Consider the following 144,179-nt stretch of genomic DNA (forward strand, 5'->3'; position numbering starts at 1 on the left):
GTCCAACTTCATAGGATTGGCTATGTGATAAATGAGGTTCCATGGAGAGGTGGGGACAATTTTTTTTGGGTTGATTGTTTTCATCTCTACCAAAATGCAAAAGACGAAAAACCAACTTCTTGATTTTGGCATCATGTGTAGGGGCATTTATAGTGAGGACAAAATCTATGGGAGTATGTGCTTGGGCTATTGACCAAATAATCAGACATGGTGATGAAGTGTATGCTGGAACAAGAGACCTTACTATGTGTTGCTCTAGGTTAGGGAGGCATGTCATAGCTATAGAAGTGTAGCATGAAATAGTGAAATATGTTTTGAAGACATTGTCGAAGCATAAGATCATGTAATTCTCGGGCCATTTTAGGCATTATCCACCACCACAATATAAGATCATGCAAGACTTGGACCGTTTAAGACATTGTCCACCTTTTCTCCCTTCCATGTATACGAATCTTTAAACTAATCAAATGATTTTATTTTGCCCAACCTTAAACCAGTCGCCAAAGGGGGAGAGAGAGAGAGAGAGAGAGAGAGAGAGAGAGAGAGAGAGAGAGAGAGAACGAAAGATATGTTAAACGTCTACTAAAGACCCAATGGGCCTATGAGACCAAAGTGATACACTAATGTCCATGGCATATCTCATCATGGAATGGAATATAAAATAGAAACAAAACATAAACATAAACATAGCTATCTCACCGAGGTGATACAAAAGTGTCCATGGGAACTCATCATGAAATACTAGGAACATACCTCTTGGGTAGGGTGGGTCTTGATGAGCTGAGGCCACTGGGGCAAGTGCACACAATCCTAACCAATCTTCAAATAAATATGGTGGGCCTAATACAATATATCAAATCTCATTACAAGCTTAATCCCTAAATATTGTCAGTTATAACATTAGTATTAGAATAATTATTAGATTTAGTATTTGTAGATTAATGACAAATATGCACCCACAATATTTTTTTTTCTTCGCTTGAATTAAATAGTTGGGAATATTCTTTGAAATAAATCACAACCTTCATTGACTCACTTTAGTATGAGAACTAATGCAATCTTGCTTTTGCTTTTTTTAGTAGATTGCTTTTTTAGTATGAGAGATGCATGAGGGGGCAGGCGGATATGGGTTAGAGGGGGTGAGAGGAGCACTAATGTTCGAAACCTTATCGAAGCTAAGGTTTTCGTGTAAAAATTAAAGAGAAGCACCCACAATAAAAATTAATTAATACATTAGACTGAATTAAAATATGCACCCACAATAAAAATTAATTAATGCATTAGACCCACAAATATTATTGTTGATAGCAGAGTATGTGTGGACAGAAGAGGTCCTTCCTTCCATCACCTTAAGAGAGGTCCCTTCGCTTCCATCAGGCCAACAGTGTGGTCGATAGCAAACAGGCTCAAAATCTTTGGCCCGGCTTTAACACAAGTAAGATAAGAAGTGAGAGCTGCGAGGATGGCAGCAGCCTCCTCGCTGCTGGGCATGGACCTCCTCGCCTCCAATTCGAGTACCCTTCAAGCTCTCTCTTGTCGACACCAGCAGTCTGGCCATTACCACCAGCAGCCTCCTTGTCAGGCCATGCGTCTCTCTTCTCGCGGTGGGCAGCAGCGCCCACGAACCACAGATGGGCAGCATCCCCACTCTTTCACACCACGCGTGCTACGTGTGCTCTTGGGCGCCGCCCGTTGCCAAACTGGAGCCGTGGAAGCTCCTGAGCTCTCAGACCTCAAACCTTCACACCCGTCCAACATCCACGCCATTGACATGGGCAAAGATCGCCTCTCTAAGGTTAGCACTCTCTTACATTTAGACAACAAAAGAATGGGTTCTTCAGTACACCCTTCTCGCAAGTTGTTTGCTCTTGGCATTTGATTTTTAGGAGTATGCTCTTGGCATTCGATTTGAGCTGTACGCTCTTGACATTGATTTGGGTAAATATGCTTTTGGCATTTCATCATTTCATTGATTTGATCACTATATGATTTTGATCACATGCACTTGACATTTCATCATTTCATTGATTTGATCATTATATGATTTTAGTCACATGCAGTTGGCATTTCATGGATTTGAGCATGACCATTTCAGCGCCATGCTTCTGGTGTATGTCTCTTGGCAATCTACATGTTCTTGGTATTGATTCAAGTATCGATTGGTTGATCACACTTGAACTGTCTTAACTAGCAACAATGTTGGCCGCAAATTTTTGTTGCAATAGAATGAGTGCCCTGGCCATCAAAAGCATCGCAATCATGGCCGAAGGTAGCTGGGATCTAGTTGAGGAGATGGGCCATAAGAAATTGTGACATGGAGAATGGAATGTAACTTACTATGGCATGGTTTATCGTTGTGTAATGGCAGCTAATCAACATTTTGTATGTGTGTCCTATATGTGAAATGTGCAGATAGTGGTAGTTTGTTTTAGAGTATGGAAAGACTCTCGACCCTGCAAGAAGGAGATAGAGGCCTAAGTAAGTCTTTGAGGAGAGAAGTAACTTCTCTCCTCATTGACCAAGTCAGGCTTGTATTGATAATCTCCTTGAATGAGGTTTGTTGATAGATGGTTTAGTTGAATAGCTGCTCGAAGTTTTTTCTCTCATATATTACTGGATCCAAAGCCAGATCATTTGCAGGGCACATTTAGCAAACAAGTGGTATGATGAGGATTGTAAATGTAAACACAAAAATGTGTTGAAGCAGAGAAGTGGAGACAGGTATCAACTGGATTCTCATGAAGGCTGCACGATAAAATTATTCTTTGATGGAAGAAGAGGATTTCTAGAGGAAATTGAAGAGGATTTTCTAGAGGAAACCTTCATAATACATGAGCACTTTTAGGTTTTTCCCCCTTTAGTCATTATTCAAGCGAATTCTAGAGAATTGCCACATGCATAAGTCCAAAACTTATATGCACGTGCCATGCTAGGGCTACCAATTAGGGCTGTGAGTAGAGAAATCAGCCCATGTTATATGTATGCCATTGTGGACACTTTGACAGATTTGCATCATTGTGCAGTACACTTGCAGATTTGGGACATGCATATGTATTTCTTGTGGTGAAAGAGTTCCCTTTTAGTCCATTGATTATCCTGCTATTTATCTCCCGCATTCTTACGGTTTTGCTGGGCATTGCCTACTCGTGGTGACTTGTGACAGATTTGTTGGGTTGTTATGGCCAACAGTAATAATGACCTCTTTGGCATGCTATCTCAAGAGGACAAGCTCAATGGGGATAACTACTCTATGTGGGCTTATATGATGCGTCATGTATTGGTTGCCAAGAATGTATGGCTATATGCGCATGGCACTGAGGAGCGTTCTCTAGCACCTACTCCAGCGGAAGGTGAAGTTATTCCCGCACACCCTCCTGCAGGTCCACCTTCTCGTTCTCCTCCTACCCAGCAGCAGCGTACTTGGGATGCTAGGGATGCTTAGGTCCATGCGTTGATTGCTCTCTCGTGCCGTATCATTCCGCACATTCGTTCCTGCACCACTGCAAAGGGTGCTTGGGATATCTTGGCGACGTTGTATTCAGGTCGCAATGAGGCTCGTGTAGCTTACCTTCGGGGCAAGCTTGAGACTGACCGCATGCTTGAAGGTGACTCTATCGATCAGTACCTTACGCATGTGAAAGATCTACGAGAGCAGCTCATTAACATTGATGAGGTCTTTATAGATGGCTATCTTGTTCAGACAGTTTTGCGTAATTTGCCCGACTCTTATCAGACATTTGGCACTAGTCTACGGTTGTTGGCTGGCAATGCACCTAATGCGGTCACTTTTGACAACCTTGTGACTCTCTTACTCAGTGAAGAGCAATCCCGTTCCAACAAGAACAACATGATGTCTGCTGAGTTAGCAATGGCTGCTCCCTTTCGCAGGAATCGATTTAGGCCTAAACCTAGCCCATCGGATCCTCCCAAGACAGAGGACAAGCTTGAAAAGAAAAAGCGCTGTAATTATTGCAGGTAAACAGGGCACACCATAGAGGAATGCAGGAAGCGTATTGAGAGTGAAAAAAAGAAGAAGCTGGCATCTTCTTCCACAGGTGCAGATCAGGCCAATTTGGCTACACATGTATCAGCCTTGACCATTACATCTTCATCACCTGCAGAGATGTCTTCTGATGCCGTTGCTTTTGATGACTATGCTCTATAGTCAGTACTTCTTGGTATGCATTGTCTGGCAGATGCATTTCAGGGGGGGATTTTACTTGCCCACATGCAGTTGGTGATACCTCATGGTCACTTATGCTTGTTGACCCTTATGCTTGTCTATGCTAGACACTTTCTCTTATGTGATGTCTATTGGAGATGCCTTTTATGCTGTTTTCCCTTGCAGCGAGATTGTTTCTACAGTGTTGACATTATCACTTTCTCACATGTGGAGTGACTTTTACACACTTGGCTAGTGTTGGCTTGCCCTCATGGTTTTGACATGTCACATGTATATTATTCATTGTGGGATTATGCATCTTTACACTTGTCATACATGCCACTGATCATGGCATCGTTGAGAGTTTACCCATCCTCTCATAGCATTGGCTGATGCCCGCCCCGTGTCCCCACTTTTCCCCCGATTTTCAGTTTTTCCCATTGCTGAATTTTTACTTTTATTAGCCCTACCATTGCTGATTTTTCCTCATCGGATCCTCCATTGATGAGTTTCTATCTCGCAGCTTACATTGCATGTCTCATAGGCATGACTTCTGGATCCTGTTGCCTTTACACATGCGTATATCTGCTACCTCTTCTTATGCTTATCACTGTTCAGTTATAGAGCTATGCTTTGTTCTCTTGTTTTCATTGATGTGGATTACATGCAGTTCAGCTTGGCATTTGGATGCTTGCCTTTAGGGGGGTATTATGCAATGCCTCTTGATTTGATGCAGTTGATGTCCACATGATCTTTGACATGCATTTCAGGTGATGCATTTATGTACTACTGTGCTCTAGCATTAGCACTATGACATTGGGGATTCTCCTTTTCCCCTTCATCACATGCACTCTACACTGTAGTGCATGGTGACAAGATGGCTCATCATCAGTGCATCATTGTTCAGCAGTAGGACCCTTTAGGATATGATGTTGTCATATGCCATGGCCCCATTGTAAGCCCCAGCACGAGCTACATAGGTCATTCCTCAGACTTAGACAATCAATCAATCAGTCAAGTCCCTGAACCCCCACTTGAAGAGAATCATTCATGCATGTAGAAGTCAATAGAAGCCTTCGGATTTGCATTTGAAAGCATTCTGCATTTGCATAGAGCATTCATCTTATGTGCATGTGATGTTGGGTAGGAGGGCAGCTAGCCTGCACACACACACACACACACAACCTAAAGCACAGAGAAACGTAAGAGTACTGGAAAAGATGTACTCAATGAATGAATCAAATGAAAGTACAAGTGAGTACTAAAAAGCCTAGGGCTAAGTGCCCAACACACAAAAGTGTGTTCACACGGGGAAAAAACTTGTGTCCAGTCACAGGAAAACAATACCCGTGGGTAAGCTGGGTTCACACCTGAACTAGCCAGTGTTAGAAATAATGTCCTGACATTATTATGGGCAGTGGCCAATGTATTAGGACCGGCCGGGCACTTTTTACTCACTTTAAGTGAGGTTTTTTCCCCGCGCCCAATAAGGCGCCAACTTACCGTTATGTGAAACGGGCACCAGTTAGGGCTATTATATGCCCTAAGTTTTGTAACAATCTTATCTTCATTATTTGAGCTCCATCGTTTTGCTCCTTGCCTCCACACGTTTTGTTCTGTTTCTTCGTGTGCTCCACACCGTCTCTCACACTCACAATTGGTATCAGAGCAGGTTGTTGTTTCTGCTCCCGCCTTCCCTACTGCTGGTGAAGCACTTTCGTCGCGAAGAAACAGGTCTATTGTGCTGGTCGCCTGCTTCTGGTGCTGAAAAACAGGTCGCCCTCCTTCTATAGACCTGGGCGACTGCTTTCTGTGTGTCTCGGGCACTGTTCTGGTGCAAAAAGCAGTGCTGGTCGTTTTTCTACAGGCCGTACAGCATCTGTGCAGCACGTGTGGCTGCTGGTTGCTGTTTTTCTGTTCGTACAGGTCTGTACGACCAGTTTTGGTGCTGTTTTCTGATAGTACAGCAGCCGTACAGCAGTCGTACAGCCCTATGTGCTGTTTTCTGTCCGTACAGTTCTGTACAGCACCTGCTGGTTGCTGTTTGCTGTCCGTACAGCCTTCTGTACCGTCTTCTGCATCAGTTCTTACCTCAGCAATCTGCAGCAGCAACTCGGGTGAGTCTACCTGCTGAATTTTGGAGCTTAACTGTGAATTTTGTCAGCAAATCAAGTCAGAAATTTGGGGCTTTTGCTGTTTTTGTGTTGCTGCACAATCTGTGACAGCTCCCACAGGTTTTTTGTGGGAATCAGAGAAATTTGAGCCACCAGAAATTTGGGGCTTTTGTTGCTGTGCTGTCTATCTGTGTGAAACAGACAGTCTCGAGCAATATTTGTGGACTCTTGTGCAGTCAGTCTCTTTTGCAGGTTACAGTTTGCTCTCATGGCACAGAACACCGCTGATGTGTTTGGGTTTTTAGCCCAGGATGATAAGTTGGATGGAACCAACTATTCCCTGTGGAGCTTTATGATCAGGAATCTGCTAGTTGCAAAGAATTTGTGGAATTATGTAAGTGGAGCTGAGGCAAGGCCTATGCATGTGGCCCCAGCTACCCCTCCACAACATGGCAGGCAGCAGGTTGTACCACCAGCTCCTCAGGCACCTACACAGGAACAAACTAGGTGGGATTCCAGGGATGCTCAGGCACTCTCTTTGATTGCACTTTCAGTTAAGAGGTCCATTATTCCGCATATCCGTTCATGCAGGACATCTCAGGCTGCATGGGATACTTTGGAGCACATGTATCAGGCTCGCAATGAGGCTAGAGTTGCCTTTTTGAAGCGGGAACTATCACACTTGTGCATGGATGAGGGTGATTCTATGCAGGATCATCTTACGAAGATTCAGGATTTGAGAGAACAGCTCTTGAATATTGATGAAATCATTTCTGATGCTGAGATGGTCACCACTACACTTAACTCTTTACCGAGCTCTTATTTGGGTTTTCATACATCTCTTCACTTGTCCATGAGGGGTAATCCAGTCACTCTATCCTTTCAGGATTTGGTTGGACTTTTGCTGCAGGAAGAGCAGACTCGGAAAAATGTCATGCAAAGAAGTGGTGAGCAAGCACTCTTTGCCAAGAACAAGGGCAAAGGAAAATCTGGTGCATATAAGCCTAAGTCAGAATCAGGACAGCCATCTAGTAAAGAGAAGGATGATGCACAGAAACCTAAAAAGAAGGGTAAGTGCCATTACTGCAAGAAAACAAGTCACTATATTCATGAATGTCCTAAGAGGATAGCCAAGGAAAAGTTGAAGACTCTTCAGATGTGGATAACAAGAAAGATGATGCCACAGTCAATCTTGTGGAAGAGGATTGGTGCTTCTTTACTTGCAGCTATGATCCCTCAAATGAGGTTCATTCACTCAGTGTGAGTGAAAGTGGTGATGTATGGTTCTTTGACAGTGGTGCCTCAAGGCACATCACGTCCAGAAAGGATTTGTTTGGCAAGATGGTACCTTCTTCATGTGGCAGAAAGGTTACGTGTGCAAATAATGCTTCTTATCCAGTTCAGGGCACAGGGGATGTCATGCTTACAGCCATTAATGGCTCAGAATTTCTCCTTCAGGATGTATTGTATGTGCCTGGGATAAAGAAGAATCTTCTCTCAGTGTCTTCTTTTGCAAAGAGAGGGCTGGTTGTTTCCTTTGAGGATACTAAATGTATGGTCCGTGACTCCGTGACAGGGAAAGTGACTTTGCTTTGGTTGCTACAGGGACCTTATGTCGCGGTTTGTACCGTCTTGATCCTTATGAGAGGCATAGTGCATGTGTTGTTTCTACCTTTACATCTGCTATGCAGGATGCAGAGTTATGGCATGCCAGGTTTGGGCATGTAAATTATGGCAGTCTCATGGCACTTCAGAAGCTGAAAATGGTAGATGCTCTACCTAATTTAGAGACTCCTCCTAGACATGTGTGTGAGGGATGTATTTTGCGAAAGATGCATCGTCAGGCTTTCAAAAAGGATAGAGTTGTTAGAGCTGTCCGCAAATTGCAGCTCATTCACAGTGATGTATGTGGTCCAATGAGGACACAATCCTTGGGAGGTCATTGGTATTTTGTTACTTTTATTGATGACTTTTCCAGATATGCCTGGGTGTATGCTTTGAAGAACAAATCTGATGTCTTTATGCATTTCCGACATTATGTCAACATGGTTGAAAATGCAACAGGACAAAAAGTGCAGACTCTCAGAACTGACAGAGGGGGGGAATACTTATCTAAAGTATTTGATGCTTTTTGTTTAGAAAAGGGCATAGTACACCAGTGTACTACACCATATACACCTCAGCAGAATGGTGTGGCCGAACGAAAGAATAGGTCACTCATGGAGATGGCCAGGTGTATGCTGAAAGCAAAGGGATTGCCACATAAGTTTTGGGTGGAAGCTCTTATGTGTGCCACTCATGTGTTGAACAGGTGCCCTACAAAGGCACTCAGATCTGTTACACCCTATGAAGCTTGGTTTGATCGGAAACCTAGTGTTGATTATTTCGTGTGTTTGGTTGCTTGGCTTATGCACATGTACCACAGGAGCTTCGTGGGAAGCTTGATGATAAAGCCATAAAGTGCATATTTGTTGGCTACAGCAGTCAAAGTAAAGGGTACCGTCTCTATAATCCTGTCACACGCAGGATTTTTGTGAGCAGAGATGTTGTTTTTGCAGAGAATTCAGCACAACCCATTGCTGAATTTAAATTTCAGCAACCTCAGGAGTCTTTTGATGTATTTGAAGGGTTGATACCCATTGGCATAGGAACCACAGTTGATATACCGGCTGAATTTCAGAATTTGCAGCCACCACCTCGTGTGTTTGATGCTTTAAATCAGCCCCAGGCTGAGCCTAACATACAGCAAGCAGAAGAGGATATTGTTGTACAAGAGAGGACAGCTTTGCAAGAAGCTAGAACCATTCCTCGTTGGGCTATACAGACTCTTCAAGAGAGTAGACTTGCTGCTCCATTACCAGGTAGGACACGTAGGAGTACACGTGAGGCTGAAAGCTCTCATTTTTCAGAGTCAGCTTGGGTGAGTTCTATTATGGATGAAGAGGAACCTGAGAGTTTTGAAGATGCAAGTGAAAATCAGCATTGGATGCAGGCCATGCAAGCTGAATTGGATTCTATTGTTAAGAATCATACATGGGATTTGGTGGATTTGCCTCCTGGCAAGAAGGCAATTGGTACAAAGTGGGTTTATAAGGTTAAACGCAAACCAGATGGTACCATTGACAGGTACAAAGCAAGGCTGGTTGCTAAGGGCTATGCTCAGAAAAAGGGCATAGATTATGAAGAAACTTTTGCCCCCACTTCTCGGATGACCACCATCCGTGTTGTTGTTGCTATGGCTGCACATTATGGCTGGTTTGTACATCAGTTGGACATAAAAACAGCCTTTTTAAATGGTGATCTTGAGGAAGAGGTTTATGTGATACAACCTCTTGGTTTTGCTATGTCTGGTGAAGAGCACAAGGTGTGCAAGTTGAGAAAAGCTTTGTATGGCTTAAAACAAGCACCGCGCGCCTGGTATGCAAAGATTGATGCATTTTTGACTAGCCAGGGGTTCACCAACAGTCCAACTGAAAGCACCCTCTACATCAAGAGAGATGGGGGGGATATTTTGATAATCATTCTTTATGTAGATGATATGCTGCTCACAGGTACTGATGCGGATAAAATTTCAGATTTTAAGTCCGAACTCAAATCTGCTTTTGAGATGTCAGATATGGGTATGTTGCACTATTACTTGGGCATACAGTTCATACAAAGTGAGAAGGGTATCTTTATGTTACAGTCGAAGTATGTACAGAGACTGTTGGAAAGATTCAAATTTCAAGATTGTAAGCCTATTTCCACTCCTATGGAACCAGGGCTGAAACTTACAGTACATGATGGCAGTGAATCTTTTGATGCTATTCTCTATTGTCAGGCTGTTGGGTGCCTGATTTACTTGTGCAACACCAGACCGGATATTCAGTATGCAGTATCCAAGGTGAGCAGATATATGCACAGCCCACGGATGCTTCATTGGCAAGCTGTAAAGCGTGTGTTTCGTTACTTGCAAGGCACCAAGTCTTATGGCTTGATGTTTCCCAGGGGGGGTGACTTGCATTTACATGCATACAGTGATTCAGATTGGGCTGGTGACTTCGACACAAGGCAGTCTACCAGTGGTAATTGTTTCTTTTTGGGACACTCATGCATTTCATGGTTGAGCAAGAAACAATCTACAGTAGCTACCTCGTCTTGTGAGGCTGAGTACAGGGCAGCTTTCACAACGACAGTGGAATGTGTTTGGCTACGCAGACTCTTGGCAGATCTTCATCCTTTATTGGAGGAGCCTACTCCGATTCTCACTGACAGTCAGAGTGCTATTGCAGTAGCACGGAATCCTGTGTTTCATGCACGAACGAAACACATAGAGATACATTATCATTATGTCAGAGAAAGACTTCATGCAGGGGAGATCAGCATGATCTATTGTCCAACACATGACAATGTCGCAGACATTTTCACCAAAGCTTTACCTCGAGAAAAGTTTGAAGCTTTCCGCAAATCTTTAGGCTTACTTCCTTTTGGTGATTGACATCATGCCTTGTACCCACATTGGCACTGCAGGGGGGTGTTAGAAATAATGTCCTGACATTATTATGGGCAGTGGCCAATGTATTAGGACCGGCCGGGCACTTTTTACTCACTTTAAGTGAGGTTTTTTCCCCGCGCCCAATAAGGCGCCCAACTTACCGTTATGTGAAACGGGCACCAGTTAGGGCTATTATATGCCCTAAGTTTTGTAACAATCTTATCTTCATTATTTGAGCTCCATCGTTTTGCTCCTTGCCTCCACACGTTTTGTTCTGTTTCTTCGTGTGCTCCACACCGTCTCTCACACTCACAGCCAGGAGTGGACATGACCAACAAACCCCCCTCAAGTGAACGGTGTGAACGGGTAGCAGGGTGATAAAGCTATGAATGTTGCCCTGCACTATGCTCCACAGCAAGAGTGATCAAGAGAGATCACGATAGCAAAGATGAACTGCATGTGCCAATGGGAAAAGCAAGCACCCCAAGCTTTGCAAACCATCATTTCTTTGTCTTTATTTCTTGTATTCCCTTGCACATCTGGGGAATGGCAAGCACATTTGCCTTTTGCTGCTTCTCATTGTCCTTACTCTTACACTCAGGGCACTCATGAAACATGTGATCTTTGCTACCACATGAGAAGCATTTCCTTGGCATATTGCTTCCTTTGCTCCGGAGTGAGGCTAAACTTGTTCTTTCTTTTCTGAGAGGCATCCTTGGGCTCCATATTTTCAGCTTTCCCACCACTCTTTATATCTTTCACAAAAAGTTTTGCATGCTGTCCGCTCTTTTGCTGGTTATGACCAGCCCTCTCTTTGCCCTTGAAAGTATGGTCTCCTTTGGCAGAACATTGCAATTTATGCTCTAGTTGCTCGGTGGTGAGAGTGGCTGCTATATAGTCCTGCAAGGTAGCATTGTAGTGAGTCTCAAGACCGGATTTGTAGACCAGTTGAAGTCTAGACTTGAACTTCCTTTTCTTCTTGGGTTCTCCCACAAACAAGAATGGCGAGACCTCTAAGTAGATCTTCCAAAACTTGTTTATGTGTGTGCACAGACTCATTGTCCTTTTGCTCAATCTTATCCCACTTACTCATGATCTTCTCCACGGCATTGGGAGGCAAGAATTGTGCGGAAAATCTCTCTTTTAAGTCCTTCCATGTGTGAACGGGGCTGCTAGAGAGCTTTTCCGTGATCTACCACTGGGTAGATGAGCCCTTTAGAAACATGCTCACTTGGCAAATCTTTGATTTCTCAAAAAACTCCTCATCATTGAAGGCAATGTCTAATTGGGTTATAAAAGCCATTGCCTTGCTTGCATCATAATCACCATGATAGGCTTCAGATTTTATAGATTTGTCACCTGCTTTGAATTCTTTAATCTTCTTGGCATGGTGACTCTCATCTTCTAGCTTTCTCTTCCAGTTATCCAATGGGGCAGCAGTAGGTGCATGTTTAAGACCTTGGCGAGAAACATGCGGCATGGAGGCATGTGCTCTATGCAATGGTGACGATTGCAAAGGCGGCCTCCCAACACTTGCATTCACATGAGGATCCTTGCATGAGACTCGTTCACCATGGGTATACTCGGTGGCATGAGTGGCAGGTGATACATAATCAGGTTTGGTTGTCTCAACATTATGCACAACTTTCAGCCCATGATGGGGCTCATCTCTAGCCAATTCCATAGGCAAAGCACGGCTAACATGCCTATCACTTTTCCCATGGGAAGTGTGCATCACATGTACATTTATATCATGTTTGCCACTCTTTTTGGCAATGTACATCCCTTTCTTTCCTGATCCATGTGGGATGGAGGCTTGCTTGGAAGTTACGGAAGCCTCATCTCTGTGTCATAAGACTTTATCCTCCGATACATAGCATTACTTGTTTCCACATGTGGGGGTTCTTTCACACAAAAGTTCACCTGCGTTGCCCTAATCTCCACTGTGTATAAGGTAGTTGTGGGCTACCTCCGGGGATTCATACCCAATTCCTTCACCATAGAATCCATAGTGTGTGCCACCATAGACTCGGCCTTAGTGGCCTTCATAAGCTTGTGAACCTGCAGGTTATCATAGAGCATCTTGAGCTCTTCTTCCCTGGCATACAACTGCCTTTTGACATGCTCAATCTTTGCTTTCAATACATTTGTTTACCTCGAGAAGGCTGTCCCACCTGTATTTGCTCCTCTATGTAACTTGCATGCATATGGTTATTGCCCAAAGCTTGAGAAGTAGGAGTACCATTTGCTTGGCCATGTGAACTAGCCCATTGACCACTTTGTGCATGGCTGTCCATAGTGTTTGACAGCTGTCGACACGGAGCCCAATGCCCAAACGATCATTTTCCCACTGAAAAGAGGGAAACAACCATGCTCTAATACCACTGTAACTACACTAGCTAGGTGTGAACGTCCTTGGGCACCGTCTCGTGAACAATACGCACGTCGATACTTAAAATGTAAAATCCACATTGCACAAAACAACTGAATGATACATCACTGCACAAGATAACTTGCAAAAGAGAAAGGCACTGCAGAGTACACCACCACTAGGGCCCCGAATGGGCCGACCCCCCCTCAATACTGAAGTATATTATTGGAATGGCGCGAGAGACTTCGTGGCCAAGGAGGGCAAGAGGTCTCGGATCTATTCCAGTGCCGACGTGCTGCCAATGAACTTGCATATCAAGGTGGTGCCCTGGAGGCAGGTCATTGAAGAGGCGAGGAGCTGGAGGTTTGCTTTGGATAGGAGGGAGGGGGGGCTGGTGTGAAGAGATGGGATAAAGGAGTGGGAGTGCAGAGGGGGCGGAGAACAGGGCAGCGAGTGAGGAGAGATGGAGGTGGGGGTAACCAGGGCTATGGGCAGGGGAGGGAGAGGGGGGGGGTGTTGTGATCACGAATGTGAGCTCTAACTTGTAAGAAGTCTGAATGCCACCACAATTTGCATTATCAAGGCTTGCTTTGAATTCTTGTAATCTTAAAATTGTGTAAGTTCCAATTTTCTCGAGGTTCTATATTTTTTTACAATCCTTGGTATGTGACTTTCAAGATTTATTTGCATTGTATTGCAGGTTCCAGTGTCTCATATCAGAAACTTTTCTATAATTGCGCATATTGATCATGGAAAATCAACTCTAGCAGACAAGCTTCTACAAACAACTGGTACTGTCAGTGATAGGGACATGAAGGAGCAGTTTTTGGATAATATGGACCTTGAAAGGGAAAGAGGGATAACTATCAAATTGCAGGTACTTATGATCATTATGATCGTTGTTGCATGATGATGGTGTTAGCTCTTGCTTGCATCCTAGTTCAAGTCAAGATTAGCTATCTCATAAGACCTACCGCCGTTTCTCCTTATACATTTTTATTTTTCTGATGGTTTGCATCTAGCTGATGCATATATGTAAGCGACTCCAATCCCCCTCCCCCCCCAAACCACCTTCGTGGGCTACCCTTAACTTTTGCATCCCCTTTATATGATCTCATCATAAGATAAACTCCACCAAGAAGCACTGTTTTCCTTTCCCCCTTGCAACTGCCAAAAGACACTTTAATCTTACTTTTTGTCATAGTCACAATTAACATTTCAAAGCTTTTGACGTTTTGAGGTTTTTGTGGTTTTTTTGCGAAAGGTTTTGTCCCTCACTAAAAAATTGAAAGATTTCAAGAAATTAATATTTTCATAAAATTTTAAATATTTAAAAGTATTGTAGAAACCACTCTAAAACTGTGTAATCATGAAATTTTGGCAAAAAAGGAGTAAATTACCAAAATCAGGGAAATTTGGCAAAATTGGGGAAAAAGATATAAAATAGAGCACACATGGATTGTGGAAGAGTAAGAATAGCTTCAGAAGAAAATCTAAGAACTACCCTCTTCCTCAGCTTCGCACAAAATCCGAGCATCCCTACTAGTTGAAGCCTCATAACACAATGTCAAGATTATCCATCACAAGGAAGCTCGAGAACCATTAAAATCTCATTCTTAGCCTTGGTAGAAGCAAAGCTGAGACATTATTTGTATGGATCCAAATTTGTTGTCTTGATTGACCATGAGTCGAGCAATTACTGAGGAATCTTTACCCTTCTCGGTCTTCCGCTTGGGACACTGCCTCCAATAGTGGCCTTTCTCGCCACAATCATTACAGGTCCTCTCTGCCTTTAGTTTCTCGCGGTCAGCGTCGGACTTCTTCTCAGAAGACTTCTCCGATGAAGCCTTCCCTTTGCCCGAGTTACGGCCTTTCGACGTTGGCCAGTTAAGGCCTCCGAACCTCCACCCTGAGGAGGGTTCGTGAATCGTTCCTCCTGGTCCAGGACCATGGGCACAAGCTCCTCCCAAGTGATGGTGCTGAGCTTGCCACCCACTGGTAATCAAAGAGGAGTAAAATGCTGAGTACGAAGAGGGCAAATGTGACAGCAACATGATGGCCATGTCCTCTGACGATATCTCCTTCCCAGCCTGAAGAACTTCCTGCTGACGAGCCTGCAGCTTGTTAATATGCTCCCGCATCGTCGACGACTTTGCAGGGCTCATAACCCACATCTGTACTTCCAAGGAAATCCTCTTCATGGGCGATACCCTGTTGTAAAGTGAGGCCAAATGCTGCCGTATACCTCTGGTCAGCGTCATATGCTTTACATGATTGATTACATGTGGTGGGCAGTTGAGGAAAATAAACGAACGGACCTTGGCGTTGACACGATCCCACAGCTGTGTCTGGGCCTCCCGGTCCTTTCGGATCGACGGTAACTCCCCTTCCTCTACTTCCGGCCATGGAACACCAACAACGACGAAATCGGCGAGGTCGTAAGACTCCAGGACAAATTCCATCATCACCTTCCATATGCCGTAGTTGCTCCCGTCCAACTGACGGTCCACCGGGAACGTGGGGAGTGTCGGGATCTTCACATGTCTCTCGGCCATCTCAAACAGATCTGCCATAGCGGGGATGTACTCTGAAAAGGGGTGGGTGGGTGGGTGGGAACAAAGAAGAACTAAAACCTGCAAGTGGCTGTCCAGTAAATCAGCCCGCCTTCCTCTTGCACCTTCTCTTCCCGATCAGCCCAAAACAGTCCACCAATCAGCCACAAAACAGTCCCCCTCTTGCTCACACAAGTCCCAAGACCTATCTAGAGCCTAGGGCTCTGATACCATGTCAGAATACGTAGCGGAGATGATGACCAGATCTGGGAACACGAGCAAAAAACGCATGCAGAAAAACAGCACAAGAGAGAGAGAGAAGTAGGCGTGTAACTCTGCTCTGATATACACAAGAAGATCCCGAATATGATACAAGTGTAGTATGGGGGCTGGGGGCCTATTTATATGCCCCCACATGTGTAGTCGGCTGCCTACAGCAGGCCGACTGGCCCCCGGTCATCGGGCGTCCACACTTGGGCGTCCGCCCGTCCATACTTGGGTGCCCGCCTGTTAGTATATCCCTAACTTAGCTCGTCAATCAGCCTGCCTAGCTCCAAGCTTCCCCAAGCCTCAAAACTAGTCTTGCGTGCGTGTAGCACACGGTAGATACACACTGTGCACATGACATACTCCCCTTCCTCTAAGAGCTCACTCCTGAGCTCACTAAAAAGCTAGGGTAATCTCTCTGAAGAGTAGTCAATGTCTCCCATGTAGCGTCCTCCTCATCCACTTGATCTTGTATTCCGTGATAAGCGTATTACGTAATCTTCTTTCACGAAATCCAAGAATCTTTTCAGGTTCGTGCGGAACAAATGTCATGTCCTCGACATCTATGATTTCTTGAGGAGTAACTAACTGATCTGTTCCACCTAGTACTTCCTTAAGTCTACTGACATGAAATACAGGATGAACTTTCACATGAGAAGGCAAATCCAATTCATATGCAACTGAACCAATCCGTCGTGTAACACGAAATGGTCCACAGTATCTAGGGGATAATTTCGGAGATCGACCTGTCCGTAAAGTCTCGGAATCTTTCGGAACTCTCAAATACACCATCGTTCCTTGAGAGAACTCTCTGGGTGAACGATGTCTATTAGAATAAAATCTATCTCGATCTTGAGCACTTCTAATAGATTCCTTCGCAACTTGTAACATTTCCTGTATATCTTGCAAAAAATTACGTGCTGCATCATGCCGAAGTCCTGAGAATCCTACTATAACAGGTGATCTAGGTTGAAAACCATACATAAGCATGAAAGGACTAAAACCTGTACTCGTATGCTTAGTACTGTTATATGCAAATTCTAACATAGGAAGATAATCCTCCCATGAACTCTGTCTTTTGGATACATATGCTCGAAGCATATCCTCCAAAATCTGATTCACTCTTTCAGTCTAGCCATCCGATTGAGGATGATCAGAGGAACTCAAATTCAAAGTTGTTTCCAACTTCTCAAAAACAAGTTTCCAAAAATCACTCGTAAACTTTATCACTGACTATGTCCTGCGGTAACTCGTACAGTCTAAACAATTGCTCGATAAACTGCCTTGCTAATTGCATAGCTCTAATAGTCTTCCGGGTCGGTAAAAATCTAGCCATTTTTGTCAAGCGATCTACCACAACCCAAATAGAATCGTGGCCATGATGTGTTCTTGGCAATCTGGTAATAAAATCCATGGAAATACTTTCCCATTTATTACCTGGGATTTGCAAAGGATGCAACAACCCAGCCTGTCTAAAGTGTTCAGCTTTATTTGCCTGACAAATCTGACACTTGAGAACATAATCTTCTACATACCCTTTCATCTTTGGCCAATAAAAAGTGTGTTTCACTAACGATAGTGTCCTGTGTACCCCAGGGTGTCCAACAGAAGGGGCGTCGTGACACTCCTTAAGAATCTTGGACCTAATGTCTGGGATGTGTGATACACAAATTTTGTCATTACGGAATAGTAAACCATTCCGAATCATCCACTGGTCTCCTGCAGCCTGAATGGTAGACTGCTTAGTCATTGAGTCTTGGTCAATCAATGAGCTCCCGTCCTGGATCTTCTACCAAAATGGACCAAAATAACTATCAGTCCTGCAAAGCCCTCTCAATGACTGAAATAAGTCAGTAGAAATCTTGGTGAACGACAAAGAATTCACCTCTCTAATTTGACTAAGCGCATCTGCAACACTATTCATGGACCCTTTCCGATAACGGATCTCAAAATCAAAATCTTGCATTAACTCCGCCCAACGAGCTTTCCTTCCTCTCAAATCATCTGCATCACACACATACTTGATTGACTGATGATCAGTCAATACCACAAACTTGGAGCCATATAAATAATGTCTCCAAACCTTGAGAGCGTGAATCACAGCATAAAGCTCCTTCTCAAGGGTTGGCCAATGAGATTGAGTGTCGTCTAGCTTTTTACTTTCAAAAGCAACCGGTCTGCCATCTTGAAATAGAGCAGCCCCGATAGCATAGTCACTGGCATCAGTTTCAAGAACATAAGGCCGACTAGGATCGGGTAATGCTAAGATAGGTGCTTTCTTGACTTTATCTTTCAAAAATCTGAAGGCCATATCCAAATCGTTATTCCAAGTGATAGGTTGATTTGACTTACGTCCACGACCTTTCAATAAGTCGGTCATCGGTAGTGTGAGCTGAGAGTACTCCCGTACAGATTTCCGAAGAAAAACAACAAAACCGAGAAAAGAACGAAGTTGTTTCACTGTTCGCGGTATAGGCCAGTCCGGAACCTTCTGAACTCGGTCATAGTCAATGCTCAATCCATCGCGAGTGATCTTGTGTCCCAAGTAAATGATTTCTGTCATAAAGAACTCACATTTACTTATCTTAGCATATAGTCGATTCTGTCTTAAAATAGATAAGACAATCGTAAGGTGTCTGACATGATCCTCAAGAGTACGACTATATATCAAAATATCATCCAGGAACACCACCACAAATTTTCCCAAATGTTCACGAAAAAGATCTTTCATCATTTGCTGGAAAGTGGCTGGAGCATTGGTTAACCCAAAAGGTAATACGAGAAACTCGTAATGGCCATACCTAGTCCGAAAGGCGGTTCTTTCGACATGCCTTTCGGACTACGTATCTGGTGATAGCCAGTACGTAAATCTATCTTCGTGAAATATTTCGCTCCTGCTAATCGGTCAATCAGGTCATCTAATCTAGGGAGAGGATAACGGTTCTTAATGGTCAGCTTGTTCAATCTCTTGTAATCTATACACATTCTCCAGGTGTTGTCCTTCTTTCTCCTAAGCAACATAGGTGCACCCCAAGGTGATTTACTTGGACGGATCTGGCCCATCCTCAAATAATCTTCGAGTTGTTTAGCCAACTCATCTTCCTCAGCTTGGCTCATCCTGTAAGGTGGAATACTGACAGGATGAGCACCAGGGATCAAATCAATACAATGATCTACTGCCCGTTCAGGTGGTAAACCCGATGGCAGCTCCTTAGGAAATACGTCTTGAAACGAATCAAGTATCTTCTGTGATTCTTTGCTTTCAAACACACTTAATTCTTTTACATCCATGGAAGGTATGAGAAATGAAGAAAGTGGAATCAAGACACAATGGAAAGCGGTATACAAAGAAGAATCCATTATATTTCCAAAATCAATTGTATTTACAAGAGGTTCCTAAGAGGGATGAATACAATCACCTAAAATACTATACTGGGTGTCCCTATGCTGAAAAGAAAAAATATGACTAGACCAATCTATCTGGACTTGAAGAGTCTTAAACCACTCAATCCCTAATAACAAGTCTACATTCTCTAGGTGCATTACATAGCATTCCAGAGTATCTTTGTAGTCCTGAATCTGGATTGGAAGTATCTCCACCTTTCGATCCCATACTTGCCTTCCCGCAAGTAGGCGTAAATCATAGGTATGATCGCTGGGTGTCGTATCAAGACTCAATTTTTGCACAAGTTAGTAGTTAACAAAATTGTGTGTGCTGCCAGGGTCTAGAAGAATGTGAATCTTATGGCCATTCACTTCTCCATAAACTCGGAGAAGATCATGCAAGTACTTTAGAATTGAACAGACAATCAGAACAAGTACTAGGGCGAGAAAATACAGTAATTGCATACCTGTCAAAGACAACTGGTTAGCTGCCTTTGGCTTGGGTCGTGCGTTTGTCTTTGCACTCTTTTGCTTTGGGCACTCGTTACAAACGTGTCCTTTTTCTTCGCAGATAAAACAACGTTCTTCCTTCTTGAGCTTTAAAGTCCTAAGGAGTCGTTTCTTCTTCGCTGGTGTTGAACTTGAATTCTTCGAAGGTTGGTCCAAAGACTTTCCTTCAGTCGTGTTAGCCATAGGTGCGGAGAACTTTCGTTTATGCTTGTTCCCCTGCTCGGTAACAGGTTTCGACTTGGAAGAGACCATTGTATCATCATAGATACGAGCTGAATGAATGGCCTCGTTCAATGTTTTACATTTGTTATTTTTAACCTGTAATTGGTACGAGTCTGGTAAACCAGCTACGAAAAACCCCAAAAGAGTAGTGGGATCCATCTTTGTATGTTTCATCTGCAAGTCCATAAACTTCTGGAGGTAGACCTCATAAGTGAGGTGCTGCGAGGTCATGGTCAAAGCTGAAAACCGGGCAACAACATCATAATCATCCTCTTTCTTGAGGAATTCTTTCTTGAAGACGTCTTCGAATTGTGCCCAAGTCGTTGGCTTAGGGTTGAGTTCCTTCCACCAAAGCAAAGCTTTGTCGGACAGGAAACCTGTTGCTAACTGGATCTTCTTTCCATCATCATATGGATGAAACCGAAAGTGAACTTGCCACTTATGTAGCCACGTGTCCACGATCTTCTTGGTGCGTTGCTTTTGCTCGCCCCCGAACGGTTCCGGAGTAATGTTGGGGCCTAAAGCAGAAGCCAAGGTATCCATACCCGATAGAGTAGAGAGGGTAGTGGTCAAAAGAGCGATGGAGTTCTGCAAAGCTTGCATCTGGGCTGCGATTTGTGCCTGACGTTCCGACGAAGAAGCTTCGAGAGCTACTTTGAACTCTTGGAAATCTGATTTTGACACAAAATCGTCAAAAAGATCGGCATCGGTACCTTTCGTAGCCGGCAAGCCTTCGCGTTCCACAAGGGGCTCCAACTTTGATTCTTGGGTCGACATTGTGAAGAGGGTAAGTGGAGAGAAAATTTGATCTTCGCACAACAAAAGTGCGAGTGAACTTGAGAGCTTGAGAGCTTGAAAACTTGAGAGATGTGTGGCAAGAAGCCCACTTAAGGGGTTTATAAAGATAGCCCCAAAAGCTAGCTTTAGCTTTTGCTTTTGTGTTTTTTTTTAAAATACATATACATATATATATATATATATATATATATATATGTATATATATATATATATGTATATATATATGTATATGGATATATATATTCTAAACTCTTAAAAAAAAAATAAACACTTTTGAACCTTGGAGGGGGGGGGGGGTTAAACTTTAAACAAAAAAAAAAGTTAAACAAAAAGAAACGAAAGCCCCAAAAAAGGCGTGTGCTTTCCTTGTTTTTTTTTTCCTTTCCTCCTGGATTAACCCCGCCGGCGTGCTGCTGTCTGTTGACGTCAACCTGCGTTGCCGTCATCGACTGCTGCCGGTGCATGGTTTCTTGCCGGCGCCTGTGTGCGTCACTCGTGCAGCTGTCGCCACCTGAACGGCCGGTGCTGCCGGCGCCGCCAGCCTGGCGTAGGCCTGACCACAAGGCCACGTGGCCTGGCCTGGCCTGGCCTGGGCGCCTGCGCTAGGCTGCGTAGGCCTGGCCGCCTGGCTACGCAGGCCTGGCCGCCTGGCTACGCAGGCCTGGCCGCCTAGCTATATAGCCCTAGGCGCCTGCCCGACTGTAGCCGCCGGTAGCCCATCGCCTGCAACCTGTACATCAGTACCCGGCCAGCAGTACAAACGACACACACACGTTCAACCAAAAAAGCATCGTGCTTTTTTTTTTCTGCTTCTCACTCGACTTGCTCATGCGGACGACTGCACAAGCGACTTCCCTACTTCTTGCAAAGCAATCAACCCTACTTAGACTACCACCTCCCATCAACATGGGTTTCTTTGATGATGAGAAAACACATACTGAATCTGAAAACAGCAGTATGCACAGAAAAAACAGCAAGCTTTTCTAACACATACCTTTCTTCGACCTCATCTTCTCTACCTACCGACTTGCTCGTTCACGAGGTATGCTCTGATACCACTGTCAAATCCCCACGGATCTCCTCGTGATCGTTCTTGGTACGAGACTCGAATCCTGCAAACAAACGAACAAACAAACAAACAAGGGGGTGCAGGCTTGACTCACCTCCCAACCATGACAGCCGTGGGCAAGCCCACAATCTTGGCTGTCCCCACCGAGCCACGAGCTGAGCTAACTAGGATGACGTACCGACCAATCTCCTCCTTGCGACGTCCCATACAGCCACGAAGCTGCCCTCGCGGGCCTCGAGATTGCTGCCGGCCTCGGTTGCATAAAGCAGGTGCACTTCTGCAATAGATCCAGGCTCCAAGACCATAGAGCTCTCACAAACTCGCGAGACTCTCTATATTCCAATAACTAACCTTGGCCACCCTTTTATAGGCTCTTGGCCGGTCATCGGGCGTCCACACTTGGGCGCCCGCCCGTCCATACTTGGGTGCCTGCCCGTTAGTATATCCCTAACTTAGCTCGTCAATCAGCCTGCCTAGCTCCAAGCTTCCCCAAGCCTCGAAACTAGTCTTGCGTGCGTGTAGCACACGGTAGATACACACTGTGCACATGACAACACCCTCTTATCTGGATAAGATAAGTGTGTGCCATGTGTCATGTCCCCATATGTGAGTATGATTTGTGTGAGTCAAAAGATAAGGTTTGCAACCTATAAAAGCATGCACTTGCTGTACTTCAAATCATAATCAATCAAGCTATCATTGAGTGGTGTAAACATTTGAGCATTGTCCTTTTCTTCTTTTCCTCTCTTTCATACTCCAATATGGAGCTTCACTCTCCTTAGGGTAGCAACATTGTACCAACATTTGGTATCAGAGCCGCTGTCTGGACTTGGACCTCGCGCACTGTGCTTATCTCATTTTGTTGTCTCCACCTGTGCCACCTATACGCTGTCGGTGGCCCCACCCGCCTGGTGGACCCCATGATAGGGTACCGGCTGGGTTGAGTTGAGCAACGCCGCTTAGTCGGCTGGGCGGACCGGGGAGGCAAAGACCTCGGCTAAGTTGCCCACTCTAGCAGGCGGTACTGGGCACCATTTGGCCTTGCCGGGCCAACCCCTATTTTGCCATCACCGCAGCAATCTCCTTCCTCGCCACTTCTTGCTTCGAATTTTTGGCTTCGCTTCCCATCTTGCAATCTCCTTTTGGTCACCGTTCCGCGACTTCTCGTTTGCACCTACCGCCATCACCGCTTCCGACTGGCTGCTACGCTTTGGCGACTTCTTGTCTCCAGCCTGGAGTTGCATCGCTTTCGTCACCGTCCACCGTCGCCCTGATTGCTCTCCGGCAGTTTTGCATGGCCGACCTGTAGTGCTTTCAGCGGTTCTGCTATGCTTACCGCTCCTTTACTCAATTCTGGCTGTGACCGTCTTGCCATTGACACCTATCTCCTAAGCATTGCCTCATCTTCTCTGTAGCTCCATGCTGCCACTAAGCTCCATTCGTTGCCGAGTATCTGTGCCATTATCACTACTAGAAACCCTAATTTTTGAAATTGGGGATTTTCAAAATCAGGTACAAAATTGCTTAATTAAAGTCTCCAATATTCCGTAAAAATTGGGGGTTTTTAATTTGAAGGCCAAATTCATCAAATTGGAGCTCTTGCAAGCACATTGATTTGGGTTTTTTTTTCTCTAAATTAGCCAAAATTGGCAAAATCAGAGCTATCTTCATCACATTGAAGCTTTCATACACAAGATCTTTCATTGGTTGACTCATCATGGATTTGCCTAGGCCAAGCATCACCTTCCAAAAATTCTCTATGGAAAATTTTGCAACATGGCAAACCAAAGCGAGACTTATCCTCATGAGAGATGGCCCGTGGAACATAGTCAAAGGAACATATGAGAAGCCCGAGGTAGTTGCCACTTCTCCAGATGTCAAAGCATGGGTGGACGCAATGACAAAGCACTTGTCCATATTGGCTTGGGTCTTGCAGATAATTTAATACATCACATCGACTTCGACAAAACCGCAAGGGAGGTATGGAACAAGTTGGAAAATCTCTTTGGCAATAAAATTAATAACTAGACTTGGTTATATACATAGCCCTATGTTACTTTCCTCCATCAGGATCCTCCTATGTCATTACAGAGGACATGCCACAGGAGGAGGAGACAGGAGCCTCGCCATACACTTGTTTGTTAGAGGAGATTATGCATTATTCTACACTAGGGGAAGTATTTCTTACGGGTGACTTCAATGCCCACACACAGAGCAAACAGTGTGAGGTGTATGACTATGATGACATGGGGATCCTCCACCCTTTGGATCCAGAGGAGATAGGGGCTAGTCGAGCATCAGAGGACACTGGACCAGACAGAGGACATTATGGGGACCACTTACTAGAGTTGGGAGCCAGGCATCGTCTCGTTATTTCTAACGGGATGCTATAGTGGCCGGGATCAAGAGGGTTGGCATGCTTCCCACATGGGGGTCATACACGGACCGGAGGCATGGTTGTAGACTACATTATGGGGTCTTTGGAGGCATCACAATTTGTTACCTCATTCTCCATCCCACCTCGTCCTATTGGGGCAGACCATACATACTTGGCATTTTCACTAGCCGGATCACCAGTATCACCAGCCCCCCACATACCGACGCCACACACTACCATCTACTTCACACACGACATGGCAGACATATACACTGGCAGAGTAGAGGATGGGCTCCTACTCATGAATCCCCTGGCACCTATGGATACCATTACAGCCCAGCTAGCGTCACTCCTACACACTATTGCATTACAGAGCTTCCCACATCATGTCCACTCAGGAGAGCTTGCGAGATCTGGGACTATGCCCCAGAACAGATGGTATGATGACGAGTGCAGAGCCCTATACTCACGGCTCCGCATACAGAGAGCCTTGGGAGCCATCATAGAGCAGGAGTCGAGGAGAGAGATGAGGAGACTTACTCGCCGCAAAAGGTGGGCCTTCGCAGAGATACAGGAGCTAGAGATCTTCTATTTCTTCATGAGTAGAGATAGCCCTATCTCATGGCGGCACTTCAGAGAGCCCTGGACACCGACACCCATTGCAGACCCACAGACATCTGGAGAGGGCCTATACCAGGCGCATTTTCAAGCCCCGGACGAAGGGGTGGCTATTTGACACATTAGTCACACCGGCACTGATGTATGGAGCAGCGGTATGGGCGCCAGGCCTTACTACCCATTGGTGGACATAGATAGAGAGACCACAGGCCCTCATGATGGCACGCATGATACGCAGCAAATCGTCAGTCTCATGACATTATCCGAGCAGAGTTTGCTGCGCCTCCTATGATGGTAGAGGCCATATTCAAGACTATATGCCTACTAGACAGATTCAGAGAGATGCCACAGAACAGATTGTCATACAGAGCTTTTGAGGCATCTAGACAGCTGGCTGAGACAGGAGACAGAAGATCATGGTATGCACAGGTCACACATTGGTTCTCACAGCATGGCCTAGACATGGATCATCTACCACCATTCCAGTATGACAGGGATGCACCACATATCCGTCTCTCTCATAGTGAGAGGAACAGAGAATTGAGACAGGACCTATGGCAGCTCTATACACGAGAGACATGGATATCGCCTACACAGCCTCTTCCACCGAAGATGCTGTACTACAGAGATCACTTCATGAGTATCACTGATGATGGATTTATAGAGAGGCCTAGATACATGGAGGACTTTTTACCACACGGCTCCCGAGCAGCTATTGGTCAGCTTGAGTCTCATCACATCGATTGGAGATCGAGACTGGCAGAGTAGCACGGATCCCCCGAGAGGAGAGGGTATGCAGATTGATCATTGTGCAGAGAGGAGGTGGAGAGTGAGGAGCATTATGTATGCAGATGGAGAGCATATACAGCCATCAGAGAGAGATATCCCATTTTATTCAGAGAGCCACATTCCCTACGCCAGATCTTTGAGGCAGCAGACCAGCGCATACTGGGGAGATTCATTCTAGACATACAGCGTCACAGGGAGACATCATTACAAGCTCAGACAGCTCCAGAGGGGGGACGACAGACACAGAATACTACATTTTTTCAAAGATCCACCCCACTCCCAGCCCTTACACAGCAGGGAATTACTCTCCAAAGAGCAGAGACACTCAGAGCCCGCAGGATACAGAGGACACCTGGCTTTCGGACACTACGCCTATACCATAGAGAGAGATGACAAAGATCAGAGCTCAGTTTCACAGAGAGGGTGCGGAGCGACTGGCTCGCAGACCCAGGCATGTTCTTCAGGGAGCTGTGGACACCCCCTTCATTGATGTATACCATTTTATACCCCCAGTATGGTACAGGATGGAGCTAGCTAGGTTGCATATCATGAATGTATACTCCATGCATATAGCTTTGCATTCTCCTAGTAGTAGAGCTCCATTCCCTCCCCCACTCATTGTACTTATTGCACACCCAGATTCAGCTTTTTAGTTCAGTACTTTTTGATTTTGTTGGAATGACAGAGGATACCCCACATAGGTACACTGATTTGTCTCATAGGCCGAGTTCGGTCTTTTGGAAGACGTTAATAAAATCTTTCTTTCTTTCTTTCTTTCTCTCTCAACATCGGCGATGTATGATATCTTATATCCCTCTTATGGCACTGGATGGAGTTAGACATAAATCTGCATAGCATGCTTGTACTACCCCTTCAGCATATAGAGATGCATCTTGCCTTAGCACTCCATCCACATCCCCACCCCCCCTTATATTGTTTGTATATGGGCTCCACCGATTCATGATGATTCACAGTTGTATCCAGACACATGCACACTTTTTCTTTTGTTTCTTTTCTTCTGATGCCCGGAAGAACCCAGTTGTATTATTTTTTGTCTCATAGGCCGACTTTGGCCTCTCGTAGACGCTAATATATCTTTCTTTCTTTCTTTCTTTCTTTCTCAGTGGATTACAGGCCCTGGAGCGTGGATATTGTTCTCTCTTACATCGTGGATTGCAGACCTTGTTTTACGAGATTGGGATACAGAGGATTAAGTTAAGATACAGAGGATGATGTTCTTGGAAGAGATGTGTGTTGCTCTTCATCTTGGACTTATGTGTATTCAGGGATTTCTTGACACGTCCTATATCTTTCTCTCTCTAGGTTTTGGCAACCGTGTTTGGATGGTATATCTGTCATGGAAAGAGGACATTGGTTTTTCGAGAGGAAATAGGCCTATGGTTTATGGATATAGGTCTATGGTTTATTAGATACAGGTCTTTGGTTTTAGGTGGATGTCTTTGGATTCATGTGAGCAGGTTCTAGTTTTCTCGAGGTCACATGCAAGCTGTGACTATAGGAAGGTCATATGGTTTGGTACAGCCCTACTGCTGTTTGGGAAAGGGTATGGTTGAGATGGAGAAGACCTTTTCAAGCAGGGAGGTGTCATACAAGTGTGCCTTCTCTATGGAATACTTTGTTGTAATAGCGAGTGTTCTTATTTGGAAGTCCTGGGTGAAAAGCTATAAGGGATCCTATTGATAGAGGATTCGACAAGTTGTACTTTGTACTCAAATTTTGTTCAAGTAAAGAAATACCGCAAGGGGCGCCACTGCGTTTTGGGGCCAATCGGTGTCCTTGTACTATTTGCAAGAGCACTCTAGCTCCCCCTGTTTGTTTCCTTTTCCAGGTTTCCATGGGTGATGAAGTGTTTTATGTGCGAGTGTTTGTTTCACCGCCCGTGAGATTTCTGAAGGCCGGTTTCAATTGCCTAGTCATTGGCATATACACAATGCTTTTCATGTGAGTCTTATTCGCAAGTATGTGGAGTTGGAGCCCAGTGAACCGGTCATTGAGGATCTATCATAAGTGGATGAGCTTGAGGAGATGTTGCAGCGAGAAAAGAAGATGGTTGTATTTTCTGCTCTTCTTCTCTCCCAACTCCATGTCCAAGCTTGCTAGAGTGTTTCTCAAGCATCTAAGATTGTTTATGGAGCATATTCTTCCTCCTACATAGTCTCAATGGCTCAACAGCAAAACAGTCCATTTGTTTGTTGTAATTTCTGGTCTTTTGACTGAAAACCCTAATTGTAGCCATCCTTTCTTAAGTAGAACCATAGGGAAAACTTTCCCAAGGTTCCCTGCACTTGCATGAAGACTTTCGTCGCGAAGAATCATGACAAATTAAGGATTTCAGCCTTCGAGCAGGCACTTTCATCGCTAAGACTTTTGCTGTTGTGGACTCTACTTGCAGTTGGTAAGCTCAGATGACCAATTATGGTAGCAAGTAGCAAGAGGAAAGGACAGCATGACTCCATTTCCACATACCTTGTGTAGTGTTCTCTTGTCCTACACGGTCTCTTGAAGATTGTTTCTACCATGTTAGGGCAGAACAATAGAGAGTAGATGGAAGGGAACCTGGGCACTTGAGAGGGTAGTGTGAGAAGGCAACTCCTTGGAGATCTTCATCGACAACCATATTGTTTTCATACGCATTGGTATGGAAATCTGGTCAGAAATGCCCGTGATGCTATGTATTTGATTCTCCCAAGATCAATATACCTTATTTGGGGGAGGGGCCGGCCGTTCCGGCTCATTATGTGTCTCTTGTCAATTCAACAGATGATATTTTGTATTGTGCTTGTTGTGCATTAAATCTTATTGTATTTTAGTGTATTGATTAGCATTGTGTTAAACCAAACATTCCACACCAATTGGAAGAATTACATTTGTTGTATATCTTTACGCTTTATTACTGTTGGTGTTTTGCCCTCCAACATACATGTTGTTTGAAATCTCTCATTTTTCAACTATTTGATGTTTTTCAGGCGGCACGCATGCGATTTGTAACTAGAAAGGGAATACCTTATTGTTTGAATCTAATCGATACTCCAGGCCATGTTGACTTTTCTTATGAGGTAACTTTTCTGTTTGCCTTGACTCTTACTTCTATAACACTTTTGAGACATCGAGTGCGATCGAGAACAATTGGCTCACTCTCTCTCTCTCTCACACACACACACACACACACACACACACACCCCTCTATTCTTTTTTATGCTAGCAAGCTTTGTTGCTGAAGATGTATCTGATAGGGATAGCTTTGTATGTGTAGAAATTACCACATGCATGCATCATATGCATGCCGCTTATTTTAGTGCTAAAAGACTTATCAGCTTCGTCATAGAAGATGTATCTCTTAGAAAACTCAATATATCAAATACAAGGAGTAGAACTCTCATCTAGCAAAATGGATCAGTTGCATTGATCTAATGGTCTCCATTGACCCCTTTTCTTGCACTTTGGATATTAAATTTGTGGGCTATCGTATTCTTTCTTTGAAGAGAGATGTACAAGATTTAACTTGTTTTGTAAAGTTAGAAAAAGCAAAGCTGCATATAAACACAAAAAACTTTATCAGGTTTTAGACGATGCTAATGTAATAGAGAAAGAGAAGCTCAGTCAAGGGGCTTGTGTATACCTGTAGTTCAATGCTTATTTGTGTAAATTTGATGAAAAAGGTGTATTGGGAAAAGAAATTGTTGAATGAAATGCTTGAGCTTCATGTTCAAGTGTTTTGGAATGATTAAGTAGCTTCTTTGTAAGGAATGACCCAATCCATAAAGCCACTCCCTACCACGGATGACATTTGTCTTAATCATATTTAGAATTTGCAAATCAAAGGCTTCTTTGTATCCCTTTACTACCATCTTGATACCATTTATTGTGGTATCCCATACCTTCTTATCAGTGTCATTTGCGAGACCTTCATGTGGGGGAAAATCTGTTACAAGTGAATAGTATGGAGAAACCTTGTAAAGTCAAAGCTAGATTTTGAAGGAATATGGCTCGATTTTGATGTCCAAGAGAGCAAACTAAATTGAAGACTAAGTCTCTTTTTATAGGAGATGGAGGGTCACTTCATTCAAGCTTGGGACATATGCCTCCTTTGTCATTGGCTATCGTGTAAGGTGCATCATTGCTTGTGCCATGGCAGCTTTTTTGATGGTATGAAACTTGATTTAGAAATTGGAGAAAAAATTAGAGAATTCAAAAAAGAGGAGGAAGAGAAAGGAAGTACGGAGAAAAGGATGAAGGATGAAGAAAGTAGGCTGTGTCTCTTCATTTAAGTCTTAAGTGCCTTATGCATTCAATGAGGGACTGCTTTTACATGCTGATGAGGGTTTAGCCTTAGATTGCATGGCGAAAGGTAATGAAAACCCTAATTTTCAACGTGCAAAACCTAATTTGCATGTAAGGTGAAACAAGGTTGAAAACAATATAAAACAGGAAAACCTTATGGCATGCAAACACTAAAACACAAACCGTAATTTTTGAAACCTTAATTCAGCATGCACAAACTGCCCTAAGATATATCCCTAGGATCTGATACCAATGTAACATGTGTGCTAACAGAGGAAGAATTAAATGATGTTTACCACTAAGCATAAACACAGATTAATGCTAATCAAGATTGAACATGGCAAAACATAGTAGAGAAGACCATAGACCTAAATTACTATATATATTGCAACGAATATATTCAATGATGTCCACAGATCTCAACTAAGATCTACTCTTGCATAATCATGCATGACTGATGATGCATTTGCAAAAGGTGACTGGCTGCTCTTCATGTGAAAATGCAGATGAGAAGTGCTCTCACCTATGATCCAGATGTCGAGTGCTGTGCATGAAGGATGCACCTCAGAATTGTGTCTCTGGTGTTGAATGCCTTTGAGAGATGCCTTACAATGACCTTTGACCTCCGTTGTATAGTGATTTGATAGCAAGTCGTTTTTAGGTCAGCCATCCATTTTCGAGTCATAAAACATCATCAAAAATACCATATTACATGTTCATATTGTGCCCAACTTGTGTCCCAACCATTGAGCCATGTCTTGGACACCTTTTAAAATTGGACCATGTTCTGCCCTTCATCTTGCCTAAGAGGCGGCTGATGCTGAGATCCATGACCATGTGGCACTCACAGATGTGATGCATATGACACCCAACCAGGTGTATGCCAATAATCTTGGTGTTGTGTATATAGTTATCAGATTGCTTGCATTCTGACGCTGAAGCATTTACACTAATTTTTGGCATACTCCATCTTGCTCATGGCATCTTCAGGCAAGCTGTCAGCTTGTTGTCCCTTGTTTTGTTTGTCACAAGCACCCTGTGACACTAGTAACTAGTTCATCATCAGTGCTACATTTGTACACAATTAGAACCTTTTTAAGAATTATTTGTCATATGCTACGACCCCATTCTGAGCCCTAGTCTAGGGACATGTCAGGCACGAGCTACGTAGGTCACATCTGAAGCCTTAGGTGTCGGTATGTGTCACTTAACCCACTTGGAGAACAGAGAGAGCATTTAGGTCATCGTAGAGTAGATGCATGTAGCAAGCATGTAGGAGAAAAGGGCTTTACGCTTTGTCGTAGGGCCAGCCTTAGGTGGGGTCCCATAAGAGCCACCAAGGGCCACCAAGAGCCACAAAGGGCTAGCATGGCAGAGCAGCTTCTAGTCGACCAGCAGCCCCAGTCGGCCATCAACATCTAGTCAGCCAGCAGTAGAAGCCACACATGTGAAAGGCACTTGCATAAATGCCTTATTTCAGCATGTTGTGAGCATATATAAATAGGCCAACAACATATCAACTAGCCGACTTGCAGTAGGGAAGCATACATAAGCCCTTCAGTTCCATCTCATTCTTACATCATTCAGCAATGAAACACAATAGTGATCATGTGTGCTTTAGTCTTCTGACTCGTGCATACATCTCTACAGCAAACACTTCAGTGTGCACAGTCCAAGGCAGCCAGAAGTTATCTTCAGCATTCAGTCATCAGTCCTGCATTCCCTCAACAGATCTGGGTGTGCATAGCAGTGATCATGTGTGCTTGAGTCTTTTGACTTGTGCATACATCTCTGGAGCAGAGCACCTCAGTGTGCTACAATCCAAGGTAGCGAGAAGTTATCTTCAGCATTCCCTCGGCAGATTTGGCTCTGCATATTCGCTCCCGAAGAGGCTTCTAAGTTGTCTTTTGACCGCTTGATGGTTCAGTCGATGTTTCATCCACCTCATCCTTGTGAGATTTTTGAATGACATGCAGATCACCGACTTTACTAGTACTATGTTGGTTGTAAATTATAATGATCGAACCTTCTTGGATTCACTGTTTTTCTTTAAAATTTTACATCTGCCTGATTGCACCCCCTTTCATTGGCTAAGCACTACATTGGTTTGTTAAGAAATGTGTACAGAACCTCTGGTTGCTTGAAAGCTCAAAATCAGGCTGGTTTAGAAGATGGTGTTGCTGATTGTTATTAAGAAGATGTGAAGAGTTTACCTCTGCTTGTCATTAATTCCTCTGAATTAACTTAAGATTACCTCTCATCAAGTTACTACGCTTTGGCTGCCTCATCTATCCATATCTTACAATCATGTCTTCAAATCATGATATGGCATAATCATTTGTGTTTTTTTTTTCTCCTTATTTTTACATACAATTGCTCATAGCAGATCTGGACAATCTTTAAAAACAGGTCTCCCGCTCTCTTGCTGCATGTGAGGGTGCTCTTTTAGTAGTAGATGCTTCCCAGGTACGATCAAAGAAACCTCTGTGCTCTCTCTCTCTCTCTCTCTCTCTCTCTCTCTCTCTCAACTCTAACTTTTTGTCTCATAGACCTCTATGGTCTTTTGAAGACGTTTAATAGAACTTTCGTTCTTTCTTTCCACACACGCACACACAAACACACACACACACACACACATGTATGCATACATACATACATATATATATAATACACACACACACACACACACACACACACACACACACACACACATATATACATACATATATGTATGTACACACACACACACACACGCACGCATATATATATATATATATATATATATATATATATATATATATATATATATATATATATATATATGTATATACGTACGTACGTACGTATACATACATACATACATACATACATACATATATATATATATATATATATATATATATATATATATATATATATATATATATATATATGTATATATCTATATGTATATATATACATACATACATATACATAAATATATATATATATCTATATAGACACACACTTTTTTTTTTGGTAATGTCTAGTGCAGTATATTTATATGTTCACAAATTTACAAAGATGGGAGATCTCCATAAAGGAGAGGAACCCAAATGTCAGAAACATAAACAGAAGAGCTCTATGCAAGAAGCATCCATATCACCCTCATGGCAGGCATCATATAAGGATTGCCGCAATGAGGCTCTGAAGAATTCATATGACTGTTGATTCAGCCTACCTAAGTATGCCATGTTGTGCTCACTCCAAATTGTCCAAAGAGCCCAATATCTCACCCAGAAAAGAAATAGTGAGTATTGGGACAAAGACTGCAATAATTTGCCAAAGAGCCAAAAATGTTTCCCAAATCTGTGACTCGGATACACACATACATATATACGTACACACACATATATGTATGTATGTATGCATACACACACATATATGCGTACACATACACACACATATATGCGTACACACATACACACACACACACACATGTATGTATAAGTATGCATACATGTATGTATGTATGTATGTATGTGTGCGTGCACACACACCTCAGTTTGCTGTATTTTTCAGCTGGGTCCGATTCTGGGTCTTTTGGACCATATGGCATGTTCGGAACAACCTCATGTTCCAAGCCAATGACATTGTTCCCTTCCATTACTTCAAGTTCTCGCTTGGTCACGCGCTTCATTTTGCTTATGATGCTGGGGACATCACTCTTGATGCTTATAGGATTTACTTTGATTGCTTCTAGGTAGTGAAGCCTATAGTTACTCTTCTTTTTCTGGGTTTTCCTCGCTTAGAGGTTTCCCACTTGTAAATAAAAAGTGTGGTCTTTTTGGTGGGTTTTCCTCGTTTTGAGGTTTCCCACCTGTAATTAATGACATGAAGCTTTACAAAAAAAAAAGTGCGTGCACACACACACACACACACACACACACACACACACACACACACACATATATATATATATATATATATATATATATATATATATATATATATATATATATATATATGTATGTATATGTATATACACACACACAGGGTATATAATATATATATATATCCTGGTTCTTGGATTCATCTAGGTATATATATGTATGTATGTATGTATGTATATATGTATGTATGTATGTGTATACATACATACATACATACATATATGAAAGGCATCCCAGGCATTACACAAAATATAATTTTAAAAGGGTCTTTGTTTCAATGCAGGGTGTGGAAGCACAAACCCTTGCCAATGTTTATCTTGCTTTGGAAAATAATTTGGAGATAATACCGGTATGCAGTGAGGTTTCAATTTGTTGAGCGAATTGTATCGGTGTTCTATTGTATGTTGTCTTATGGATGGGCTTACTGAAAGAGTTCCATAGAAAGGGAAGCTTATTCTGTCACCTGTGACCAGTCATTGCATACCAAAAAAATGAAGGGTACTGGTTTTTATTGGTTTCTTACAAGCACCAGATTTTCCACTCTTGTGTATGTGGTTGCAGGTGCTCAACAAGATTGACCTTCCAGGAGCTGATCCGGAACGAGTACGGAATGAAATTGAACAGGTCAACGGCATGCTCCATAACATATTTGTAAAATGATCTGAATATTTTACAGTATTTTGGCATATGGTACTAACAAAGCTTTAATCTACATGTTTTTTGCAGATTGTAGGACTTGATTGCACTGAGGCAATTCTTTGCTCTGCTAAGGTATTTTTTAACTGAGAGCATCATTATGGGAGATGGGGACACAGATGAAATGAAAACAAAAATGATAGTTTTTAGGGGGACTGAAACGGGGAAACACCGTCAGCAAGGAAGATGAGAATAAGGGGGAGGAGGGACAGAAGAGGGGAGTAGAAACACATGGAGATGTAAGAAAACAGGACATTAAGTCAAGAGAGTAGGGAAAAGGAAGTTAATGTAGCGTAAAGAACGAAGAGAAATTAATATCAGTCTACAATGGGGGTTTTGCGAGGGAAATGGCAGGTATTGTTGGGGAAACAGGCAGAAGGGGGGAAACGGCTGAGATAGCCGGAAGTCGTCATTATGATTATGGGAACAGCTGAAACCCCGGTGCCTTGGCCATTTTTTGCAGTAAGATTTGAAAGAGGTATACTGATAAAATAACAAAACACCTCATCCTTGGGTTGTGAGTCTTGAACACGAATGTGATTGGATGATATATAACATTTTTAGTTTTGAAGGACTCTTTGAAAGGGTGTAAATTAAATAGTTCAAGTGGACATTTCCGACCGAAAACTTCATTGGAACGTAATGGGCTAACAAATAAATGGACCATTCACAATCTCCACATGTGTTGTCAAACCCCACCAGTATCAATGATACTAAATTGGTTGTTTTTGATGGAGAAAATGCTATATCGCACACGGGCTCTATATAGTTGTATATTACCCAGATGGAGGGCCTTGCAGCCACACCATGTGCAATGACTGATTGCAAGAAAATTGGTTGTGCAGCATTAGACACTGACACTAGAAGAGAGGATCACTCTATGTGCTTCTTATCGATGCTATGTCGATGCAAAAAGATGGGTTGGCTTGAAATTCAGGGTATTTGTGACACATCCCACCCATACATTCACCTGGACAGTAGCAAGGCTCCAGTTTAGGTGCACAGGACAGGTGGGCAGGTTTTCCAACATTCACCTGTGCCTCGTGGCAGTCTGCCACTGGTGCAGGTCATGGGTTGTTCCCTGGAGCTGGCTAACATCAATAAAACAGGTCAACCAGCAATAATGATGCAAATATATATGCACTTGGGATTTGTCACTAGCTTGGACATTTCCCAGTATGAAAGGGGTCTTGTGGACTCCAGGATGTCTAAATATTTGGAAAGTTCAAGCTTTGGGAATGGGGGATTATCCTAGAATGCAAAGGACCACACTCCTAAAATTTAGGAGAGTTGCTATTTTTGGCCCGACTCCGATGGAAATTCTGTTCGCATCATTACATCTGGAATTGAGTAGATACCAAGAGTTGGCAAAGTGCCTATGACAGAATGTCTACCAGTTGGGATATTTTTAGAGTCAAATTTCTCCAACCACACATCCAGGCGAGGTCCTCTCAAGATTTTTCCTTTCTTGGGTTCACTTCCAAGTCTTGATTCCATAAGTCATTCCATACAACTTCAAGTAAAGTCCTTTGCGTACAAAGAAGGTTTTTCTGAGGTCATCCATTTACTATTTTTTTTTTGGGTTCAATTTACATTTGAAAGTCTCTAAGAGTCTTTGGTCATTCTTGAGGTCTTATCCTTTCTTGAAGATCCCTTAAAATATCCCAACCTTGATTTCTTCTTGGATTCATTTCCCTTTCTTATCAATAGGATGTCAAATCCTTCTCAACTTAAGGACTTAGCCTCTTTGAATCGAGGACATCCAAGATATGACGTAAGGTTAATATGGAGTTCTTACTATCCTCAATTTGGGGTTTCTACAAAGGTTATGTGTAATATCTAATTTATGCTAAGGATAAAGTGTCAAAATTAGACGTTAAAAGTCTTTGGTTTTGAGAAATATGTAGAGAATAGGACTTCATTTTCATCATTTGATTTAAATAAGAATCACCATGGAATAGACAAATAAATTGCAAAAGAATAGAAGATATGCAAAATTTAAGCAAAGGTCTTATTTATATCTTGGAAAATTGACTTGGAGGAGACTTGTTGTACGTTGTGTGCAAGATAATGAGCTTCCCACCTCTTCAATAACCCACGAGTTTTTCTAAACATCACTCCGATCTTCTACTAACTCCAATAATCATCCCTTGAGAGGGGGTACACATGGGATAACCTCAATTAATTTATGTACATGGTAGCTTGGCTATGAATCTTAAATTTTGTTTTCTAATTAATCACGCTTCTAGTTTTTCATTAAAATGCTCATCCTATTAAAATTTCACATTCTCTCACTAGAGAATACACTTCAAAAATTGATATCTTAGCTGAATTAGGATAAGAGAGGAGAAACCTCACGTCAATTATAGAACCTCAACCATACTAGAAGGCTCCTTAAGAACCTTAGATAGCCAAGGCCTTGTTCTAAATAGGAAGCTTGTTAAATCCCAAAAGGCCTTCTCAAAGCACAAGGGTAATACTATGAATGCTCTTCAAGAACCCTTACTGCCAAGGCCTTGCCATGCTTATTAAATCCCAAAAGGGCTTCTAAAAGCACAAGGATACTATGACGGTAATCCATAGATCTTGTTCCCAAGCAAAAGATCCATTACGCACCCCTAAAGGAAAGTTATATAGAGAGTGAAAGTCATTGATCTTGCCAATCCAAGTCAAGCCTAAGTTTTAAAAGTTGATCCAACTTGCTTATTACCAAGTCCAAACCTCAAGCTGGCCAAAGCAGTGTGACTAAAGTTGTCCCCAAACCCATCATCTCTGAATCACTAAGGAAAGAGCCAAGCAAACCATGCCCCAAATCATACCAACATTTTGATGTAGCATCAACTTGTTAGCTAGAAGGCCAAGTCCCCTCCAACTAAACTAGCCAAAACTATGGTAGCCTCCAAGATATCATCATGGTTGAGTGAGCAATATTTCTCTCTCTCTCTCTCTCTCTCTCTCATTGAGCTCAACAAGGATATCCACTCTAGATCCAAATGCTCACATTGACCTCAGTTGTATTTAATGTACTTAGCATTCAAAGCTTAAGTGTACAAAACATATATGGGAAATGCAAAGACTATAAAAAACATAAAAATAATAAAAGGTAAAAAAACCACAACATTAATAAGTTAAAAGGTAAATTTATTTTGAAGAATGCAATCGTAAATGCAATCATAAATGCAATCATAAAGGAGAAACGTTGATAGAATGTAGTGAGTTGGTGCGAATCTAGAAAAAGTGTCAAAAGAAGTAGTGTATGGACAGGTGTGTAGGATAGTTGGGACACTTTTTACTCTCCTTAGGAGGGGGGCTTTCCCCCATGCACAGGAACACACCCTAAGCCACTTAGTGTATGTTACCTTATCATGTTATGATACTTTCATTTTGTACAAGTAACATTATTGAGTTACATGCCTTTTTCTCTGACAAGCTATGACTGTGTACTTGCTTCTCTGTGTGTGTGTCGCTGTTGCTCCCCTCTCTACCCAACATTTGGTATCAAAGTTGAAGCTACAACCATTGGTATTCAAGGTTTTCTTCAGCAATTTGCGGGCAAAAATCGAGGAGCTTGATTCACTTGCAGATTCTCTTTCTCTTTGGAAAGCCCCTCTAAAAGGCTCACAAGACCTTTCTAGGCCCCTACTAAGGAAGCGTAAGCCCTATCTTGGAGCTTGCCCTAATTAGGGCAGTTGCCGCCCATCAGGAGCAGCGCTGTCTCCTCCACCCACAGCTCCAACAGTATGCCTATAGGAACAGACTTAATTAGAGAAGCCCCAAATCAATTTGTCGATTTGTGCCACTCCGCCTCATCTGCCCTAGGAGCGCCCATCAGCCGGCTGAGCCACTAGTTCCGCCGCCGATGGCGCCACCGTTGCACAGTCCATTTTCAAAAGTCAAAATTTTTTGATTGTTTTTACACGGGTGTATTCCTTGTCATTTTCCGTGTCTCCCAAGCCAAAGAACTTCATAATCGGAGCTTGTTCAGGCCATCCAAACCCTTCTGCAAAATTTTAGCTTTTTTGAAAATAGAGCTGAATCGAGCCTAGGTTGAATCCGGCATTCCTCATGCTCTCTTTTTGTGCAATCGGCATCGACATACGACATCTTGACACCGATCATTGGGGCCCTTTTTGGTCGTCAAGCCTCTATTTAGATAACTTTTCTATCAGCCAAAGGGCTTTTGGGTATTGCCACAGGTGATGATGCTTGTCTAGTGGTGGGTTGCTGCACAACAGACTGCTCTCGGAGCATCTACTGGATAAGCTGTAGTTGCTTCTGTGATACAGGCACATGCACACATGCTCTCAAATGGTGGGACGATCACTCTCTCTCATGTATTGTATGTACCAGGTATCAAGAAGAACCTCCTGTTTGTTAACGGCCATTGTTGGGTCTGGCATAGTGGTTCGTTTTATGGATGACAGATGCACATGATAGATGCACTGTACATGATTGTAGTGATGGGGATTGTATTATTGCATTTGATACTTTATGTCATGGTCTCTACAGACTTGATGCATATGAGAGAGTTGCATATGATGCACATGGAGTGTTGTACATCCAGTGTAACAGATGCAGAGCTTTGGCATGCTCGGTTTTGCCATTTGAACTTTGCTAGTCTGATATGCCTGCAAAGGCATGAAATGGTCTCTACATTGTTGACACTTGATGCAATTGTCGAACATGTATGTGAGGGTTGCATTCTAGGCAAAATGCATTGGGCACCATTTCCCAAGGATGGTTCAATGAGGGTTGCTCAAAAATTGCAGCTCATACATAGTGATGTATGTGGTCCGATAAGGACACCATCCATTGGAGGTCATCTCTACTTCGTTATGTTCATTGATGATCTGGAAGCGTTCATTGATGACCTTTCCAGATTCAGTTGGGTCTATGCTATCAAGCAGAAGTCAGAGGTATTTATGCGCTTTAAGCACTTTCAGCTCATGGTTGAAAATGTCTTTGGATGTACGATTCAGACATTACGTACGGATAGGGGGAGAGTACATGCCCAAAGAGTTCAATACATATTTGTTAGAAAGGGGCATTTAGCATCAATGTACCATGCTCTATACTCCTCAGCAAAATGGTGTATTTGAGAGAAAAAATAATTCTCTCATAGAGATGATACGATGCATGGTCAAAGGCCAAAGCTTGCCTCACAAGTTTTGGATGGAAGCTATCATGTGTGCAGCCTATAGCTATCATGTGTTCACCCTATGTTCTTAATAGATGTCTGACCAAGGCTTTGCATAACATCACTCCTTATGTAGCTTTGCATGATAGGAAGCCATCTGCGGCTCATATGCATGTATTTGGATGCTTGGCTTATGCTCTTGTGTGTGAGCTGCATCGCACAAAGCTTGATGATAAGGTAGTGAAATGCATTGTTGTGGGCTACCCTTCAAAGAGCAAAGGGTACCATCTCTACCATCCCTCATAGAGGATTATGGCTAGAGAGGTGGCATTTGTGGAGAATTCTTTTCAGCCCTTGCTTGAGTGCAAAAAACAGCCACATGTAGGCTCACAGGATCTCTTTGATACTCTTCTTCCTTTGTATGGTACATACTTGCCTGCTGTTGGGCATTTGGACACTCATCCTATGTATGGCTGGAAATCAGCCCATATATGCTGAAAATCAGCAGCTAGACATGGCTAATGTTGAGCCCATTGGTCAGGCAGATGTTGATGATGTAGTGGTAGAAAAAGGACAGCCATGCACGAAGCTAAAGCTGTACTTGGGTGTTGCTGAAGGCAATGAAGTGTTAGGGTTAGGGTTTACAGAAGCTTCAAGCAGGCGTGGAAACCAACAGAGAGAGAGAACACGACTTCAGTATATGCTTGATGATAAAAGTGAAGTACAATAGCCACATAATAGTGACCCTAAAGATAAGTGTTCACATGTCCGGCCATAAAATGTGCCGGGTGGACCAAAACACTTATAAACTGCATATAAGTGAAACTGAGCTAAACTGGGAAAAAAACCTCCACTAACTGAAGTAAAAAGTGCCCCAGTAATCTACTGATGATCACTAGCACTCCTCTGGGTGCATACACAGCGTAAAACCCAACAAACCCCCCTGGAGTGATATGTGATCACTGTACATCATCCACCAAAAGGAAACAAATTCAAAGCACTGCGGAATGCTTCAAATTTCGGACGTGGTAATGCCTTGGTGAAGATGTCTGCCACATTCTGATCTGTAGGACAGTAGATCAGACTGATATCTCCTGCCTGGAGTCTCTTGAACAAAATGATAGTGAATCTCAATGTGTTTCGTGCGAGCATGAAACACAGGATTCCTGGCCACAGCAATGGCACTCTGACTATCAGTATAGATAGGTGTAGGCTCCTCCACTGAAATATCCATATCAGTCATGAGACGACGCAGCCAAACACACTCAACAGTAGTAGTGTAGGCTGCTCTGTACTCTGCCTCACAAGACGAAGTGGCCACTGTGGTCTGTTTCTTGCTTAGCCAAGAAATGCATGAAGAGCCAAGAAAGAAACAATTTCTTTTTCAGCATAAAACTCCACAAGGAGTAGTTCGTGCCATCCAATTTGTCTTCCTTAGACAAATATGTGAATACATCACTTTGCTGTTGATTTGCCATTATGCTTACGCACAATGTTGTACCTGTTTATCAAAAAACCCAATAGCAGAAACCTTGAAAATAACTGTACTCCACTGAATACAGTTCACCCAAAAATGCCTGCACTCTCAATCCTCTGAATGTGCAGCTCAATGCACCAATGACTGAGTAGAGCAGCAAATGGCGTACACAATGCCAAAATGCCCCAAAAATGCCCAAATTTACTGCACCCAAACTGTGCAAAAAACCTGTATAGTTCTTTGCTAGAAAGTCTGCTTGTATTTGCCTGTAGATTTTCACAGAGAAAATAAAAATGCCCAATATTCAAAACTTGCAATGCTTACCACAGTGTGATGTTAGCAGGTACAAGTTGACTTCAATGCGAATGATTGTTGTACTGTGCAGGTACAGTTTACTGTACGGAGCAGACTGCAGGTACAGTTGAAGTACAGTGGATGTACTCTCACGAAGCACTGTATTGAACAATGCAAACAGGTACTCTGCAGGTCTGGAAGTCGTATTGGGCACAGCAAGTACAGTCGAAGCAGGTACAGTGTAGAAACTTCAGTCGAATGTACAGAAAGTACAGTCGACTGGTACAGCAAAAGGTACGCAGCATTGAATGCTGCACGGCTCTCTGCGCAGGTGACAGTTGGTGCTTACAGGCACGGACGTACGTATCAGGTACAGACGTACGTAGCAGGTACAGCGGCGCTGACAGGCGCAGTCTTTCGAAGCTGATACACGTGCGCTGACAGGAACAGAAGCGGAGGGCGGCGCTGACTGTACGGAATAGGTACGGGTGCTGACAGCGACGAACTGGTACGGAAGCTGCTGCAGGCGAGCAGCTGTACGAATACTGCAGGCGGCGCTCAGGTGTACGGGCAGTGATGTACGGGTGCTGTACGGGCAGCAGCAACAAAAACTTGGCAGTGTACGGGCAGGGCAAGGCAAGCCTTCAATGCTCTGATACCAAATGAAGGCAATGAAGTGTCAGGGTTAGGGTTTACAGAAGCTTCAAGCAGGCGTGGAAACCAACAGAGAGCGAGAACACAGCTTCAGTATATGCTTGATGATAAAAGTGAAGTACAATAGCCACATAATAGTGACCCTAAAGATAAGTGTTCACATGTCCGGCCATAAAATGTGCCGGGTGGACCAAAACACTTATAAACTGCATATAAGTGAAACTGAGCTAAACTGGGGGAAAAAACCTCCACTAACTGAAGTAAAAAGTGCCCCAGTAATCTACTGATGATCACTAGCACTCCTCTGGGTGCATACACAGGGTAAAACCCAACAGTTGCAAACCTTACGGGACAGCCATGTTTAGACTCCCTTGTGAGGGAAAACGCGTACTAGTTCTCGCCATGCATTCCTAGAGATTGAGGTATTAGGAAAAGAAGACAATTCCTTGTGTAGGCCAAAGATGCTCCATCAATTTTGGGGTGATTTTGTACTTCCTCGGCAAAGATTAATTTTCTTGGAGTGTCGTTTTAAGTCACACTAGAGAGTGCTTTGATGCACTACACAAGCACCAAATATAGCTCCAAACTTAGATGACATCAAGCTAAAAGGCATGAGGGATGGGGATCATACCTTCTATCAGTACTCTATTATAATAGTACCTACACTAAGAACACTAATGTGGGTGAGGTAAAAGCTACCTAATGGCATAGGTAAAAGTATCATAGATTATGTGAGAGTGTCCTCCATCTTGCCCATGTTCACTACATAAGTACAATGCCAACGGGTAGAGTGTTGAAAACGAGCTAAACATAACCATCAACCAATATAATTGAAGCGGGAACCGAGTGCTCAAGTGTCTGTCTTGCCTCCAAGGATCCAGACACAAATAACTGGAGTGTGATCGGAGAAAGTAGTGCCTGCCAAAATGCCGATCATGCCCCTAGGACCGCAAGCCCACTCATCCACATAGAATCTATCAAGTCTGGAGAGATTGGGGCCGGTGCTCCTCCTATCAAACCTCGAGAAGCATAGACTCTTGGGGCTGCGTCCAAACTCTGGTAAATGCCAAGGGTCGTGTCCCCTAAGAGCTAGGATCAGCTTCTCCCAGGCAGAGTACTTTGAGCCAGAAACTATAGCTATGCCTCCTCCAACTTTATCCTTTGTTGACTTTATCATGTTAAAGTCTCCATCCATACACCAAAAGTCGCCCTATGGAAGGGATTGGCGAACTATACTCCAAAAGGCGGCTCTGCCTGCAACGGCGTTTGGTGCATAAACATTTAAAAAGCCCACACAGTCCTCTCCAATCTTGATGGTCACCCACTGAGCCCGACCAGTGTCAATGGTGCCTATGCCAACTATTGTTGGCAATAGTTGCTCGCTGACAGAAATACAAACTCCCCCCTACGTCTTGGAGGGGCCAAAAGAGGGAGACCAGAAAGCGTGACTCCTGCCTGGTAGAATCTTCCGGCATTGGTGGGTATGGCCCTCTAAAAGATGGTGCTCCTGGAGGAAGAGAATATCAATGGGTCCCCCAATTGTTGATTTATGAAGCTCTCCTCTAAGGACGCCACGCATGTGAAAGCATTGCAGTGCCCCCAAACCCTGGATGTTCCATGAGGCAATCCGCATATCTAATCTCTGTGGGAAGCGGAACTATTGGAATTGTGTTAGTTTTACAGTTGCCAATATTGGATCTTACCAATATCATGAAGATTTTTTTTTAAAAATAACTACTATAATTAACACTTAGAAATAAGAGTTATGATTTGACAAATTGTGATGGAGATAGAAATGAATGGGTACTTCCGGAATCAATAAGAAGGGTAGGTGGGGTACCTTGATAAGATCCTTCACCTTCTATTGCTGAACTTCAGTGAAGAAAGGTAAACTCCTTGTCTAGTAGAGCCCAGAAGACATATATCATTCCTTGATCACCGCACTTCCCATAAACTTGTGTATCTGATAACATGGAAGATAAGTTGCTTTTCTCAGCAGGACTTATGTCCTTTCCCAGTACCCAATGAGTCCAAGGGGTCCTTTTCCTTCAGGACCTCATGTATCCAGCTCCCAAGTTGTCCGGAGGCTTCTTATAGCTTGGCAGCCCCAAAAGAGGTGCCAAGCATCTTCTTTCCTCGTTTTGCATCTCATGCACTTCCGAGAGCCCATATTTCTTTGCAGGAGTTTAGTGCCCAAGGGGACGGCTCCCATCCACAAGAAGAATTTCATTCTCATAGCGATGTTCTTATCCTAAAGCCCTTTGAATCTTGCAGACCAGATCTCAGCAGACTATCTCAAATTCCAAACTTTGTTGAGGTGGGGTTTAAGTTTCCCTGGATCCACTTAGTGTACATTTCGGCAGTTTGGGTTTTATGGACGGGAGTGGCATCATTCCATGTCCAATCCGTGTACCATCTCTTTCCAGTGTTTATTGGCAGCTGTTTAACATATTGAAAGGAGGGACATGGGAGTCTTGACACATCTTTGGGATTTTCCATAAGCAGTTTTTTTTCTTGACAATGTTCTTTTCTCTAACAGAGCATATTTTTGTATTTGATAAGATAAAAAGAAAATGGTGCAAGGTTTTATAAATTTATCATCTCGCAGCATTACACAGGTTTCACACTTGCTACGCATGAAAAGTTGTGCTTAGTTTCACCAAATTTTGCTTATTCTTCTCTGCTTGTCAGGAAGGCATTGGTATAAATGAGATATTGGAATCCGTTGTGGCAAAGATTCCTGCTCCCAAAGACACTTCTGCAAAGCCTTTGAGGGCCTTAATTTTTGATAGGTATGTTTTGGTAAGTCATAAGTTGTAGCTTACAATCTGGATAGTTTTAGTAAGGGTCAATATGTGTGCATGTGTGCATGTGTGTATGTGTGTGGGTACACACACACACGTGTGCGCGCGCGCACACACATGAAAATAAACATTTTGCTTTGCTAGTTTTTGTATGCAGACCAGAAGTTGTCCTGATTGGTCTTTTAACATGTAAGTTATCTTTCTTTTTAAACGGACAACTGCAACTGCTCTACCCTCCCTTCTTTTCCCTTTGCAGTTACTATGATTTGTACCGGGGAGTTATTGTCTACTTTAGGGTTGTTGATGGAACAGTAAAAAAGCATGACAAGATCGTCTTCATGGCGAGTGGAAAGGTATGTCGCCTGAATCAATCAGGTTGCAACCAAGGTGTTTCTCCTAGGATCAAAATGTCAATGATCAGTTGTTGCTTGCATTTTAGTATTTTTTTGAGATTGATATTCTGGTAGAGTTTCTTGAGCATTTATATGCTCTGTTGTTGTGGATTTTTTATCTAGTCTGAAAAAAAGTCAAGGTAGAGCTTGGTAAAGGCATCCCTTTGAACCATATAGTCTTCTAAAAAGCATTCCTTTGCTGGATGCATCAGGCCTCCTTGTTACTTCATAGGAACTGAGTGTTTTCTTTGATTTTTCTGTTTTTGAGTTTTCCTTAATTTTGGATAATAAGCTTGGACTTTTGTGTTTAGGCTTTTTGTATCTGATATGGATCTCGGAGCACTTAACTATCAATTCACTTTATCACTTAAATGACCACAAGATTTACCGCACTTAACTAGTGCAAAAATCATTGGCACAGCACTAGCCATACAGTTCTTGGAGGTCCCAGCAAGAGAGGAAGAGACATCGATCAGTTGTATAGAGGCAATGGTAAGCTGCAAACTGGCCATACAGCTGAGAAATGGGGCGTAGCAACTGGCATTACAGCTCCTTGTGATCAGGCAGAAAAAGCGATGTGGGAAACATTGGGCTGGCCGACTCTCTTTTCCCACCCACCAATTGAAGCAAAGGGGTTGTTGTCAAGTGGGGGGTCAGCCCACATGTCCCATAGTGTCTCACTGAACCCAACCAATTTCTGAATTTTGGGTTAAACACATGCACAAGTTCCATGGTGTCTCACCAAAACCCAACCAAATTCTGAATGTTGAGTTAGACATGGGCACAGGTCCCATGGTGTCTGGCTGAAACTCAACTGTATCTGTGTGAGTTTAGACATGTGCACAAGTTCCACGGTGTGTCACTGAAACTCAAATCATGTCCATAGGGGTTTTTTTTCAAAACCCATAATCAGAACCCGGGTAGTCATATGAGATTGAAAAAGTGTACTCTGGGGAGTCATTTGAGATTGAAAAAGAAGACTCCGGGGAGTCATTGGAGATATGATGCCATGGATCAAGGTAAGCCCTGGAATCCTGTAGGTCAATGGGGGTGGGCTGTAGGGACTTTGAGCAGCATGTAGAGTTAAAATACTGACAGGAATAGCTTCAGCCAAGCAACTGAAAAATGGCTGATGCATCCCTGCTTGTGGTACAGGCCAGCTTGCAGGTTGTCTGGAAGACGGTCATGGGTGAATTATATTTTTGGTAGTGATGGATTCTATCTGAATGACCTGGTTTGAGAGAAGCTGAAATTGGTGGACTGAGAGGGTTCATTTGAGAAAGTTCTTGGTCGGAGGGGAGAAGAGCAGCTTTCATGGAGTGATGAGTCCATCTGTGGGTGGTGACTAGCGAGGTGGAATAACAAAAAGGAATGCTGTAGAAGTCCGCATATGACATAGACGGCTAGAAGGAAAGAAAAAAGAAAGGGAAAATATAAGAAACTGGAAGAAGAAAGGGGGAAAATGTCAAGGAGAAGAGAGAAGAGAGAAGAGAGAAGGCAGATGGGCAAATAGAGGGAGAAAAACCAGGGAAAGGCAAGGCCAATGACTAAGCATGGCATGTGAGGGAGGCCTGGCGAGAAGATGTAGACAGGAAAACAGAAAGAGGAAAACGGGGAGAGGGGGAAGGGGGGGGGTGCAGAAGGGGAAGGAGACTGAGAACCTGTGCACATGAGATCCGGGCTGTGGGGAGGGCTCAGGGGGCCAGGGGCAAGTGAATCATGGCGCAGTACTGGCAAACACTACGTGCAATCTTACATTTTCTTTCTACAAAAACAGGCCCAATGCCATTGTAGAAATTGTAACATTACCTAAAGCAGATTAAGTCTTTGTTAGAATGTTTACAAAAGCATCTTGAGTACTCACAATCAAGCCAGATTTCTGTGCCCATTGCTTATCTGTAACATTATTTAAACTGGTTATGTATGTGCAGGAGTATGAGGTTGACGAGGTCGGTGTCCTCTCTCCCAGTCAAATGCAAGTGGATGAACTTGTTGCTGGAGAGGTGTGTTTCTTTCTAAGAACATTTCTAACGATTTTGGCAGGTCTGTAGAAACTTTTGTAGTTAAGATCGTAACTCATTGCGAACAAACTGCTACCTCATGCAGGGACTTACTTGAAATGTAATATGTAAAGAGTGCAGAATCAGGAATTGATGTTTGAGAAGAAACAAGCATGTCGTTTCTCTTTGAATGTTACATTTTGGCCAAATAAACCTTGAATTTGTATGTGCAGGTGGGCTATCTGGCTGCATCTATAAGGTCTGTAGCAGACGCTAGAGTTGGAGATACCATCACCAATGCTGCAAAGAGAGCAGATACAGCACTTCCTGGATATCAAGAAGCCACACCTATGGTGTTTTGTGGGCTATTTCCTGTCGATGCAGATCAGTAATAGGCTTAATGCCATCTCTCTCTCTCTTTTAAAAGTTTGCATATTATGACTCAAAAAATAATCCCCATATTTGTTCTTTAAGACACAAGGACTGTAGAATATAGCTACCAGTTATTCGCCTTTTGATTAGCACAATTTTCAATTAGTGACACGGCTAATTATCCACTATGATAGTGTCTCCCTTGAGCCACAATTATATATTCAAGATGGTCACTCTGGATTTGCCTTGATTTTTATCTTTTTTCGACAGATTTTCAGAGCTCCGAGAAGCATTGGAAAAGCTACAGCTAAATGATGCCGCTCTGAAGGTGCATTAAAAGAAAAATAGGTTTTTAGTTTTGAAAAATGAATCAAATGGATAGCTCATTGATATTACTTTTGCTTGTGGCATTTTACAGTATGAGCCTGAAACATCCACTGCAATGGGGTTTGGATTTCGATGCGGCTTCTTAGGTCTTCTACACATGGAGATTGTGCAGGTTTTTCTCTTTCCTACTTGGGTTTGGCACACTTCATTGTTCTCCTTTTTTTGGGTACATCAAATGTGTGCTGCTGATACCAAACTTGGATTCTCAGGAAAGGTTAGAAAGGGAATATAGCTTGAATTTGATAACGACCGCCCCGAGCGTTGTCTACCGTGTTACATGTTCAGATAATTCTGTGGTACTGAGCTGTTTATATACCCATATTTTTTGAAATGCTTTAAAATCAAATGCTTGACATTTCAAACAATCTCGTTGTGTGGCTTCCTTGCATGGATGTGCAGGTGGTGTGTTCGAATCCCTCTGAATTGCCTGATGCAGGAAAGCGGAAATCTATAGAAGAACCCTTTGTTACAGTGAGCGCCTCATGCATGAAACATTTTTTCGATTGTAATGGTATTTTTTAGAGGGTCTCACAGCTGTAGTCCAGGATTGTACGAACTCGGGCCCCATGCCTTGGAACCCTCAACCCTCACTCGCATGGTCACAATTATATTGGTTTTACAAGGCTTAGTGGATTAAAATGTTTTTAATTTTTTGTTCATGAAGATTGAAATGATTACACCCAAGGAGTTCATTGGCCCCCTCATGGAGCTTGCACAAGATAGGAGAGGAGAATTCAAAGAGATGAAATACATCACGGAAAGTCGGGCTGCAGTGATCTATGAACTGCCTTTAGCTGAGGTATATTCAAAAGTTTTAGTCTCAAATCTTTCACTCAGACTGGATACACAACATTCCCCACCAATGGGACGGGCAAGATTTCCCATTCATCCATGATGAAAGGTGGCCATGATGGGGCCCTTGCCTATTGGGTGGTCATGATGGGCCCCTGCCTGACGGGCAGCCTAATGTCCAGTCTTGAATGATGAGTGTTTCTCTGGATAAGTGCATGTGTTAAGCAAGGAAATTGCACTAACTAATGATGAGTGCATGTGTTAAGCAATGAAATCGCACTAGCTAATAATGAGGACTTAAAAGTTTTGGGTCATGAAAGAGCATTTGCTCAGCATGTTTTTCTGATGGCATTTATGGTATATATCCAGATGGTGGGTGACTTTTTCGATCAACTAAAGTCAAGAAGTAAAGGCTATGCAAGCATGGAATATTCACTTATTGGGTAAACTTTTTGTTAAGATGCAACGCCATTTCTATTCAAATTTAGGCTAAAAGGTATGTGTGTGATTCATGGCATTTTTTATGTACTGCCTAAGGTCCTTCTAGTTGTATATTCATTTACTTTACTTCAACATCAGGTATCGAGAGAGTGATTTAGTAAGGCTTGACATAATGATCAATGGAGAAGGAGTTGAACCATTAGCTGCAATTGTCCATAAAGATAAGGTATATAACTCAGTGCCACCTATCATTCGTGCCTTTATTTGTGTGCAACGTTTTTCTTTTTACTTGTTCAAAGTAAAGCACTTGGTTGTGCATATATTCTTTCCTGTAGTGTAGTCACAGTAATTCTTTGAGTTTGGTTAAAACCTTATATAATGCCGATGCATACACTCTTCTTGCTGCATATGCTTTATGAGGAGATCAAAATTCACAATATTTATGATTAAATAATGAAGTCTGCATGTTTTTCCTCTCCATTTCTTGCTATTATTCCTGACGAATCAAAGTCACGAGAGCTTCTTGATTTGATAGAATAAAGCCAGCTTTTTCTTATGTCTGCGTATGCTTCCCTCAAGATGAATTGACATCCATACCTTTCTTATGGTCCTTCCCTCCACAGATGAATCAACATCCATACCTCTCTTTTTTTTTTTTTTTTTTGGTAACGGGTATCCATCTCTCTCTCTCTCTCGCCTTACACTCCCTAAGCATTGATGGTCTACCACTTTTCTAGTATAGCCTTGACGCCCCCCTCTTGCCCCTCACGCACCAAGAGATCAACCGCCTCATCCGCACAGACCTCACTCAATTAGACATCCATATTACATGGCTAGACCCTCAGGAGCTGCCCACCAAATCTCGGTTCTCAGCATTTTCTCAAGCTCACACCAGATGGATTCATACAACGGCCACACTACCTACAAAGACGCATATCACATGCCATGAGGACGGCAATTAGCCAAATCCGAGTCTCATCAAACTCGCTGAGGATAGAGATAGGGAGATATGAGGGCGTACAGGAGGAGCAGAGGATCTGTCAGATGTGTACCACTGGGGAGGTAGAGACATAGGAACACCATATCTGCAGATGCCCAATATACTATGAGATTTGGGGCTGATACCATTCCCTATTCAAGGAGGGATTTGGCCCACCCTTCAAGGTGATGGATTACTAGGATCAGCGTTGCATAGGCCTATTTCTGCTGGAGATGCGTCGCCACACAGATAGACTATTCAGGCACAAAGACCAGGACGGGACACCTCACAGAGAGTCCTCACAGAATTTTTTTCCCAGACAACCCTCAAGTTGACCAGACATCATACCCGCGAGCAGGAGGAGACCCAGCTTAGGCAGACCTGCTAGCGCCTTACCCAGAGCACCCATCAGCAAGGGGTCTGTAAGGTTCCTCCCTCTAAAAATGGGAGAAACACTTAAGATAGTCCGCTAAGTCTTATCTTAGAAAAAATTTCCTATTCATCGACACCTTGACCCTGTAGAGATTCAAGGATACGATTCATAGGTATGACCTAGCTCTATCCCGCAGGGGGAGCGTGATTTCCTAAACATCAAATCACCCATAGGGCAATTGATCAAAAATTGGGCAACTACTTAGACTTGATTTCTAGGGACAACGCTTTTTTCCTCATCTTATGCAAGGCACAGCCGCTGACCTAGTCTCTTGAATAGAGTTGCCCAAGAACCTAACTATCTAACGTAGGGCTTCCACTTAATTTGTTGGAAAGCTACCCGACTAATCGGGTCCACCCATCCGTAGGATGGTGCCGTCAGGGCATTCCATCCTCCCACTTTCCACCCTACTCACGCATCAATTTGTTTTCTAATTAATACTACCACACTGTTTGACATAAATAAGCATATTCCTTAATTAGGGCCCTTCTTCACAAGGTTCGTTATAACAGCCTTCTTACACAATACAATCATACCAAAGACAAGATGCAATTATATAAAAAGTTTATACATGAATCCATTTCCATACAAGCCAATCCGGCTCTCTTATTCTTATTCTGCCGATGATCTAGAATTCGGCCTTCCAGCCTCTACATGCTGGGCAAAACCCTACGGGACCATACACCTCATCGTCGGCCGCTGGCGAGGACTCAAGCCGGCCTGTCGCCCTCTCAGGCTCCATCGCTCGATCCTCCCGCCCCTCAGAGGGATGTCTGCGCACTAGGGTGGGCTTATTTACCGCACTAGCCTGGGCCCTCAGAACTAGGCAGCCTCATAATCTCTCGCCTCAATCGGCGATCCTTATTCCTCCAAAGGTATGAGGGATACCTTGGACCATTACCGGGCTTTGCTAACGACGCCGCCCGGCTACACAAGCACGGAACGGAGTTAGCGTTGAAGCCAAAAAAAATCTTGAATTCCAAAGATAACAATCTTCAATGCAATTTTCTAAGCATAGCATTCACAATTCATGAAGATAGCAATTTCACGTAATTTATCGAAAACAACATCACATAATTCATAATTTCATATAATTTTTATGTCGTCGTTTTAAGAGGAAAAGACACCATTTATAAATACTAAATTAAGAAAAAAAATCTCTTCTTTTGAAAATTAACCAATCTAACCTGGCCACCGTTTCCTTGAGCGGCTTGAAAAGGGACTGGAGCCGCGTTGGGCGCATCTCCCTCCATCTCGTTGTTACGTGCGCCTCTTGAGGCAATATTTTGCCGTCTCCGAGATGAGGCCATCGTAGGTGTCGCCTTGTAGAGCTCGCTGCTGCGATCGAAACGCTTCAGTCGGATCTGAATTCCGAGCTCGTTTGCTCACCGTATGAGCAAAAGAAAATGGCGCACGAACCCTTGCTTGAGTAAAAAATCCCTTACTAAAGTCTACGCAAAGGGGGGGGGGGGGGGGGGGGGGGGGAATTGTGAGGGTGTCCTTAAGGCCAAAGGCAAAAACGTGGAGAGGGCTGGGAGGGGTGGCTGCAAGCCTCTCTGTAAGTCTATTCACACGGGGGGGGGGGGGGGGGGGGGGGGGGGGGGGGGGGGGGGAGAAGAGTTAAGGACACTGGTCCATGGCAAGAGGAGGATGGAGGAAAATTGGCTTATCTGAAAAGAGCCAAATGAGGGGCTGTGAGAGGGGTGGCTGCAAGGGCGGCTGTACTTGCAGCAAGTACGCTACGGCGGTACGGACAGCAGCACAACAGGGCATACGCTACACAGAAGTGCGTGCCAACTGAAGAGCACCCCGGGGGTTTATATAGCTGAGGGGTGAGGGTGCGGGCGATGCGCAAAGGAAGGACGAAAGGACGGTGTACCTTCAAAGGCTATGGATCAGTGGCCTGCATGGGTCTACGGGAAAGGTACGGTGCTGGTTGCCTGGGAAAGGAGTGGTACGCATGTACCTTATCCGGTCTGGGTGTCCGGGTGTCCGCCCAAGGGTATGCGTGGACCAAACAGTGGGCGGCCGTCCTTTGGTACTTGGGTGGCCATTGTACGGGCGCCCTAGTAAGTGTGTACGGACCAAAATTTGGGGCGGGGTACCCAAATTTGGGGCGCCCGCCTCGATTTGCGTGCCGGACCGCCCCGGGGGGCGAAAATTTTTTTTGTCCGGGAGGTTCTCCTGGTCGCAGGGGTTCAGACCGTTCGTCAAACGGACGTGCGGTCGTGCATTTATTAAGGTTTAAAGGTCGCCGTTTTATAACTAAAATGATTGAAATTAGCGTATAAGCTTGATCCGGTGTCCGTTTTGGATGCTGTAAAATCCCATATTAGGGTAAAATCGCGCGCAGATTCCAAATTTGGGCTCAGAATTTGAAGATTCTAAGTGGAAATGACTCAAATAATTAAATCATTGATATTTATACTATAAAAACTCATAATTACATGGACATTTCTTTATTAGTGAAGATGGGTACGTTACATCCTTCCCCCCTTAAAGAAATCGAGATGTCCTCATCTCGTCATGAATTGGGGATAATCCTTTAAGAGTGTAGCTTCATCTTCCCAAGTTGCATCCTCTTCAGGGTAATCTTTCCACTGAACTAGATGTTCTACAAGAGTTCTATTTCGGAGTTGCCTTTCCCTAGAATCTATGATGCTATTGGGCTGTAATTCAAGGACTCCTTGAGTAGGGATTACAACTTGTTCATCATCAAGAATATGATCGAGACTGGGGACATAAGGCTTTAACAGACTTACATGAAATACATTATGGACTTTGATATGGGCTGGAAGTTGGAGTTTATAAGCACTTTTACCTAGACACTTGAATAACTGTATAAGGACCACAATACCTAGGGCTGAGCTTCTTATATTTCCCAAGTGATAGAGAACTTCGTTTGGGGCGCACTCGTAGAAGAACTTTGTCTCCTTCCTTGAAGATCCTTTCAGACCTCTTGTTGTCAGCATAATGCTTTTGTCGGTCTTGGGCAGCTTTAATATCCTTTGGATAGCTTTGGTTTGTTCCTCCATCTCTTCGAGCATTTTCCTGGATGCCTCAACTCTTATGGTCGGATCAGAGAAATTTAGAGGAGACAAGCATTCTTGCCCATAGAGTGCTTTGAATGGTGACATTCCTATGCTTTGATGATAAGGCGCATTGTAGGCGAATTCCACCAGAGGAAGGTATTGAATCCACCTTCTGGGTTCCCGTCCACAGTATGCTCTGAGAATGTCTTCAATTACTTGATTGACTCTTTCAGTCTGGCCATCGGTCTCTGGATGATAAGCTGTGCTAAAGCAAAGCTGAGTCCCCAGAGCTTGAAATAAAGACTGCCAGAATTTTGAGGTGAAGTCAGAATCCCGATCACTTACTATCCTTTTTGGGAGACCATGAAGTTTGAAGACTTCCTTGATGAATATACGAGCAACATCAGAAGCTTTGAAGGTCTTCTTTGCCGGTATAAGGTGAGCTACTTTGGTAAGTAAGTCTACTACTACTAGAATGGAGTCATATCCTCCTTGAACAGTGGGGAGACTTGTGACAAAATCCATACTAATGCACTCCCACTTCATTTGGGGAATATCTAAGGGTTGAAGCTTTCCAGGCATCTTGATTCTTTCAGCCTTGATCCTTTGGCATGAGAGACATTGTTTCAAGTACCGAAGCACATCACTTTTCAAGCCTGCCCAATGAAAGCTCCTTCTTACTGCATTTAATGTTTTTGCATAACCTGGGTGTCCTGCAGCAGGGCTATCATGAGCTTCATGGAGGATTAGTTTCTTTAAAGCAGGATCCTTAGGGATACATAGCCTGTGATTGAAGTAGAGGCTTCCTTCATGAGTGGAGTATCCCTTGATAAGATTCTTCTCTTTCTCTGAATGTCCCCCTTCTTCTACTAACTTTATCATCCTTTGATAATCTGGGTCATGAGATGAGACTTCTTCCACCTTGACCAGTATGGGATTATTTGGCATTGAAATTGCATTCAAGAAAGATTTGCGGCTAAGTGCATCAGCTACCACATTATCTTTCCCAGGGCGGAATTTGATGTCGAAATCATATTCTTGTAGAATTTCAATCCATCTTCTTTGCCGCATGTTGAGGTTAGGCTGGGTGAAGATCCACTTTAGACTTTTGTGGTCAGTTACAAGCAGGAATTTGCCTCCCAAGAGATAATGTCTCCATAATTTGAGGCAATGAACAACTGCTAAGAGTTCCAAATCATGGGTGGCATAGTTTGCTTCATATTGCTTCAGCTTGCGGGAAGTATAAGCGACTGGTCTTCCTTCTTGGCCTAAGACACCACCAAGTGCTAGACTACTAGCATCGGTAACCACTTCAAATTCCTTGGAGAAATCAGGAAGCTTTAAGACTGGGGCAGAAGTAATAATGACTTTCAGCTGATCAAAGCTGTTTTGATGGATAGGCAGCCACACTATTTTGCAATCCTTCTTAAGAAGATCTGTCAAGGGTGCAGCTACCAAGGCATAATCTTTGATAAAAATCCTATACCAACCCGTGATTCCCAAGAATCCACGAACTTCACGAACTGATTTAGGGGGTGGCCAATCTAGAATATCCTTGACCTTGGCAGGGTCTACTGAGATGCCATCCTTGGAGACGATGAATCCAAGATACTCAATTTGCTGAGTAAAGAAGGTACATTTGCTCTTCTTGGCATAGAGTTTGTGTCTGCGCAGTAATTGCAGAACTCTACGCACATGCTCCTCATGCTCTTCCATTGATTTGGAATAGATTAGGATGTCATCAAAGAAAACAAGCACAAACTCATCCAAGTATGGGCGAAATATATCTTGCATTAGGCGGTTGAAGGTTGCAGGAGCATTGGTTAACCCGAATGACATTACAGTAAACTCATAGTGGCCATAACGGGTATTGAAGGCTGTTTTGGGTATATCTTCTTCCTTGACTCTGATCTGATAGTAACCAGACCTCAAATCTATTTTTGAAAAGACTTTGGCCCCATGAAGCCTGTCAAGAAGTTCATCGATGCGAGGAATAGGATACTTATTCTTGACAGTGACTTGATTTAGCCCTCGATAATCTATGCAGAGGCGGAGAGTCCCGTCCTTCTTTTTTTGGAAAAGAACAGGTGCTCCCCACGGAGAGCTACTGGGGCGTACAAATCCTTGTTCAATGAGTTGGGAAAGTTGCTCCTTAAGTTCAATGGCTTCAGGTAGGGACATTTTATAGGGAGTTTTTGAGACGGGTTGAGCTCCAGGGATCACCTCGATCTCATGGTCGACTTCTCGAGGAGGTGGTAATCCTGTAAGCTCGTCAGGGAAGATGTCAGAGAATTCTTGGAGCCAAGAGGGTTCTGTCTCCATACTAGGTTCAAAGACTTTGTTGAGTTTGACTAAGAAAACTTGCTGACCCTTACGTGTTCCCTTGAGAAGATGTTTTGCCTTGACTACTCTAGACTTAGGTTTTCCTGTGATTCCCTGAACAGATATTACTTGGCCATGCTCATTTTCAAAAGTGATACTCCCCTGGCTACAATGAATGCTAGCTTTGTTTGCAATTAACCAATCCATCCCAAGGATTCCATCATAAATTCCTAGTGGCAAGACTCTAAAGTGACCATGAGTTTGCTCATTACCCAGTTCAAAATCAAGGTTTCCTATAGAGTGGCGAGATATTACTTCTTTCCCACTGGCTAACTCTACAATCATTTTTCTAGCTGATTTTTGACTCAAGTTTAATTTTTGCAAGCACCTAGGAGAAAGGAATGAATGGGTACTGCCACAATCAATCAAAAGCTGAAATGGCTTACCGTGATGAGTGGCGGGGGTTTGGATTACACCAAATTGTTTATTCGGACCTTGGTGTTCTACCGCCGCATGGACGGTGGCGCGCTCTTCTTCAGCCTCTTCCAAGGTTGGTTCTTCACTTATAACACAGGCAGTTCTAGCAACTGTTCCTCCGCGGCCTCTGCCACGACCACTGCCTCTTGCACCTTGGTGGGTAGGGGTTCCACGGCCTTGATTTCCTCTGTTACCTTGGGGGAATGATGTTGCCAACTTGGGACAGTTGGCTCTAAAGTGTCCCGGCTCATTGCACTCAAAACACAGAGGGCCTTCTCTAGAAGAAGCAGCATACGAGCGGGGGGCAAAAGAGTTGCCTTGTCGCCCTCTGTTGTAGTAGGGGAAATTCTGTTGAGGTTTCTTGTAGGGTTGATCTCTAAGGTTTGCCTCAGGGTAAGATCTCTTTTGATTCTTCGGTTTGTTAGCCTTCATTTCTTTCACAAGGGGCTTTGCCCGTATTAGAGCATCCTGTAAAGTGGTTGGCCTCATTGCTTCAAGGCGGGAATCTAGGGGTTCATTTAGCCCTTGGCAGAAACGAGCCACTTGCTGGGAAGTAGTCATAGCTGGGGCATACTTCCGAAGGGTAATAAATTTGGAATAGTAATCCTCAAGAGTTAAGGTGCACTGTCTAAGACTAAAAAACTCATTCATCTTTATGGACTCATGGGATGGAGGAAGATATCTTTCCTTCACTGCCTGCTTGATGTCTTCCCACGTTTGAGAATGCTCGGTGACCTCCTTGTCACGGCACCACTGTTTCCACCATAGTTTAGCATCTCCAGTGAGGCGAAACCGTGCGAGCATAGACTGATTTGCTACTCCAGTACCGGCAGCAGAGAAATAATCGTCCATCGCCTCAATCCAGACTTCAGCATCCTTCTCAACCTTTGAACCTTCTCCTTTAAAGGAGGGAGGTTGCATTTGCTTGAGCAGGAGCTTCTTCTCCTGGGTATCGGTATAAAGCGCATTGGGAAGAGGAGGGTGGTCATCCTGGCCATCATCGTAAAAACAATTTTTAAGATTACAAGATTCATATTTGCACAACGCTTAATTTTTGGAGAGTAAAACATTGAAATTATTTTATTTCCAAATATTTACAAGGACAAGTTTTATTACAAAGATCTGAGACTAATATAATTAGTCTTATTTGACATCAAGGGAAATTCCTAGGCTTCACTGTGACATAAGGGTAGAGCGGTCCACATATGTGAAATATGGGGGTTCCGCTGTAGTTTCTAAGACTCTAAAAACTGATGGTAAGGGTGGTAAACTCTGGATCGGGGTGGGTCCTAACACTGCTACTCTATCAGCAGGTAAGACCTGCATCACTTTGTCATACACCCAACGATCCTGAGGTATGCGAACCCCATCTATAGTCACCGAGGTGTCATCCCTGGGGGTACCGACGAACCAAAATAAGCGGACCATCTTCAGCTTCTCAATCCAACGAATCCGCTTAAGGTCGGTGGTGAGGTTCCCAGTCTGATCTGCTCGGATGAAGAAGTATCTCGGCCCACGACTCCAGAAATCTCTGCCCCATCCTCTCTGAATACGAGAGAAATGAGGGAGGGATATCTTCTCTAATATCTGCATCATGGTGTCGCGAAACTCGAAATTCGAGGAGTGACTAGCAGTCTCGAAGATGCATTGGAAAACTAGAAATTTGGAGTAGGCATCTTCCTCTTCCTACAAGCATTCAAACATCATTTCAATCTTATTTGTTTTAGTAGGATGTCTTTACTAATTAGCATTATGTTAGGTAAAACATTTATTACAAAACAATCCTTAAACTGCAATTCCTAGGAGTCAAACTTGCTCTGATACCAATTGTAAGGTTCCTCCCTCTAAAAATGGGAGAAACACTTAAGATAGTCCGCTAAGTCTTATCTTAGAAAAAATTTCCTATTCATCGACACCTTGACCCTGTAGAGATTCAAGGATACGATTCATAGGTATGACCTAGCTCTATCCCGCAGGGGGAGCGTGATTTCCTAAACATCAAATCACCCATAGGGCAATTGATCAAAAATTGGGCAACTACTTAGACTTGATTTCTAGGGACAACGCTTTTTTCCTCATCTTATGCAAGGCACAGCCGCTGACCTAGTCTCTTGAATAGAGTTGCCCAAGAACCTAACTATCTAACGTAGGGCTTCCACTTAATTTGTTGGAAAGCTACCCGACTAATCGGGTCCACCCATCCGTAGGATGGTGCCGTCAGGGCATTCCATCCTCCCACTTTCCACCCTACTCACGCATCAATTTGTTTTCTAATTAATACTACCACACTGTTTGACATAAATAAGCATATTCCTTAATTAGGGCCCTTCTTCACAAGGTTCGTTATAACAGCCTTCTTACACAATACAATCATACCAAAGACAAGATGCAATTATATAAAAAGTTTATACATGAATCCATTTCCATACAAGCCAATCCGGCTCTCTTATTCTTATTCTGCCGATGATCTAGAATTCGGCCTTCCAGCCTCTACATGCTGGGCAAAACCCTACGGGACCATACACCTCATCGTCGGCCGCTGGCGAGGACTCAAGCCGGCCTGTCGCCCTCTCAGGCTCCATCGCTCGATCCTCCCGCCCCTCAGAGGGATGTCTGCGCACTAGGGTGGGCTTATTTACCGCACTAGCCTGGGCCCTCAGAACTAGGCAGCCTCATAATCTCTCGCCTCAATCGGCGATCCTTATTCCTCCAAAGGTATGAGGGATACCTTGGACCATTACCGGGCTTTGCTAACGACGCCGCCCGGCTACACAAGCACGGAACGGAGTTAGCGTTGAAGCCAAAAAAAATCTTGAATTCCAAAGATAACAATCTTCAATGCAATTTTCTAAGCATAGCATTCACAATTCATGAAGATAGCAATTTCACGTAATTTATCGAAAACAACATCACATAATTCATAATTTCATATAATTTTTATGTCGTCGTTTTAAGAGGAAAAGACACCATTTATAAATACTAAATTAAGAAAAAAAATCTCTTCTTTTGAAAATTAACCAATCTAACCTGGCCACCGTTTCCTTGAGCGGCTTGAAAAGGGACTGGAGCCGCGTTGGGCGCATCTCCCTCCATCTCGTTGTTACGTGCGCCTCTTGAGGCAATATTTTGCCGTCTCCGAGATGAGGCCATCGTAGGTGTCGCCTTGTAGAGCTCGCTGCTGCGATCGAAACGCTTCAGTCGGATCTGAATTCCGAGCTCGTTTGCTCACCGTATGAGCAAAAGAAAATGGCGCACGAACCCTTGCTTGAGTAAAAAATCCCTTACTAAAGTCTACGCAAATGGGGGGGGGGGGGGGGGGGGGGGGGAATTGTGAGGGTGTCCTTAAGGCCAAAGGCAAAAACGTGGAGAGGGCTGGGAGGGGTGGCTGCAAGCCTCTCTGTAAGTCTATTCACACGGGGGGGGGGGGGGGGGGGGGGGGGGGGGGGGGAGAAGAGTTAAGGACACTGGTCCATGGCAAGAGGAGGATGGAGGAAAATTGGCTTATCTGAAAAGAGCCAAATGAGGGGCTGTGAGAGGGGTGGCTGCAAGGGCGGCTGTACTTGCAGCAAGTACGCTACGGCGGTACGGACAGCAGCACAACAGGGCATACGCTACACAGAAGTGCGTGCCAACTGAAGAGCACCCCGGGGGTTTATATAGCTGAGGGGTGAGGGTGCGGGCGATGCGCAAAGGAAGGACGAAAGGACGGTGTACCTTCAAAGGCTATGGATCAGTGGCCTGCATGGGTCTACGGGAAAGGTACGGTGCTGGTTGCCTGGGAAAGGAGTGGTACGCATGTACCTTATCCGGTCTGGGTGTCCGGGTGTCCGCCCAAGGGTATGCGTGGACCAAACAGTGGGCGGCCGTCCTTTGGTACTTGGGTGGCCATTGTACGGGCGCCCTAGTAAGTGTGTACGGACCAAAATTTGGGGCGGGGTACCCAAATTTGGGGCGCCCGCCTCGATTTGCGTGCCGGACCGCCCCGGGGGGCGAAAATTTTTTTTGTCCGGGAGGTTCTCCTGGTCGCAGGGGTTCAGACCGTTCGTCAAACGGACGTGCGGTCGTGCATTTATTAAGGTTTAAAGGTCGCCGTTTTATAACTAAAATGATTGAAATTAGCGTATAAGCTTGATCCGGTGTCCGTTTTGGATGCTGTAAAATCCCATATTAGGGTAAAATCGCGCGCAGATTCCAAATTTGGGCTCAGAATTTGAAGATTCTAAGTGGAAATGACTCAAATAATTAAATCATTGATATTTATACTATAAAAACTCATAATTACATGGACATTTCTTTATTAGTGAAGATGGGTACGTTACAGGGTCACCATTGAGAGAGCATGCCAAATCCGACGGGCTCGACGTCCACGCCCACCAGATGCAGACCCTCGACACAGCAGCTCCAAATCTGGGACATACTTGAGCAGTATCGGAACTGCCCCCCCTAGCAGTGGATGTGTCTCACCTCATAGATGTCGATGTGGATGGCATGGACACACCAGGTACATGATGTGCACATGTTTAGCTAGGCAGCATTATTTTTTCTTTTTCATCAGTTTGCCTGTTTTTTGTAACACAATCTTTGTAATCCCTAATGTCTCATAGACCTTATGATCTTTTGACGACGTTTAATCTCTCTCTCTCTCTCTCTCTCTCTCGCTGCACGCTGGTGTCCATGGTGTGACACCTTTGCTCCTTCGCTGCTCGCTGGTGGTCTCCCTCGCTCTCTCGCGCTGTTCGCCGCTGCCCTGCTTACACTGCGCACCCCTGCTGGCAGCGCTGCTGTGCTGACCTGCTCGCGCTGTACTTGCGCTGCCAGAAATACTGCGTGTTCCGCCCTGCGCCCCTGCTGTACACAGGCACACTTCCACTGCGTGTTCCGCCTTCCCTTTTCCCACCTGCCCTTGCTCAGGCCCCCAAGGCAGCAACTAGGGGAAATAACACAATGAACCTACAGGAGCTGGAGGCATACATCAAGACAGTGGAGGACAACACCAAGAAATTACTGGGCGAACAAAAGAAGGTGCTGGACAGGGTCCTGAACCAACATGAAAAACAGTTGGAAGGCCCCGCAAGGAGATACAAGGAAAGAACAACAGGATTGAAGAATTGACAGCCCAAGTGAACCACTAGGAAGAGGTGATTCAGATGTTGAAAGAGACCCAGCTGCAACAAACAGGAATGCCAGAAGCTGCCCTAATGATAGGGGAACTCCGGGCAGAAATGGAAGCCCTAAAGGCTACGGTCAAGGACCACACAGTGGAGGAAGGGGAACTGAATATTCAGGAGTGTTTAAGGACTGACTTGGAGCAGTTGAAAGCTGCAAGTGATAAGCTGCGGGAAGAACTGCAGACCACAAAGAAAGATTGGGTGGAGGTGGTGAAGAAGCACAAACCCCCGCAGAGCAGCATACATGAGACTCTCGAGGAGGAGAAACGCAGGAAGGATAGGGCCCTCCATGTGCGAGTACGGGGGCTACAGGCGGGGGCTTCCCCAAAGGAGGATGCCATGACACTTTGTCGGATGCTAGTCGCGGCCCCCCCCCCCTCCCCCCCCCCCCCTTTGCAGACACATGCAGGTTAGGAAAGGATATGACACGAGAGCGACCCCTCATCATTAGATTCCTTGATGCCACCAGCAAACAGGCGGGCTGCCCTCAAGGGCACACAGGTGTACATGGGAGATGATCTCACTCTAGCACAGGTGGCACACTGGCGTGAGGCGATGGTGACTGTTCATGAGGCCCGCAGCAGGCAAGTAGGCTATCTACAGAGATGGTAAGAGTCATTATCACTGAGCGCCGTCCCAAATAGGGACGCGGGGTCTATGAGACCAAACACCTGGGGTTGGCAGTATGGAACTGCAATGGCATGCTCTGGTCGAATCCAGGAGGCTTGAGCGAGATTCTCACAGGCAGGGTGTCATTTTTTTTTTACAGAGACTCATCAGAGCCCTGAGAGGGGCTTACCATACATAGCCGGGTATGAGTGGGAGTCAGCTTTTCGAGGCGAGACCCGCACATCAGGAGGAGTACGTGGCTCTAGGGGGGTAGCTGTCCATTTTAGATCCCATCTCCGACAGATTCTCAGCATCGTCCAGAAGGACGAGGATGCACGATATCTTTGGGTGCAGCTACAACTTAGCAGTGAGAGAGTCATCCACATTGCTGTGTGTTATTTTGCACCACGCCACTCCCCTTATGCCGCACAACATGGCCAGTCACCCTACTTACCATTATATGAGGATATCATGGAGTTCTCACAGTTGGGGGAAGTCCTCCTACTCGGGAATTTCAACGCCAAGACGGGAAGTCAGCAGGTCCCGCTACTCGATCTAGACGACCCTATCAGACTACAAGAGCTGGACATCACTGACACAGGGCTGCAGCGATCATCACAGGACCGTGAGGAGGTCACAGTGTCCGGGAGATATTTCTTAGAGCTGGGAGCTGCACATGGTCTCGTTATCTATAACGTGATGTCCGGATGGCCCTCCTCTGGCGCCCTTCACCTCCTTCCCTCGCTCAGGAGGTACTAGCATTGTGGACTACCTTATGGGATCTCCGGCTTTGGCACACCTTATCCTCGACTTCTCCATTCCGCCACCCCCTTTTGAAGCTGACCATACCTACCTCTCTTTCACTCTTACGTGCACACCACCCGTCCCTCCACCACCTCCCCCCATCTCACATTACACTCAGGTCCTCTTTGATCACGAGCTTGACCTTGTTTACTCCAACCACATCTACCGCCAACTCCAGGACGTGGAACCTACTGTCCCCCTATCCACCCTCACAACCATACTCCACACATCCGCCACAACTTCTTTCATGTGCACGCGGTGGTCTACCTCCAAGCCACCTTGCGGTTCCATGCCCCTGAACTGTTGGTATGATGACGAATGTCGGGCCACACGCTCCCGTCTTAAGCATGAGGTACGGATTCGGCAAATCATGAAGCGCCAAGCGCAACGGATTTCTCAACGGCTCACCCGACGCAAGAAATGGGAGTTCTATGCCTGGAAAGAGGATGAGTTATAGCGACTTTTCTTAGGGCCGAACTGCAAAGAGGCATGGAGGAAACTCCGAGAACATTGCCCTCCCACACCTATCATTAGCCCAGACACATGGCACTCCTATGCACGGTCCTCTATCATATCCCCCATCAGCCACCCCTATCCCCACCACCATACCCCCGCCCCACCACCTCCACCTTCTTCACAAAGGGCATGGTCCTCAAGGCCATTCGTAGACTACGCAATGGGCGAGCCCAGGATCATGAGGGACTCACTGCCGAGTACATCTCGCATGCCCATGATACCGTAGCGCCTCTACTGGCCTACATGTTCAATAGAGCCCTTTGTGAAGGATTTCCACCCTCTTGGTCCACCAACACCAGCACCCCCATCCTCAAAGCCGGAGATCCACTTGATCCTAATAATTATAGGACGATCATGATTGGCCACACATTGGCCAAGCTCTATGGATCAGTGCTAGAGGCGGAGCTTAGTTCATTTGCACAGAGCCAGGGATGCAGAGCCTCAGGACTGGCTGGCTTTCGGAGGAGCTACTCTACCCTTGACCACATCTTCACCCTCCATGCCATCATCGAAGAGGGTAGAGCACGACACCAGAGGATTTACTGTTGCTTTGTGGATTTCTGCAAAGCTTTTGATACTGTACCCCAAGCCCGCCTCTTACACCGTCTACAGGAAATCGGAGTCCCATCTGACATGGTTTGGAGCATCATCGCCCTCTATGAGTCCGTCACCGGACGAGTGAGAGCCCCAGGAGGTACATCAGAGGAGATTTCCAGCACCATTGGGGTGAAACAGGGCTGCCCTCTATCACCCCCTCTTTTCGGCCTCTACATTGATGAGATCTCGAGCTTCATTGATGGATTAGGCGGGGCTGGTCCCACATTGGCAGGCATATTGATCCCCATACTACTTTATGCAGATGACATCGTCCTCCTCTCAGACTCAGTCGAAGGGCTTCAGAGACAGTTGGATGCCTTACATGACTTTTGCACTCAGCGGGACCTCTTTGTTAACCTTGGTAAAACCAAGGTAATGGTCCTCAATACCTCTCGCCCCGTCACATCCTGATTGAGCTTCACATATAGAGGGGATCCTGTGGAGATTGTCTCATCCTATGTCTACCTTGGTGTCACTTTCAGTGGCCCACGCTTTACCATGCTTCCCGCAGCACATGCTAGAGTGATGCGGGGATATGCAGCCTTACTTGAGCGGCAGTGCCTCCAGGCACATTTCCAGGAGTCCAGGACGAAGGGCTGGCTTTTTGACACCCTCGTCACAAGAGCCTTGATGTATGGAGTAGCTTGGTAGCATGCTAAGAGATAGTCCCGGCTCCGACAAGACACCTCACAGAGAGCCATCACAGATTTCTTTGTGGTACACACATCCACATCGGAATCCACTGCCCACAACAATTCCTCTACTACCACATCAGAGCCCGCTCGAGCTCCACGCCCCATAGGAGTTCTTAGTGAGAGAGCTCGATCCGTTCTGCGAGCGAGACATCCCCGACCTAGAGCATTAGGTCCCTCCACCACACAGAGATAGATTCATGAGGTTCTCCATTGAGATGACATGCTCCCATCAGAGAGGCCTGACATTCACTCCATCATTAGATCGGTTCTAGCCTAGGCGGGTATCATCGTTAGCTGATCATAGCATATCTCACTCTACACAGGATCATCTATTGATCACATGTACTGTCAGATGTTTTCTTTCTTTCAGTTTTCCATGGCTTTAGTATATCCATGGTACCATTGTATTACTTTTGGTCTCATAGGCCCTTGGGGTCTTCCATAGACGTTAATATAACTTTCTTTCTTTCTTTTTTTCTCTCTCTATGCGGGATACCTTAAAGGATGATATGCGAGCCTTATGCTCTTTGTACATGGATCAGACTTGGCATCTCAGCTTAAGCGTTTTAGCTTTGTCATTTTCTTTCATTTTAGTACACATGGTGATGTATTCCATAATCCTTTTGGTCTCATAGGTCGTTTTGGCCTTTTTTAGACGTTAATATAACTTTCTCTTTCTTTCTTATGCATAAAATTAGGCCATGCGGAGGATGCACCACTTCCATTCACCAAGATATGGAGGACAGCCCCACCCAAGGACCCCACCCAAAGTAAAGCCCTAGTGCTACAGTTCACAGACGAAGTGAGCAGGCAAACCTTCATGAGATAGAGAGTTATTCTGAGAAACCTACCAGGGGACCCCGTCTACTTTGATGATGACCTAACTTGGATGCAGAGACAACATAGGAAATCATGCATGGCACAAATTAAAGCAACACGTGCTGAAGGGAAAAAGGCACATTACAGAGACGGCCATGTATACATAGAGGGCAAGATGGTGGCATAGCGCCATATGGCCTATGGGACATAGGAAATTATCAAGAAGCACAAGGAGATATATGCAGCAGTTTGGAACTGCAATGGGGCTCTATGGACACATCCAGGTAGACTAGAGGAGGTTATGGAGAACCGGGACATCATGTTTCTGACAGAGACACATGAAAGCCCAGAGAGAGGCTTACCACGGGTAGCAGGGTACCAGTGGGAATCAGTGTATAGACAAGGGATGCGACAGGGCACTTCCAGAGGCTCAGGTGGGATCGCTATACTATTCAGACGAGCACTACACCAGCGTATCAGGGTGGTGTCGAGAGACCCAGAGGCACGCTACATGTGGATTAGCCTACAGCTTTCAGAGGTGAGAACAGTTTACTTGGCAATATGCTACTTCCCGCCGAAGGGGTCGAGATTCAACACAGGTCACATGGAGGACCAGATTGGAGGAGGAGAGGAGAGAGGGGCCCTTCCTAGTGAGTCTCCATACGCCTCTCTATCCGCAGATATCCTACACTATTCGACCATGGGGGGAGGTTCTCCTGATGGGGGACTTCAATGCATGCACACAGAATCGACAGTGTGAATCATTCGACTTCACAGATCCCCTCATCCTACAGGCACTAGACGATGTAGATGCAGGGACCACGAGGATTCCAGAGGACAGTGGGCCAGACAGTACAGGTTATGGGCAACACCTTCTGGACCTGGGAGCTAGACACCATCTCGTTATTTATAACGGGATGTCACAATGGCCAGAATCGGGAAGACTCACATGTTTCCCATCATCAGGAGGCAGCAGCACTGTGGACTACATATTGGGCTCGCGGGAGAGCACAGACCTGATAGACTCTTTCACTATCCCTACATGCCCCATTGGTGCGGACCATACTTATTTGGCTTTTTCTCTTAGGAGCTCTCTTGATCTTCCACCCCCGACCACTCAGGCATCTCGTACCATCTTCCACTTTACCCCGGAGCTTGCAGACATTTATGATTCAAAAGTACATGATGGCCTCTTTGGTATGGACCCTACAGCACCCATCGATGTACTAACGGCCCAACTTTCACACATACTACACACAGCAGCTAGCCACAGCTTTCCACACCATCTCCAGACAGGGAAGCCACCTAGATCCGGGGACATGCCCCAGAATAGATGGTATGATAATGAGTGCAGAGAGCTTCATCGACATCTCCGAGCCCAGATAGCGAAAAGGGAAATAACACAGCAGCAGGCCAGTAGACAGATGCGGTCTCTTACACGCCGTAAGCGACGCACATATGAGGAGACTCAATACTGGGACATCTACCACATGCTCATGAGCAAAGATGCAGCCACTGCTTGGCGACGACTAAGAGAGCCACGCCCCCCCACCCCGATTACTGATCCTCAACGCTGGCAGAGTTATGCAGAAAGGCTTTATGATGTTCCGCACCAGCCACTCATCCCTCGCCCCACCGAGACTCCACCGACCTCATCGGTTTTCTTTACTACCGATAGGGTATCTCGAGCTATACATAGATTCCAACATGGGAGAGCAAAGGATCACACCGGCTTACAGGGTGAGCATTTCATTTATGCAGCTGACACACTCTCTCCTTTTATTGCTTACCTCTTTAACAGGTCTCTGGTAGAAGGTTTCCCGGCTGAGTGGACGATGCACACTATTGTACCGATCCACAAAGCTGGGGACATGTTGGACCCCGGTAATTACAGGGCTATCATGATTGGTCATACCTTGGCCAAACTCTATGGGGCTATCCTGGAGGCAGAATTGAGCACACACGCTGAGAGGGAGGGGCTTCGTGCCCCTGGTTAGGCAGGTTTTCGGCGAGCCTTCTCTACTATTGATCACATTTTCACCTTGAGATGCCTGATTGACCAAACTCGGGCACGGAGACAAAGACTCTATTGCTGTTTTGTGGACTTCCGCAAAGCCTTTGACACAGTCCGGAGAGAGCGCTTCTTCCACCGCTTACAGACACTGGGCATACCCCCCGCTGGGGGATTTACAGATTATATGAGCAAGTGTTTGGACGCGTTAGATGCCCAGGGGGACTATCAGATATGATTGCCAGCACCATTGGTGTGAAGCAGGGCTGCCCTCTCTCCCCGACACTCTTTGGCTTATACATCGACGAGGTAGCAGATTACATCATACACGGAGGAGGCTCTGGGATTGACATCTCAGGTACGACTATACACATTCTACTATATGCTGATGATATCATTCTTGTGTCGGATACTCGGACAGGGCTACAAAGGCATCTATTGGCCCTTGATACTTTCTGTGCGGAGCGAGGACTCACAGTGAACCTTGGGAAAACGAAGGTTATGGTCTTTCATACATCAGCAGCAGTCAGATGCCAGACTATCCTTACACTAGCCCGGGGACAGGTAGAGGTGTTGGGCTCATATGTATACCTTGGGGTCACATTTACCAGCTGATCAGGGAGATTCTCTATGGCACAGGCAGCCAGAGACAGAGTGACACGAGGGTACACAGCACTAGCAATTTTGGAACGCCAGCGTCACCAGGCACACTTCCAGGAGCCCCGTACTAAGGGATGGCTTCCAGCATTGATGTATGCAGCAGCAGTATGGGCACCAGGTTTGGCTACATGGACACAGATAGAGTTCCCTCAGATTTTGATGCTCTCACGGATGATCCGCAGCAAACCTTTAGTACCACATGATATCCTTCGAGCGGAGTTTGTTGTACCACCTATGTTAGTAGAGGCCATGTTCTAGACTATATCTTTTATATACAGGATGCGGGAGCTCCCACTAAATCGGGTATCTCGGACTGCTTTTGAGGCATCCAGACTGCTTGCTGAGGAGGGACATACCTGGTCATGGTACTCCCAGGCGGTACAGTGGATATCATCACACATGATTGATATTGACAGATTACCACCCTTACAGTATGACCTAGCTGCACCACACAGACGCCTCTCTCAGACAGAGAGGAATAGAGTCATGAGACATGACATTTGGCAGGGCCACATACAGGAGACTTGGCTATCTCCCAGTCAGCCACTCCCGACGAAGATGCTCTACTACAGAGACCACTTCTTGAGCACCTCCACAGACGGCTTCATCCGGCGACCACGATACTTGGAGGTCCACTTATCACATGGAGCCAGAGTAGCCATTGGGCGACTAAGGGTCTCATCACACCAAGTAGAGATCGAGACTGGGAGAGCAGCACACATCCCTCGAGCAGAGCGCATTTGCAGATTATGCCAGACGGGGGTAGAGACAGAGGAGCATTTCGTTTGCCAGTGTGGTGCTTTGTAGGAGATCAGGGCATGCTATCCTGAGGTTTTTAGAGGAACCACATCACTTAGACAGATCTGGGAGAGATCGGACCAGAGACAGCTAGGCAGACTACTACTAGCACTACAGAGACACAGGGAGATCTTACTTCAGACACCGGCACATCATAGCGGAGGAAGACAGTCCCAGTTGACTGACTTCTTCCAGAGATTGGCACCAGTAGCCCAGCCACATACATTGGGAGTGACATCTCAGCAAGCGGAGGAGATTCGAGCTAGGCGACGACCCAGACTAGCCGACTACCAGACACCACGGCTACACCACAGAGAGATCGCGGCTATCCGGTTTCGACACCAGCAGGAGGTCCAGGAGCAGCTGGCACATTTTCGCTCTGATCCAGGACGCATGTTCAGACATTTACGGCATCCTCAGATCGGATGTATGACATATTGTACCCAGACTATGGGATTGGATGGAGTTAGGAGTAGATAACATATCATACTTGTATCTCCCTTCAGCATATAGAGATGCATTAGTAGCCCTAGTACTCCATCCACGAGAATAAAGATAAAGTTAATGAAGAGCTTCAAGAGACTTTTGCAACCAAAGAGAGACAAGAAGAGATTGTCGAACAAATCCTCTCGTTTGTACACCACTATTGAGTCCCCTATGGTCGTGTTGTCATACTTGTACATTTTATTCTCACTCCACATTTTCCTCTCGATGACTGGAGGAACATCATTGTACTACTTGCTTGTCTCATAGGCCAATTTTGGCCTTTTGCAAACGTTAATATATCTTTTTTTCTTTCTTTCTCTCTCTCTCTCTCTCTCTCTCTCTCTCTCTCTCAGCTTAGCTCAGGGTATCCTCCCACCGCCTCAGAGTAGAGACTGGCAGAGCTGAGGATATCCCACATGAGGAGAGGACATGCACAGTATGCATCATAGTAGTAGTAGAGGATGAGGCCCATTATATGCTCAGTTGCCCGGCTTACTATGAGATACGGGGGAGATTCCATTGCCTCTCCCGAGAGGGATTCGGACCACTCACACGGGTGATACAGTTTGAGGATGAGAGGTGCTTGGGCATGTACTTGATGGAGCTCAGACGACACAGGGATGTAGTGTTGAGGCAACATGCTAAGAGAGAACTCCGGCTCCGACAGGACACCTCACAGAGAGCCATCAAAGATTTTTTGTGGTACATACATCCACATTGGCATCCATTGCCCACAACAGTTCCTCTACTATGACACAGAGCCCACCACATGTACCCACAGTCCAGCTCCACGCCCAGAGGAGTTCTTAGTGAGAGAGCTCGATCCATTTTGCGAGCTAGACGTCCCCAACTCAGAGCATGAGGACCCTCCACCACATAGAGACGGATTCGTGAGGTTCTCCGCCGACATGTCACGCTCCCATCATAGAGGCCTGACATTCACTCCACCATCAGATTGGTTCCGGCTGAGGCGGGTATCGACATTAGCTGATCACAAGCATATCTCACTCTACACAGGATCATCTGTTGATCACATGTACTGTCATATGTTTTCATTTTACTTTTTCTTTCAGTTTTCCATGGCTCAGTATATCCATGGTACCATTGTATTACTTTTGGTCTCATAGGCCCTTGGGGTCTATGAGACCCTTGTATTACTTTTGGTACCATTGTATTACTTTTGGTCTCATAGGCCCTTGGGCACCTAGGCTCGCCACCTCCACATGGTCTCAGATAGAGAGGCCTCAGATTCTCATGCTCTCACGGATGATCCGCAGCACTGGGCATACCCCCCGACATGATGTGGGGGATTTACAGATTATATGAGCAAGTGTTTGGACGCGTTAGATGCCCAGGGGGACTATCAGATATGATTGCCAGCACCATTGGTGTGAAGCAGGGCTGCCCTCTCTCCCCGACACTCTTTGGCTTATACATCGACGAGGTAGCAGACTACATCATACACGGAGGAGGCTCTGGGATTGACATCTCAGGTACGACTATACACATTCTACTATATGCTGATGATATCATTCTTGTGTCGGATACTCGGACAGGGCTACAAAGGCATCTACTGGCCCTTGATACTTTCTGTGCGGAGCGAGGACTCACAGTGAACCTTGGGAAAACGAAGGTTATGGTCTTTCATACATCAGCAGCAGTCAGATGCCAGACTATCCTTACACTAGCCCGGGGACAGGTAGAGGTGTTGGGCTCATATGTATACCTTGGGGTCACATTTACCAGCTGATCAGGGAGATTCTCTATGGCACAGGCAGCCAGAGACAGAGTGACACGAGGGTACGCAGCACTAGCAATTTTGGAACGCCAGCGTCACCAGGCACACTTCCAGGAGCCCCGTACTAAGGGATGGCTTCCAGCATTGATGTATGCAGCAGCAATATGGGCACCAGGTTTGGCTACATGGACATAGATAGAGTTCCCTCAGATTTTGATGCTCTCACGGATGATCCGCAGCAAACCTTTAGTACCGCATGATATCCTTCGAGACGATTTGCTTCATACAGGGGATCAGAGATATGCCATTAGATCGACTCTCACGTAGAGCTTTTGAGGCGTCCAGGTAGCTCACAGAGAGTGGAGATAGGAGATCATGGTATTCACAGATGATACAGTGGCTCACTCAGCATGGTCTCCACATAGATCACTTGCCACCTTTCCAGTATGATATACATGCAGCACACATCCACCTCTCTCACAGTGAGAGGAACAGAGTCCTTCAGCATGATTTATGGCAGCGATACACCCATGAGACTTGGATTACACCCAGTCAGCCTCTACCGCGGAAGATGCTATACTACAGAGATCAGTTTATGCGTATCTCAGTGGATGGATTCGTTCAGCGACCCGGATATATGGATGTGTACGTGCCTCACAGTGCCCGAGTGGCGATTGGCCAGCTCAGAGTGTCATCACACCAGCTTGAGATTGAGGCAGGTAGGGCAGCACGGATCCCCATAGCAGAGAGGATATGCAGACTATGCTAGGAGGAGGTTGAGAGTGAGGAGCATTATGTATGTAGATGCAGAGCATATAGTGTCATTAGAGAGAGAGACACCTCCATCTTCAGTGGACATCCCTCACTCCGCCAGATCATGGAGTTCGCAGATCAGCGCAGATTTGGCCAGTTCTTGCTAGAGACACAACGCCACAGAGAGACACTGCTACAGACTCATACCACAGGGAGAGGTGGGCGACAGCTCCAACTCACTGATTTCTTCCAGAGATCTATCCTAGTGCCTACCATGACACAGGAGGGGGTTACACTTCAGCGCACTGCGGACCTCCGAGCCAGACGGAGACTGAGAGCACCAGGCTCCCAGACTACATCAGAGGGAGATCACAGAGATACGGGCTCGACATCAGCACCATATCCAGGAGCAGCTAGCTCATTACACTCACACCCGGAGATCATGCTCCAAGGTATTTTTGCCTCGCCATCGCCTATGTATCACATATTACACCCGCATTATGGTACTGGTTGGAGCTAGACAGATTTGCATTGCATTCTTGTATACCCTACGCATATAGGTTGCATATTGAGCCTCTAGCAGTAGTGCTCCATCCATCACACCCCCCCACTAGCTTAGCACTTTCATAGTTTATTTCATGTTCATTTTGTCCTTTTTTTTTCTGGACATCCAGAGGACATTGACAGTTGTACATTGATTTGTCTCGTAGGTCGAGTTCGGCCTCTAGTAGACGTTAATACAGCTTTCTTTCTTTCTCTCTCTCTTTCTCGATTTCCTGATTGGGGGATATCATGGACAACGCCAATCCTACTCCATCATTTCAAGAGGAACAAGAGCATGCGGTTCAGATTGAACAGAGCAGCGCAAAGTCCAAGGGCAAACCATTGGCAGCTACCTAGCGGAAAACCTCGAGGTGGGGTGACAACAATGTGGCTTCTCTGGCCCACCCATTCTTGAGCAACTTTTAGCATACATAAACCAAATGCCTTATTCGATTGTACAAATGAATCATCAATTTCAACAGCGACAATATCAACAACAACCCATGCAACTCATGCAACAAACCTGTTCTTCTTATCATCCTGAACCTTTATTTGGGTGGGAGAAAAAATGCCCGGATTTGTTCAAGCTTAGACTAAAAAGTGGGAGATCCACTTCCTTCTTTCTAATTGTCATCACAGTTGTGGGAAACTGGGAAATAGAAACGAAAATGGAAACGGAAACGGATTTGTCGAATGGAGGGAAACGGAAATGCCATGCAACGGGTCGTATAACAATAAATTGAAACAATTAAACTTAGCATTTCAAAATCCAAACTCCACACACAAAACAAAAAGATTTTAGAGTGTAGACTCTACACTCTAAAATCTAAGACAGAGATTCTATAGCGTGACCCTCAGGATTGAACATTTCCTATTCCTCAAAGTCTTATGACTCATCATGATTGGTTGGAACATCTTCTTGGGCCTCTGTAGGCTCATTGTCAACATCCTCTCCAGCCTCTAGAATCTCTTGTAGTGTACCAGCATCTTCATCGGACTTGTGAAAGCTGATGTATAAATACCGGGTATACTAACAAAGACGCGATCATCTGCTTTTTGAGTTCTAACCTGGTTTCTCTTCTTTGTGTGGATGTGGGTAAAGGTGCTCCACAATCGCTCCAATGCCGAGCAAGAGCAAACTTGGCTCAATATTCGAATGGCCAAGTTTTGGAGCTGAGGAGAATCATCTCTATAGTTCTCCCACCAAGTTACAGCACCAACATGGAACCTGAAATTTAAGAAATACACAATGATAAGCTCTATGTTCATATCTATTATCAAGAGATTTGCAAAGTTAATTGTATGATACATTTTTAAAAGCCTTAAGATTACCTGTCATGCTGAGCTTCGCTCCATCCAAACATGCCCTCCTTGCCTCGATAGCTTGCAAGTTGGTCCTTCACAATTTGATGTTGCTTAGGAGAACTAATCAACCTATGAAGGGTGGAGTTCCAACACCGAACTACCTCGCCATCTACCTGTTGCTGTCTTCCCTTGTGTTGAAACTCAGTGTCCAACACATATGCAGCACTGTGAAGTGGAGAATAGTACTGGTAGGTTCCATTTGCCAACAACAAGTTACTCTAGCTCTTGAAGCCTTGCTTGATCAGTCTCAATGGTGCGGATGTTTCAAACATGTGATCCATTGCCTCCTAAATATTTCCCATGTACGGTACATCTCCATCCACCAAGCGCTAGAGATTTACAATTGACAAGCAAATACAAAGCAGATCCTTCACTTCAAGCCGAAAATCATCTTGTGTGATAGTACTGAAATAGAGTTGCCCAATGTTGCCTTCGAAGTAGGCGAAGTTGCCCACTCTGGGTTGGCCACCATTTGCTTCAAAGCCGGTTTTTGGCTATAGAGATGACGAAGCACAAGAAAGTTATAGGCAGAGCGAGTCTCAGAGTATTTGAGAAGCTCTTTCTTTTGCGAACTTTCGATGCAATGCTAAGGAGAAGTAATGGCATGTGATGAATGTGATAATTTCCTTGCCTATATCAATTGAGCCTTTGACCCAAGGCAACTTCCCAATCCTTTAACAAGTTGTCTGAAAAATGTGCCATGCATGGACTCCATGTCACATGTGAATATATCTGCTCTAATAATGCCTCTGCAGCTTTGTTAGTACTCTCCAAATCAGATACAAATTGTACAAATGTATTTGGCCCCACATACTCCACTACCTTCACATTTCACAAAGAACAGGTGCTGTTTTTTGGTGCACGCCACATTCTGTGGACTCTATGTACAAAGCCTTTCCCGGCATGATGCAAGGACACCCTGTAAAGAGTGGCTGCATATATCACTCCAGCCATCTCCCATCAAAGACACCCCATAGATGTTCCATTTTTCTTTCATAGGAACTAAGGCATCATCTTGCAAAAGTCTTTCACACAATGCATCATATTTGGGTGCTTGGACCAAAGGCTGAAATTTCAGCCACCATCTCCTTGAAGAAAGGAGATCGGCCCACATTAAAAGGGACACCACATGAGTACAAAAAGTGGGCAACAACTGCATGTACTTGTGCTTTCCTTAAGGATGCCATGGAGTATGAAGGTTGCTTTGTTTACCTTTTGTTTGGGATGGAGTACCATCAATGGTGGTGGAAGATGCTCTAAACATGGCGGTTGCACTCCCTTGACTCCTTGAGCTTTGGCTACGTCCATGACCCTTAGTGGGAGGAGGTCGCATTTGTTGGAGTTCCGGATATAGCTTGAGTCTCTCTTTGACTCCCTGGAACAGGTTACATTTGATAATCAGGCTTCATCTTTGCAGCTTCAGCTGTGGGGATGTGCTTACACTTTCCGATGTCATATCCATCGAGACCAAGTAAATGGGCTTTTACTTGATCAGGAGACCCACCTCAAGTCCGCAATACCGGCATTTAAACCTCTTGGCACCCCCTTTTTTACCTTCATACTTGGTCAAAATGTCCACTTCCTGCCACCAATAATTAGCTTGGGTCATCTCCTTCTCTCTTTGGCATTCAAGCATTTTCTTCAAGATTCATTTTCCAAGGCCTAACCCTCTAGGTGAGAGTCAAAACTTGAGAGAGAGAGAGACTGAGATCCATGGCATTACTAATGAATAGTTTTCCAAGTATGCAGATCAGTTGAAGGGTCCATTGACATCCATTTGCTAGGAGAATCTGCAATCTGGAGCTATGTCAGATTCTTGGAAAGTGGGGGTGATTCGGTTGTTGCCAAAGGTGCCTTCTCCCTTTGCTTTAAAACATTGGAGGTCTATCTCTTTGATGGGTTGTATGTATAAGGTTTTCTCTAAAGTCTTGGTAAACAGATTGCACAAGTTTCTGTTGGACTTCATACACCTTGCTTAGTATGGGTTTATAAAGGGGCGCAATATCTTGCATAATATCCTTAATGTTCAAATAGGCATTGATTATGCAAGGAAAACAAAGCAGGAGGTGGTGATGGTACAGCTGGAGAAAGCCTTTGATCATGTCAGCTGGTCTTTCCTTGCTGAATTGATGCATTCTATGGGTTTTTCGCCACGTATGTCTCATTTGATCTACACTCTCAGCCATGGATCTCACTCTCGGATTATGATGAATGGTGGAGTTACGTCCCCAATGTCCCTTACTCGCTCTCTGCGGCAAGGATGCCCGTTGAGCCCTTTGCTATTTGCTTTGGTCACCCATCCCATGCTTACTTTGCTTACTCAGTTGGCTCAGGAGGGGAAGGTGGTTGGGCTAACTTTGCCGCAATTGGTGGGTCAAGCAGTGGCTGATGATTCATTTATGTTTCTTAAAGGCAACAAAGCCAACATTAAGAGGGCAATGGCAGCTTGGTCTTTGTTTGCGAAAGCTTCTGGGTATATAAATACCCAGAAGTCAGCCCTTCTTAGTTGCACAGAGAGAGATTTACAGGAGCTTGGTTTGGCAGGGTCATGTTGTGCCACGTGGGACCATTGTACGTCACTTGGGCTATCCTATTGGGGTGGATGTCACCAACAAACAACTTTTAGAATGGTCTTCGGATAAGTTTGTGTACTGGAAGTCTCAGGCATGGCCGTTTCACACCCGGATGAAAGTGGCACAGGTCATTATGCTAGCTATGCTTTCTTATTTCTTGCCCTTACTTCCTTGGTCTCGAAAGGCTTTGACAGCTCTCACCTAGCCGCTTCGATTCATGTTGTGGAAAAAGAAAGGCAATAATCCAGGATTGACTTGGGTTTCATGGAAGCATATTACCACCCCAAAGAGATTGGGAGGGGCAGCTCTGTTGGATGTTTGGGTACACCTTCTTGCCCATAGGTGGACTTCACTTCAGGCTATGTGTGCTGATTCCCAGCCATGGATAGACATGATTGTTGCATTTTGTAGAATGTGGGTATTGTGCATGTGAAGACCCGGATTGTTGCATCTTGGTGGGATGTTCTAAATGCTTCACAATCTGTGCATGTATCTGCGTCTCCTTTGTTGGATGATTTGGTTAAATCATTGTAGGTGTTACGGATCACTTCTTGGAGACCTCCAGGTTCTCGTCGAGATGAGAACTCCTTGCTTGTAGAGGTATTGGCCACCTCTCGTGTGATTACTTGGCCAGAGAAGAATAATTGTAGACGGTAATTCAATCGTATGGCGAGACTGGGTGTTGTGAGGAAGCCTGATACTTCGTTGCCCAGGCGGCTGTGAATGTTATCATTCCGCCGTGCTCGTCATAGATTTCGTGTGCCCCGAGGTTACATGTGTATTTGGTTGCAGTTGCAGCAACAAGTGCAGACTTTGGGGCGCCTTCCTAGGATGGATTCTTCTCATGCATGGGATGATTGGGTGTTGGGTCGCAAGACCAGGTTGTAGAAGGCTTCCGCTAGTGTTGTATATCATCTTTTGGTCCAAGAGAAGATATGGCTTGCAGAAAAAGCTAATAAAGTATGGAATGTTAAGAAAACAACCTCCTGGTGGAGCGCATCCTATTCTGTGGTTGGCATTCCAAGCTTCCTTTTCAAGGCAAAGTGTTTATTTGGTGAGTCATGGTTGGGGGCCTACCTTTGGCCATTGCCCTTCGGCGTCGAAGATGGCAACTGTTTCTTCTGCTAGACTTGTCCAGAATCTAGTCGGCATAGGTTTATTTCTTGCTCGGTGGCTCGCCAGATATGGGAGTTCATCTCTTCAATGTGGCAAATGGTGACTGGACACACTTTGTCACCCAGGCAGTGGGTATTTGGACATGATCAGCCTGGGGGGAGCAATCAGCAACATGAGGTCTTCTTTGTTTTCTTTTGATGGTGGGGTCTTTGGCATAATTGGCTCATGCAAAATGCTTTCATCTTTGATTCACAATCAGGGGTGAAAGGTCTTGTCCAGTGTGTTCGTGGTCTATTGCTTTGGCAAGTTTCTTCTTTGATCGATGCACATGTTATCACCAGGGCGCAAGCTGACCTGTGGTTACATGCTCGTCGTACGGTGGGCATGCCTCATGTGGCCATTTAGTGTGTGCGGTCTGACAGCCTCTATGTACATGTTTGTATAGCTGGTCATGTGACCTTTGCTTTGTATTACATTTTCGTAATCTAATCAACCAACCATTACAAAAAAGAAAGAGAGAGAGAGAGGGAACTTAGAACTATCTTTGTGTAACTAAGAGAGAAAGAGAGAGAGACTAAGAGCGAATTTCTTGGTTTGTGTGTGATAGCAAGAGTATGGGCTGTTTAAATAACGTATCTTGGACTCTGTAGAGAAGGTTGAAGCCTGCTTAGAAGTACGTACCATGCGTTGGCGCCTTGCAGAGAGTTGAGACCTGGAAGTTGGTGGCTTACGCGTTTTATCCCTCTCCTAATGGAAAATCCTTCAATGCTCTTAGAAGTTAGCTAAGAGCTTATGCGTTGCAAGTTGGCTGGCCGTTGGCATGTTGCAACTTGCAAGTTTCACTGGGATCTCGCTCACGCATTTTGCAGGCGAGTAGGTGGCCATGTGTGCATAAGTGGCCACCTTAATGCTTATGCCTAAGGTTAATAAAATCCTTTGTAAAAAGGCCAAAAAAATGGCACCTCGTATGCCGACTAAGGCAATGAAACGTGTCGCCCAGCATGTATTCGCTGTTTCGCTGATCTCGAAACATTTCCTTCCGTGAAATGCGTTTCCATCATAAGAGGTGCCATTTCGCCGTTTCCTCTCCTACCCCACCCGTTTCCACACGTTTCCCGCTTCTATGATTGTCATGTTGATGAGTGTGTGATCTTGGTGGAGATGCACTTAGAAGGGAAATGCTTACACTTGGTTGTGGGATTGAAAATCCAAGAATGCCCCGATGACTATTGAATGGGATGAACTGAAGCAAAGGTTTGTTGAGACTTTTACAAAGCCCAAGGATGAACACAGAATTTATTAGATATTCCGTCTTCTCCATTCAGGGCAGAACTTTCGAAGGGTATCTCAATGGATTGATGGAGTTATCACTTGTCTTCTGTGACAATCCTGAGAGGATATAGTGCGTCAAGTATGATCGTGGACTTGACGAAGATCACCAAATCAAGGTGAAAGAATAAACTGACATATCTACATGGTGCCCTACACTATGGAAACGCAAATGACGATGTAGTTGGATTCTAGAAACATAAGAATACTCATTTATCGTTTTTTGTTAATGTTTCAAAAGAAGAAAAAGTGGAAGAGGAAGAGTAAGAACATGGGCCTTGAGCCAATGGGTGTGTAGCCTAGAAGTGGGGTTTGTGACCAGGAAGGGGGAGGTCATGAGTTCAATTCCCTGCAGGCTCCATGGTGGCAACCGGGCCGTTCTGATCGTAATTTACTGCCTTCGGGTGGGAGACCAAGCTGCCTTCGGTGGGGCACTCAAGTTGCTACTGTTCAAAGGAGAAAGAAAGGAAAAAAAGAGCATGGGCCTTGATAACAAATATGACTTTTAGAATATTATCTTATCGTAGGTCATAGTTTCGGGAACTGAATCTTCCCATATGCACAAGTAGCCTAGCTTATGTGGTGAATATAGCTGTGATGAATTGTTGGCTTGATGGAACTTTATTTACATTTAGCATAAACTCTTTTCATTAGTCACAATCCAAATTGGATGTCTATATTGTTTATGTTTGATGTAAGAAATGCATGCTTCGCTCATGGTGGTTGTGTATTGGAATTGTTGTAACGTTGTCTTTTTTGGTTGTGTCATGTGAATCTAAATTCACTTGTAAACAGAACATTGTCGTGTAACTAATGTTTTACATAAAGTAACATGGGAATTTTTTAACTTGAAATTGCAAGGACAGCTTGCTTAACTTGGAATTTTTACTCTTAAGTCACTCTTGGAGGGGTCCATACTCTCATAAATGGATGTGGATATGTCAATGGGTAGATGCCCCCGCATGAAAGAGCAAGAAATTTACAAGTGAAGCAGGCTGTAGTTTTAGCAAGCTAGCCCTACCATACTCAAAACCTCCAGCCCTACCATATGCAAAACCCCCAGCCCTACCATCTTGTTTGTTGGAGAAATTTCAGATGTTTTCCTGATTGCGCTATCTTATGGTTTTGTCTCCTTTGAGGGATGGTAATTATAGAAAGAAGCTCATTTCTCAAGAACATTCGGCTTGAGAAAAGCTAAACTGGTTGAGTCTCATGGGAAGTTGAGGAAACTCTCATCTCTCGGGGTATATACAGGTAAGCAAGTCCCTTTAAGAAATGCCAATGATTCTAGACCTCGAACATATACTCTTGGATATGACACATTATGTGGTCATGGCACGTTTATGTTGTGGAAGCTAGCAACAATGCTATTTGTGATACTTTACCTTTGGGACAGTGACCTTTAGTGTTGTGAGTCAAAAGCTCAGTGTGATAGAGGTTTGCTATCACAATTTTTGTGGAACAACTTTTGTGGTGATTTCTTGCTTTGGTATTTCTGCATGGCTTTGGACGTTTGTGGTTGGAAGGTGAGTTGATCTGAGTTGTTGTATGATAGTTTTGAAATGCTTGTGAAAAATTATTTACGAACTTGATGATGAATGCCTTAAAGCCAAATTTTACTTTGTGAATTTAATGAGTTTGATGGAAACTTAGTTTGGCGTCGATCATTCCCTCCCAAGGGGAGGACTGGTCTTTTGGGGATATTTGGCTTTGGGTCTAAGGGGCAGCCCCACTTGGCCAATGGACTCACTTTTTTTGGTAGGGAATAGAAAGATGAGCCTTCCCTTCTTGGAAGGGATTTCCATGTTTGTTGTGTTTGGATATCTCATGTCTAATGCATGGGGAGCTTGATTATTAGGAATGAGAGAAAGTTTGGCTCTGTTAGAGATTGATATCTACAGGGATTAGTCAAAATCATATTGTCTCAAAAATCTGTCAACTAGCCAGATACTTTTATAGGGGGTATGAGTGGTATAGGAGGATGGGGTTTAGGTGAGGTGTATAGATTGGTGGAATGTCTTTGTTTCTATGATGTCTCTTGGGTGAGATGGGTTTTCACATTAAATTTCAAAATTGTTTTACATCTTGCTTAGTTGATGTAATAAGTTAACCAACCAACCCATCTCTTGGGTGAGATGGGTTTTCACATTAAATTTCAAAATTGTTTTACATCTTGCTTAGTTGATGTAATAAGTTAACCAACCGGTTCGATGTTTACAAACTAACGTGGCTACTGGTGTGTATTTTGAGATGAGTCTTATACCTAGGGCATAACATGGCTGGCGTGAATTTTGAGATGAGGCTCATTCTTGGGGCGTTCCAGGATGGCACACATAAGAAATGAGTGCCTTATGGGTGCTTTTTGTCAAGGATTAATGTGAAAAGATCTAACTAGTTATATTTATTAATAAGCCTTGTGACATTGCCCTGACAACGTAAGCAAGCTCACAACCCTCCAAAAGAAACATATGGAGAAAGTTCACCAAGGTCTGGCATCCAGCTTGTGACATTCACATGCTCTGCTTGCCTCACATTCCATTCCATTGATATTTTTTAATGATAGCTCCAAGGATGCAATAGGCATCCTTCCTCTTTTACACATTGTGTGCATTTAATACCAGTTTGATTTCGTAAGCCTCTCTCTCTCTCTCTCTCTCTCTCTCTCTCTCTCTCTCTCACACGCGAGCGCGCGCGCTGTCGTGCCATGGCACGTCTAAGGTGTGAAACCATGCATGTGAGGCCATCAAATGCAAATCCAGATGCATGGGTTAAATGCCATGACGAGTCATTATATGATGCCATGTACATATGTTCATATTGTAAATGAGGTTCAATAAGACGAGCTGAGGCTGAGCCAGATTTAGGAGTTTTTGTATATGAGTGTGGTGGGTGATGGTTCTGCTGTTACTCAGAGCTCATGGGTAAGTTAGGAACATCCAGTTATATATGATGGTATGAGTGGCACGTCAAAGGGAGAAGTTAATGATGTCAATGGCTTCCCATGTGCATAATGTGTAGTAGCTTCTTAATGGTATCGATGGGTCAAATTAGTGAATATCTCTTATGGAATGCAAACATGAGGGCATGCCAATGTACAAAGGAATGCATTTATGAAGACATGGAGATATATTTGAGTGAACAATTGGGGGATTCTATAAATCACATGGTCGATATGATGACATTATAAACTATGGAGGCATCAAGAGCAATGGAGATTTAATGGGGCATTAGAGTGCCGAAGTCTTAATTGAATGCGGGGATACAATTGGATGATCTATTTTGCATTGGGAAGCTTGCCTTAATGCCAAGGTTAGGAGCATTACACACCTTATTAAAGGAAGACTATAATAAAGGATATTAGGGGGGGCAGCTTGTGTGGCATTAAAAAGAAAGGTAATTGAAAGTATTGGAAATGGCGGGTGGCAGCATACGTGGAATAAAAAGGAATGTTTTTTTTTATTGGAAATTTTGGGGATATTGTGAAAAATAGAAGCAAGCGCAGCCTTTTGAAATGGAAAATTCCGAATCTTAAGCTGCAAAAGGTGGTGAGGCCGCCGCATTCCTTGCGGGAAAGAGAGGAGAAAAACCAGAGTATAAGCGGCGCATATCAGAGAGTGGGGGGGTCTGCAGAAAAGGGAGGGAACCAGTGCCCAATCGACCAGAGAATTTCATTACAAGAATATACCTACTGTACATGGCTTGTAGGTGTTAGATTTGAAGAGGGTTTCGAGTACTATAATAGGAGATGCTTTTTGGTTTCTACGCTTCCTTCATCGAACAGTCTGCAGCGAAGCGGCTTTCGAGATTAGTGAAATAAAGTCAAGAAAAATTACACTTGTAAACCTTCAGATAAGTGGTTTGTGTCACCAGCCTGGACATTTCCCAGTCTGAAAGGGGTCTGGTGGACTCCAGGATGTTTAAATATTTGGAAAGTACAAGCTTTGGGAATGGGGGATTATCCTAGAATACAAAGGACCACACTCCTAAAATTTAGGAGAGTTGCTATTTTTGGCCCGACTCTGATGGAAATTCTGTTCGCGTCATTACATCTGGAATTGAGCAGATACCAAGAGTTGGCAAAGTGCCTATGACAGAATGTCTACTAGTTGGGATATTTTTAGAGGTAAAGATTATGGAAGGATCCATCTCTTAGATTGGGACATGTGGCAAGAAAGTGGACCAAAGTGAGACAAGTGGCCTCACACTTGTCACTTCAGCTATTGTGTGGCTCTCCACTTGTCATCGTAGCCTTCTCTTGCCATTTTAGCTCATGGGAGGCCCAAATCTATAAATTGGAGCCCTCTCTCTTCATTAATGAAGGCTCTCTTGCTGCACACTAGCCTCTACCACCGTTGAAGGCTTCCCTAATGATGGCTACTCTCTTTCTCTCTCTCTTGAAGGCTGCCCATGAAGAATACCGGCTGTTGGGGACTGTTTTGGAGGCTTCCATCGCGAAGAAATACTGAAGGCAAGGGTATTCAATCATTTATTATGATTTCTAGCCATTGTATGTGTTGTACCAGCATTTGTACTTGCTGTACCAGCCATCGTACCGGCTGTACCAGCCACCGTACTTGCTGTACCAGCTGTACCAGCCACCGTACCAGCTGTACCAGCCACTATACTTGCTGTTCCAGCCACTGTACCTACTGTACCAGCATTTGTACTTACTGTACCTACTGTACCAGCCACTGTACCGGTTGTACCAGCCATTGTACCTGCTGTACCGGCTGAATGGGAGTTGTACTTGTTGTACCCTTTCTATTGCATGAAGACCCGTGGTTTTTGGGAAAGAATCAGTACCCACACGGAGGTATATGGATTATATTGTTGGCTCGGCGTTTCTACAGCCTATGTTCCGGCTCAGTTGCCTTGTGTTGGGCTGTGTTATGGCATTTGTATATGGATAATCCGGCATCTCCCGTGGGGAGAGTAAGGCCCGCAAAGCTTGTACATGATATTATTCTCCTTGGGTAATAAAATACTCCAAGGGGGGGGTCGGCCCATTCCGGCCTCTATGTGGTGTCACATGTGCAAGATCCATTTTCAGCATTTGTGGATGTTTTGTCCAGCTTTATATTTTATGCAAAGTGATGATGGATATGTGTTAAGGCTGTGGCCATGTTTAAATGTTTTAATATGCATTGATGGTATCAACAAGTGTGTCAAAGGCCCTAGTCCCCCGGGCACCGCCGCTGGGAGTTTCATTGGTATCAGAGCATAGGCTTTCTTGGAAGCGGAGGCTTCCTTCTATCAATAAGGAAGAGAAAAGATCTGGAGTGGGGACCACACTTACCATCATTGCTATTAAGCATGGCCAGCCACTTCAGAGCCTATGAAGCAAGAGCATGAACAATAGACAGCTTGATCTAAGGATTTATGAATTCACAAAATTTATCTTGGAAGTATGGAGTTGGCTTTATGTGCACACGTTTAGCACTCTTTCCATATGGATATTGTGGATTATATTATCAAGCTTACAGGCAAGCTATATGGAGATATATCTCAAGATATCTTAAGGATATGGTGACGAGATATTTCTGTTGGCTTCATGACCAACCTGGCAAAGAATAGCTAAGTATACTTTGAGTTTGCAAAGTTGGTGCTTTTGCTATTTACTATGAAGTGTTTTTGATGTTCACTAACCCTTGTATAGCTATGCAAGGAGAAAGGTATTGTTGTTTGCCTTGAGATGGTTTCAGGGAAACATTGTTTATGGCTCCCTTTAATGGGATGAATTCTTTTCATGGCTCCCTTTATTGGGATGGAATATATCTATGGAGATTTCTTTCTTGTCGAGATTTATATAGATATTGGGCTTAACAGGCAATTTCTATGGACGAATCTGTTCGAGTTTATAGAGAAGAAATCTTTGGTTATCTCATGGATATGATGCTTTTATGGATTAAGTTCACCTCTACTCCAAGGTGTGTGGTTAGCACGGAGTATGTGGTAAGAGTTATGGTATACAAGGATTATGGTATACAGGTGTATGGATTCCTGGACTTCTTTTCTAGGAATTTGGATCCATCCTCAGGTTTATGGATTATGTTTATGGCTCCCTTTTACTGGGATGGATTATTCTTTTTGGCTCCCTTTATTTGGGATGCATTGGACTTATGAAACTCATGATTCACATACCCTGTGTAGTGTTCTCTTGTCCTACGTGCTCTCTTGAAGATTGTTTCTACCATGTGAGGGTGGAACAATAGAGAGCAGATGGAAGGGAACATGGGCACTTCAAAGGGTAGTGACAAGCACAACATACCCTGTGTAGTGTTCTCTTGTCCTACGTGCTCTCTTGAAGATTGTTTCTACCATGTGTGGGTGGAACAATAGAGAGCAGATGGAAGGGAACATGGGCACTTGAGAGGGTCATGTGAGTTGGTGGCCGAAATGCCTACAAACTATTGGTGGCCGAAATGCCTATAAACTATGTGTAGCAGAAATGCTTATGGAACACCAGGTTATCTATGCCTACGAGTGATTGTTTTATCTTGTTACTTGAGCCCATCCAAGGTGTGTGGTCAGAGTACCAACACGGAGTGCAAGTGGTAAAGTGGACATGACGGGACTTATGTCTATGCCAAGGGTCATGTGGACCGATGTCTTGTTTGCAGGAGACTTATTTTGTCTCACCCATTTACTTGGGACATGGATTATGATATCTGGACTTATGGGACTGATTTGTCTCGCCCATTTACTTGGGACATGGATTATGATATCTGGACTTATGGGATTGATTTGTTCCGCCCATTTACTTGGGACATGGATTATGATATCTGGACTTATGGGACTGATTTGTCTCACCCATTTACTTGGGACATGGATTATGCTATCTGGACTTATGGGACTGTTTTGTCTCACCCATTTATCTTGGGACATGATTTTGATATTGGTATTATGGAGACTTATTTAGTCTCGCCCATTTCTTTGGGACATGGATTCTTCAGTTATATTGGATTTTTTGAGACTGTCTCGTCTCGCCCAATCGATGGGACATGATCATATCTTGAATATATGGCTTGAAGCTTAAAGTTGCGGACAACTTTTAAGAAGTTGGGGAGGATGTCACCAGCCTGGACATTTCCCAGTCTGAAAGGGGTCTGGTGGACTCCAGGATGTTTAAATATTTGGAAAGTACAAGCTTTGGGAATGGGGGATTATCCTAGAATACAAAGGACCACACTCCTAAAATTTAGGAGAGTTGCTATTTTTGGCCCGACTCTGATGGAAATTCTGTTCGCGTCATTACATCTGGAATTGAGCAGATACCAAGAGTTGGCAAAGTGCCTATGACAGAATGTCTACTAGTTGGGATATTTTTAGAGGTAAAGATTATGGAAGGACCCATCTCTTAGATTGGGACATGTGGCAAGAAAGTGGACCAAAGTGAGACAAGTGGCCTCACACTTGTCACTTCAGCTATTGTGTGGCTCTCCACTTGTCATCGTAGCCTTCTCTTGCCATTTTAGCTCATGGGAGGCCCAAATCTATAAATTGGAGCCCTCTCTCTTCATTAATGAAGGCTCTCTTGCTGCACACTAGCCTCTACCACCGTTGAAGGCTTCCCTAATGATGGCTACTCTCTTTCTCTCTCTCTTGAAGGCTGCCCATGAAGAATACCGGCTGTTGGGGACTGTTTTGGAGGCTTCCATCGCGAAGAAATACTGAAGGCAAGGGTATTCAATCATTTATTATGATTTCTAGCCATTGTATGTGTTGTACCAGCATTTGTACTTGCTGTACCAGCCATCGTACCGGCTGTACCAGCCACCGTACTTGCTGTACCAGCTGTACCAGCCACCGTACCAGCTGTACCAGCCACTATACTTGCTGTTCCAGCCACTGTACCTACTGTACCAGCATTTGTACTTACTGTACCTACTGTACCAGCCACTGTACCGGTTGTACCAGCCATTGTACCTGCTGTACCGGCTGAATGGGAGTTGTACTTGTTGTACCCTTTCTATTGCATGAAGACCCGTGGTTTTTGGGAAAGAATCAGTACCCACACGGAGGTATATGGATTATATTGTTGGCTCGGCGTTTCTACAGCCTATGTTCCGGCTCAGTTGCCTTGTGTTGGGCTGTGTTATGGCATTTGTATATGGATAATCCGGCATCTCCCGTGGGGAGAGTAAGGCCCGCAAAGCTTGTACATGATATTATTCTCCTTGGGTAATAAAATACTCCAAGGGGGGGGTCGGCCCATTCCGGCCTCTATGTGGTGTCACATGTGCAAGATCCATTTTCAGCATTTGTGGATGTTTTGTCCAGCTTTATATTTTATGCAAAGTGATGATGGATATGTGTTAAGGCTGTGGCCATGTTTAAATGTTTTAATATGCATTGATGGTATCAACAAGTGTGTCAAAGGCCCTAGTCCCCCGGGCACCGCCGCTGGGAGTTTCAGTTTGTTTTTTATTTCTTTTAATACACTATCTCTTCATACGATTTAGAAAAATCGTATATCTCATATATCCTAAAGGGATTTGGAAACGAGTAAAATGCTTTGGAGAAAAAATTAAAGGTTTGGAACTTGGAGAATTGCGGAAAAAGGATATCAAAAATACTTTCAAGCTGTGGGAAGTTGGATTCACTCACTCGATCCAATTTTGGAATTCATGAGCATGTTATAGTTATGCCGTATGCTATCTTTTGTTTGTGAAATGTTAGAATTTAAAAGCAGGCTTTCAGGTGATAAAGGACATCTTGGAATGATGGATTTGAAGGCACTGGATGTATAGAATGTAAATGGTCACATGTATGTTGGAAAAAAATTGAAGGTTATGTTATGCCTACATGTGATTAGTTCGAGGGATTTGGAAAAGGGAGCCAGTGAATCTATGCTTGGAAAGGAACAAGCACTTGGTACACAATTTTGTGCAGTCATCAGGATGATTTCAAGGATGTATTAAAGTGAATTGACACATGTAAATGACGTTAGAAATGGATATGTCCTATGCTCCTTGGGGAAATTTTGTGTGCGAGTTTCCTTGTTAAATTTGGCACCTACTCTCACAGCTAGAAGTCACGTACTTTCCTGGCTATACCGCTCACGTCACGACAGCGCGCGCGCACACACACACACACACACACACACACACACACACGTGGGAAACCTCATTGCGGGGTGACAACCCACAAACAAAACATCATGATACAACTGAGGCCCCTTTGTAGGGGCTAGGGATGTGACTGCCTAGAATCAGTCAAAGAAGGCCATGTATTGCTGGACAGACTGTCAGGGCATCTTCACATGCGATTCTCGGGAGCTCAATTTGAGAAGACATTCTGGCTTCTGCTCGGATTCTGCAACGATATACCACCTTCGAGGTATTCTTTGTGTGGACTACTTTTTGGGCACTGTGGACAATATGGCAAAATAGAAATCAGATGCATTATGGACACATTCCTCTTGGTCAATACGCCTATTTCCGATGCTTGTTGAGACGGTCCCTACATGACTGCCGAAACTTGCAGCAAATAGACACACACACCCAGGGTTGTTTCCGTACAGCGTACGACAACTTATCATACGGTACGATACCATATGGGGTCGTACGGGTTCGTACGGATTTTTCAGAAAAATATATATATATATATTTTTGGGGGAGGTAATGGTCTTTTTTTTGCTTATCTATGGCTGTTTGAGCTTCCTCTGTACTATGATGCTTTCCTCCTTTTTTAAAATACTCCATATCTGGAATTGGAAATACCTAAGTTTATAAGTATTTTTTAAACACCGTTTTTTATCGTACGATAAGGAAAAAAAATTATATCGTACCGTATTTTCCCGTATGGTATCGTATTGTACGAACCGTTCGGTATCATACCTGACAACTATGACACACACACATAAACACATTTTTTTGGTAAAACCACACTTTCTATTTCTTAACTGTATAAAGAGAAGAACTAAGAAGATGTGGGCACTTTTTTTTTTTCCGAAAACAAGATCCTTCTATTAGTTAACAAAAACAGCCTCGAAGGGCTAAATACAAACTTGCCTCCATGTACGGAGCGAGGACCAAAGAACAAAAGGGGAGGAAGGATGCACTTCCCTCCGGCTGGCCGCTCTATGAGGAGAAGGCTATCTCATACAAGGGTTGGGGAGGGAATAACCACACAGGTGGTTTGTAGTGCCAAGTGGGCTCACCACCTCTATAAGAGAAAACGGCCAGGTCGCCAGAGCCTCGAGAAGGCTTCCCGATGCTTCCGTCTACGGTCAGAACCACCTTGCAGCTTCCCCACTGGCCGTGGAGGATATGAATGATGTCGAGCCAAATGCTTTTGAGGGAGTCCGCAGGCGGAGTGTGGGTGCCTTTGATGACTTCATTGCATCAAGCTCTCCAGATGTGCCATGCTGCAATGTTGCTACAAATCTCCTATCTCTGGCACGAACCAGGAGTCCAGTGACCAGAAGATGGGGCTAGGAATGACACTGTCAAAATGTGAAGGTGAGAGACTTGAAGGGCTAGCCCCCCACCTTCCTCCTCATAAGCCATGACAACCTTAGCGTCAGTGGCCCAAGCGACAATGCCCCATGTAATAGTACGGGTAGAAGTCCTATCCATCGTGAAGATGCGGAGAATCTGATGCCAAAACCTTTTGAGCCTTTGAGCAATCTCAAAGACAGGGTCGTTGAGACTCTTGGGAGTGGCCACACCTCGGACATGCTGCTAGTCTACCGCCAATGACCAACCACGTGCCAACCGCCAAACTTCTATGTGCCAGCAACCACAAAAAGAGGGTGATCTTTCGAGGTGAAAAACTGTCCCAGAGCGTCTTTCAAAAATCTTAGAGAAAATGCGGTGAGAGGCCCTGAGTCTACCAGTGTCCTGCTGCTACCGGAGTGCCCTTGACCTCGGGCATCTGGATCCTGTGGCCTAGCTGTGTGGTGTATGCGAAAAACAGGTACCTAGAGTCTCCTCCCTATTTGCAGGATCACGCTAAGTCCACTCCCTCGGGTCCCACTGGAGGCGCATGATGGGCCAGCTCTTCCAGATCCATAAACGCCAGTCTCTTCTTGGCCACCTTGGCCGCAGGGGGGTCAATGTGCCACTCATGTGCATGACCATTGAAATCACCCAAGGGGAGATATGATCTCTCTAATCTGCCATCGAAAAAGTCAGCAATGCGCATCTCTCATCCACGCCATGGACTCCTAAGAGAATATCATGCTTGGTACACACTCCTAGCCACTGCGGGGGAGTAGGGTTAGGGATAAGGGTCAGCCACGTCGGAGGAATAGCACAGTCGATGTTGAAGCTGAGTCTGTCTTTGCCCCAAATACCAGTCAGGTCTCTCTCCTGAACGTCTGGGAAAGCTGTCTGAATGCAAGCCAATCTGCAAGGGATCTAGCAGGTCATATGCTCAACGCTCCCAACGATACATGAGGTCGGGCCCCTAGCATGTGGCCACTAGGTAAACGGGCTAGGGGGTTCCAGATCAAGTGATGCCGAAGACGCTCCACCACTTGGCCAGCTAACGAAAGCCTCGCTAAACTCCACTACAAAAGCTTCTTCCGAATGCTCAGAAGAAGAGGGACTAGCTGTTGCTCTCGGGAGATGTCGATGCCCACCAAGCATCAAAGATAATGGACTGGACTGCCCCTCGGGATCCGTTGGAAAGCCTCAACTTGGCGCCAAGTTGGGGCGTGCCGAGAGCAAACCCAAAATCCATAGGACTTGTGCTAGTTGATCTACGCTCTTGATGCATGACAAAATATCTATATCACCTTTGCGAATCTCTGAAGATTCCCCACATCTCCGGATAAGTATGCTGCTATGTCACCTGCCAACTGAGTCTAGTAGCTCCTCCTAAGTACGGATGGGGAGATGCATGTTGAAATATACAAGTGAATAGGGTGTGTGTGGGAACAAGCCCTTGGCAAGAGGTTGTAAAAGAGAATCTGTAAATGTGAGAGAACCTGTGAAAAGGTGAGAAGCATCTATTGGGCGAGAATAAAGGGTAGCATGAGGAGATTTAGGAGGTGTGGAGATATTTTGGGAGAGGTGGAGAGAATCAAGCAAAAGAGGTGGAGTGAATCAAGGAGAAATCAGTGGGATTGGATGCTTGGATGTAAACCCTATAAATTGAGGCATTGGCCTAATGAGAATTTGCTGGTTTTTGATTATCCATGCCTACATTAAGCTATCAGTTAATTGCTCACTAATCACGTCTTAATTATCGTCTAATCTCTTTGTTAATGATGTTGATTCTAGCATTTGATCCACCATAGCTCATCACATTGCTGTAATTTTAACATGGTATCAGAGCCTAGCCTAGAATCCATCAATTAGTGAGCCCATTATCTTGCTAATCACCTAGCTAATTAGGATTAGTAGATAATTAATATTTTTACCTCTTTTTCAACAAACCCTGTACTCCCGGCTGGTGGAGGAGCTCTATCTCCCATCATACATCAAATTAGCTCAAGCCACTTTAGCCAAACATAGCTAATATCCTTGTGCTCCAGCCCATCTAAACAGAAGCTCAAACCGCCAGCGCACGCTGTTGTTCCACACGATTTAGCAGGCGCCATTTTTTTGGAGAAAATCTGATATTTCTGCTTCATCAAATGCAATGGCTCTAATTCCTCGTGGCCCTAGGGGTTTTCAAGGGTGCTCTATAAGGTGGTGAAGACAGAATTTGATTTGATCAAGTCTACAGTGAGATCTAAGCTCTTCATCAAATCTGTAGGTGACTTTGGTAAAAGAGAGATTAAGCATTCAATGTTTGGTCAAATCTTGTGTTTCTTGGCTTAATCCTCTACTAGACTAATTGCTATTGATGGCCTTGAAAGGATTTGAGCTCATTTGAACTCTAAGGTCTCAGATCTGGACTCTCCGCATACTCTATTTTTTTGCACACAAAACAGAGGATTAATTTGCCAATCAGTGATTAATCAGTGATTAATCAGTGCTAATCATTGTATTTTGTTGTAGTTGAGGGTTCAAATTAACCATTAGGTATCTGATACAGATCCCTATAACTTCAGATTGCAATTCGGAGATGGTTTGATACTCCAACCATTCTGTACAAATTGGTTACCCTTGATTTAATGTAATTTCTGGTGATTTTATGCTGATAAATCTGTTGTAATTATCTCCTAAACACTAGATTGAGTTGTAAAAGGGTAGACACTGCCCTTGAATCTTGAAATTGGATTAAGAGGTAAGACTCCCTTCACATTATCATGAGTACGGCATAAGAAATAGCCAAATTTAATGGGGAGCAGTTTTACACATGGCAGGCAAAAACCATGTATCTACTCATGAGGAAAAATCTGTGGGGGCTAGTTGAGGGAAGAGATGAATGCCCAGAGGTGAGAGGGGAAAATGAGTGGAAGAGCAAGAATGAAAAAGCATTGGGACTTATCGCACTCAGTTTAAATGATGAAATCATTGGGACTTATCGCACTCAGTTAAAATGATGAAATCATTCACATCACAGGGATACAATGGGCAAAAGATGCATGGGATGAACTCAATAAATTATTTGGCACACAAGCTAAAAATTCAAAGATAAATCTGTTAATGCAATTTTACAAATTGGATATGAAGGAAAGTGAACCTTTAATCACACACTTGAACACATATAAAAGCATTAAGCAACAACTGGCAGCTATTGGCAAAAAGGTAGAAGATGATGAAGCACTAGCAGTGCTACTGAAGAGTGTGGACAAAGGTGAATATGAAAACATTGTAGCAACACTAAAGAATATACCTGAATTGAAGCTACACGAGAGAGAAGGAGCTCTACTAGAGTAAGAGACCAGAGACAAAGAGAAGAAATGGCTCGACTCAACAGCAGGAGAAGAAAAAGCATTCTTCACCCGAGAAGGATTCTCTCGAGGACAAGGACGAGGAAGAGGCAGAGTAGGAGGAATGACCTTTACTTGCCACAACTGTGGAAAGCCAGGACACATGGCAAGAGACTGCTACAGCAAACCCACTAGAGAAGGAACGACATCGGCAAACTTCATGGAGGCTCCTAAGGAAGTGGAGTCAAATCATCTTGTGTAAGAGAGAGAGAGAGAGAGAGAGAGAGAGAGAGAGAGAGAGAAATCCCACAACCCAATGTAACCTGTCCCAACCAAGTAAAACTACCTCTGAGCCACCGATGATGTAGGCCATGTGGTAGATGTATGTGTGAGCACTTAAGTCAAGGTCACGGACACTTGTAGTAGCCTTGGACACATAGAGAGAGAGAGAGTGTCAAGGACTATGAGTTAAGGGACTTGAGGCAGTGGTCGCGGACTATCAAGTAAGAGGGAAACTAGGGTCCAGGTGTGCAAGGAGTATTCACTTGAGGGGAGGTGTTAAAATATACAAGTGAATAGGGTGTGTGCGGGAACAAGCCCTTGGCAAGAGGCTGTAAAAGAGAATCTGTAAATGTGAGAGAACCTGTGAAAAGGCGAGAAGCATCTACTGGGAGAGAATAAAGAGTAGCATGAGGAGATTTAGGAGGTGTGGAGATATTCTGGGAGAGGTGGAGAGAATCAAGCAAAAGAGGTGGAGTGAATCAAGGAGAAATCAGTGGGATTGGATGCTTAGATGTAAACCCTATAAATTGAGGCATTGGCCTAATGAGAATTTGCTGGTTTTTGATTATCCATGCCTACATTAAGCTATCAGTTAATTGCTCACTAATCACGTCTTAATTATCATCTAATCTCTTTGTTAATGATGTTGATTCTAGCATTTGATCCACCATAGCTCATCACATTGCTGTAATTTTAACAACACAATCCTTGGAGCCCAGTCTCTTAAGCTAAGAGAAAAATGCACATGGCCTTGGCGACGAATAGGTAGGGTGCTAGTAGGCAGCCTTGCCGGACCAAGCGAGAAAGGAGAAACCTGCAGAACCTGACTATGAGAGGCTGAGTAAAGTCCAAAAACACCAGAGATCCACTTCACTAGCAAATCCATCCGATACATCATGCCCTCCAGAACGCCCGAGTCAACTCTACCATAGGCTTTCTTGAAATCCAGAAGGAGCACAATGAGATCCTGCTGCTGCAACGTGGCCGAAGCTGTCGCCTCCCAATAAGTGAAGATGCTGTCTAGAATGCTCTGATCCTGAACAAAACTTGTCTGAGTGTCGGAGAGGGAAAGGCTGAAGTCTCCGATTGATCGCCTTGGCCAAATTCTTGTAGGTAGTCCCAAGGAGGGTGAAGGGTCTCCATTGCTAAATCTCCAATCTATCACCACCCTCCTTAGGAATCAAGTGAATCAGACTCTCTTAAATCCTCTCTAGCATGGCGCCTGTGGTCATAATGTCGTTGAAGGCTGCTCGAAGGCCACCTTCTATGACATCCCAGTGACGAAGAAAAAAGGAAATTGGAATCCCATGGGCCCTCGGGCATTTGCTCGTAGGAAGAGACGTCAAGGCCTCCACCAGCTCCCATAGCAACCAGAAATGTATGAAACATTAGAAACGGAAACGTATGAAACGCGTAAGAAACATTTCTAAAATTCAGGCCAAAATAAGAAATGCCATTTTTTAGAAAGGTTTTTAATATTTTCATATAGAATTTTAGCTTCAGACCTAAACATTATAGCAACACTAAAGTAGTAAGAAGCTAAAACTTGTCATTGGCACTTGGTGGATGGAGTTGCTCAAAATTGGGGCAATTTTGAGAAATAGCTAAAAATGGGGCTAATTCCATAATTGGGGGAAATTAGGGTTTGCAAATTTGGAGAAATTGAAGATTTCAATTTTCAGTTGAGAATGATATGGGGATGAAGAGGAAGAATAGAAGAGGAGGAGAAGAAGATGAAGAAAGAAAGGAGAGGGAGGGAAGAAGAAGAAGAAGAAGAAGCATGTGCAAGAGAGAGAGCTCAGAGAACGCGGCACACAGAGAGAGCGAGTAGGGGATTGAAAACGTTAAAACATTAAAACCTTTGCTAAGGCTAAAGTCGATTAAAAAAAAACCCTTACCTCATGTTTTTTATGAAAGAGACGTTTCTTTTCAAAAGAAACGCGTTTCTTTGCTGCAATGCGAGCTCCTTTGCTGTGAAGGGAGTCAATAGGAAGGTCCGGAGAGCAAGGGAAACCACCTCTTTTCTGTGCCCCCAGACCCTCTCTCGCGCATCCCCACCACTTGTGAGGATAATGGGGCACCTGTGAGTACGGATATGAAAAACTCTTTGGCAATGGCTTACATTTTTTTTGGGGGGGGGGGGGGGGGGGCGGGGGGAGGGGGGGGGGGTTCGGAAACGATACCTCCATCCTGGCCTGGCAGCTTGCGAATACCATCTCTTTGCCTGTGGGGGCCAGCAATCTCAAAGAAATCCCCAGTGACTATCTCTCCGGCTTGGGTCTAGAAGGAAGCTCTCGCATGGTATCTGTACTCCACCCTCCTCTCCTCTATGGATTTGAGCTCTGTATGGGCAGCAGCTGACTCTCAATCCACGGGCTATTTGGGGAGCTCCCTTGAAGTCGTTGGAGGGAAGCAAGGCCCCGGTGAATGCTCCTCTCCGGCTCACGGAATCAGATGAGGGCACTTCTTATACAATGTACAACTTAAAACAATGGAAAAAGAAGTCCATATGCAACTGGTCTAGCTGCTGTAGCTAAACACAGTCGTATAAAGATTGACGAAACTAGTAATACTTGTCAATCTGAGGTGACTAGAAAACCAGTTGATTGTGACCAATCCAGATCGTCCAAAATCTTGTCCATACAAAGAAAGGAGCTTTGTCTGTCAAGTTCCTTGCCAATCTGCCAAAAATCCAAAAGTTTCTCGAAAAACATATGCTCAGAAATCTGGCAGTTAAGCCCACTGATAGGTGAGCTGTGCAATTCCATAACATGTGTGGAATAGTGTCATTCAAGCACGAGCACCGTACGCATTTAGCAGTAGCAATTTTTCTTTTTGCCAAATATGTGCCAATAGGGAGTGCTCTTGCAATAATCTCCAAAGGAATAACCTCTGTTTGAGGGGGAGTTTACTATTCCATCTCACTTGCAAGTTTTGCTTCCATCATTTTTCTGTTTTGTTCAATTGCGATATCCCATTTGCATGTTTTGAAAACCATGGGGGAGGGACGATCAATTTGTAAATCTTTGATTCTTTAATTTGAGCAAAACGAATTGTAGCAGAAGCATGAAGCCCTACTCTATGTAATGTTCAGTCTTGCAGTCTATTCTCTTGAGGGTCATGCAATACATCATGAAAGGGTTGCATAGCAGATACCCCACCTCTCATGGCCATCCGAGCTCATCTTCGGCTCTGTGAGAGATACCAGACGTTTGAGGTCCCCTGGCAAATGACCTGAAACAGACGTGCATAGAAAGATGGTGGCCACAACCATGAAGAGGTATGAGAATGCACTGCAGCCCACTCATGATCAAAAGCGTCTCTTTTTAGAGGGTGAGGAGTAGATGCTGCATGGGTAATCAATGCCATGTGTGTTTGTATCGTGCATATAGTCACAAAAAAAAACGCGTTTCGTCCATTCAAAACCTTCAAACGTTTCTAAAAAACCTTGAAACCTCTTGGCCAGGGAAGTTTCGGGGAAAAAAAAACACATTTTTTCAACTTTTTTCGGTTTTTGTTTTTCCTTGAGTTGATCCTTTTGTAGTAGCAATTTGCGTGTGTGTGCGCAAGCAGTCAAGTAGCGTGAGAACTGTGTTTGATTCATGCTTGTCTTCTAGCTATGGTGTAGGCTTTTAGTGTGGGCCGTGCATTGACACAAAAGCTGAAGGAACTCATTCCTCGCCAAATGTTCAAAATTCCAATTCAGGTGAGATGGCCTTGCATATGTTACTCCTTTTAACTCCTATTGGTTCTCTTCCTTTTTTGTCTGATCTCGGCAACAAAGCATGCCATTTGTTCTTGTTGTAGGCCTGTATAGGCTCTAGAGTCGTTGCAAGTGAGGCTATCTCGGCTATGCGAAAAGATGTGCTAGCCAAGTGTTACGGTTAGTGATGTTTCTCCTGACTATTTCAACACATGTTCAAGTTGCTGCTTTGAAAAGTTTATACAGGACATGGTTTTAGCCCAGCGCACTAAAAGCTGCAGTGCTGTTGATGTGTTTCTTGCACAGATTATGAATGTTCAAATTTGCATGCAAGATAGCTTTACTGTATGTGCCTTGTAGTGAGCATAAGTCACATGACAGAGATGAATAATAGCTCAACTTTGCAATGGTTCAACTCTTCTGTGTTGATGATAAGAGTACCAGATGCATAATTTTTGTTGACCTGAGGCTTGGTTTCTTTTTTCTAATTCTTGTTGACCTGAGGCTTGGTTTCTTTTGTCTTAGGTGGTGACATTTCACGAAAGAAAAAACTCCTTAAGAAACAGGTTTGTTTTTAAGTTTGTGAGGTGTCTTGATTTTCTGCCAATAGAGTAGAGGTAAAAGCATGTTTTACTGGAAGCTTGACAGAGGTAAAATTTGTGGCAGGCGGAAGGAAAGAAGAGAATGAAGTCCGTGGGAAGAGTAGAAGTTCCACAAGATGCTTTCATGGCAGTATTGAGACTTGAGAGGGAAGTTATATAGCTTGCACTCGCAAAATTAGGTACATTCACTTCACCTCAGTGACAAAATTTCATGTATTTCTGCTTTTATCAAACCAAATGAAGGATTAGTTGAGACATTATATCGGGTTTTGGTCTGCTAAGGTTGTTCACCCTGCAGACATTTCCTTTAAATGAAGGATTGGTTGAGATGTTAGTGTCGGGTTTTGGTCCACTGATTAATCATGGCTGTTCACCGTGCAGGCATTGCCTTATTATTGCTTGGGTTACCACCTAAGTTATTTTTTGTCCGGGAGAAGCGTGCCACACTGGATAGGACAGTTGAAGGGAGCCTGTAATCAATGGTTGGGGCTTATACATAAGATCTGATAGAGGAAGGGTTTGAGCTCAAAAGGTTCCCTCTATGCAAATGGGATGCATGCTCCAATTGCTTCCTGTGTACATGCATAGGTTTCATACACCGCAAGTTCCTGTGAAAGCCTGATTGTACCCAAGGTTGAGGGCTTGTTATGTCATCTTTTACACACGTTGTATCATAATTGGTACAGGCTGCTTCATTATAACATAGACAGCTATATAGCATGTGGCCACATGCAGGCTTTATACCACCTCATTCTTCTCTGGTATATTTAATGCCATCATCTTTTTTTTGATTTTTTTTTTGAATATGATCATCTGTACTGTTGTAGATGAGCGATATTGTTAACTACAGAATTACAAACGTTGGCTTACATAGGTTTTTAGCCATTGAATGATTTGGTAACAAAGGATGAACATAAAAAGAAAACATACTCTCAAGGTGCTGTCATAAAGTTGATGTTGTAAGAAAAGCCTAGATGTTTTGCTTGATAGTCTGCCTAGCAGCTCTGTATGTGGCGTCCTCTTGGGGCTTGACTATGACTGAAAAGGTTGGGAAAAGATTCGAAGGTCGCAGATAATGATATTGTCTAGGCTTTGTAGTTGTAAGTTCTGAGTGCCACATGATATCACCCCTTGAAGTTGACATGATCAAGACCAATAGGGCCTTCTTGCCACCTGATTGTCTACTTAGGATTGCAATTGCGTCGTCCATACAGCTTGCCGGCATCGGGGAAGGGTTACACTATACAGCTCCCTTCGTGGCTCATCCAAATTGATTTCAGTGCAACCTCGATGCTTCCCCCCTCCACCTAAGTAAACATGGACTACAGTCGGTCATATGTGGATATCTTTTAGCTTGGTAACTTGAGTTATCCCTTTTCCAGCAGTGGTGTATACTCACATGCTTTGAGATGTGGGACTTAGCTACTTGGAAATCCTCAGAGTAAGCTCTTTGTAGAGGCCTCAAATGGATGACGCGAGACATAGGAATTGCTTGAGGATGCACAGACTTGGATGGAGCTTCTAGATGAGCTTGGTGTGTGCCAAACCAACCAATTAGCAGGTGAGCCGAAGAGCACCAAGATTCCCAGAGGAGCTGAACCCAAAGTCCCTGTCTCGTTAGCTATCTTGCTAACGAGGAGGAAGGTGTCCATTTAGACTTTGGGGATTGTATTTGTCAAATCGTCAAGAAAACTATGGAGGGTTAGGTTTACATCTTTAATGGAGTAAGCAAATTCCTAGGATTTCAGGCATACTATAGAAATATTACTCTTGAACTAGATGTACTTAGGAAGAATTTAGTTGTGTTGATTGAATCCAAGCAAGTATATTTGGCATAAACTCAGTTAGAGAACAACAACAATAAAAATGAAGAAAAGGAGGAGATGGCTAGAACACCACTTTAGAGAAGGAACTAAAAGGAGGTTTTGAGAGCCTTTGGGCTTACCACCGAGCAACAATTGTGACAACAGAGACCTTTTAGGAGAACTAAAAGGAGGTTTTGAAAGCCTTTGGGCTTACCAACGAGCAGTAATTGTGGGGGTTAATTGAGAGGGATTACTTTCCTCGAACCTTGAGTATCCACCAGAGTGCATTCCCACGTACATGTTGATGAGGTAAGCCTTCCTCTTAAGGTATTAAGACCCGAGGAGCAATACGTGGAGGTGGACGAATGAAAACACATAAGGAAAAGACTACGTAAGCTGAGAGAACGAGGTGCACAGAGTGCAAGAAAACAGGACGTGTGAAGGATGAGTGTTTTTGAGAAAACTCAGAGAAGAGAGCTATGAAAGCTCATGAGGCTTTGAAAGCTCGGGAGAAGAGAGAATCAGAAGACTGATGGGGGATGGTTGCCAACATTAAAGAAACATGAAGATAGAAAAGCAAGCATAGAAGAAGAATGCAGAGAGATGAAGGAATTAATGCAGAACAAGATTCTCTTGGGAATGATTTGAAAGCTTAGAAGTTATTAATGACAATCAGTGGGCATCTAATCAGGATGACGCTGAGTTGCTTGGTATTCATGAGGAGTATGAGAGGGTCTTTCAGAGATCTTGGAGAGGGAAATCACATTGGAGATTTGAGGACAGAATTTTGAGGCGATTCACAATCATGACTTGAACCTCCAAGGATCACAAGCATGCAATTATGACTAAAACAAACTTGCAAAATGTGGAAAGGATGGAAGTCATGAAGTAGCCTACGTAGAGATGCCAATTCAGGAGATACAAGAAACATTAATGGAAATTGAACTCCAGTGGGGGAGTTTGATTTGTTCATAATAGCATTAGGTATTAAGAAACATGAAGAGTAAAGAAAGTTGTATCCTCAACACTTCCGAGAAAGGGTGCACATTATAGGGGGATGTAATTGATGATGGTGCATATGTAAACATCTTGGAAGCTGAAAGGGCTAAGAAAACATCCTTTTGAGGCTACTAGAATGACCAATCAAAGAATATCCCTTAGGCATGATTGCAACTCATGATTGATTGAGTTGCAATCATACTTGGAAAGCATGTAAATTTCCACAACTTTCATCGTAATTGATGTGGATGCCTCCAATGTTACTCGAAAGACCATAGTTAAGGATAGCTTGAGTTCTACATGATTGGGGCACATAAGGATCAATGGACATGTTATTATGACTTTAAAAAATGTGAAAAAGGATAGAAATTGTAAAGTAGCCTATGCAAAGATGCCAATTGAAGAGAAACATGAATGGCATCATCCTGGTGGGGGAGATTGATTTGTTAACAATAGCAACATATATTAAGAAACATGAAGAATAGAGAAGTTGTCTTCAAAGCACTTCCAAGGGTCCAAAAAAAGGAATCAGAGGTAAAAAGACCAAGCGAGAAGGAAGCTTGAGAGACACATGATTGGGCAATCTCCAAGCATCAAGAGGCTTGAGGGCTAAACTTGGGCACAAAGGAGGATCCTTGGATAGTGAAAGCAAACAAAAACTTGCCAAAGGAATGGGGAAGTTATTCGAGAATATAAAGACACTAACCTGAAGGGAGTGGAGCGAAGAGTGTCAACACACAATCTCTTTGAAACCAAATGCTCGGTCTATTACGAAATGATACATGATGAGCGTAATTTTTTTCAAGAGTGTGAACGAAGATATTTAAAGTCTATTAAAGGGGGGTTTATCTCAAAGTGTGCCAATAGTGAGTGGCTACTTGTGATAGTGGTTGTGCCTGAAATGAACAAGAACAATATCCACATAAATGTAGTAAGCAAGGAAAGATGGAGAGAAGCACAATACTCAAGTGAAGTACAAGTGGAGTGACATCATAAGGTCACTTGTATGTATGCTCGGGGGGAAAAAACTTTTTAAGAAGGGAAAAAATGACTCGGCTCATTATCAACCTACATCCACACATCATTACCATATAAATGGATACAAAACTTCCCATATAATGATGATATGAACATATACGAGGTGGCTAATCAATCCCCAAATGGTAATAAGTCTAAAGCTTTATGAAAAGCTTTGAACTTTTCTCATGAGAGAGCCTTTGTAAATATATTTGCACATTATTGTGTGTAGAGACATAAGCCAGGCTAATCTATCCTGCTATAATAAACCTCTCCCTGACATGATGATAATGCACCTCAATTTTCTTTGTGTGAGCATGAAACACTAGGTTCCTCTCAGTGGCCAATGTGCTCTGGTTATCTGTGAAGATGGAGGTGGGGGAATACTATCCAACATTGAGATTTGCCAAAAGGCATCTCAGCTATACACACTCTACAGTCATTGAAAAATTGCCATCTACTTAGTTTCATAGTTCGAAGTGGCTATTGTCAGCTGTGAAGCCATGATATACATGAATCACCAAGATAAAAAAAAACCCACTACCAGACACTTGCGTGTCATAACATTCAACATTATCGGAGTCACTGAAAGCATGCAGCTGAATATCAGTTCCTTGGCATAGAATAGCCTAAGGGACTGAGTGCCTTGTAAGTATCGGAATATTCTGTTGGTAGCCTGCCAATGCTTACTTCTGAAATTGAATTTTTGTTTTGTATTGCATAGATAGATGAAAGAAGACCCAATAGCATGCTGATAAAGTGATGCATCAAGTGGTTCACCTGTCTCTACTGGTGTAGCAACAGGCGTATAGTCTTCAAGACAAAACCATGTAAGTAGTCTCTATATGTACTTTTACTGCAACATCACAATACCATCATCACGTTGCATAACTTGTATGCTCAAATAATATTGCAATGAACCTAAATTTTTCATCTCAATTTACACATGTAATTCAACCTTAAAGATTGTTCTCTTGTGAGCATATTAAAGTCAAGAGCTTACCTTAGCCTTGTTGTCGAAGCATGTGGGTTGGACCTTGCCGTAGAGTCGTAAGTGCAACTTTCCGATGTGGGTGCACTACCTCGTCCATTCATATCCTCTCGTTGTTACACTTGTTGGCAATCACATGAGATCAACCATGGAGCTATGGAGGATGAAATCTCTCCATGGTTGTGGAGGCTGAAGAAGAGAGAGAAGAGGAAGCTTGAGCACATAAACAAGAGCAAGTTAGGCAAATAAAAGGTGAAGGTATTATGAATGATATGATTTGAAGCACCAAGTACAATAACCTTTTATAGGCATCAAACCCTATCTTTTCACTTTAACTAAGAGGTTGTTCACACCTAGGGTATTCACACCAAGTTGGCTATAGACTTAATGACCGGATGCCTATATCCCTAATGTCACATGGTATTTTGGTGTATATCTAACACCCTCCCTCAACAAAATATCCATGGCTATTATGATGTCAATGCTAGCTCTAGTTACTGTTAACAATGTTGTTTATGATGACCATCCAAATACCTGTAGGTCTTACTCATGGTGGTTTACAATGCCATTCAATGATGACAGATGCTAGACATCTAGTTATGATTACAATTCACTTAGGATACAGGGGTGACCACATTTAGGCTAGCCTTGGTTGGTTTAGGAAGCCACGTATGCCTTTTATAACATCAAGCCTTTTCAACAAACCCAAAAAGTTTGAAAGATTCAGATTTTGGGGGAGGACTTGGACAGAGAACCCTTGACTCAACAAAAAATAGAATTTATGAATAAAGGGAGAATCCTCCCTCAATGACCAATATGTTGATGAAGATCTTCTTGATGTAGCTCATAATGTCGATGTAGACCTTGATGTAGATGTAGTCCTTTCGTCTTCTTCATCCTTGATTTCATTGTATGAAATATATGTAGGTAAAGATGGATCATGTGTTCATAATAAAGCCTGGCATGATGATGATGCATATCTCTTTTAGATGATAATGCATTAAATTTGCTTTAGGAGATCTTAGCCTCAATGTCTAGTCTCTTGTTCTTGTACAATCTATATTTGAGCATGGTAGATGAATTACATGAAGTATTTAAGCTCAAAAATCCCATTATCCCAAACAATTCTAATACAAATTTACACCCGATTTTGGATTAACGAATTGACCACTAAAATCAAGGGGCAAATATGATTTGATGCTTTACTAGAGAGGTTTAGTAACACTTCAATGTGATATATGAACCATTAATGACCCTAAAAACCTTAGATGATTAGCACTAATTAAGGTATTAATAATGAAAGCAAATTTCTCTCAATTGAGAAAAAATACCTTGATTTGTAGAGCACCATCGGAGGGGCAAATCAAGGGGCTTTTTCAATATGAAAGTTTGGAAATCTGTAGCAACTCTCCAATGGTAGGGTGTAGCAACTCTCCAATGGTAGGGTTGGAACTCTCAATGGTCCAAAAAAACTAGGAATAGTGTCGATTAATCACTGACTAGTAGAGACAAATTTTTTTTGTTTGTAGTAAAGAAAAAGAGGCAACTTAGAGTGTCAAATTGAACAAATCTTCTTCAAAAAATCTTCAAGGGACACTTGTAGCACTAGGTCTATTGACGTCAAGTTCATAAGAATATGATTAGCACTTATAATCTCACATTTCCTAAACTAGCTTTTGTGATGCACCCAAAGCTAGATCTAATAGCTGATGACGTTTTTTCAAAAATCTGTTCATGTAGGTGTGTTCGACATCCTTGAAAAACCCCCGCTATGCTGGGAATCACTCCAATTTAGCTACGTTGAAGCGTTGGATCGTTTTCTTCAAAAAACGTAAGCCTCTTTTAATTAGTTGCTCCAAGCGATGACACGTGCGAATCCTCCTGATTGAGGTGGCTGGAGGGTGTGCCTATGAGCAGGGAAGATCATCCAACAATTGGATTAAGCAATGTTTAGGTGTGTAAGGTGAGATCAAGGATCCAATGCTTGTGGGAAGAAAAGGAGATAACCAAAAAAGAAGGAATGGTGAAAAAGGGCAATTACTCACTAATCATGATTAGGATATGTGAAGATGAAGTTAATCATACTGAAAGAGAGTAGATCATGAGTAGAGATTAAGCATAAACACTAAGAAGCATGGCTCCGATTCCATGTTGGCAACCACAAGAGACCATCCATGGAGCCACGGATGATGAAATCTCTCCGTGGTTGTGGAGTGTGAAGAAGAGAGAGAAGAGGAAGCTTGAGCACATGAGCAAGTTGGGAAAATACAAGGTGAATGTATTGTGAATGAGATGATTTGAAGCACCAAGTACAATTTCCTTTTATAGGCATCAAATCCTATCTTTTGACTCTAACTAAGAGGTTGTTCACACCTAGAGTGTTCACATGGAGCTTCCAATGGAGTGTGGTGACATAGTGGAGCTTTCAGGTGTGCGATTGCACGGCTGCACGGCAACATCGCCTCCTACGAGAATCCCAGGCAACCAGCTTTCATGAGGTGAGTGACACACCCCGACTGTGTATTTGCATGCTAGGCCATGGTAAATTGGTTTCTTGGTTAAGCTATTTATGCTCTCGAGTGTGATTGGGCAAGCTCCACGACATTGGTTGTTTCTTACGTTCTTTCTTTGGCTCCAAGGCTTCCCATAAGTGGCGTTGTTGCCGAGGAATAGTCCCACCGCATAACAACAATGCATTTTGAGAGCTCGTGAATTATTAAATTGATCAAATTTCGCGCATTTTAGAGAAGGATTTTGAAGAAATTACGTTGACCCAAGTAGGCTCTTATCAACTTACCTTTCTGTCGGCGGGAACCCCTTTAGGAATGAGATTCAGTGTGGTATAGGACCCGAGACTCTAAACAAGTAGCGACATGTCCTCCATGGAAGGGATACCGGACCATGGGGGAGAAATCTCCACTTAACCAATAAATGCTAGAACTGCCACCAGTAGCTTGATAGGCTGCATAACTAATTACTTCAAGGGTTCAGCTTCCATTGCAACCTCTACACCTAACCAAGCAGTGTATCAATTTGGGGATGAGGGAGTTGAGGTTAGCTCCAAGGCTACACCTAGTGCTGACTTACACACGACCCCTATGCATGTGGAAATCCCTATCCACATGGGACCAATCTTGATCGGCGACATGATGCCTATAGACCAAAACCTCGCCCAAACTTTACTGCGAGATGGTAGGACATAAAAGGAGGTGCAAGAAGTAGAAGCCCTAATCTAAGCTGCTAGGGAAAAAGAGGAATAGACCTTATGCTGAGCCCAACAACGATTAGTGGGCTAAACTACACCAATTGGGCAAGCCACCCAAGCTTCACCAATTGCCCACGTGACTGACAGCCTAGAGAGCACAAGACCACATGAATTTATATCCAAGGTGGATAGAGGAGTAAGATTTTCACACACGTTATTGTAAACCGAGAGTTGGGAATTGGATACGACCCAGGAAACCTTAACAGATGTCTTATTTATGCTGTTAGTTGGGAGGAAATCAAGCAAGTTGTTTCTACTTCCACAGACGAGGAAGAGCGACTTTGAACGGTCGTGGAATGTATTCAGACTATTGTAGACCAAGCAAGACTTAGACAGAGAATCACCTTGCCTATGCGTTTCTTGTGACACAAGTTGGGACAAGCAATACGCGAGGCCCTACCTTGAGTGAGATGGAGACACCATCAATAAGCCTTACTGATTCCACATATGTGGTGACGCCTTGCTACACGATGGAGACACCATCAATAAGCCTTACTGATTCCACATATGTGGTGACGCCTTGCTACACGATGGAGACACCATCAATAAGCCTTACTGATTCCACATATGTGGTGACGCCTTGTTACACGATGGACCAAGCCCTGATTGTTATTATTGTTCCTCAAGGTTACACAGGACTCCAGGAATCTACTAGCACGGGCATCACATTCCGAGACTATAGAGAGGTACCCACTCAAGATGTTGTTAGTACAATTCTAGACTCTGTGGTGGTGTTGGGTACTACACCACTCATAACGGCACCACTTGTGACCAACCACTCAGTATTGCCCATTAGTTTCATGCCCTCGTTCATAGCTATGGCAACCACATTTGCAGCAATCCCTACAACAATGGCTCCAAGTCTACACATCCATATCATCTACTAGGGCCATATAAGGAGGAACCTTCACCCAACATCCTCGATTCCTTGTGTCTTTACTTTGCCAATGCAACCTAGAGCAAGGGGGACATCTCACAAATGACTAGACTAGTGGTTTCCTTGGCTCATATGTAATCCGCACATATGGGAATTCTTGTACGACCCCCCACCTACTATCGGACTCATGTTACTCCTCCGAGATTCATGCGATTACGCATGCAGCAGCAGCAGCAGCAGGTAGCTCCCTTCGTACCACATGTTGCCTCTGTTTATTAGTACTTCTTCACTGCACTGACATCTTCACCAAGGCTCTTGGGAAGGATCAACTTACTCAACATCTTCATCGACTTGTCGATCACCATAGTTCATCTTCGGGCAAACATTGAGGGGGGGTGTTAGTATATGCTTAATGCCCACCTCTTAGCATTACCCTACCTTTGTTATGCATTGCACACTTGTAAGGCCCCCATTATGAGGAGAAGACATTTGTGCATGTGACTTTGGTGGGAACACCAGCTTAGACACTGGAAGGGGTCTTATTGTGATTGTTGATGGTAGGAGATGGCTAGGGTACAAATAGACGGTTGTGTGTGAAGCTACTCTAGTATGAGGTGTGATGACATCATCATGACATAAGAATGATGTCATCACATGACCTAAGCATGATGTTAGCATATGATGTAAGTATGATGTCACTCATTACATCATCATATGATGTTGTCTATGATGCAAGCATGATGACACCCATGATATCATCATGTGATGTCATCCATGACATCACCTAGATGCTCCCTTTCACCTATAAAAGGAGCCCCTTTGTTGTAGCTTTGTATTGTGTGTAATCCAATGCTTGTGAGTATCCACACCCTGTACACAGTTATCTTGAAGTGCTTTAGCCGTGGTCCACTTTGCCAGATATAATTGGTAGCTACCATAATGTATTTATTTCTTTTGGTAGTAACCTTCTTAGAAGGACCTATAGAATCCAACCCCCACTTTATAAATGATTATGTGTGGCTTGAATTATGTTTAATAGCATCATGTCACTCTCAATAGTGGTCTCCTTACTTAACCTTTGACATTGGTCACACTTATCGCATAAATTAAAGGCATCTTCATGTATGGTGCTCCATATAAAGGTGATTGCCTTGTAGCTATATCAATGCCTATTACTCTCGAGGGAGCCTCTTCGAGGACAATTCCTCACTCCTCCTTCACCCAAAATATAGCTTCAGAGCACCATATTTTGTCTGAGGAGGTATAGAGCTCTAACGATCATTGTGTATCTCCATGATTTGAGTTTAATAGCCTTCTTCTAATTATTTCTTAGCCCTTGTAATAGCTACTCCTTGGTAGAAACATATTCCATTACCTCTTTCTTATCCTCATTTTTTTCCCCACTACAAAAAGCGCAACATTAGGAAATCAATATGGTACTTCCTTATCTTCTAGGTTGAATGAAATTTAGTGGGAGAAGTAGTCAGATCCAAAATGAACTTTCCAAAGTTTAAGGATGATTTTAAAGTCAAACTCTTATAATTACCATTTTATTAATTACATGCAATAGCTGAAATGTCATCAATCTCCATTAAATCACTACACTGCCTACACTTTCCTAGCGTTTGCTCCAGTGATGACTAGTGAGAAAACCTGCAGTTGCCATATGTCATTGAAGCTCAATCTTTGTTGTTTTTTCTACATGGTGGGCAATGGCTTTGGCACCTTCAACGTCATGTCCTGACACCGCCAACTTCAACCAGGCCAATCCCCCCTCCCAAAACACTGTGGGTGTCCCATCCAGAGGCAGGGATACCATTCGATTCAGAACAACCAACCCAGTAATTTTCTCTCTCTCTCTCTCTCTCTCTCTCATGTAGTTTACTTGCTAAATTTTTGCACATCAAGCCAAACCCCAACATTATGAGAAAGGGGCTTTGGTCTCTAGACGAGGACGAAAGGCTCATGCGTTACATCATCTAGTACTTTATAGCGTGGAAAGCTGGTAAAAGAACTCATACAACTCTTTGAGCTTTCCTTCCATTTGGTTTTGCTTAATCTAACCTTACGCTAAATATTACATCAACATCACAAGCATTCGGCTCGCCCTATGGGTGCTCTTGGTGGATACATCAGTAGCTACTTTTTAGGTAAGCTAGTAAAGTGTGAGAAGGCACCATCAACGTATATTATAACTTTGCAATGGTCGATTGATCATCCCTTAATGCACTCTTGTGTCAAACTATAGGCGATGCTATCGTAAAACTGTGCACGTGATCTCGGTACTCTTGTGTCAAACTATAGGCGATGCTATCGTAAAACTGTGCACGTGATCTCGGTGCAACAGAAGATGGAGAGCATGGCCGAGAAGCGCGCGGCGACCAAGGAGAGGACGAGGGAAGAGTCTATAGAAGAAAAATCTAGCAGAAGGCGGATCAGACCATGGCAGAGAAGTTCGTGTCTAAGGAGAGGACGACGGCAAGCCTCCACGCCAGACGCCCCAATGATGGCATCGATGCCAGCCAACCCCACCAGTTCAGCGTGGGCTTCATCTCATGCCGGTCGGGTAGTGATAGAGGGAGATGAAGGCAAACGAGAAGGCAGACAATCTGGCAGGCGCTGACAACCGGTAAGATAAGCCAAGTGTTGCATATAGGCATATGTAATGCAAGAGTCTATAGAAGAAAAATCTTAAATTAATACTATTAAAAATTTACACTTTTTTCTCTTAATTTTTTTTTATATAGAGGAGGGGGGGAGAGAGAGAGAGTGAGAGGGGAGGGGAAGCAACACAGCTTATGATTGATTAGCTTATCGAAATAATCTTAAATAGAATGTAGAAATTAAGAATATGTATAGACATGTTAACATACCATAATGTTCTAAGTGAAGTTGCGTCTGTCAGACAAGATGCTTGTGTATGAGAAGAATACCATAGTGGAAAGTGTGATTGCGGAGATGGGCTTGTAGGACTACGCGGGCACCCTGGTGGGAAATTGGCTCAGGGGGTCACTTATAAATATGTAAGCGTAGCACGTGGGTTCAACAGAAGGGGTTTTAAAATCTTTTTTTAACACATTTTTTATATACAGAAAGGTACCATTTAAAGGCGGTATTTACAAATTGAATAGAAAAAGGGTGTGTTTTATTCATGAAAAATTTACAGATAATAAGGGGTTTTTAAATTAGGCCTTGAACGTACGTGATATAGAGAGTTTACATATAGTGAACCCCTCAAGGAAACTGGCACTTGAGGGGAATCAGGGGAGGTGGGAAGAGGCGAGTAGCCATGGAGGTTAGTGCAATTAACTACTATTACCGCAATACATTGTAGTTTATGTTAAGTAATTTATCATTTTTCTCAAATTTTTATCTTGCAAGATTATTACAATGAAGTATTATGTCTCTACAAATACACTGCATGCTATTTCAAGTCATTAAAATATCTTAATTATATTTCTTAAGGTGCTAGCTATTATTATTGCAACATACTCTAGGCTGTCTTAATTATTTTCTCAATTTGTGATCTTGGAAGTTTATTGCAACTATTGATTATCTTGGAGAGAGAGAGAGAGAGAGAGAGAGAGAGAGAGAGGTTGCCTGTGTGGGTGTGTGTGGGTTGAGAGAGAGAAAGGTAGAGGAAGGGAGAGAGAAAGAGAGAGATATGCGCCTGAGAGTGAGTAAAATGTCTTTGTATTGGAGAGAGTTCTTGGGTACAAATTGGATAAAGGATGCATGTATTATAATAATCGGCTATGCAATCCCAAGGATAAGGGAATAAAGAGAAAGATTCTGAGAGAAGCCCATGGTAGCCTGATAGCTGGACATCTAGGATTCATAAAAACCTACATTTTTGTGAAGAAAAGCTTCTTCTGGTCTCGGGACTCAAAAAGGATGTACTTGATCATGTGCGGCAATGCTTAATGTGTCAGAGAGTCAAGGCAGAGAGAGTCAAGATGCCAGAAAAGCTACATCCCCTAGACATTCCATAGATGAAGTGGGAATGTATCAGTATGGATTTTGTCACTGGACTACCTTCAGTGCAATCAGGTTACAACTCCATTTTTGTGGTAGTTAATAGACTAACCAAGGTTGCCCATCTGATTCGAGTAAAAGAAACCTACATTGTAGTCGAAGTTGCCAGAGTTTTCCTCAAGGAGATTTTCAGATTGCATGGCTTACCTAGGAGGATAGTAAGTAACAGAGATCCTAAGTTCACATCAAGATTCTACATTGCATTCTTCAAAGCAGTGGGAACTTTCTTGGATCTCAGTACAGCCTATCATCCCGAGACAGATGGCTAGAATGAAAGAGTGAATCAGGTAATAGAAGATATCCTTCGGTCATGCTGTGGCGGAGAACCCAAGAAGTGGTTAAGCTATTTGCACCTGGTTGAGTTTGCTTACAATGCTTCTTTTATCACCGAAATATCGAGATGAGCCCTTTCAAAGCTCTGTGTACTACGGACAAGATTGCCTTACACCATTAACTTGGTCCGACCCATTGATCAGGGTCAAGATGTCTAGACAAATGCTTGATGATATGGACCAGCAAATGCAATGAATCTGTAAAGATATTAAGGTTGCCTAAGGATAGGAAAAAGCAGTATGGTGATAAAAAGAGATCAAATATAGTCTTCATATTCGAGTACGACCCAAAAGAAGTTCTTTATCTTTAGGGAAGTACAAGAAGCAAACTTCTTCTACCTTCCCATCTCAAGATACATAATGTATTCCATGTCAGTTTACTTAAGAAGTATGGACCAAGCTCGAGTCACGTGCTTGATGATGAACAATTGATTTCTCCGACTCAAGGCCAGATGGTACTCTAACCTGAAGGAATCCTTGACGTTCGGGAGAAGGTTCTTAGGGAGCAGAGTCCTCACAGAATTTCTGGTCAAGTGGAAGTTCTTCCATTTAGAGGACGTCACTTGGGAGAAAGAAGAAGAGTTAGTAAAGGATTACCCCAACTTTGCAAGATGAGGACATCTCACATTTTTCAAGTGGGAGAGGATGTAAGATTCCTCCTCAGTACTAAATGATGAATAAGTTCTCACCTCAATCCCTGTAATCATCCCCTATTTCAGAATGCAAAAAAATACTGTTTTTCCTTGTTTTGGCCTAGAGAGAGAAAATATTTTAGAGAGAGGTAATTCAAAATTGAGATATTTTTGGATATAAAGTTTTTCCTAAAATCTAAGATGAATTCCCTTGAAAGAGAAGTTCAAAATAAATTTCCCAATGTACATTAGGAATTAATTGAATATGTGTATTAAAGGCCTTAGCCTAAGGTCCACATTTTTAGAAATTTTTGGATTGAGGTTCAAATAAGGTTGCAATGGGCCAATAGGATTAATTCAAGTGTTGGGATGATGAAAATGCAAAGAATAAAAGAAAATACCCCAAAAATGAGTAAATACTCACATAAGATGAAAAGTTGATTGAGTATAAGGTTTATTAGTTAAAAATTAAGATTTATTAGGATAAGGTTTATTAGTTAAAAATTAGGATATTTTGATAAAATGATGAATTTTTGACACCTCAGTAGTTAGTAAGGAGGGAGAGCCCCATCAAGTAGGCGCCTTTTTTTTTATCATCATTACTTGGCTTTTTTAACTAAAAAAATGAGATATTTTTCTCTCCTCTTTCCTGATGCAATCTGGATCAAAAAGAGAGCCAAACTGATCCAAATGTTAGCCAAATTGGGTCAAACTGAAGCTTGAAACCTCTAGAACCTAGTTAGACTTGGTTAGTGGCCTCCCTCACCTATAAATAGACCCTCATTCCTTTGTATTTTCATCTTTGAGTAATTACATGCCAATATTATCTTCTTTTTTAGTGTAATTTCTATTATTCCTCTATTGCCTCTTCTCTTAGGAGCTTTGGAGCTTTTCTATACTCCATCCTCCCTTGGAGATTACCCTTCCCCTCTTGGTGGCCAAGGACTTGCTTGAGGACTTCACTTCTATCCAAAGAATAAAGCCAAGGGTAAGCTCAAATTTAATGGTTTTTTCTATTCCTCTCAATGATTTTCTTCTTCTCAACCCCTCTAAAGCTTGAGAAGCTTTCAATGGAATGGTTTTCTTTTGAAATCAAGTTTTTCAATGATTCATAATGTTTAATTAGATTAATGCTAGTCTTTATGTTTAATTATAATGTTTCCTTTAAGAAAATCTCCCTTTTAGAAAGATTAATCATCTTTATGATTAGATCCTTGTTAGAAGGATGATTCTCAATGATAATCTCTTTATTTTGATCAAAACTCTAGGCTTGATAAGCTAGACAAAGTGATTAGATATTTTCATGTTTTTTAATCTAGTAAAAGTGATGGCCAATTCTTTTTAGCTTGATTATGAGAGAAAAAACATATTAACTCATTCTAAATTGAAAGAGGGTTATGCTAACATTCTTAGAAATGAGGAATGGTTATTTTAGAATAATCAAGAGATTTATTCATAATTATACTTATAATTATGTTATGTATGCAAAATTTAATTTTAGTCTAAAAGAAGAGTTCCATTACAAGTATTCATTTTAACATAGAAAATTGAACATTCTCAGTAATTGCAGCGAATGGTAAAATTTTTCAGGAAAAAGATAAATCTTATTTTTATGCATAATTTTAATAAAGCAAAAAGAGAAATTCCTATCATATTCTAGGTATAGATATTTTATGCTAAAAGAATGATTTTTATCATATTTATGGAAAATACTTTTATAGTATTTATGCATATTTATTTAATTAGAGAAAAGAGAAATTTTTGATATATTTATTTTCATGCATAAAAACTTAGATGCAAAAAGAAGAATTCCCATGATATTCGAGATTCGAACATTTAAATGTTAAAAGAGGAATTTTTGGTATATTCCAAGATATGGATATTTGTATTTATTTAAAAGAAGATTTTTCATTGTATTTTAAGTAGAAAAATGCATAAATTAATTTTGATGTTAAAAGAGAAGTTTTATCCATAATTTCATGTAGGAAACTTTGGTATATTACGATTGAGGATCAAATTGATGAAAATAATATTTTAGATATTTTCAAGTGGATAAATTAATAAAATGATATATACTCACAATTGGATTATTGGAAGAAGAGTTATTTTTATAAAATCCCGTTATTCTCCAATAGAACTATTTTTTAAAATTCTATTGTGACCAGGAAGGAATGATATTTCATAAAGTTAGAATTTTTCCTTTACGGCTGGAAGTCACCGTTAATACCGAGGTCTTGAGTGACCAGTCTCGGTATGGTTAAAATGGTGCGCTTCCGGTACGATGGGCGAGGACCGACGAAGCGGTCTTTGAGTGAAGTGCTAGGACACCTAAGTAGGATCCTAGAGGGTTCTCACCAGATGATGCACGGGCTCATGGTTGCTAGGCATATGTCGAGGAAGATATGGATGGATTGGTAAGGAATTATCTGCGTGAATTAGAATTTAAGATTGGATCTCGTTGGTTGACTAGCTGGTCTTCAACGGAGAGTCCGGATGATATTTTTGTAAAACAATGGACTCGATATTTTGGAGGATTATGATCAGTAATACTATGGTTTCATTAAAAGATTGCTTTAAAGATATTGGGTGTGTAAGTGCTATGACTACCTTGAATTTTGCTTGAAGCACCGGCTGGAAACTCTTTTCCTTGGTAACCGGGACAAAACATAACCAAATTTTTATATAAAAGGATCCCACCAATATAGTGGTTGGGCGGTTGGATAACCTATGGGTCGTAACCCATGGGCCGACTGGATCAAAGGATTCTTGCAATACAATCAGATACGTCAAGTTATGCTAGTTAGAATAAGTCCCTAGAAGATTCTTGTTCTGTGGAAAAGAATCAGCGATTATGCCTCGCTTAAGGGAAAAAAAAGCGGTGATTTCTATGAACCAAGTGCAAGTCTCTTCCTTGATCTGGCCATGCGACCTACAGGTTCGGTCGGATTAGATTGGATAGTTAAGGCCTTGACCTGTTAGATTAATCTCCTGTTAGATGATTTTCCTAGTGGAATCGCCCCCTGTGCCTTCTGGGCGCGAGGGAAGTTTTTTTGGGTTCGGTTTCAGAGGAACCACCGGGCTAGTCTCTTGTCCGGATATTTGTGGGCGAGGCGCCGAGTGCGAAGCCCTGCCCTGTGCGAGAGGCTGACTCCAGCACCCCGGAGGGGGCATCGCGGAGAGGGCGGGGGTCTCACAGCTGGTATCAGAGCTTTGTTGAAAGCTTAAGAAGGAAAAATAAAATTTATCAAAAATTTATTGTCTTCTCTAAAATAAATATGATGTTATGCCTCATTGAAAAAAGGCATCCCCCTCTCTTCTTTAGTAAATCCAACTATTCTTTATCCTAGATGAATGATTAATTGATAAAATCAAGTTTTTCATAATGTTCTCTTAAATAAGTAGAAAATGTTTACATTAGAATGATTTAAATACTCTTGGTGAAATTCTAATTAATTTTAGAGAGTTAAAAATTAAAAAATGGTCAGCCATACAAAGGAGGTTATGGCAAAATTTTTTAAAATTGTGTAAAATAAGTTTTACTTTTTTTTAATTCAAAAGAGTAATTCCCATCGTATATGTATTCTTAAAGTGTTATTTTTCATCCTAGGTATAGAAAAATGCATACTAAAAATATTTTATTAAAAAAGTGTTACTTTCTTTAGAATTAAATTCTATGCATAGAAGGAAGCATATTGAAATTGTTATTTTGATTATAAAAGTGTTATTTTCATCATAAATGATTTTTATGCGTAAATGGATGCATAAAAGAAATTCTTTTATATTAAAAGAGTGATTTTCATCATAAATGATTTGTATGCATAAAAGATTTTTTTATATTAAAAGTGTGATCTTCATCATAAATTAATTTTATGCATAAATTAGATGCATAAAAGAAATTATTTTATTATAAAAGTGTGACTTTCATCAGAATTAAATTTATGCATAAATAGATGCATAAAAGAAAGTTTTTATTTTAAAAGAGTTATTTTTCATTGGATTTAGTTTTTATGCATGGGAAGATACATAAGAGAAATTCTTTTATTCTGAAAGTGTAATTCCTACTAAATTGGATTTATGCATGGAAAGATGAATAAAGAAATTATTTTAATCCAAAAGTATTATTCTCATCAATTTTGATTTTATGCATAGAAAGATGTATAAAGAATTTTATTTTTAATTCAAAAGAGTTATTTTTATCAATTTTGATTTTATGCATAAATAGATGCATAAAGAATCTTATTTTTATTCCAAAAGAGTTATTCTTATCAATTTTGATTTTATGCATAGAAAGATGCATAAAGAATTTTATTTTTAATTCAAAAGAGTTATTTTCATCAATTTTGATTTTATGCATAGAAAGATGCATAAAGAATTTTATTTTTAATTCAAAAGAGTTATTTTCATCAATTTCGATTTTAAGCATAAATAGATGCATAAATTGTGAATGTGGATGTGGATGTGTGAATGTGAATATGGATGTGGATATGGATGTATGGATGTGGATGTATGAATGTGAAAGCGGATGTGAATGTATGATATAGATGTATGGATGTGGATGTATGGATGCGGATGTGGATGTGGATATATGGATGTGGATATCGATGTGGATGTACGAATGTGGATGTGTATGTGGATTAATGAATGTGAATATGTATGTGAATGGATATGACGTCGATATGAGCGAATGGATGAGATGAGATGTCATGTGAATCAGAATGTGAATGAATAATATAAGATGTAAATGAATGAGATGTAATGAGAAATGGATGTGATGAGATGTAATGTAATTTAAGAAAGATAAGAATGGATGTTATGTGAAGTGAGTGAATCTGATGTGATGGGATGGAAATTGTTGTATCTGGTTAAGAATGGATACGCAAATGATTTGGAATTGGGTTAAGTAATATGGATTGATGTGGAACAATGTGGAAAGACGAGAGTTCATTATAGAAATGTAAATGACTGTTTTATGTCAAGAATGCTGGGGAAGCATTTTGACTGTTTTGAGAATATGGTCATGGAGACCTACCTGATAAAGTTGCAACTGCTGTGATGGAGAGTCAATGAAGGACATCTCGCGTAGCAAGGTCGGTCGAGGTCTTGATCAGCCTCAGTTTGATTTAAATGGTGAGCTTTCGGTACAGTGGATGAGGGACCAAGGAAGCGGCCTATGAGTGAAGTGCTAGGTGACCTGCGAAGGATCCTAGAGGGTGCTGACCATATGGTGCTCGGGCTCTGGGTCGCCGAAGATACCCACGTGTACGTTGGGGGAAGATATTAGAATAAGGAGTAAGAGTTGTTTTCTGAAACCGAGTGTATGGATCTGGTTGATTGGCCTTGCTGGTCCTCAACTGATGAGTCCATAGCTCTATTATATGGATCGGTTGGTTGATCTTGCTGATCTTCAACGAGGATTCCATCTTGGTTTTTATAAATGAATATTTGCCGGGTGCTATGAGCTAGGAACTATCGAAAAGGCCCCTGAGTGAACAGGTGGTGAGCATTCTGGTTGCTAATGATACCATAGATAATCCGATGAAGGAATAATTGAAAATTAAGATTCAATCGGATACTTGGAAGTTTATGATCAGTAACACTATGATTTCTTTAAATGACTGATTTAAATACAGTTGAATCTGGGAAAAAGGCAATTTCATATTGGGTGTGTAAGTGGTGTGACTGGAGTTCAATTTGCTTAAAAATCCGGCTAGGGGGCATGGGAACTCTTTTCCCTGGTACCCAAGACAAAACCTAACCAAATTCTAAATTGGATCCCATCACTACAGTGGTTGGGCGGTTGGCTGACCCATGGGACTGGATGGTGGGGTTAGGCTGAACTGATGGATCCGTAAAATGAGACTTAATTCTGTTATAATACGATAGATGAAGTAAATCCCAGGATAATAATTGTTCTATGGATAAGAATCAACGGTTGTGCCTCTCGAGATGGGGAAAAAAGCGTTGATTTCTATGATCCAAGTGCAAGTTTCTTCCTTGATCTGACTAAGTGTCTTTATAGGTTCGGTCGGATCAGTTCGGTTAGAAATGACCTTGACTACATTAGAGTAAAAATTTATCCTGGTGGAATTGCCTGTGCTTTCCGGGCAAGAGAAGTTTTTCCGAATTCGGTTTTGGAGGAACTGAGGAATTAGTCACCTGTCTGGATATCCGCGGGCGAGGCCCGAGTGTGGGATCTTGTCCCACGCAAGAAGTGCTACTTCCGCTGCTAGCACCTTGAATCTGTTGTGCGCGGAGGGGACAGTGATCTTACAACTTTAGCACCAAACCGAATTGCATATATTTGCCCTTCCTCATCATCTTGCCCAATTGCCCATCCAATCGCGATTGGGCTCGTATATCAATAGTAATAAAATGATAGGCTTTCCATGTGAATAATCAGCCTTTCTCAATGTAGGAGCAGATTTCAAGAGCCGCTTCAATTATATTCAGCCCATAAAAAGGCCTGAAATGCCTTCATTTTCAGCTAACAACCCCAATGCTCTCAGTTCCTTAGTAGCCCGTTTCATAGATATGCATTCAGCCTTGCACATAGCTTCCATAGGCTTAAACCAACATGAACTGTTTGCTGTAAACTGAGAATAACCAGCAGTGAATACATGCTTCATTCCATCTTGAAGAGGCGAGTACATCCTCTGAACAACACTACTGTAGCCCCGCATTATAGCAGTGCTCAATGAAAATCCAGGTCTTTGAATTCCCTTGCATTTGGAGGCAAAGGAGACTCTTGAAGCGTATCCCGATTCCTAGGATGATTAACACAAATGGTAAGAAATTGGACTGCTTTCTTCCCATCCTTACTTCTTACTCTTGCATAAGCAGAACCATCATCAAGCACCTTTGTTTCCATACGCACTCCTGTGATATAGCCCGCTATCCAAAAATCAGTGCATATGAGGAATTATCTTGCACAAAGAAGTGTTGCTCTTCTTGTACATCACCAATCGTCACTTTTACATTAGGACATACAGCATAGAGCTCCCTCAAAGAATTATTTGCAGCCCTCATATGCCAACCATGATCCGTGTCCACAGGCCATGCACCATTCTCATACAATCCATGCTCAATGACATTAATCTCAGACCCGTGGTCAAGCAAAGCAACACAAGGAGTTTCACGCTCCCCTATTTTCACTACCGTTTCAGTGGTAGCCCTTGCCCCAGTGATTTCTTGTGTAATGACTCCGAGGAATAAATCCTGGAGTCTCTTCCCCATATTGTTGCATCTGCCTTACTCCACCATGCATATTGCATCTGCCTTACTCCACCATGCATATTGCTACAAGACAATGCATTTTCAACCACTTTCTTCTCTTTTCCACATGCTGTCCCACTGATTAGCAGCATCCTCCATAGATAAACCAGCACTTACATCATGCTCATATTCAGTCCGAATGCCCAACAAACCAATTTCCTCTTCAAATTGCAGCAATGCACTAGTGGTATCACCAAGAAACTGACGCTTCCTCTTAATTATGTCAATGATTTCATCATCATGAAATTCCTGCTTGGCGATGCCAAGCACCTCTCCCAAGGTGAATTCCACCCGACTGTTTAAAATCCGTTCTTCAAGAACCTTCTTGAGATCCGTGGCTGTCTCAATATCAGATTGCAGCTTTTATCCCGACTGCTTGCCCTTCTTTTTGCTCTCTTGTTTGCTATCCTGTTTCTGCTCCTGCCCAACCTCTTCCATAACATGCTCGGGAGGTGGCTGATTTGCAGCTTTGGGCTGATCCACACTTCTTCTTATCACTCTCTTAGATGTCCCTGCATTATCTTCATCTCTCTTTCGTTTCTCTTCCACAAGTACATCCGTGTTTTGCACCTTTGCTTATATATGCATACACTGAATATGCATCTACCGGTGATTCCCAGCCAGTTATGTCACGAATGTCTTGCTCTGCATGCGACATTTGACTATCAGCAACTTTCCTCTTTTCAGCTGCATGCAAAGCATGTGTCCATATTGCAGCCTTCGGACCAACCATCACTTGGCCAGGCATTCTATCCAACTGTAGATCAAAAGTAGAAGCATGTACAGTCACATAAGCATTTCGGACAGCCAAGTCTTCCAACAACAACTTTTGCATACCTCTCTTTCCAAAATTCAAAGCAAGAGGCAATCCCGTTTCTTATGCGTTTCTTGTGCATGGATCTTGCCATCTTTCCAAAAGATGAGCTGTTGTGCCAAGGCCTCCTGATAAGCAGCACAATCCTTCCTTTCATGCTACAAACTATCACACCACATACATCTTTTCCCTGGTTTAGGGGCGATTGCCCGTCCCCTTTCCTCTTATCCTTTCTCATCCAATTTTGAAACCTTCAACTGAAGATCCCGCATGCCTTTAACCAATTCATCTAATACATCTTCCCTAACAGTGGGAACAATAGGTGCAGCCATAGGGTTAGCCATAGAAGTGGGTGGCTTACTGGGATACATCAACTGTTTTGCCCATAAGAGTGGGCAAGCTAGATACATGCAATCTTTCTCTTCTTCTATGCTTTTTCACCAGTGCAGTAATAGCTTCCTTAACATCTCTCCACTCTGTTTTAAGCCCTGTCTTTGTAGTCCGATCCTCTAACAATTTATCAAGCTTCTCTTGAAGCTCAGGATCTATCGCTTGTAGAAACAATTCAATTTTTTGACTTGCAAGAGCCTGCTGTTCTGCAAGATCTAACTGCTCAAACCGACTTTCAAATTCTCTTAGTAACTTTGTAGCCACAAGACCCTTATTGGGTTGTAGAACCCACTCTTGGAAAGTCTTGCGAGTAATCAAACTGGTGTCTTCAATGTAAAATTCTTCCCTGAGTGTCTTCTTGAAAGCTACCCAATCAGCATCCTACATGTACAATTCAGTAACTTGGGCTTTCAATTCATGTACAGTGACCCGTATAAAATACTAGCTCCATACAAGTTGATCCACCCCAAAGAACTCCATCTTTTGAGCATAGATATGCAAATACATTCCTGCCATTAAACAACTTCATCTCACGCTGTACTGCTTGCAGAGCATTCATCACAACAGTTTCTGTTTGAGTAGAAGCCTGCATCACCTGTTGTTTTTGTTGTACCTGCATAAGCATGTTCATATTCTGCACTAACTGCAAATTATCACTAGAAATTATGCTTGCAGAGCATTCATCACAACAGTTTCTGTTTGAGTAGAAGCCTGCATCACCTGTTGTTGTTGTTGTACCTGCATAAGCATGTTCATATTCTGCAGTAACTGCTACAAATTATCACTAGAAATTGTGCTTGAAGGTTCTCCCATCCTGTCTTTCCTTCCGACGACCTTTCATGTCAGGTTCACCAATGTCGGAGGGGTTTTAGTTGAAAGGTTCACCAATGTCGGAGGGGTTTTAGTCGAAAGGTCATATCCACCGGGGATCAGAGAGAAGGAAGTAGAGAATAGGAGATAGAAGAGAAGAAAAAGAATAGACAAGAGGTACACAAGATAAAGACAAAGCTCAATGAATCAAAGCACTATGTATTAATAGAACCTGTGAAGATAAACAAAATCCTTGTCTGGGACTACTCGGAAGTAATCGCCAAGCATGAGATCTCCTGGAGCTCCCTTGTAGACCAAAAACGTGCACCAAACATTAACTTCTTTTTTGCTGCTCAGACTGCAAATCTGATGGTTCCGTTGGCTCCGAAAGGGGGGTAAAACTTCAAAACACCTTGTTAGAATTCTCCCAAGTCACTCCTTCTTCTTCTTCCCCACTCAAAGTGCTGTTTGCTGCCTATCAACTGTGATCGCGCATGCGCACGAATTCGCAAGCCCTCCCTCTTTGCATGAGATCTCCCACACTGGCTGAAAGCAACTTGCTTTTTGCATGTCACCCTATTCTAGAAGTTTTCAACACCTTTTTAGGATATTTACAAGAAATAATATCAAAAATATAAAAAATATGCTAAAATGATCCAAAAATCTCATATTTTTGAACCATCCATACTATGGACACTGACACTAATGACTAATAGGGCATTGACTCTCTACATCAATAAGAAAGCTGGATGATGATGCACTCCAAGGTTTTTCACACTGTGTCTTCGTATAGCGGCATGACACTGGGACACTAGGGCCAAGTGTCCCAAGATGGCAACATCATTTCCCCAAGGTGGCAGAGGAAATCAAGGCCATGGAACCCCTATCCACCAAGGTGCAAGAGGCGGTGGACGTGGCAGAGGCCGCGGAGGAGCAGTTGCTAGGACCGCTTGTATTATAAGTGAATAACTGACCTTGGAAATGGCTGAAGAAGAGCGCGCCACTGTCCATGCAGCAGTAGAACACCAAGGTCCGAACAAACAATTTGGTGTAATCCAAACCCTAGCCACTCATCATGGTAAGCCATTCCAGCTTTTGATTGATTGTGGCAGTACCCATTCATTTCTTTCTCCTAGGTGTTTGCAAAAATTAAACTTGGGTCCAAAAACAGCTAGAAGAATGACTGTAGAGCTAGCTAGTGGAAAAGAAGTAGTATCTCGCCACTCTGTAGGAAACCTTGATTTTGAGCTGGGTAATGAGCGAACTCATGGCCACTTTTTAGAGTCTTGCCATTAGGAATTTATGATGGAATCCTTGGGATGGATTGGTTAATTGCGAACAAAGCTAGCATTCATTGTAACCAGGGGAGTATCACTTTTGAAAATGAGCATGGCCAAGTAATATCCGTTCAGGGGGGATAACAGGAAAACCTAAATCTAGGGTAGTCAAGGCAAAACATCTTCTCAAGGGAACACATAAGGGTTAGCAAGTTTTCTTAGTCAAGCTCAACAAGGCCATTGAACCTAGTAAGGAGACAGAACCCTCTTGGCTCCTCCAAGAATTTTCTGACATCTTCCCTGACAAGCTTACAGGGCTACTGCCTCTCCTCGAGAAGTCGATCATGAAATCGAGGTGATCCCTGGAGCTCAACCCGTCTCAAAAACGCCCTATAAAATGTCCCTTCCTGAAGCCATTGAGCTTAAAGAGCAACTTTCCCAACATCTATTCTTTTCCAAAAAAAGAAGGACGAAACTCTCTGCCTCTACATAGATTATTGAGGGCTAAATCAAGTCACTTTCAAGAATAAGTATCCTATCCCTCGCATCGACGAACTTCTTGACAGGTTTCATGGGGCCAAAGTCTTCTCAAAAATAGATTTGAGGTCTAGTTACTATCAGATCAAAGTCAAGGAAGCAGATATACCCAAGACAGCCTTCAATACCCATTATGGCCACTATGAGTTTACTGTAATGTCATTCGGGTTAACCAATGCTCCTGCAACCTCCTTCATCTGCCTAATGCAAGATATATTCCATCCTTACTTGGATGAATTTGTGCTTGTTTTTCTTGATGACATCTTAATCTACTCCAAATCAATGGAAGAGCATTAGGAGCATGTGCGTAGAGTTCTGCAATTGTTGCGTAGACACAAACTCTATGCCAAGAAGAGCAAATGTACCTTCTTTATGTTGAAATATACAAGTGAATAGGGTGTGTGCAAGAACAAGCCCTTGGTTAGAGGCTGTAAAAGAGAATGAGTAAATGTGAAAGAACCTGTGAAAAGGTGAGAAGAATCTACTGGGAGAGAATAAAGGGGAGCATGAGAAGATTTAGGAAGTGTGGAGATATTCTGGGAAAAATGAAGAGGTGGAGAGAATCAGGGAAAAGAGGTGGAGTGAATCAAGGAGAAATCAGTGGGATTAGATGCTTGATGTAAACTCTATAAATTGAGGCATTGCCCTAATGAGAATTTGCTGGTTTTTGAGTATCCATGTCTACATTAATTTATTTGTTAATTACCCACTAATTACATCTTAATTATTTGCTAATCACTTTGTTAATGATGTTGATTCTAGTGTTTGATCCACCATAGCTCATCACAATGCCCTAATTTCAACATGGTATCAGAGCCATGCTAATTTGTGAGCCCATTATATTGATAATTATTTTGCTAATTAGGATTAGTAGAAAATTATAATTTTTCCTCTTTTTTTAACTCACCTCTGTACCCCCAGCCAGTGGAGGAGCTCCCTCTCCTTGCACACATAAAATTAGGTCAAACCCTTCTAGCACATGATAGCTATCTCAGTGCTCTTCAAGCTCATCAAGAAAGAAGCGCAAACTGTCAACGAATCTGGGAGAAATCGCTGTTTTAGCAGGCACCGTTTTTCAGCAGAAGATCTCAAATCTTGTCTTCACCAAATCAAAGTTCTCTAATTCCTCTTAGCCCAAGGAGTTTTCAAGCATGCTCTACAAGTTGGTGAAGACAGAATTCAATTTCATCAAGTCTACAGTGAGATCCAAGCTCTTCATCAAATCTGCAGGTGACTTTGGTAAAACAGAGATTAAGCTTTCAATATTTGGTCAAATCTTGTGTTTCTTGGCTTAATCCTCTACTAGACTCATTGCTATTGATGTCTTTGAAAGCATTTGAGCTCATTTGAAGTCTAAGGCACCAGATCTGGACTCCCCGCATACTCTGTTTTTTGTACACAAAACAGTGGATTAATTTCCTAATCAGTGATTAATCAATGCTAATCACTATATTTTGGTGCAATTGAGGGTTCAAATTAACCATTAGGTATCTGATACAGATTCCTATAACTTCAGATTTCAATTCAGAGTTGGTTTGATACTCCAACCATTCCGTACAAATTGGTTACCCTTGATTTAATGTATTTTTTGGTGATTTTATGCTGATAAATTTGTTGTAATCATCTATTAAACACCAGATTGAGTTGTAAAAGGGTAGACACTGTCCTTGAATCTTGAAATTGGATCAAGAGGTAAGACCCCCTTCACATCATCATGAGTTCAGCACAAGAAATAGCCAAATTTAATGGGGAGCAGTTTTACACATGGCAGACAAAAACCATGTATTTGCTCATGAGGAAAAATCTGTGGGGGCTAGTTGAGGGAAGAGATGAATGCCCAGAGAGGAGAGGAGAAAATGAGTGGAAAAGCAGGAATGAAAAAGCATTGGGACTTATTGTACTCAGTTTAAATGATGAAATCATTCATCACATCATAGGGATACAATGGGCAAAGGATGCATGTGGGATGAACTCAATAAGTTATTTGGCACACAAGCTAAAAATTCAAAGATAAATTTGTTAATGCAATTCTACAAATTGGATATGAAGGAAAGTGAACCTTTAATCACACACTTGAACAAATATAAAAGCATTAAGCAACAGCTGGCAGCTATTGGCAAAAAGGTAGAAGATGATGAGGCATTAGCAGTGCTTCTAAAGAGTGTGGACAAAGGTGAATATGAAAATATTGTAGCAACACTAAAGAATGTACCTGAATTGAAGCTACACGAGATAGAAGCAGCTCTACTAGAGCAAGAGAGCAGAGGCAAAGAGAAGAAATGGCTCGACTCAACAGCAGGAGAAGAAAAAGCATTCTTCACCGGAGGAGGATTCTCTCAAGGACGAGGACGAGGAAGAGGCAAAGTAGGAGGAAGGACCTTCACTTGCCACACAAATGTGGAAAGCTAGGACACATGGCAAGAGATTGCTACAGCAAATCCAGTGGAGAAGGAACGACATCGGCAAACTTCATGGAGGCTCCAAAGAAAGTGGAGTCGGATCATCTTTTCTGAGAGAGAGAGAGAGAGAGAGACCCCACAACCCAATGTAACCTGCCCCAACAAAGTAAAACCATCTCTGAGCCACCGATGATGTAGGCCACGTGGTAGATGTATGTGTGAGCACTTTAGTCAAGGTCGCGGGCACTTATAGTAGCCTTGGACACATAGAGAGAGAGAGTGTCAAGGACTATGGAGTTTAGGGACTTGAGGCACTGGTCGCGGGCTATCAAGTAAGAGGGAAACTTGGTATAGGGTCCAGGTGTGCTAGAGAGTATTCACTTGAGGGGAGGTGTTGAAATATACAAGTGAATAGGGTGTGTGCGGGAACAAGCCCTTGGTTAGAGGCTGTAAAAGAGAACGAGTAAATGTGAAAGAACCTGTGAAAAGGTGAGAAGAATCTGCTGGGAGAGAATAAAGGGTAGCATGAGAAGATTTAGGAAGTGTGGAGATATTCTGGGAAGTGTGGAGATATTCTAGGAGATATTCTGGGAAAAGTGAAGAGGTGGAGAGAATCAGGGAAAAGAGATGGAGTGAATCAAGGAGAAATCAGTGGGATTAGATGCTTGATGTAAACTCTATAAATTGTGGCATTGCCCTAATGAGAATTTGCTGGTTTTTGAGTATCCATGCCTACATTAATCTATTTTTTAATTACCCACTAATTATGTCTTAATTATTTACTAATCACTTTATTAATGATGTTGATTCTAGTGTTTGATCCACCATAGCTCATGCCTATATTAATCTATTTGTTAATTACCCATTAATTACATCTTAATTATTTATTAATCACTTTGTTAATGATGTTGATTCTAGTGTTTGATCCACCATAGCTCATCACAATGCCCTAATTTTAACACTTTACTCATCAAATTGAGTATCTTGGTTCATCGTCTCCAAATATGGCATCTCAGTAGACCCCGCCAAGGTCAAAGAGATTCTGGAGTGGCCACCCCCTAAATCAGTTCGTGAAGTTCGTGGGTTTTTGGGAATCACGGGATGGTATAGGATTTTTATCAAAGATTATGCCTTGGTAGCTGCATCTTTGACGGATCTTTTAAGAAGGATTGCAAAATAGTGTGGCTGCCAATCCATCAAAACAGTTTTGATCAGCTCAAGGTCATTATTACTTCTGTCCCAGTCCTGAAACTTCTTGATTTTACCAAGGAATTTGAAGTGGTTTTTACTGATGCCAGTAGTCTAGCACTTGGTGGTGTCTTAGGCCAAGAAGGAAGACTAATCACGTATACTTCCCGTAAGCTGAAGCAATATGAAGCAAATTATGCCACCCATGATTTGGAGCTCTTAGCAGTTCATGAAGTTCGTGGGTTTTTTAGAATCACGGGATGGTATATGATTTTTATCAAAGATTATGCCTTGGTAGCTGCACCTTTGACGAATCTTCTTAAGAATGATTGCAAAATAGTGTGGCTACCAATCCATCAAAATAGTTTTGATCAGCTCAAGGTCATTATTACTTCTACCCATTCCTGAAACTTCCTGATTTCACCAAGGAATTTGAAGTGGTTTTTACTGATGCCACTAGTCTAGCACTTGGTGGTGTCTTAGGCCAAGAAGGAAGACCAGTCACTTATACTTCCTGTAAGCTGAAGCAATATGAAGCAAATTATGCCACCCATGATTTGGAGCTCTTAGCAATTGTTCATTGCCTCAGATTATGGAGACATTATCTCTTGGGGGCCAAATTCCAGCTTGTATAACTGACCACAAAAGTTTGAAGTGGATCTTCACCCAACCTAACCTCAACATGCGGCAAAGGAGATGGATTGAAATTCTACAAGAATATGACTTTGACATCAAATTCTGCCTTGGGAGGAAAGATAATGTGGCAGCAGATGCACTTATCCGCGCAAATCTTTCTTAAGTGCAATTTCAATGCCAAATAATCCCATAATACTGGTCAAGGTGGAAGAAGTCTCATCTCATGATCCAAATTATCAGAGGATGATGAAGTTAGTAGAAGAAGGAGGAAATTCAGAGAAAGAGAAGAATCTAATCAAGGGATACTCCACTCATGAAGGAAGCCTCTACTTCAATCACAGGCTATGTATCCCTAATAAGGATCCTGCTTTAAAGAAACTAATCCTCCATTAAGCTCATGATAGTCCTGCGCTGCAGGACTGGGCAGGCTTGAAAAATGATGTCCTTCAGTACTTGAAGCAATGTCTCTCATGCCAACAAAGGATCAAAGCTAAAAGGGTCAAGATGCCTGGGAAACTTCAACCCTTGGATATTCCCCAAATGAAGTAGGAGTGCATTAGCATGGATTTTGTCACAAGTCTCCCCACTGTTCAAGGAGGATATGACTCCATTCTGGTAGTAGTGGACTTACTTTACCAAAGTAGCTCACCTTATACCAGCAAAGAAGACCTTCAAAGCTTTTGATGTTGCTCAAATATTCATCAAGGAAGTCCTCAAACTTCATGGTCTCCCAAAAAGGATAGTAAGTGGCTGGGATTCTGACTTCACTTCAAAGTTTTGGCAGTCCTTATTTCAAGCCCTGGGAACTCAACTTTGCTTTAGCACATCTTATCATCCAGAGACCGATGGTCAGACTGAGAGAGTCAATCAAGTAATTTAAGACATTCTCAGAGCATATTGTGGTGGACGAGAACCAAGAAGGTGGATTCAATACCTTTCTCTGGTAGAATTTGCCTACAATACATCTTATTCATCAGAGCATAGGAATGTCACCATTCAAAGCACTCTATGGGCAAGAATGCTTATCTCCTCTAAATTTCTCTAATCCGACCATAAGAGTTGAGGCATCCAAGAAAATGCTCGAAGATATGAAGGAACAAACCAAGCCAATCCAAAAGGATATTAAGCTGCCCAAGATCGACAAAAGCATTATGCTGACACCAAGAGGTCTGAAAGGATCTTCAAGGAAGGAGACAAATTTCTTCTACGAGTGCGGCCCAAACGAAGTTCTCTATCACTTGGAAAATATAAGAAGCTCAGCCCTAGGTCTTGTGGTCCTTATACAGTTATCAAGTGTCTAGGTAAAAGTGCCTATAAACTCCAACTCCCAGCCCATATCAAAGTCCACAATGTATTTCACGTAAGTTTGTTAAAACCTTAGTCTCGATCATATTCTTGATGATGAACAAGTTGTAATCCCTACTCAAGGAGTCCTTGAATTACAGCCGAGTAGGATCATAGATTCTAGGGAAAGGCAACTCCAAAATAGAACTCTTGTAGAACAGCTAGTACAGTGGAAAGATTACCCTGAAGAGGATGCAACTTGGGAAGATGAAGCTACACTCTTAAAGGATTATCCCCAATTCATGAGACGAGATGAGGACATCTCGATTTCTTTAAGGGAGGAAGGATGTAACATACCCATCTTCACTAATAAAGAAATGTCCTTATAATAGATGAATTTATGAGTTTTTCTTTAAGGAGGGAAGGATGTAACATACCATCCTTACACTTATAAAGAAATGTCCTTATAATAGATGAATTTATGAGTTTTTCTTTAAGGAGGGAAGGATGTAACATACCATCTTCACACTTATAAAGAAATGTCCTTATAATAGATGAATTTATGAGTTTTTATGGTATAAAAATCAATGATTTTATTAAATGAGCTATTTTTACTTAGAATCTTCAAATTTTGAGCCCAAATTTGGAATCTTCGCACGATTTTACCCTAGTATAGGATTTTACAGCATCCAAAACGGACACTGGATCAAGCTTATACGTAAATTTTGGTTATTTTTAGTTAAAAAGCAACGACCTTTAAGCCTTAATAAATGCACGATCGGACGTCCGATTGACGAACGGTCTGCACCCCAACGACCAGGAGAACATCCCAGACAAAAAGAAAATTCACCCCCCAGGGCAGTTCGACACGCAAATCGAAGCCGGTGCCCCAAATTTGGAGACCTCGTCCCAAAAATTTGCACCGTACACACTTACCAGGGTGCCCGTATGATGGCTGCACAAGAACCAAAGGACAACTGCACACTGTGTGGTCCACACACACCGCTACGTGGACACCCATGTTGCCCTTGACCAGATAAGATACATGCATACCACTCCTTCCCCTGTTAACCGACACCGTACCTTTCCCCCTGAGCCATGCAAGCCACTGATCTACACCCTTTGCTGGTACACCGTCCTTTCATCCTTGCTTTGTGCAGTGCCCATACCCATACCCATACCCTATAGTTATATAAACCCCCCGGTGCTCCATGGGCAGCACGCATCACCGTCCGTACGCCGTCTGTCCCTGTAGTGTACTTGCTGTAGTACAGTCACCCCTCTCCACACCCCCTCATTTGCCACTTTTCAGATAAGGCAATTTTCCGCTGTCCCCCTCTTGTTAGAAGGCAGTGTCCTTAACTCCTCTCCCTCCCCTCCCCCCCCCACACCGATGGTGTGAAAAGACTTACAGCAACCCTTCTCCCCTTCAGCAAAACGTTTTTGCATTAAGGACATCTCACAATCTCCCCCCCACACACACGGTGTGAAAAGACTTACAGTAGCCCTTCTCCCCGTCAACAAAACGTTTTTGTGTTAAGGACATCTCACAATCTCCCCCCCTCCATTTGCGTGGACTTTAGCAAGAGCTTTTAGCCTTAGAGAGTGTTGCGCTGTGGTCTTTTGCTCATACGGTGAGCAAACGATCTCAGAATTGAGATATGACTAGAGCATTTCAACCGCGATAGCGAGTCCTACAAGACGACGTCCAAGATGGTCCCATCCCAAAAATGTTAGAATATTACCTCGAGAGGAGTGTGCAACAATGAGATTAGAGAAGATGCTCCTAATGCGCCCCCAACCCTCCCGTTATAAGCTCCTCAAGGAAATGGTGGCCATGTTAGCTTGGTTATCTTTTAAAGAGTTTTTTTAAATATTAGTGTTAATAAATGTGTATCTTTTCCTTTTAAAATAATGACATAAAATTGTATGAAGCTACTGTCTAGTCTTTTGAGGGCCCAAGCTAGTGCGGTGAATAAGCCTACCCTAGTGTGCAGACTGAAAAGATGCAGGGGGGAAGAGAGCTTGAGCTCTTGCAAGCACACACACACACTCACAAAACCCTAATAGAGAACACACAAGGTGAGAGGCTGAAAATCTTCTTCTTCTCTACTCAACACTCAACACACCATATACAAGATAAGAGTACACACAATATGAAAGGTACTCAACCAAATACATACACGGGTTCTCTATAGTGTGAACCCGACTAAATGAGCTGGCGCTATAACTATGCCAGTCTCTAGAATGGCTGTCACACAGCCTGTCATCCCACTGGCCGCATATCACCCAAGATCTCACCAACCATGCCAGTGGTGTAAGTGCGGGGCCTATCCCCGGTCATCAGTGTCCACCGCCTCACTAGAGCTCGATATCTCAACACTCCCCCTCGAGCTCAACTCCATCTCATGTACACCAAGTGAAGCCCTGAATCTGCGGAGCTTCTCTGTACCCAATGCTTTGGTGAAGATGTCAGCTACCTAATCCTCTGTGCTGACATAGACAAGGTCAAGGTCTCCTGCCAAGACCTTCTCTTTGACGAAGTGGTAGTGGACCTCTATGTGCTTCGTATGAGCATGAAAGACTGGGTTCCTGGCCAACTGTATACTGCTAATGTTGTCACAGAAAATGACAACTTGTCTATCCACTGATAGACCCAAATCTGCAAGTAGCTTTCTCAACCAAGCTACCTCACATGCTGCCATAGCAGCTCCCTTGTACTCGGCCTCTGTACTCGATAGAGCAACCGTAGGCTACTTCTTGCTGCTCCAAGTCACAGCAGCACTCCCCAAAGAAAACATGAATCCACTGGTAGATCGTCTATCTGAGATACTACCAGCCCAATCAGCATCTGTGTACCCATGTACACATATCTCTGTCCCAGTCTCATAGAATAATCCACAATGCAAAGTAGACTTCACATACCTCAGTATGCGTCTCACTGCATCCAAATGTGGTTTCCGTGGAACCTGCATAAACTGACTCACCAACCCAACAGCATAGCTCAAATCTGGTCTGGTGATCGTCATGTAGATCAAACTTCCTACTATGCTCCTGTACATAGTAGGATCCTCCAAGATCTCTCCTGAGTCTGCACTCAACTTGCCATTCTGATCCAATGGCACAGAAATAGGCTTACAGCCTGTCATACCATATTTGGACAACATGTCCAAGCCATACTGTCTCTGCAGTAATCCAATACCATGTGGTGACCTAATCACCTCAATGCCCAAAAAATATCTGAGCTCCCCCAGATCCTTCATCTCGAACTTCTGTCTAAGCAGGATCTTTACATCAAAGATCTCTGCATCATGGTCCCCCGTAATGATCAAGTCATCTACATAGATGACAACAAGCACAACCCCTCTATCACCATGTCTCACATACAGCGAGAAATCTGCATTGGCTACATGAAAGCCAATAGTGACAAGATATTCAAAAATCTTGTCAGACCATGCTCTTGGTGCTTGTTTTAAGCCATACAAGGCTTTCTTCAACCTGCAAACATGCTCGGGGTGACCCACATCCTCATAACCAGGTGGCTGCAACATATACACCTCTTCTTGCAAATCCCCATGCAAGAATGCATTCTTTACATCCATCTGATGTAAAGACCATTGCTTTGACGCAGCCACTGCTATCACAACTCTCACCGTTGCCATCTTGGCAACTGGGCTGAAAGTTTCCTCATAATCAATCCCATATGTCTGCGCATATCCTTTGGCTACCAATCTAGCATTGTACCTGTTTATGCTTCCATCACTGTTATGTTTAACTTTGTACACCCACTTGCATCCAATGGCTTTCTTGCCTTCTGGCAATTGCACTAAATCCCAAGTTTATTTTCCATATAGTGCATCCATCTCCTCATCCATAGCTTTCTCCCAACACACATTTCCAATAGCCTCATCAATGCATGTGGGCTCTACAACCTGCACAACCTTTGCCATATATGCATAGTGATGTGCCACATAACCATCATATGTAAATCTCTGCACAGGGTTCTTCACTCTCCCTGATCTTCGCAGCTTTTCATTCATGGCTTCCATAGCCTTCTTTACACCAGGTGTTCTCATAGCTGGGATCCCAAGCTCCTCATCAAGGCTCATATCTGAGCCACTAGACTCTCCATCAACATGAGAATGCCCTGCAGAAATGTCAGGCATACCAAGGGACTCAACCACTTTCTCTTTTCCTTTACGTGATGTACTAATCACATTTGCAGGGCTGGTATTATGACGCAGCCTGCCACTCCATGGTCTATCAACAGACCCACTAGATGAGGACTCTCCTGGTCCACTCAAAGATTGTGATTGCTGACCTGCATTCTGTGCAACCACACTTCCACTCAAATCAGCCCCAACAGCTTCTTTTTCAGCAGCATACCAGCTGCTCATCTCATCAAAGACAACATCCCCGCTTACCCTCAACTCACGTGTAGCAGGGTTATAATACCTGTATCCCTTTTGCTCAAGGGAATATCCAATAAACACACATTTTTCAGCTTTCGGATCCAGCTTAGTTCTCAGCTCATCTGGCACATGCACATATGCAATACATCTGGTTTTCTGCCAGTAAACCTCTCCTCTGGAGTTACATCATGTATGGCTGCAGTTGGAGTCCTGTTCATGATGTATACTACTGTAGAAACAGCCTCAGCCCAATAGCAATGCGGCATATTCTTCTCTTCCATCAATGCTCGCGCAATCTTAGCAATGTGCCTGTTTTTCCGCTCAGCAACTCCATTTTGCTGCGGAGTGTATCTGCATGTGAACTGTCTCCGAATACCATTCTTCTTCAAGAATTCAGAGAACTCATTGGAGAAGTACTCTCCCCCTCCATCTGACCTTAGGCACTTTACATATTTCCCTGTTTGCTTTTCAACCAAAACTCTGAAATTCTGAAAGTGAGTGAACACCTCACTCTTCTCCTTCATGAAATATACCCACACTTTTCTTGTGTGGTCATCAATGAAAGTGACATAGTACCTGCAGCCTCCCATAGACACGGTCTTCGTAGGACCCCATACATCTGAATGCACAACATCTAGTGCATTTCTGCTCACATATCTGTTACGTGGAAACACATGCTTTGTTTGCTTCCCAAATTGGCATGCTTCACAGATTTTATGCATACCTTCCACTTTAAATTTTGGTAGCCCTGTCACAATTCCTTTTGTCTGCATAGACTTCAATCTCTGCACATTTACATGTCCAATTCTTTTATGCCATATGTCTGTGTCTGCAACAATTCCTGAACCATTTGCAAACATTGCAGCACTCATTTCAGGCATGTCTACATCCAACGTAAACATTATGCCCACTCTGTTGCCTTTTGCAACCAACCTGCACTTGTCTTTAAAATCTTCAACATAACATCCATCAGGGTTAAACCGAACCTGCAAACCCTGCTCAATCATCTGGCCAACTGAAACCAGATTCTTTGTTATGTTCGGTACATGAAGTACATCTGCAAGGTACTTCACTTTGCCATCCTGCATAGACAATGGCACATCTCCAATGTGGGCAATTGGATGAGCAATGTCATCCCCTGTTTCCACAAAACCTGGTCTTTCCGGGTTTTTCATCTCCTTGAACCACTCCCCATGACTCGTCATGTGGTTCGAAGCACCTGAATCCACATACCATACATTATCTTTTTGTGCTGCATCAACATTTTCAGACATGGCATTCACAACATGCTGCATAACAAACAACCTTTCATTATCCTCATTATTTCTGCTTGAGGATGCATAGTTGTTTTGCTGCACTTTCCCATTTTGCATGTCAGCCTGCTTCTTATAACATTCTGACTGCACATGTCCAGGCTTACCACAATAATAGCATTCACGTGTATCATTATATTGCCTTTGCCAATTTCCACGGCCTCTTTGACTCCCCCTGCCTCTGAATTTGCCTCTTCCACCTGCGTGTTGTTGTTGTTGTTGATTCTGGGACTGTTGTTGTTGTTGCTGCTGCTAGCCATAATTCTGATTACCTGTTCGGCCACCTCCTTGACCGCGTCCATGGCCTCCTCTACCTCGTCCTCTTCCTGAACTCGTGTAGAAGGCCTGTTGCTCTGAACTGTTTTTGCTTTGTGAAGACTGTTGGTCTTCACCCAAGTTCTTCTCTTCGATAATCAGCATAGACACCAAATCTGTAAAGTTGGGAATGTTTTCCTGAGTCTGAATAGACGTCTTAAACGCCTTGTATTGTGGCCCGAGACCACGTAGACAGACTTCCACCTTGTCATCATCATCTACTGACACACCAATAGATGCAAGGGATTCCACAATACCCTTTATCTTCAGCGCATAGTCATTCACAGACATGCTCTTTTTCTCCACAGTATGAAGTTCATTCTTCAACTGTATCTTGCGTGCCTTGGTATTTGTTTCATAAAGCTTTACCAAGGTGTCCCACGCCTCCTTGGGGGACTTGGCATCCTGAATGTGCCCAATCATGGTGTCCTGTATACTAATGGAAAGCCAATACATAACCTTTCTGGCTCCTTGGTTCCAGTCTTTAAACTCTTTCACATCTGCAGCAGTCGGATTTATATCCGGTATCTCCGGTGCCTCTTCATGTTCACCTTCTATGTAGTCCCAATAGCCTTTTCCCATCAGGAAGTTCATCAACCTGAACCTCCAAGCATGGAAGTTATTCTTATCCAGCTTCTGAGCCACAATCTGTGTTATGCCATCATTAGACATCTTGCCAAACACACAATTTTACCAGAAACTGCACTCTGGATTTTCTGCACAAACTGCTATATTTTCTGCACAGCAGTACTGTAGTACTCTCAAATGTCACCAACAGTGACTTCAATGTGCATACATACACCCAATGGCAATTGTAGACCTCTTTGCAGCACCCACAGTGTCTGCACAGTCAATCTGTCTTCCTGTAGTTCGTAAAACAGAGCTCTGCAGAGAATCGATGACTTACCCGCAGTGCTCGAAATCGCGTGCTTTCTGAAAAACGGAGGTCCAGACGCGCCCGAAACGCGTTTTCGGCCCGGAAATTGTAGTCCGAAGGACTGTATAGTTGCCCTATAGCTTTACTCCCGCGAAGAAAGCTCCTCAATCAGAGACCGTTTGCCGGTGCCTCCCGTAGAGCTCCCGACAAGGGTGTAGTCACCAACACAATAGGGAAGAGTAGTTGAAGCTCTTACCCTCGTACCGGTTCCTGTGGTTCTCTTGCTTGCAGCTCAGCCCTTAGCACGAACTAGGCTCTGATACCATGAAAAGATGCAGGGGGGAAGAGAGCTTGAGCTCTTGCAAGCACATACACACACTCACAAAACCCTAATAGAGAACACACAAGGTGAGAGGCTGAAAATCTTCTTCTTCTCTACTCAACACTCAACACACCATATACAAGATAAGAGTACACACAATATGAAAGGTACTCAACCAAATACATACACGGGTTCTCTATAGTGTGAACCCGACTAAATGAGCTGGCGCTATAACTATGCCAGTCTCTAGAATGGCTGTCACACAGCCTGTCATCCCACTGGCCGCATATCACCCAAGATCTCACCAACCATGCCAGTGGTGTAAGTGCGGGGCCTATCCCCCAGGCGGGTCATCAGTCCACCGCCTCACTAGAGCTCGATATCTCAACACAGACATCCCTCTGAGGGGGGGGAGGATCGAGCGATGGAGCCTAAGAGGGCGACAAGCCGCGACTTGAGTCCTCGCTAGCGAGGGCCGACGATGAGGTGTATGGTCCCGTAGGGTTTTGCCTAGCATGTAGAGACTGGAAGGCCAAATTCTAGATCATCCGGTAGTAAAGAAGGAAAAGAATAAGAGAGCCCATTTGGCTTGTATGAAATTGATTCATGTATAAACTTTTTTTATAAATCTTGTCTTTGGTATTATTGTATTATAGAAAAAGGCTATTTGAAAAGGGCCTTAATTAAGGAACATGTTTATTTATGTCAAACAGTGTGGTAGGATTAATTAGAAAACAAATTAATGCGTGAGTAGGGTGGAAAGTGGGAGGATGGAATGCCCCGAACGGCACCATCCTACGGACGGGTGGACCCGATTAGTCGAGTAGCTTTCCAACAAATTAAGTGAAAGCCCTATGCTAGATAAATAGGTTCTTGAGCAACTCTATTCTAGAAGACTAGGCCAGCGGCTGTGCCTTGCATGGATGAGGAAAAAAGCGTTGCCTTTAGAAATCAAGTCTAGTAGTTGCCCAATTTATGATCAATTACCCTATGGGTGATTTGATTTTTAGAAGATCACGCTCCCCCTGCGGGATAGGACTATGTCTTACCTATGAATCGTATCCTTGAATCTCTACATGGTCAAGGTGTCGACGATGAATAGGAAATTTTCTCCAAGTTAAGACTTAGTGGACTATCTTAGGTGTTTCCCCTATTTTGGAAGGGGGGAACCTTACAAAATGCTTGATGATATGGACCAAAAAATGCAATGAATCCGTAAAGATATTAAGGCTGCCTAGGATAGAAAAATGCAGTATGCTGATAAAAAGAGATCAGAGTGTCTGAAGAATCAAATATAGTCTTCATTTGAGTATACGACCCAAAAAGAAGTTCTTTATCTTTAGGGAAGTACAAGAAGCGAACTTCTTCTACCTTCCCATCTCAAGGTACATAATGTATTCCATGTCAGTTTACTTAAGAAGTATGTACCCTGCCCGAGTCACGTGCTTGATGAACGATGAACAATTGATTTCTCTGACTCAAGGCGGCCAGATGATACTCCAACCTGAAGAAATCCTTGACGTTCGAGAGAAGGTTCTTAGGAGTAGAGTCCTCATAGAATTTCTGATCAAATGGAAGTTCTTCCCTTTAGAGGATGTCACTTGGGAGAAAGAAGAAGAATTAGTAAAGGATTACCCTCACTTTTTACGAGATGAGGACATCTCACGTTTTTCAAGTGGGAGAGGATGTAAGATTCCTCCTCAGCGCTCTCACTTCAATCCTTGTAATCATCCCCTATTTCAGAATGCAAAAAAATATTGTTTTTTCTTGTTTTGGCCTAGAGAGAGGAAATGTTCTAGAGAGAGATAATTCAAAATTGAGATATTTCTGGATACAAAGTTTCACCTAAAATCTATGATGAATTCCCTTGAAATAGAAGTTCAAAATAAATTTCCCAATGTGCATTAGGAATGAATTGAATATGTGTATTAAAGGCCTTAGCCTAAGGGTCCACATTTTCAAAAAAATTTGGATTAAGGTCCAAATAAGGTTCCAATGGGCCAATAGGATTAATCCAAGTGTTGGGATAATGAAAATACAAAGAATAAAAGAAAATACCCCAAAAATGAGTAAATACTCACATAAGATGAAGAGTTGACTGAGTACAAGGTTTATTAGTTAAAAATTGGGATATTTTGGTAAATGATGAATTTTTGACACCTTAGTAAGGAGGGAGATGTGGGATCCCATTGCCCCCTCCGCGCACCGGATTCTCGATTGCTGGCATAGTGGAAGCAGCTCCCTCTTGCACGGGGCAAGGTTTCCCACTCGGGGCCTCGCCCTCGAATGTCCGGGTGTACGAGACTAAGCTGGTGGTCATTCCGAAAATTGAAACGGGGAAAATTTCCCATGCCCGAAAAATTGGGACGATTCCACCATTTTGAATTTCTTAACAAATTTGTCTAACGAGGTCAAGATACTGAACTGACCTTCATCTGAATAAACTAGATAGAAGGGAAACTATTACAGACTTAACTTGAAGGAATCAACGCTTTTTTTCTAATTGAATCAGGCACAGCCATTGATCTATTCATTTGAGAAGTCTTCAGGTTATTATTTAACTATTCGAGTTCTAAGCGTATTCCTATTGATCAATTTTATTATTAAAACTCTACTGATTCTAGCCTAACCCCATCCGGCCCATGGGTTAGCCACTGCCCAACCACTGGAATTGGTAGAACCAGACAAGTACTCACCCACCCATAATTGAATGCCTTTCTTAACTTTTGCTTTAGAATACAAATACGCACACACTCCTCTTTAAACTTTAACTTTTAAAATAATCCATTGAAAAACAATTATTGGTTACAGATATCATAACTAAAACTTCCATTCAATCCTTGTTTCTCACAAAACATATCACTCTGGACTCTCCGTTGAGACAGCAGGTCAGCAACGAGATCGAGCAACAGAATACAATAATTTTCTCGTCATCATACATATATATATCTTCCACGACATACACATGGGTGTCCTAAGCACCACGAGCCCGTGCATCACCTGGTCAGAACCCTCCGGGATCCTCCTTAGGTGTCCTAGCACTTCACTGGGACCGCTTCGTCGACCCTCGCCCATCATACCGGAAGCACACCATTTTTCACCATGCCCAGGCTGGTCAAGACCTTGGCAGGTTTTTGTCGCGTGAGCCGTCCTTTGAACACTCCCCGCCAGCTGTTGCAACCGAACTTCCCTTAGAAAAACACATATACCAAATGCTCCCTCCATAGCATTTTGGCGTAAGACAGTCCTTTAAGAAAACAGGGTTTCTATGCAAGTTTTCAGTTTTGATTTTCTTTTGAATACAATGAGTATATCTTCATTATGTATCCCAAGACTTCTAGATTACGGGTCTGGATTTCCAAGCATAATTCCTCGAATTCTATAATCTTGATCCTCATATCAAAATCAAAGGTCTCAATTTAATTTCAGATTTGGTGGGTGATTTGATTGAATTTTCCTGAACTGGTCACATCGTCAACTGACGAAGGAGATTAAGTCATGGTCATAGCCTGATTCAGGGTTCGAGTCAGGAAAGGTTCTCCCTGAACTATCTTTCTCGAAGGGTAATATTTCAATTACTACTTTATTGAATTTCATTCATTGAGTATTTTGCTTAATTGAATTCAAAACTAAACACGTGTTCCTATGAGGAATAAATTAATCATTTATCTAAAATTCTGACTTCAATAGATCTTCTGAATTTTCTCATTACCATCCTAGAGAATATGAAACAGTAGAATTTTCTTTCATAGAGTATTTACTTATTAATTTCAATATTCATGGGATTTAAACAATGATTAAAGAGAACTCTCATTTTGATATAAAAAAAATTATGTATGCATCTATTTATGCATAAAATCCAACTTCTATGGAAATAACACTTTTATATAAAAGAAAATCATTTTATGCATCTATTTATGCATAAAAATCAATTTTGATGAAACTAACACTTTTATGATTAAAAAAAATTCTTTTATGCATCTATTTATGCATAAAAATCCATTTTGATGAAAGTAACACTTTTATAATAAAAAAATTCTTTTATGCATCTATTTATGCATAAAAATCCATTTTGATGAAAGTAACACTTTTATAATAAAAAAATTCTTTTATGCATCATTTTATGCATAAAAATCAATATTGATGAAAGTAACACTTTTATAATAATTTTTTAATGCATCATTTTATGCATAAAAATCAATATTGATAAAAGTAACACTTTTATTTAAAAAAAAATCTTTTATGCATAAAAATCCATTTTGATGAAAGTAACACTTTTATAATAAAAGAATTCTTTTATGCATCTATTTATGCATAAAAATCCATTTTGATGAAAGTAACACTTCTTTTATGCAACTATTTATGCATAAAAATCCATTTTGATGAAAGTAACACTTTTATAATTAAAAAAAAATCTTTTATGCAACTATTTATGCATAAAAATCCATTTTGATGAAAGTAACACTTTTATAATAAAAAAAATCTTTTATGCATCTATTTATGCATAAAAATCAATATTGATAAAAGTAACACTTTTATAATAATAAAAATTATCCAATATACATCTTTCTATGTATAGAATTTAAATCTAATGTAAATCACTCTTTTATGACTTCATGGATTCCACTGCCATGTGAGGTGGCCTTCTGAAACCCACAACGAGCTTGCAAAAAAAAAAACCAATATGCATCTTTCTATGCATAGAATTAAAATCTAATAGAAATCACTCTTTTATAATAATAATAAAAATAACCAATATGCATCTTTCTATGCATAGAATTTAAATCTAATAGAAATAACACTTTTGTAATAAAAATATTTCTACTATGCATTTTTCTATGCATAGAATGAAAATAACACTTTTAGAATACACAAACAATGGGGATTACTCTTTTTGAATAATAAAAGGTAATACTTATTTCACAAAATTTAAGAAAATTTTGCCATAACCTCCTTTGTATGGCTGACCATTTTTCAATTTTTTCTTTTCTTAATTTACTTAAAAATTATCCCCAATTTATTTAAAGCATTCTAAACTAATCAAATTCCACTTTTAAAAGAGAAACGATATGAAAAGTTTAATTCAAATAATTTGATTACTTAACTAGGATAAAGAAGGGCTGAATTTAAGAATGAGAGAGGGGAAAAGCCTTTCCAGCAAGGCATAGCATCAGATTATCATTTTAAAGATAGCAAAAAATTAAAAAACCATTAAAAGAATAAGAAAAAGTAGGATTTCTAACTTACATGAATTTCTGGGAGCTTTCCTTTCGCTTGATGGTTTGAGGGTTCTACTCTTGTTTGCAACAAGAGTGGCCGCCAATTCTTTAGAAGAGGGAATGGTCAAAAACTAATGAATTATTAAGAAATTCATAGTTTTTGGCTCTGGGGAGGAGTAGAGTAACAATGCATAAAACACTATTAAGCTTCAACAAAGGGAGAGGCTTCTATTTATAGGAAAAAGTGAGCTTCTAACCAAGCAAACTAATTCTAGAATTTTCCAAACCAGTTTGGTCAATTTTTGACCATTTTTGGGTCAGTTTAGCTTACTTTTTGGAACTAGACTTGAATTGAAGAGATGAAATATCTCAATTTTCGGGAATTTAAAACTCCACCACACATGTGAAATAGGCGCCTCCTTCATGAGGGGGAATCCCCACATCTGAGGTGTCAAAAATTCATTTTTTTAGTATTTTCTTTGGTCCTTAGTCCACTCTTCATCTTATGTGAGTATTTACTCATTTTTGGGGGGATTTTCTTTATTTCTTCTATTTATCTCCTCCACACATTTGGATGAATCTGATTGGCCCCTCAAAACCTTAATTTAAAATTTTCAAAAAATCTGGACCCCTAGGATAAGGCCTTTTGAAAAGATTATAATTGATTTCTAATGCACCCTCTGAAAATCTTTTTGAACTTCTATTTCGGGGGAATTTATTTTAATAAGAAGAGATATTTTTCTATCCAAAAATATCTAAAATCTGAATAATCTCTCTCTATAATATTTTCTCTCTCTAAGCCAGGTAGAAACAAGATCTTTTATATATCTGAAGAGGGATTTGATTACAGGGGAAGATACTGGACATCTTGAGAGGTTGGGGAGGAATCTTACATTCTCTCCCACTTGAAAAATGCGAGATGTCCTCATCTCGCAAATTGGGGGTAATCTCGTAACAGTTCAGCTTCTTTCTCCTCCAGGTGGCATCTTCAAAAGGATAGAACTTCCATTTGACCAATAATTCTCTCAGAATTCTATTCCTGAGAACCTTTTCTCGAACATCAAGGATTTCTTCAGGTTGGAGTTCCATCTGCCCTTGGGTTGAAGAAGTTAAGATTTCATCATCATCAAGCACATGATTTGGGCTTGGTATATACTTTTTAAGAAGGCTCACATGAAATATATTATGTACTTTGAGATGAGGAGGCAGAAGAAGCTTGTAGGCTAAGTCACCTACTTTCTTTGTAATCAGATATGGTCCACAATATCTGGGGGATAACTTCTTGTACTTCCCAAGAGATAGAGAACTTCTTTTGGGGCGTACTCAAATGAAGACCATATCTGCTTCTTCGAATTTTCTGTCTGACCTCTTCTTATCTGCATACTACTTCTGTCTATCCTGGGTAGCTTTTATATCTTTGCCAATTGATTGCATGTAAGATCCTTCTCCCCACCGCGCAACGGATTCGGGGTGCTAGCAGCGAAAGTAGCACATCTTGTACAGGGCAGGGTCCCACACTCGAGGCCTCACCCACGGATATCCGGACAGGTGACTAATTCCTCGGTTCTTCCAAAACCGAACTTGGAAAAACTTCCCTTGCCCAGAAAGCACAGGCAATTCCTCCAAGATAAATTTTACTCTAACGTAGTCAAGGTCATTAGACCAAACTGATCCGACCGAACCTAAAGTCACTTGGTCAGATCAAGGAAGAAACTTGCACTTGGATCATAGAGATCAATGCTTTTTTCCCCATCGAGAGGCACAGCCGTTGATTCCTTTTTCCATAGAACAATTACTAATCGGGATTTACTTCATCTAGTGTACTACAATAGAAATTTAGTCTCATTTTACGGATCCATCAGTCCAGCCTAACCCCGTCTAGTCCCATGGGTTAGCCAACCGTCCAACCACTGTAGTGATGGGATCCAATTTAGAATTTGGTTAGGTTTTGTCCCGGGTACCAGGGAAAAGAGTTCCCAGGCTCCTTAGCCAGATTTTCAAGCAAATTTAACTCCAGTCACACCACTTACACACCCAATAGGAAATTGCCTTTTTCCCAGATTCAACTGTATTTAAATCAGTCATTTAATGAAATCATAGTGTTACTGATCATAAACTTCCAAGTATCCGGTTGAATCTTAATTTCCAATCATTCCTTCATCGGAGTATCTATGGCATCATTGGTAACCAGAACGCTCACCACCTGTTCACTCAGGGGCCTTTTCGATAGTTCCTAGCTCATAGTATCCGAAAATCAAGATGGAATCCTCGTTGAAGATCAGCAAGATCAACCAACAGATCCATATAAGAGAGCTATGGACTCATCAGTTTGAGGACCAACAAGGTCAATCAACCAGATCCATACTCGGTTTCAGATGTTATATATTTCGATGTATGGATACGGACCAATATTGTAACAATTGTAGATTGTAAGTACTATGTTACATTCATTTATGATGATCACACTAGGAAAGTGTGAGTTTACTTGATTTTTAAAGATTTAAAGTCTTGGTTAAGAAGGAAAAACGTATGCAAATCAAATGCCCAAGATCGCGGATGGTGGGAAAGAATGTTTCTTCAACGAGTTTAGTGATTTCTTGAGAAGGTAGGGGAATGAAGAGGCAATTCACATGCAGGTACACTCCACAACAAAAGGTATTGCAAAAAGGAAAAACATGCACCTTGGAGAAGTTTCTCATGCATTCATGTAACTGAAAAGAATATGCTAGATTATTTTTGGACTGAAGCAGTAGCAAATGTTGTTTACATTATTATGAATAGAACCCCCACTATAGCTTGTTTATGATATGTCACGCCTGAACAGAAGTTTACAGTAATAAAACTAGATGTGTCTCACTTGAAAGTATTTGGATGTTCCAGATTCAGTTTGGTTGAATTTGGACCAGATTTGGTTCCTTTTTTATTCGGTTTGATCGAAGAGAGAGGAGAGATAAAAATATCACATTATTTTTGAGTTTAAAACTCATTCAAGCATGTGAAGTAGGCGCCTCCTTGAAGGGACTCCCCTTCCTTACACATGTGTCAAAATGGAATCATTATACCCAAAATATCTCATTTTTTAGTAATACTCATAGTTTTTTACTAATAACCCTTGTGCATAGTCAACTCTTCATCTTATGTTAGCATTTACTCATTTTTGGGTATTTTTCTTTTCCAAATTAGATTTATCTCCTCCCCACACATGGATTGATCTTATTGGCCCATAGGAACCTTAATTGGACCATAATTCAAAATTTCTGAAAATCTAGACCCTTAGGCTAAGGTCCTTTATACCCATTTCCAATTAATTCCAATTGCACATTGGAAAGTTCTTTTTGAATTTTTGTTTTAAAGGAATTCGTTTTAGACACTAGGAGGATTTTTATATCCAAAAATATCTCAATTTTGGACTACCTCCCTCTAGATATTTTTCTCTCTCTAGGTCAAAACATGGTAAAATAGAATCTTTCTTTTATTTCAGAGAGGGGAATAATTATAAGTCAGAAGGGAAGATTCCTACACCTGCACACCTCACAAAAAGTTGGAGGGAGGAATCTTACATTACATCTTCTGCTCCATGTCATCAAGCATCT

General features: G+C 42.9%; 1 protein-coding gene and 1 pseudogene across 2 annotated transcripts; both read left to right on the forward strand.

The window, feature by feature from the left end:
* The first annotated feature begins 1,274 nt into the window (after positions 1 to 1,274).
* Positions 1,275 to 98,365, forward strand: LOC147630353 (translation factor GUF1 homolog, chloroplastic-like). 2 transcript variants are annotated; one of them, XM_086810212.1, is made up of 23 exons: positions 1,275 to 1,795; positions 13,822 to 13,998; positions 28,695 to 28,784; positions 32,419 to 32,475; positions 34,225 to 34,290; positions 34,503 to 34,565; positions 34,668 to 34,712; positions 44,891 to 44,991; positions 45,260 to 45,356; positions 47,327 to 47,398; positions 47,629 to 47,783; positions 48,038 to 48,095; positions 48,186 to 48,266; positions 48,364 to 48,450; positions 48,554 to 48,625; positions 48,819 to 48,953; positions 49,316 to 49,389; positions 49,526 to 49,613; positions 96,892 to 96,969; positions 97,071 to 97,146; positions 97,492 to 97,532; positions 97,633 to 97,747; positions 97,950 to 98,365. In XM_086810212.1, the coding sequence occupies exons 1-22, from the start codon at positions 1,463 to 1,465 to the stop codon at positions 97,726 to 97,728; spliced, it is 2,142 nt and encodes a 713-aa protein (XP_086666338.1). In that variant the 5' UTR covers positions 1,275 to 1,462; the 3' UTR covers positions 97,729 to 97,747; positions 97,950 to 98,365. The 2 variants fall into 2 exon arrangements, 1 of the variants encoding a protein (XP_086666338.1); XR_015267631.1 differs by having other exon boundaries at positions 1,298 to 1,795; positions 96,881 to 96,969.
* On the forward strand, positions 65,924 to 73,570 carry LOC147630354 (uncharacterized; annotated as a pseudogene).
* Positions 98,366 to 144,179: the final 45,814 nt, after the last annotated feature.

This window comes from Cibotium barometz, chromosome 16 (assembly GCF_041138505.1).
Source record: "Cibotium barometz isolate CiBa-2024 chromosome 16, ASM4113850v1, whole genome shotgun sequence".
Classification (NCBI taxonomy): domain Eukaryota; kingdom Viridiplantae; phylum Streptophyta; class Polypodiopsida; order Cyatheales; family Cibotiaceae; genus Cibotium; species Cibotium barometz.

What these genes read in the sequence shown, in the direction of transcription:
- LOC147630353 (XM_086810212.1), top strand. Translation starts at nt 1,463, where the DNA reads ATGGCAGCAGCCTCCTCGCTGCTGGGCATGGACCTCCTCGCCTCCAAT. An exon ending in CAATTCTTTGCTCTGCTAAG is followed by an intron (nt 34,713 to 44,890) that starts GTATTTTTTAAC and finishes TCTGCTTGTCAG; the next exon opens with GAAGGCATTGGTATAAATGA. An exon ending in TCTTCATGGCGAGTGGAAAG is followed by an intron (nt 45,357 to 47,326) that starts GTATGTCGCCTG and finishes ATGTATGTGCAG; the next exon opens with GAGTATGAGGTTGACGAGGT.